Raw genomic sequence first — 144,179 nt, 5'->3', positions numbered from 1 at the left:
TTTATCAACTGAGCCATCTCTCTAGCCTCCTGGGCTCATCTGTCTGTCTGGGTCATCACTGGGTTCAGTTTCCAGATCATTTCTGGGTCACACCCACCCAGTGTAGACAAGGTAACTATATCAGTAGCTCACATGCCATTGGGACCTTACACTTCTCTCTTAAGTGACATAGAATGTAGCTGGAGTCATTGCATCAGCAGGGGTTTATCACTGTTAGTGTAATGATCTTATCTGAATGGCCATCAGATGTCAAGAATCATTTCAAATGCCAAATATGGCAGCTTATTCTTTACCTTACAGTGAGTTATGGTCACCATTTTACATGCCTAGTTAAGACTAAGGCACAGCTAGGTTTACCTTGCCCAACTTTATACAAATAGTGAAATGTAAAGGCAGGCTTCAGAAGAAGGCATCATGGCTCCTGGGGATATGCTACCCATCCTTTCCCTCCTCTACTCTAGTATGAATGACAACCTACCCACTCTTTTATAAATGATATCCTGTCCACTCTAGTGTGAATGACACCCTGGCCACTCTGCTATGAATAACAGCTGTCATCTAGTATGAACAACAGCCTACACATTTTATTATAAGTGATATTATGTCCACTCTAGTGTGAAAGATAGCCTACTCTAGTATGAATGGACAGTCTGTCCACTCTCCTATGAATAACAGCATGGATGATAAACGGATACCTTCTCCTGATCCTAGTTCCTTCTCTAGGCCCTTCTTCCCTTTCCTGGAAAATTCTTCAGATTTCATACAACATGATTATACTTGCTGTCTGCAAATTTCTTATGACTCCCTCCTATAAAATGCTGTCTCAACTACTTCACTAAAGTCATTCCATCAAGGTAGCCAATGGCTTCTGTACTGATAGAGTGGATGGGAAATTCTCATTTTATAATTTCCTTGCTGAGCCCAGAGTCAAGCAGTACACCACTCAATCTCTGAAACCTAGCCATTGGTTGCCAGAGTATACTACATCCCTTTATGTCACAGGTCACTGCAGTCTCGGAACTAGCATGTTGTGGCCTTCCTGACATCTCACCACACGATGGATGCATCCTGGAGCTCTAGGTTTATAACACATCTCTTATCTGTCTGCACTCTGGTTGATGTCATTCAATCTCATGTTTTTCAATTTCTACATCCTTTTCATTTATATCACCAACCTGTGCTTCTTCCCTAATGTAAGAAGTTAACATCACCCAGCGCCCAAATGCATGTGGGTGATTTTCACATGTGTGAAAATGAGCTCTTGCTTAAGCCCAGCGAAGTCCCGGCAACACTTCATCTGCCTATAGGTTGTCTATGTCACTTTTTATCCCATCCATCACTGACCCTCACCCAAGCTCTCGTCACCTCCTGCCTTGATGATGGTGATAGTTTTCTAGTTATTCTCATGTTTTTTCCCTTGTCTAGAAATACCAGTTTGGAGGTGAGTCAGGCCATGTTACTGTTCTGCTCAAAATAATTGAGTGATTTCCCCATGTGGGGCACAGGGGCTAATTCTGGCTTCCAAAGATGGTCACAACAGCACCGTCTAGCATCCAGAAACATCCTACAATGTGCTTTAGGAGAAGTGTAGAGTGTGCATTCTGGCTCTTGATCTGGACCGGCTCAGGGATGCGGCAAGAATGCTAAAGTAACCTCTAAGAAGAAGTTGTGCACGCCAAGGCAGCACAGGGCTCCCGTGGTTCTCTGAAGACTCTTGCTACTGGATCCTTGAGCTTTCATACAAAGAGCCCAAATACCTTGAGTCCACCATGCCTTGAGTAAGGTCAGATCCCAGAGGGAGGCTGTTTCCAGAGGTTCCATCTGAGAAGAAGCATAGCTGAGGTCCTAGGTAGCTGGAATTACCTGAAAGCCTATGAGAGGGGACACCTTCAAAAACTTTGATCTTCATTTATCAGTCTCCAGCCTAGGAGTCTACAATAATCTAAACACCATGGGAATGTTGTGTAAACCATAGGATTACCACCATACTACCCATGAGTGTAAGAAAATGATTGTTTACTGTGAGTATAAAAATGGAAGTGGGACCATGCTCACCTCATGTACCCTCCCTTGGGCCCTACACTCCTCTTTAAGGTACAGTTCCTACCACACCTGCTTATAGTAATGATAACAGACAGTGCATTTTGCCACCATTTAACACCCTTTACATCAGGAAAAAACACTTATCTCCTAAATCTCAATACAAATGTCAAGAATCTATATACTCCTTGGCACTTAATTACCTTCTGCGGAGGCAAAGAATAAATGGTTAGCATTACCTTTAAATATCTCTACATAAAACTCAGAAAATAAACCATCAGTCGTGGAAACCAAAAGGTTTACAACAAGAGAATTTTAACCTTGAAAACCATCCAGCCTCAGAATCTAGAGTTTATGTAGGAGTTTGAAAGTAATTTGCCAACTGGGCAAAATACTCACAGCCCCCCAGGAATACCACCAGCGCTGCTATGCACTGAGAGATGGGGTGTCACATTCCTGAGTCTGCGATGCTGCCCATGTGCCTAGTACTTCGAAAAAGTACCACAGGCTTCATTTATCAACTTAAAATTTATGTTCTGGCTGCCTACTGTGTTCTTGAAGTTGCTTTAGACACGGGTAATTCTGGAAGAAATTAAAGAGAGTCCTTACCTCGAACAGCTTACATTCTTTTCTTCAAATAGAGCAACCTGGCTGGCTGCGTCCCCACTGGCTGGAGCTTCAGAACACACGTGTAAGAGATGGCACTCTCTCTTTGTCCCCAACCATACTGGTTGCAAGATAGATACTGAGCTAAAAGAGCCAAGAATCTTTCCTCAGTTAGGTTAGGTTGGATTTTTAAAATTAGTTGTTCTTAAATCCATCTCTCTGTCTCTGCCTCTATCTCTCTTTGTGTTTGTGTGTGTGTGTGTGTACCTCTGTGTGGAGGCCAGGTTCATGCTGGGTTCTTCCTCAATCATTCTTCTTATCTTTTGAGATGAGTCTTTTTTTTTCACTTTTTTTATTTTTAGAAACTCTCTTATTTACATATCCATCCACCCATTCCCTCACCCCTCCATCCTCCCATGCTCCCCACCGACCTCCCAACCCACCCTCCACACACTCCCCAGGAATAGTGAGACCCTCCACGGGGGATCATCAAAATCCTTCACATCATTTGGGGGAAGGCCCAGACCCTTCTTTCTGTATCTGGGCTGCAATATTATCCCTCTATAGGGAAAGGGCTCCCAAAGTCCATTTGTGACCTAGGAATAAACCCTGGCTCCACTGTTAGAGGGTCCATAGACTGCCTTGGCCTCCTAGCTGGTACCCACATTCAGAGGACTTGGTTTGGTCCAATGCTGGCTCCCCTGCTTTAACGCTAGGGTCTGCATGCTCTCATTATGTCAGGTCAACTGATTTTGTGGGTATCTCCAGTTCCATCCTGGTTCATTTTGTCATCTCTCCTCCCTCTACACAAATGGATTCCGGGAGTGCTCAGTGCTCAGTTATGGGTGCTTGTTTCTGCTTCGATCAGCTCTGAATCGGAGTGCAGTGGGTGTGGGGGAAGCCAAGAGTGAGTCTTTTACCTATATCTGGTCAGCCAATGAATTCTGCCTGTCTTCCCCCAATCAGAGCTGGGATCACAGACAAGCATTGCTACACCCAGATCTACTGAGATGTGAATGCAGGTCCCAGGTTTGCACAACAGGCACTTCAGTGACTGAGCCATTTCCTCAGCCCCAAAGCCTTTTACTATGAGAAGAGAGAGAATTATAATCGCAACTTCTAAGTTTATGTAATACTGCCGCAGGCTTCTAGAAATATGAAAGTCAATGTTTGTCCATGTGCCTCCTCTACAACTTGATGCTCTTCTTGGCATGTTAATACACCATCGCATTTCATATCTGAGAAACAAAGAAGTGCCGTTTGCTCCATCTACAGATGAGGAAACATGTCTCCAAGACACTTCCTGATTCCCAAGATAACAAACCGAGGAGGGGGTGGGGCCATGAGGACCTGACTTCTCCTTGTATGGCTTTTCCTCTCCAAAGTGGGGGTTCACCTGTGACCCCACAGACCTTCAGGAGATAGTTCATTCCAAATAAGCTGGCTGCTTTTTACACCTCCGCCCTCTCCTGTAAGGAACTCACAGAACCCCTGATCCAGTCGTGGAGCAAGGGTTTTGAAGGCATAGCAAAAGCTGGAAGGTTAGAGGTAGGGCAGAGGCAAGGTTGCCAGTTTAGTCAGTGAAAATCTAAAGTTCTCAATGAAAGTTGAATTTCAGATAAACAACGGGTTATTTTTTAGCATGGGTATGCCCAGATGTTGTTGCATGAGACAGTAAAATGTTGTTTAAACGTAAAACCAGTCTGGCAGTTGCAGAAGGGACTCACACTCTCCCCTTGCCTGCTTCCTTCCTGCCTGTGGCAGGGGCTCAGGCCTCCCTCTCAGCTTGGTTCTGTATCCAGCCCTTCCCATTACTGAGTTTTTCTCATCTCCAGACTCACCTCGTTTCCTTCACTTTCACAGGAGCTGCCCTCTGAGCCCAAAGACAAATAGTGTCAGTCCTGGTCTTCCTGGATGGTCTTCCATCTAACCACACCTGCTTGCTTCCTTTCTCTGCCAGTGTCCTGGTGACGGTGAGAGAGAGACTAAGAAAAAGAGGAAAAGGACGCTTTCCAAGCCCCAGGGAGAAACCAGACTCCTGCAATGATGATGGAGTTTTTTCGGTACTCACTTCCTGTTCCTGCTGCACCCGTCTCTACCCCACGTTTAGCTCAGCTATAACTCAGCTGGTTTCAGAAGTGTCCCCAAGGAGCTACCAGAAGATCCCCAGCTCCATAACCTACAGGAACTGTCCTTCCATCCCGAAGGTGAGGGTCATTGCCATTCATCTCCTTTATCAAAAGGAGGGAAAAAAAAGGAGACAAATCTGACTCTGCCTTGCAGCAGCTGCCCTGAACAAGGCTGAAAGGAATCACTCATTTTGTCCACCAGGTCATAGGAATTGGTTCCAGTCTCTTGGCTCCATGGGCTTGGGTAGGACTACATGATGGGGAGGGAATTCTTCATCTTATGGTGGACAAGAAGCAGAGAAGAAGGAAGGGCCTGGGAACCAGATACAGCTAGTGACCTGCTTCCTGCAGTTAGACTCCACTTCCTAAAGTTTCCAGAGCCTTCCGCCAGCTGGAGACTGAGTGTTGAATTTATGAGTCTGTGGGGAAAACTGCTCCATCGGAAGTCACTCATGCAGTTTGACTTTTAGCCATAGTATGTGGGGGATACTGAATATACATGCATGGTTATTTTTGATTGGTTTTTTAAATCAATTTAATTTAGTACTATAAACATTACAGTCTTTTAATAATGGGGTTTATCTTTTATTTTACTTTAAAAAATCGTGCGCGCGCGCGTGTGTGTGTGTGTGTGTGTGTGTGTGTGTGTGTGTGTGTGTGTGTGTGTGCATGTAGCTCTATACCATGTGTATGCAGTATCTACAGAGGCCAGAAGAGGGCACTGGGTCCCCAGAACCGGAGTTACAGATGGTGGTGAGCTGCCATGTTGGTGCTGGGAATTGAACCTAGGAACTCAGGAAGAACAGATAGTGCTCTTAACCACTGGACCATTTCTCCAGCCCCTAAAATGTATAGTTTTATAGTAACAGAATGCTTCATTGCATGCCATGGAAAACTGGTTGTGGTGATTCAAATCTTTAATTCAAATATTTGGGAAGTTGAGGCAGGAGGATTGCCGTGAGTTTGAAGCCAACCTGGGATACTTAGTGAATTCCAGACCAACCAAGCTCTTTTGAAATCTGTGTCAAAAACAAAAATTAAGAAAATTCTCTTGGTAAATAAACAGCCACAATTTGATAAACTGTGTAAAATTGAACATTTCTTCATTTTGGCCAATATGTGAGCAGTAACCAAAACCATGGGCCAATGAACAGAATATAGAACTTTATGTTCCCTCAGTGAAAACTAAGAAATAAGGGAGAGGCCAGCAGTACCCAGGTGGGATTCCCAGGCTATCCCTGAGCCTTCCGCTGTGAGCAGTACTGCCTGGCCCCAGGGAACATGAGCCCAAGTCCTCTGGCATTGTTGGCTCTTTCATCTGAAAACAAAAACAAAACAAGAGCAAACAAAAACTATGGAATACATTCAGAAGCACGTTTTGTTTTAAGAACTCAACAATCCTTTTGAGAAATAAAATTTCTCAACTATATTAGGTATATAACATATTAACAGGGCCATCCTTAGGTTGCTATATGTTATATCTTATCATATACATGGTAAAACATATTAATCTGCTCTCTTTTCATAGTTCAATTAGAATTTATCCATTCATCCATGTTTGTACACATTGTCAGAAGGAAACCATTGATCCACAGAGTCACAGATTTTCACCAATTTTGCAAGCATAGATGCTAAAGCCTACACAGAGAACTCATCAGGCCTGTGTCCCCATCTACTGACCCCAAGACAGAATTTGTTTTCTTACTATGTTATTCTGCTGCCTGAGAAATTGTAAAATGACTCCAAGAGTTCTGCCTGAGGGAGTCAGGAGGAGACATGATATACCTGAGAAGACTTCCCTAAAATGTTGAAAAAAAAAAGAATGTGTTCATAGGTAATGACTAGAAGCAAGAATTCTGGTCTCTGCTTGTTGCAGTTATCCCAGCATCAGGAACAAGTCTGAGGCATAGAAGGTGATCAGTAAATAATCTGACGATAATTGTTGGTGTTCCCAGGACAGCCCTGTGTATGCCCATTGCCCTGTGAATGAGACCCCAGCGTGCCCTCCTTAAGAAGCCTAGAGCATGGCAACATCCCACAAGGGTGCTAATGGACATGATCTTTGCTGTTGCTACACCTATGGGAAAGAATGGTTTATGAAGATAGGTTTTGGATCAGAGGTTTGTTTCTGTTTTTGTTACGTTATAACATCTTTTGGAGGCATCTACATTTTCTAAATTTGCACAATGAATATGTGAATTTGTGAGTGGGGAAAGTGAGTTTTTTGAGATAAAAAAATCTAGACTCGGCTCTTGTCTAAATCAGCTTCAAGTGTTTAGGATAATCAGGTAGATGAAATGATCTCATTTTGGAGCAATAATCTACATATTAGGACTTTTCTTTGAGCCACAGGGTTAAACAAAACTCTCCAACATAATACATACCACTTTTGAAAACTCTAGAACATTAAACCCAACTCTAACAGCCAAGTCTCTGCTTAATGGGGAAAGAGATTCCTTCCTTACTGATGTTCTCAGGCTTTTAAAAGCTTTTTTCTGGTGCCTTACTCCCTAGGAACACTCTACGCTGGACTGTGAGAACCCACTCACTCCCTTCCATTTTCATCAAAGGTGGGTGTTCACAAAACTTAAACCAAATCTGCCCATTCACACACCTCACTAAACCCAGAGTTTTCTCTGCTTTGGGGGCAAGTCTTTTCTTTTTTCTTTTTGGTTTTTACGAGACAGGGTTTCTCTGTATTGTTTTGGAGGCTGTCGGTCCAGCCCGGCCTCGAACTCACAGAGATCTGCCTGCCTCTGCCTCTGCCTCCCGAGTGCTGGGATTAAAGGCGTGCGCCACCATCGCCCTGCAAAAGTCTTTTCTTTTAAGTTGTAAGTGTGACATTGCAGAAATAGACTTCCAATTATGGGGGCCTAGATGGAGAAGAAAAAAAATGAGGAATGCTGGAGAAAAAGAGAGAAAATCTTTCCTCCCTCATCAGAGAAACTGCTAGAAGGGAAGGAGAGAGCTACAGGATTGTGTGTTTGATGGCCAGCAAGACTCCTGTGAACATCACACCCTCGAAACAGAGTCCTGTCTGTCATCTTCTGGTCTCACAGCATTGTATTCCTTGATCCACCAACTCCCAGGCCTGGAGGTATATCCTTTGGACCACTGCTGGGCTCAGACCTTAGCATCCTGCAGTGATTCTCTTCAAAGGCCCTGTCTTCTCCATGGTTTCCACTTCCAACCATTGACTCCTTCTTCCACCAATAGATTTCCACCTTGCCAGGCATCACTGGGGACCACCACATGCTCTACCTTTAGAGAGCTTTCCTGGAGGTTCCTGTCATCACTGGAATGTAAATGAAGGAATGCTATCCAAGCACCTACTGTGTGCAAGTAGCCACGGGGGATGCATTTCACTTCTTTGACATCATCAGAGTTAATTGGAGGAAATGTGGAGCAGTACTGGCTCCGTGAGGGAGTCAGAGTGGACTCCACCTGGGCAGAGAACATGTGTATGGGACCCATTTGCTGCTTTCATCACTTGCCTCCGTGGGACAGAGCCACATCTGGATCCCATTACCATTATGAAAGGTACAGGCTTCATGCTTGCTCCAAAGCCCAGCTCTGATTTCATAACCAGCTTGGAGAAGCAGGAGGCAAGTAAATACTTCCTGTTCCATTTGTAATCAACATGCACTTGACATCAATAAACTAGGGTAATTACATTATCATTATCATTACCGTCATTATTACTGGACACAGTCTAGGAGACATTAATAGAGGCTCCTACAGAAGACTCCTGGGACATATGGGACTCCAATTTTGGAGCAGAGAGGGTAGAAGGAGGGTGCCATTTGTCTCCTCTCTTATCCAAGGGGATGAGAGCTTTGTAAATGTCCCTGAAAGGTTGTGGTGAGTAGACAGGTAGAGGAGTAACAGATGTCCCATCCGTTCTTCCACACAAAACTGACAAGAGCTCTGGTCCTTCAGCATTTTCTGGAAGCCTCAGATATTAAAATAGGATGTTATCTTCCAGTAGACAGGTCCAGAACAAACCAAACCAGTCACTCCTAGTTTCTAAGTCTCTCATCTATGCATCCCCCTCTTTTTCTCTGTCTCTATCTCACTCTCCCTTCCTTCTCTCTCTCTCTCTCTCTCTCTCTCTCTCTCTCTCTCTCTCTCTTCCTGTCTCTAACTCTATGTCTCTCTATCCCCCCATTCTCCTGACATTGACTGGGACCCTTGGAATGACAAGCACACTAGGCTGTAGAAGACTCAAACTTGAGCTCGATTTCCAACTTCTTGGCGGCCCAACTTACCTGCCAAAAATAAGCATTCCCCTGGAGGATGGTTTCCTGGCTGGCATTCTCTCTTAATGACTCAAGACTCTTCACTATGGCCCTAACTAGGCCTTCTGTCTGCAACCCATTCTCTTCTGCACTATAAATACTGGGAGAGATGCTCATCACCTTCCCTGAAGACAGAACTAATAGCTGCACTTAAGCCAGTCTGCCCCGCTTTAAAGTAGTGGATGACATTAGACCTTTACACGAATTTTAGTAGAGGGTGAGAGGAAGATGCCACTTATCTTGTCCACTAACTGAGTAGACAGGGGAACTTTCTGGAAGCCCATGTTGAGGAAATTTGCTCTATTCTTTCTCAGCTAATTTTCTTAAGATGAAGTCTAAGGAGATGTAGGGACGGCATAGATGGTTTGGTATTCTCTATTAGTTTTTTTCTGGTAATATTGTATCTCTAATATAATAGCAGAATCTAATAGTATTAAGTATTTCTATTGATATGGTATTCTCTATCAGTTTTTTTCCTAATGGCAGACACCATGATCCTTACAGATTTTTGCCTTCAGCAGTGGCTAAGTCATGTGTCTACTGAAGCTACTTGCTAACTCTATACTCATACGTGTATCCACACCACCTCCATTATTAGTTTTTTCATCTTCATAACTTTCTATTTCATCAACCCACAATGTGAGAATCAATACAACAATACACACAAATAAATCCACTTCAGACCCACATACAGCACTCTTCAATGGGAGTCCAGCTGGGAGCCAATGGATGGAACCATAGGGAAATGTGCCCCTAACTTTTTGTGCGTTTGATCACTTCAGATCTGTAAACCATTTTGTGATCAAAAAACAAAAACTATGGTTATGAAGCTGATATTTTTCCAAAGACCTCCGGAGTCACTTCTCTGGCTAAGTATGTGATGAATGACATGGGGATTATCAGTTCTCTGTGATTCTGAGTAACATCGAAGCAACTCCTTGCAAGTTAGCTTCACAACACACACACAAAAAGGCACAAAGACAGCAGGACAGCAGGACAGCAGGACAGCCAACAGCTCCAGAACTATAATCAAGAAGAAACACATGCCCAGCTCCAAATATGGACCCTTGGCCTAATCCCATTCACATTTCTAAAACAGCTTTCTGACTGCTTCCCTGCCTGGATGACTTGTCAAAAATAAGAGTTATTTACAAGGGCTCTTCCTGGGCTGGGGAGCTAGCTAAGTCAGTAAAGTGCTCACCTGGCAAGCAAGAGGACCGGTTTGATGCCCAAAATCGATGTAAAAAGATCCCAGGCATAGAGGCATGTGCATGTAATGCTGGCTCTGAAGGGGCAAAGATTGGGAGTCTGGGGCTCCACTGGCCAACCAGTCTCGCTTAATGGGTAAGTTCTAGGCAAAAAAGAAATCCTGTCTCGAAGGAGGTAGATGCCATCTTTGAAGATGACACCCAAGCTTGTCTTCCAGTCTATATGCACACACTTGAGTGCACACATATGCAATAATGGATAATAACAACAACAACAACAAAACTAACTCTTTCTGGAGCAACAGCAAAACTACCATGACTTCCCCAATGACAGCTCCACACTGTAGTTTCCTTCTTCTAAGTCAGGGCAGAAACAAGAAAAGAAAGTCTTATTAAACTGCTTCTTCAACTCAAACTTAGTTCCAGGGCCTGCCAAGATTTTACAGTGCTGGAGGCAAGGAGGTGTCAAACCAGGAAGGAAAAGCAGGGAAGAGATGGGCAAGATGTGGTCAGGGATCGCAAAGGGCTCACAAGGCCAGGGAGCCTCCTGCCTCATAAGACCCTGTGAAGCCCCAATGTCTGTCCTAACACCTGGAGTCATGTTTACAACAGAGAGAAAGAAAGCATCCAGAAGTCTCACTGCTTACTAGCCAAGCCCCAAACTGGACAGGTAGGAGCATGGTTTTCTTCACAGTGTGTCCTGCTCCCCAGCCTTACTCCTGGAGCCCCTCTGCTTTAGGCTGAATCCTTTATTTTAGATTATTCCAGGCACAAATATTACTAAGGTCCTATTGGCCTTCTGTTTCAAGATTGAATCTTTCTAAGGAAAGGAAGACTTATGATATTGGTAGTACATTTATAGCATGTAAGTACACATATACACACACAAATCTAGGTTATATTTGTTGTACAAGGTCCTCTATTTATTGTCTCATGATGTTCTCCCACCCCTATGTGGCATCTAGGGTAAGTTATTGCTATCCGTTGTGGAATATTACTTAAAAGTGTGTAAAGGTGTGTTACATTTGTTTATGCTGCATTTGTTTAACAATGTAAGGATGTGTGTTTAATTACGTAAAGATGTGTTGCTTGCATTTGTTTCACCTTAGCTGCCTAAGGCACCTGATTGATCTAATAAAAAGCCAAATGGCCAGTAGCTCGGCAGCAGAGGGATAGGTGGACAGCTGGGCAGAGAGAATAAATAGGAGGAAAAATCTAGGCTCAATAAGAACAAGCTGAAGAAGAGAGGAGAGAATGAGGGAAGTGCTCAGGGCCAGAAGCCAGGCAGCTGACGGGCAGACAGACAGAGACAGCAGGAAAGTGAGATGTACAGAAGGAATAAAGGTAAGAAGCCCCAAGGCAAAAGGCAGATGAAGTCAAACAGGTTATTTTAAGTTAAAATAGCTAGCCAGAATAAAGCCTAAGCTAGGCTGAGCATTCAAAACTAATAAGTCTCTGTGTCATGATGTGGAAGCTGGTTGGGAGACCCAAAAGAAAAAGCCTGCTAAAATTACCACCCTGAGACTCGGGGATTAAAGTTTGGTTGAACTTACATTGAGTAGGGGCTCCAGTCTCCCTATTCATTGGGTCTACTAACTTTTACCTTACACATTCCCGGGAAGAATGTGAGTCTCTAGATTGAAGACAGAAAGATCTGGGAGATAGTAGAGCTTCCAGGACAAGGCTGCAGTCCTTGAGGTTCCTGGGGTGAGGAGATTCAGGAGATCCTTGGCAGGAACATCACCTGACACCTGGCTCCTGGGACTTGGCCTGGAGCTGAGGAAGAGAAGGGGAAGCTCCATGGGGAGAGGGAGGGTGGCATCTTCCCACATTGAAGGAGTTGTTTCTAGAGAACGGAACTCTGTTCTGAGTGTCATCATTCTGATTCTTAACAACTGAAGTGAAAATGAGCCTTGGTGTCCCTATCAAGGAGAGAGGTCAATGTTGAGGATACCAAAGCCAGACTTGTGTATTTAACATATGTCTCTGTGATTTCTGGTTGTCTGGCAAGTCACTTAGCCTCTCTATGCCTCAGAATAATAGAATAATAAGAATCTTTCACATAGGGTTTTTGAGAGGACTGACTGAATGGATAGATACAGAAGCTGCTAGATAAGCGCCTAGTACAAGACAGATAATATATTTCATGGATAAGGAAGTTGAGGATTTAATAGTTGCATAGATAGGGAAGTTGAAGGTGAGATCTTGAAGTTACTTCTTTACATTCCCTCTGGCTTCAGAATAGCTTCAATGACCTTGGAAACCAGACCTAGTAAATAAAAAACTAGTATCTTTTTAATGTCACGAAGCCATTGTGAAAGGAGTTGAAGGTTATAGCACAAATGCAGTGAGCATAAAGAAGGGGAAAAACCCACATTTATTGTGCAGATATAAGAAGCCCCACAATAGCTAAAGGACATTCAAGAGCCAAGAGTGGCAGTGTGGTTGATTTTAATGAAGAAGATAGCTGGCTGTCTTGCCAACTGATTTATGGGGAAGAGAATGGAGGCAGTAACGTGGATAACATTGACAAAAAAGAGGGTAAAGAAGGGATAATCAGTCCTGTGGGATCCTGGAGGAGATAGAAGGGTCTGTGGTATAGAGCTTGGATAGAGGAATTAGCCCTAGGTACAAGAAAGAGGTTACCTCCTCAGAGAAAAATGAGAAGGAGGTATAGACGCAGGAGATTCTGGGAAGGAGTCAAGAGACACTGATGGTCCAAGTGATGCTAAGGAAAAGAGGGAGAAGTTGGTAGTCTTCTAGAAGCATGGATGATAGCAGAGGGCTTTCAGAGTTACCTTAACGGAGTAGCATTGCAGAACAGAGAGGAAGGTTCACACAGGTGAGACGAAGTCACCCATGTTCATGGTTCGGTGTCACTTGGGTTTAGGAATGGGAACCTGGACTAGTTAGAAACTTCTAAAGATTTAGGAAGATTTAGATAAAGAAGAAGAACATAAATTGAAGTTAATTTAAGAAGATCTGGACCAGGGTGGACAAAAATAATCAGAGAGACTCAGAGCCATGGAGGAGACATGGATACTGGAAAAAGTGATAACCAGAGGCTTTCAGGAGGTGAGGACAGTGTAGCCAGAGTCACAGGCACTGGGGTTTGTGAAGTTGGAAACTGTCCTGGGAGATGCCAAGGTTTTTAGTGTGGATTTGAAATTGGATGGCTAGGAAGGAGTATCACATGAGGTTAACAACAGTCTATGCACAAACTTTTTTTCATTAGAGAATGCCTCCTGCTCCTCATATATTTCTATAATGACATGCCATCAATGGTCTTATAAAAGATGCTGAGTTGATTCAGACTCTATGGTATTCTTCTCTTGAATCCACTTTGCACAGGAGGGCAAAGTCTCATTCTTCCTGTCTAACATAGGTTCTGACTATTCATTCTAGATCCCCATTTTATACATAAACTTAAGAGCTTTGGGGAAATTTCCTAATTCCAATCTTGAAAAGCTTAGGGGTGTACATCTCTTGATAATGACCAGTACAATAAACTTTTTAAACTCATTTTGGATTTCAGCACACACCACTGCCTTGAGTGATGTCACATGAAGTTACAATACATTCTTTTATCTACCTTGTTTTTGCCTATCTCAAGATTCAAAAGAAACATTAACATTACAGTTGAGGGGGCTCACATGCTTTAGAAACTGAGATTCCCCCCAGAACTTATTTTTGCAGAGTTGAATCTGTGTGTTCTTGCCTTCAGAGTTGACATCTGTATGTTCTTGTTTGCTCTGGTGTAGCCTATGTCTATCATCCTAGGTCCTCTGTGTATACTTCTGACTAGGGTGATGACGATGACCATTTAATCAGCCCTGAACCTTCTACAGTAGTTTTTCACAGTTCATCTAAGTTGATCTCCATTGTAATCCTGAGTTAGGAAGAATGCAATTACCACTGTCCAGATGAGAGGTAACATGACTTGCCTGAGAACACGTCCATGACTCCAGATTCTGGCCTAGATTCTCCATGCCCCAAGTAGTATGTCCTAGAGTTAGGAGCATGGTCTCTCTGGTTCAAATTGCTACCCTAACACTTCCTCAGAATATTGCTTGGGCAGTTATATCAAAGCAAACAGGCTAGATGTTCCTGCCTTGAAAGAGCGTCATGTGAATTAAACATGATAGTCTATGAGTACTTAGTCCATGAGAGCCGCAGTCCAAAATCCTCCACGAATTTCCTGAATTCTTGGCCATTTCCCTGAATTGTAATAGACAGCATGACGTTTGTAACTTATAGCTATAGTTTTGGAAATTATGTTCTTATATTACTTCGAGCTTTGGTTACCTGCACATGTGCTGTGCATTTGTGTCACGGAGACCGTCAACAACAGCATGAGTGCATGTGAAACATTTGTCAAGAGAAATCATATTCTTGGATATCAAATGTTCCAATAAGTTTGGTATAGCTGATATCCTATAAAATTTGTCCTGTGATAAAAAGCAAGTTAAGAAGAAATAATAGACAACTAGAAAATCCAAAAAAAAATTTGGAAATCAAATGATGTACTTCAGGATAACCCATGGGTCCAGAAATAAAAGGAAATTAAAAGGGAAGTTAAAGTTTTACTCAAATGGAAATGAAAACACAGCATGTCAAAGTTGTGATGGTAGCTAAACGATTAATTAACTAATTATATGTAACCTTATAAGCTATTATGCATATATTAAAAGAAACAGCTCAAGTAAACAATCCAAGCTTCCATACTAAGAAACTAGAAGAAAACAATAAAATAATAAATGTAAAAGCAAAAATAATTGGTGTAGAAAAAAAGAAAAAGCAGAGAGACAATCAATGAAACAAAAGTTGGTTGTTGAACTCAATAAAATCAATAAGCATCTACCCAGATTGACCTCAAAAGTGACACTACAGAGTAAGAATATCAGGAATGAAGGGATCATCATCACTACAGGTCTTAAAACACTAAAAAGACAGTAAAACATTTTAACAATTTTATTTTAATATATCTGCCAGCTCTGATGAAATGTACCAATATCTTAAGGAACCCCAAGGCCAAGTTCTCTCAAGAAGAGGCGGAAAACCTGACCACCCCAAGTATTTGTAAAAAATGGAATTAGTACTGCCAAGCCTTCTTATCATAAAACTAAACACTTGCATGCGTTTACTGCTCAGTTCCACCTGTCAATTAAATAAGAAGTAATTTAAATTCTTCATGGTGTGAATTTCTAAAGAAAATTGAAGGGAAGACTTTCCAGTTCAACATAGGAGAGCAGCAGTCCTCTGATAGGAGAACTATAGAAAGGAAATATAAAACAACTGCCAATTCTATCATGAAGAGAGAGAGAGATGTGAAAGCCTTAAGAAATTATTGAGTGAAGTTCCCAAATACATACAGAGTACAACATATCATGTATTACTGAACATTCATATCAGAAATACACGGTAGGTTTAAAAGTTAAAAACCAGTGCAATTAATATTAAAGGATAAATATGCAAAGGATAAATATGTAATTATAAATGTCATGAATTGAGAAAATATAATACCTGTGGTAAATATTGCCAGTGAATTGTAATAGAAAGTAATTTCCTTTACTTAATAAAGGTCATCTATGGAACACCAGCACCTAGCATCCTTGTCTACTCTTGACAGTTCCGTTCAAATTGTACTGGAAGAACAATAAGACTAGAGAATAAATACAAAGAGGCTAGGTAAGAAACCACTTCATATAACACAATAATTCACTTAGAGTTTAGGAAGAATTTTAAAGCTAGAAGACTAAGTGAGATAATAACATCACAAGAAGACATAATTATGAATCATATATGGTATGTGTAATATCTTTTTGTGTGTGTGTGTGTGTGTGTGTGTGTGTGTGTGTGTGTGTGTGTGTGTGTGTGTGTGTTTTCTGAGGCAGGGTTTCTCTGTGGCTTTGGAGGCTGTCCTGGAACTCACTCTGTAGACCAGGCTGGTCTCAAACTCATAGAGATCCACCTGCCTCTGCCTCCCGAGTCCTGGGATTAAAGGCGTGCACCACCAACACCTGGCTAATATCTATGCACACAAACTTACAAAAAGCTTCAACTCATTTCTGAAATTATAGAAGAGTAATGAGAGGAATGGAAGAAGTCCTAAGTAGAGAGATACAGCATGCAGTTAGTATTGTACATGTGTTAACTGTCCAGACAGCTACAGGTCAAGTGCAATCCTAAGAAGATTCTGTCTCAGGAGTGTGTGTGTAAAAGGTTAAATTTTTAAAAAAATTTTATGGAAAGACAAAATAGCTAGAATAATCAAAAAGATTTTAAGAGGAATAATCTTGAAATAAAGACTTTCCATAAAGTTACAACAATCAAGAAAATACGATATCAATGAAAGAAAAGCTCTATAGACCCATGAAACTGAACAGAGATGCCAAAAATAGACCTATACATTCATATCCATTGACTTTTGTTGAAAGTACAAAGATAATTAAATATCTCAAATAAATGTAAATATATCAGATGATCATATGGAAAAAATAAAAATTTATATTTTATAGAATGTGCAAAATTGATAATAGAAATATAACACCTCAAAACTTTCAGAAGAAAAATTAGGAGAAAACCCTTGTTAATTTGATTTTCTTACAAAAAATGCAACCTATACAATAAAAACCTGGTTAATCAGAAATACTACAACTAAGAGCTGTCTTTTTAAAATGTACCATTAGTAGAATGAAAACAAACATTAGGAATTGGGAGGAAAAAAAGTTGCAAATCACATATATCTGATGAGGACTTGATTCTAAGTATAGAAGGAACTGTCAGACTTTAGTAATAAGAGGGTCAGTGAGATGTCTCAGCCAGTAAATGTGTTTAGTGCCAGGTCTGATGGCTTGAGTTTGATTCCCATATGTTGTCCTCTGCTCTCCACAAATAGGTAAGTGTATAAAAAATTTTAAAGTAAATAATAAAAAAACAAACCAAAAAATATTAGGGGGAAGGTTTGAAAAGACACTTGGCAAACAAGACACACCAGTAATAATTATACATAAAAAGGTATTTGACATTATTAATCATTCGAGGAACACTATTAAAAAGACTAACAACATCAAAAGCCTAAAAAATAAGTTCTGGCAAAGATGCTGAGCAACTGCAATTCTCACACACTCACAGGAATGCGGAGTGTCCTGGCCACCTTTCAGGAGAATCTGGCAATTTCTTAAAATGTTAAACGCATACTTAGGCTGCCCACCATCCTCCTTCCTACATCTTTACCCATATGACATGATAGCTGATGTTCACACAAAAATGTCCATGGCAGATTTATATAAAACTGGTAAATACTAGAATGGAACAGACGAGCAGACCGGGCATGTCCATGTGTATGCTACTGTGCAATGACTGTAGTGTAGGTGCAGTATGGTAAGCCCAAATTAAATGCTATATTCCACTCATGTGGCATTCTTATAACACACTTTATAAAAATAGAAAACAGATCAGGAATCGAAGCTGGGCAGGAGTCAGTTACACTAGGCCACAGAGGATCTTTGGAGGGCTGGAAATGTTTATATCTAAATTATGTCTATTGATGCTGGTTATTGAACAGCTTGTGTTCGTCAGGATTTACAAGAGTTGTGCATTGAAGAGGACTGCTTTATTGTGAGTATGCTATGTCTCCTTCATGTATGTACATATGTATGTGTGTGTATATGGGTGTGAAGACCGGGGTGAGACTCAGGCGTCATTTTTGAGGAACTGCCTACCTCAGCTTTTGTTTGTTTTGAGACTCCAGTCTGTCAAGTCACTGAAACTGTGGGGGCTCTTCGTTACTACAGCTCAACATTATCGTATGCTGAATAATATTGTCCCTACCCTCTTTAGAAGGCTATTTTTCCAAGGCTCTCTGTAAGAGTTTTTGGTTATAACCTTGGAACATGAGAGAGAGAGCTGGAAATATAGACAGTACTGAGTTGATGGCTGGTACTCTTCCATAGCTGGGCTCTTAAGGGTGAGTCTTACACACCCATGGAAAGGCACTGGACCAATTGCAAAGCTCTGCTGACCCTATGGCTTGGCGCCTGTGCCTCCCTGTCCAGGAGCCGTTTTCTTTGGTATTGAGTTGCTACATTCCTCCCTGGAAGTCTCTCTGCAGGCTGAGCCCCTTGGGCAGCAGGAGCATCCGGAGACTTTCTGTTTGAGACCCTGTGCCCTGGCTGGCTCCTGCACTTACAAACTATATTTTCCTGTTCAGGTTGCATCGTCCTGTGGAAAATGTGAAGCAGAAATTGTTGTGATAAGCCCGGAGCTGAGGGGCCTCTGGGGAGCAGCCCTGGTGAGTTGGGTCACCTCATTTCATGAGGACCAGCCCTGAGGGAGGCTCCATAGGCTTAATTAAAGCCAGCAGGAGCCTGTGTAAAGCAAAGACGGCAAAAAACCAGGGCAGCAAAGAGCAGCAAAGCCAAACCCACCTCCACCAGCTAGAAAGCAACTTGGGGAGTCCTACACACTTGAACCCATTCACAATTCAGTCTATGAGCACAACGGACTAGGGCATTGTGGGTAAGAGACCGTGGAGCCTGGGGAGGTGAGAGAACCTGAGCAGAAAGGAAGGAGGCTGACCTCTGGGAGGTTCAGCGTTCCTCCTGGAAACTGCAGTGCAGCACTGGCAGTACTCTGAGGATAAGTAGCTGGGACTTTCTGACCCGCTTGCCTGGCCTAATTGGCCATTGAGAGTTCTTGTCTCAAAATGCAAGGTGGATGGCTTCTAAGGTATGACCTCCGAGGTTGTGTTTTGGCCTCTTTACACACTACACACAGATGCACATGCATGCACTTGTACATCTGTACACATGTGTACCTGCCTCACAAACTGGCACAGACACACACACACACACACACACACACACACACACACACACACACAGAAGGGACTGGATTTGCCTTTTTCTAATGACGTCCGCCCACCATAGGACTGGATCCTTCATAGCTCAGTTGCCAGCCAAAGTTTCCACCTCCTAGCACTGGCAGGATAGCAGTCGGATTTCAATAAGATGCTTGGGGAAGAAAGTCAGACCAAAACATTGAGGCTGGGGAGGATTCAGGAGCCTACATTCCTTCAGCCAGGGAAGTCCTAGTTTTTTTCTGCCTAAGTGGGACTTCAGTGAAAATTTAATCTTGCCTTTAAAAAATGGTTAAAATAGTCACAGAAAATTTGCAGTCCAGTACTTTTAATTTTGTAGCTAAGAATAAATCCACAAATGTAAAATTATTTGCCTGCATTCATGCTGAGTTCAGGGCCATGGTAGGGCCAACACCTATGTCTTCTGCTTCCAGGTGAAATCTCCGAGTTGTCCAAAACATGTTCCTGGGCCAGAATTGGCTATTATGTCTTCACTCCTGCCTGCGTTCAGGCCCTGCTGTCCTCTCATTCTGATTCTGAACAGATCCTCAGAACTTAGGCTAGAAAGGACCCTAGCCGTAGGAGCAGGGTTTTATATTTCACCGGAGAGGACATGTCCAGGTAGAGGTGGCCCTTCCGCATCATCTAGCTAGAGGCAGGCATAGAATGAGCCCTTGCCCTTCACTTCCAACCTTCTCTATTGTAATCTGTTCCTTCCCAGCCCTCTGAACTGTCTCCTCCAGGTTAGCCCCAAGAGCAGGTCCTGATTTCCCGTGTTAGATCCTGGGCCCCTTCTTCAGTCTATTAACTCAGAGCACACTGGCCTAAAGCCAGCAAAGTATCCTTTCTGTTTCTGAGGCACCCAGCTCTTGACAGTGTGATTTTCCCTTTGCCAGAACCTTCTTCAGGGCTTCTACATTTGTGATTACTCGGGCCCAAGAAGAAAAGATTATCTATTACAGAGTAGAAATGGCAGGGGAGGGGGAGGGGATGGGGACACACCCTCGGCCCAGTTCCTTAGCTCTGTAGAACTCATTACTGCTCTCTCAAGCCCTTCAGGTCACTATGCTGGTGTCAGGGGACTTGGAAACAGCCTTTCTTGGAAGCGCTAGTTCCACCATGGAGAGAAAGCAGTGGTGGCTCAATGTTCTGCTCCTTCAGTAGACACATCTGACTCTTAGCTCCCAGCCGATGTCTGTCCTGAAGTGTCCCTCAGTTCTGTGGCCCCAGCACCAGAAATAGCTCTGCATTCAGTACTAAATGTTTGTTTAATATTCAGTATAATTGGTACCCATATGTTGCATTAGTACACTTTGTCTACACAACATTTATATTTATACATCTAGTAATACATGCATTAGCATCTGGTTACATACTATGCTATTATATGATATATAACTTGTTATAATAATTACACTGTGTGTTAGTGTGTGTGTTTGTGTTCCATCATTACATGGCTTCTGGGGACCAAACTCAGGTCCTGCCTGCCCCTGAAGTAGGTTTTGAAACTCCAATGTATGAGCTCCTGACAAGCTGTGAAAACACTTACTGGTTATCAACAGGATGCTGCGTGTCCTGGCCAAACCAAACAGGCTCCTGGGTCTGCAGGCTCAGCTTAGCTGGAGCTTTGGTGTGGGAGTCCTGCGGGCGTTCTAGTCTTGGAGCATACCCACGGGTGTCCAAGCACTGGGAGGATGAATCAGAAGGGGTTCCTGCCTCTCACATGGCCTTTTCGTGAGTCTCAACTTACTCACCTGCAACAGGGCTGAGGAAGGGAGCCAGAGTAATCCTTCTTCACCCCAGGCCTGTGAGAAACAATTAGAGAAACACTGCAAAGTGTTTGCATGAACAAATTCATCTGAAAAACCACTCGAATGGGTCTCTGGGGGACGACAAACAGACTTTTACAAGTTCACAGTTACTTAGCTACGATCAGGTGATGATGTTTTATTTCAGGAAAAAAGAAAACACCATGTGCTAGCCTAGCTGCTCATGTTGGGGCCAGGTGAGGACTGTCTGGGGAGGAGGACTGCTCTGGGCTTGGCCTCTGGAGGAGCAGTCACCCTTCCCAGCCACAGACTGGCATCATCTCCACAGCACCCCAGGTCCTTGTCCAGATGAAAGCCTTTCCCTGACAACCCCTTCCCCAGCTCCTTTGGCTTCAAGCAGGCTTTCTAGTGTTTCATGTGCATCGATTTTGTCTTCTAGAAAAATTTCAGAGAAAATGATGCCCTGGAAGAACTTAGTGTTTCCCTTTGACATACCGTAGGACATAGCTAAAACATCATTGCCTTGCGTTTTTCTAACTAAGTCTTCAGGAACAAGAAGACCACCCCTCCCAGTTAGCAATATGACCCCTCCCCCTTCTCTCTGTTCTTTTTCCTTCTTTTCTTTTAAACATGATCTTAATGATTTACTGATTTGATTATTTGCTCTGGGGAGTCCAGCTTGTAGCCATGTTTATAAAGCTGGAAGCTATATCTATTGGATGGTTAAAGTGACTTTGTCACCCCAACACGTTGGAGGGGACAGTCACAGATTCATCGTGTTTTATCTTAAAACTCATGTGACTGTATTTCTGTGGATCTGAAAAGGACTAACTTTAGGCCTCTGACAATCACAGAGGTTTTCCAGGTCTCAAGTCTCACTTGAATAACTTGAGCTGTGAGAGTGGTAAGGAGGGATAAATATAATTTACCCCTTCAGTAAGCCTGGCTCATGCTGTAGTTACTCTCCTCCTCCTCTTCCTCCTCTTGCTCCTCCTCCTCATCTTCCTCTTCCTCCTCCTATTCTCCTCTTCCTCCTCCTCCTCATAGGAAAAGTCAGCTGAGGATATGAAGCACAAGGTAGGACTGGCTATACAGTTGTTGCTATGTTCTTTTGACTCACCACTTAACTTTTGTGGGATAATGTTTGCTCATAAATAGACACAAGCATCTTGAACTTTCTTTCTCGTCAGTAGGATCCTTTACTTAAAATTTTGCCTCCTCTTTATAGGAGGCAGACAATGGAAGTTTCTGAGATTGAAGGAAGTTGGAATATTGCTTGCCCATACCAATCTGGGGCCCAGGCTGAGGACTGGGAGGCAGAGGAGGGTTGGTTCAGGTCCCCCCCAGTTTCTGTAGATGAGGCTCTGGGTACCACATATTGTGCTCCTCTTACTGATGCTTCTACCACCTCTCCCTCTCTCCTCCTCCTCCGAAGAGGTGGAACCAGGACCTTGTGATTCAGACACAGCACCTTGTGATAATGGGGCCAGCCCACCCGCTCCCAGGACACCGTTGCCTTCATCCTCAGCCTCCCTGTTCCTGAGGTTCTGGCAGATGGGAAAATGCCCCGAGACCTGGGAGAAGGCCAGGGGAGTGCAGGGAGCTGGTGACCTCACAGGGGAGGAGATCAAAAGAGGCTGAGCTCATCTGACCCAGGGCTGGACAGCTGCGAGAACAGAAGGAGGCCTGGACCACGCCAGGCAGGGAAGGCAGTGGCTCTGGAGCCTTCTCCCAGCTCCAGGTGGTACCTGCTTTCCCTCACAGTCATTTTTATGTGGGCAGTTGGAGAGGGAGAGACAGGGTGGTGGATTCCCTGCTTGTTTTCCTCCTCCTAATTGATTTCCTGCCCTGTCCTTGTCTCCCACCTCCTCAGACTTTATAGGAATTCTGGGTTATTCAGTACACCCTCCTCCCTGTCAGATTAGACTTCATTTCTCACATTCCACCCAGGCCCTTGGTTCCTAGAGCCAAATGCCCCGGTTAACCTAGGTGAGATATTAAACTTCACTCGCCTCAGGGAATCACCCATCGTCAGCCCCCAAAGCCCTGGATCTCTCCCTGGTGAAACTGAGGCGATAACAGTTCTCATGGTATTTCCAATTAAAAATTCCTGACATGCTTCCAGCATCAGCCAGGCAGAGAGGAGGGTGACAGAGAACAAATGGTGACAAGGAGAGAGAGAAAGTTGGAGAGAGGAGGGGGAAGGAGTGACTGAGGCCAGGGCACCAACTGCAGAAAAGGAGGAGATGGGAGTGACTAGGCTGCTTGGGAAGGATGGAGAGGCCTGAGAGAGACAGGACCTGTCTGTGGAGAAAGATAAAGGCTCGGCCTCTGGATCCAGCTAGGATGACAGAATGAGCTGATTTTCTCACAGTGTTCCTCAAGGAGCACAACACAGTCCTTTCAATTATTTGTTTTCTTAGTGTAGTTTTATTTAGTCAGTGGACCCATCCAAATCTGTACCTGAGGTCCTGCAGAAAGAAGGAACTTCAGAGGCCTAACCCTGTAAGGAAGAGGGATTCTTTCCTCTCCTAGATGTGTGTTAGCCTCTCAACTGCAGAGAACCATTCCCAGAAAGCCCTGACTTGCAGACAGGTACTTGACAAATTTGTTTTATTAAAAGCTATGTATTCACCCGGCCTGTGAGAAGGCAGTCCACAGGAAGAGACCAGAATGAGAGAGAGGAGGAAGGGTAGTTATGTAGCATTCCAAAACAACTGGAGAGGACATGCCATGGGTGGAGGAAGTGAGAATCAGCTGTTTCACAAGCAAAGGAACAAGCCGGGGATCCTGCAGACACCCATTTCTACACAAACCATGTAGAGCACCAGTCACTGACCGGGGCCCTCAGGGACCCTTGCCATCAGGGAGTCTCTTCAGGAAAGAGTCGCATAAATGGTTTCCCCGCAGTGTGGGGCCAAGAAACATCTTCAGTCAGAGCTAATCTCCCTCAGATCCTTCTCCTTAGGCATCTCAGAGGGCCTCGCTGTGTGTGCCTGCCACAAACCCTTGCCACTTCTCTCCCTATCTAGGTGACTGTCAGCCCGTTATCAAAATTCACCACCACAGACAGACTCTGGGGTTTGCCTCAATCCTAACAGTCAAGGGAAGGCATGGAGGCTCCAGAAGTGAGGTGGGAATGCAAGGGTTCACAGGAGCAGAGGATGGGTGGTGCAATCAGGGTCTCCTTTATGAAGATGAGGAGCTGCAGTTCCCAGAACGGATTCTAGAACCAAGCTGAACAAGAGTGGCCCAGCAGAGGGTGTTGTGGCGCACTCACCAAAAGGTGGGGTGCTGGTGGAGACTGTGAAAGCTACTCAGAAACTGAAGCCAAGGGTTCAGTGAGGGGAATAAGGATTCTCTGGAGTTTTTCTTCCACACTGGTGGGGTGATAGGGTGCTGTTCTCTGAGGTAGATAACACTAAGGACCTGGTGTGGGGAGCAGAGGGCGGATTTTAATAAGCTCTTCTCATGTCCAGACTGCACCTCCCTGCACATTCTTACCTTGAGCTCAGCGCCATTGCATTCATCGTTATCTGTGTGATTTTGTGTTTGTTATCTGAGTTTCCTGGAAAAGTATTAGTTCCATGAGGGTGGGACAGAGTCTGCCTTATCCTCCAGGAAATCTGTAAGGCTTGACTTGTTGGCATCCAACGAACGTTCATTCATAGATGAGTGACCATCTGCCTTGGCTCCATCTTGCCCATGGGAAATCTCCATTTGGAACACTCCCCAGTTCTGTAACCTCCACACATCCCAAACAGGATCCGTTACTAACTTCTCATGCTGGGGTTGAAAGTTATTGGGCTGGGAGTCAAAAGATCTGGGTTGAAGTCCCAGAGGTTGTGTGTCGTGCTAGCAAGAGGTTTCCTGAGCATTCAGAAGTATTATGCTGGAGGTGTTAAATAATCCAAAAACCAGGCCACAAAAACACAACCAGTCACACGAGGCGCAGTGAGTGTCATGTAAAAGATGTCAGCACCAGAATGCCTGATGGTGGCTCAGTTTGCATTATTTCATTTCATGTTTATTTTCTAAATCTATGTGTACACGAGCAGGGATGTATACATATGGAGGCCAGAGGACCTCAGCTGACACTCCTTAGATGTCAACCTTTTTTTGCTTAAGATAAGGTTTTAATTGTCCTGGAGCACACCAGATATGTTAGCTTGACTGGCCAGGGAGCCTCAGTGATCCACCTGTCTCCACCTCCCTGGTGCTGGGATTACAGGATCTTGTCACCAAGCCCAGCTCTTTGAGGATCAGACTCAGGTGTTCAAGCTTATAAGACAGGCACCTTACCAACTGAGCTCCTCCTCTTCTATCATCATCATCATTATTATTAATTATTATTGTTATTATTTTAATGATATGGTACTAGAGGAACCTCAGAGCAGACTCAGGATCTCCCTAAATATCAGAAATCAAAAAGGATTTCTCTAGGGTACGTTTTAGAGGTACTTGGATCTCAGTGTTCAATGGGAAGGTGAATAGAATTAAAGGCTTTGGGTAGAGCTTGAGAGAGAAGGGCTAACCTTGGCACAGATTCTTGTTTCCCTCTCAACCTGCAGTGTGACCATGGGCAACAAAGCACTCAGGCTAGCCCAGGGCAGGGGTCTACATGTGGAGAATCAAAGCTTTGCTCCAGACTAATTGCTGCCTCCAGGGTGGGTCTGGGAATTGCTGCCTCCAGGGTGGGTCTGGGAATTGCTGCCTCCAGGGTGGGTCTGGGAATTGCTGCCTCCAGGGTGGGTCTGGGAATTGCTGGGTTGCTACAGACGCAGAAGACCAAAGCTGAGGATGCTAGAGCTAGAGGCATTGACCATTGACTGATTCAGGGATGCTGTGAGATGCAAATTCAGATCTCCAGACGTCTTTGCCTTTATGATTTAAAAGGCCAAAATGGAATCTAGTCCTGAACATTGCACCAGAGTCCAGCCACCACCCAGATTCTGAAGTAAGTTTGCCCAAATTTCCAAGACCAGGGTTCTGACAATAAGAGCTGCTACATGTGTGTGTTCGTGTGTATGCATGTTCCCATGTATGCAAGTACATATGTGTGTGCATTTGAAGACCAAAAGATAATGTGGACATCATTTTTCAAGCATGTTTGTTTTAGACAGCGTCCTTCACTGAGTCTGGAACTTGCCAATTAGATGAGGCTAGGGAAGTGAGCCCTAGATATCCACCGGTCTCTCCTTCCCCAGCCCTGGGATTATAAAGCCGTGTTACTGTGCCCAGCCTTTTTCCCTCTCATAACATGAGGATTCCAGGCATGGAACTCAGGTTCCTATGCCTACAAGTCAAGTGCCTCAATGACTAAACCATCTCCCCAGCCAGATTTGTTCATTTGTTCCTTACTATCTGCCAGGCGTGTGCTGAGCACGTCCCAACAGAACCATCCACCTTGCTTGCCACTCTGTGATATGGCTACTGTTCCCATCTCTCCCGAACGAGGACGTGAAGTACAGACAGGAATTGCCCAAGTGGTAGACATATCAAGGCTTGGATTCAGGCAGTCTTGGATTTATAAACATCCTACATAATCGTCCTATAACCATCACTGTAGATTTTTCTCTTGTCCTAAGAGTGTGTTTCCTGTAGTTCAGTTCCACTCCAGCTGTGACACTTCCAATCTAGAGTTCATGTTGGGTCTCCAAGTATCGTCCAATTGCAAAGCAGGCAGTGTGCAGAGGACTGCTGTGTCCTGGGGAGAGGAAATATTTTGCTTTGTGAGTGTAAATGGTGCGTACAGGCTCTGCAAATTGTCCTCCAGAGGCTCCAGGCTGTGCTTACAGGAAATGCTCAAGTGTCCACTCTGGACAGGACAAGCCCCAGGAGGAGGAACAGGTGCCCAGCTCTCACTTGCTGGCTTCAATCAACAGTCTAGGCAGAGGTGACCCCCATACCTGGTGACACCCACAGAGGCACCATGCAACTTCAACACAGCAGTGGTGAACTCTCTGGCCATGGCACTATGTATCTCGATCCTAAACAACCAAGACAAATGCCAGGACATAGGAATCAAATCTAAAAATGTGCTGCCCAGCAGAATACAGCATGTAAAGGACTGGTCCAAGCCTCCTCTTAAAGTAACAGACATCTATGCTTCCAAATTGTGCTTTTTAACCCCTCTTGAAATTGCTTGGATTGAAATCAACTTCCAAAGAAGCCTGGAAGCAATACGCTGCAATTTCTCCTCTTGACATCAATCTTCCAGCTGTTGCTTTGCTAGGATTAATTTGCCTCTGAGGGGTTTCAACACCCTCCTCCCTAGTGGATTTTCAGAGCCTGTAATGTCATGTAATCGGGACCATGTTATTTTTGTCTGAATCTCTGGGAGTGATGTAAGAGGGGAAGGAAACTAGCTGACTCCCAGCCATTGGACCAAAGGTTAAATTAGTCTTGGCCCCTCACCAGCTGGACAGATCACTGTCCAAGCATTTAGTGCACACACAGGCAGAATGGAAGTCCTCTCCCTTTCTTCCGGAATTGCTTCCCCTAAGATAGACTTCCCCATCCACAACATCCTGAGAAATATGTCTGTCTATACTTCTGTCTCTTCCTGTCCCTCACCATGGTACTCCTTATGGCGCCTCCATGTGTAGGACAGTCATGGCATAGAGATGTGAACTTATGAGGAAGGGCTTCTATCGCCCAGTGGCTGTTTGGAGGACACACTGCCTGGTTCCTGGCCTCATCAGCAGTGCAGAAGTGGGTATCACACAGACCCTTGTAGCTGTGTGTCTGTAGTTTCCACTTAACTGCCAAACAGTGCAAGCCTCAACAACTGTCTACCCCAGGAGCAGGTCCACTTGCAAGACACAGAGGACTGTCAACAACTTCAAGCTTACACTTCCAGCAAGTCAATCTGGGAACCTGGAAATGCATCTTCAAAGAACATGTCTCCATGGTCACTATTTGCCTTGCATTTTGAGTAACTGCAAGACACGAGCTGTGCCTGTTGAATAACACCCCCAGCCTGGTGAATGTCTCTTTTATTTTGGCCATTTTCTTTTGTTAGTAAGCAGGAACTCGTCAAGTGGCCTTAGGATTGAGTACAGGCTCTTGAGAAAACATCTCTCCAGAAACAGGGGACATGGTGACACAGTAAAGTGAACTGGGACTGTGGGATTCAAAGACAGCTGACATTTACTGAGAAAGCCTCAAGTCCGTGCAAACCACTGTGCGTTGTTTCCTTAGCAGATCCAGGAGGAAGGTTCTTTATCTCCTACTTTCAAAGGTGGAATCCACTTGTGGAGAGTCTTGGGAACTGGCCCAAGGTCCTGGAGGCAGAGTGAGAAAGCTGTCTGAGAGGGTCAGGATGGGCCTGCCATGCCACTCTGTACTGTGTCCCAGCAGTGGGTGACAGGTCCAGCCCTACTCCTGTCCTACAGACCCGGGGTCATTGGAAAACAGAAGGTGCTTACCAGAAGCTCGCCACAGGGAAGCACCACGCAGTTGTCTTGTTTGAGGCCTGAAACATCACCAGCCGTTCAAGAGCTCAGCCCTCAGACAGGAGCTGGGGAGGTCCCACGTCGCTGCTCTCCACTGTTCTCAGACATAAAATAAGTCACAACAATCCAGGTGTGATGTGAGCCTCGACTCGCAGCACTCAGGAGGCAGAGGCAGGGCGATCTTTGTACCAGAATGGCTGACCCTCTGTGTTTGGAACTGACCTCGTCTACAAGACGGTTCTCTGTTTTCTCAGTTCACTCACTGGGTTCGGCCAGGTTTGACAGTCCACAGCTGCAGGGCCAGCCTCTCCTGCCATTCAGGGCCTGGGGAACTGGGTGGCGCTTGAAGCAGCTTCAAGCAAGCAAGACAATGCCTTTTGTTTTTGTTATTCAATGGAAGCTTTGTGTTCAATGAAGCACTTTTACTGAACCCTTAAGCACCTTGGAAAAGATTCTGGGTCAGCACAAGGTTTGAACAAGATCTTTGCCAGCAGATGAGTTTAGAGGCATGGACCTCCACACCTCCTGTCCTCTAGCTTTTCATTGGCTGAGGAGAAAGGACTGGAATGCAGTCCCAGATACCACATGGTCCAGGAGAGTTGGAATCATTGCTATCCCTTCCATCAAAGAGAAGTAATATCCACTGGGCAAGCACAGGCATGTTTCCACTATTTATTCATGAAAACCTACCCCAGCTTTGTGAGTTAACCGCAGCTATTTTGGAGGTTCACTGTTAGGCATTCAGGCACCAAAGCCAAACTGTCACTGGTGCTTTCACTACCCCTGCCACTAATCTTTACTGACTGTTATATATTCTGTTCTTTCATTTCCCCATCAACCAACATACAGAGTAACCAGGACATAGGAGCGGACTAGAAGTCATTTCCACTAGTCTGAATACAGATGGACTTTAACTTGTGTGGTTAAGAACCACTGTGACAGCCTTGGCCAATTTTAAATGAGTAGCTTCCACAGAGGGACCCTACATAGAAACAGCTCTTGGACTAAGCCAGAGTTCTAGATGGAACCAATGTCTTTTCAGAAAGTTACTGTCAGGAAACAAGCATCTAGTGAATGGTTCCAATACCCACCTCAGGCATTTGGGAAGCTGGTATTGGGTCTCCCATCTGAGCACTCCCATACCTAGCCCTGCTTAGTTTCTGAGACCACATGAGGTGTGCTCAGGGTGGTATGGCCAGAGATAGCACATGGATCTCCCAGGAAAATCTTCAGATTCCTATCCAGGTGGGTGAACTGAGCTGGTGTGTCTGAAGGGAGCCTGGAGACTTCTGGTTGGCAAGTATTCTCATGGATATGATGCACAGGACATGTTGGGGTGTATCTGCACCCCACCCCTCACCTTCCACTGGTGTAAGTTAGGGTAACACCTTCCAAGTTGCCCAAGGGACTTAGAAATGGCTGCTGTTGACGATGGACCACAGGCTGAATGAAAAGATATGCCTGCCTCTCTAAGAGGGGAGCTTAGCGTGTGTGGGCAGTCCACAGCCTCATCACATGGAAGTGATTTGTCACAGATTACTCTGCAATCATTCAGTTGTGCATGCGAAAAGGAGTGGGCAACTGGAACCACTCTCAGCGAGGCCGCTCTCACGAACACTGGGGCTTTCCGTAGACTGAGTCTTCAGGCGAAACCATGCCTGTCAGCTGCCCCACATGGCCTAGATGGAGTCAACAGAGCAGATACACCTTTGTCTGTGACTGAAGTGTGGCGTCACAGGCCACCAACGTACAGCTACCTCAGAATAGCAGTGTTGCCTGCACCCCTTAGTGTCAACAGTTGGTTTACTCAAGAACTTGTCAAGTGAGTGGGAGATGTCACCCAGCCTTTGCAGCAGGGATCATTGAGTGTTTGTTTGGGATTTCCTGTTTTCTGATCAGATACATAATAGGTTAAGAATTTTTTTTCTCAAACTCAGTTACATAGCCGAGGCTGACCTTGAACTTCTGATCTTCCCATCTCTACTCCCAAATGTTGACATTATAGGACTGCGTCAGCATGCCTGTTTTCATATGGTTCTGGGGACCAAACCCAGGGCCTGGTATATGCTAGGTGAGCACTCTTATCAACTGAGCTACATATCCAGTCCAAAATATTTTAATCACTTTATCTCTAGGAGTAGAAAAAAGTTATAAGATTCCCATTTACGTGCAGGAAGTAACTGAAGTTTAGGAAGGAAAGGAAGAGAAGGGTAGAGGGGGGTTGGGGAGAGAGTGGAGAGGAGTGAAGAGAAAGAGAGGGAGGGGAGAGGTGGGAAGGGTCCGGAGTTTTACCACCTTAATCTTCCTTTTTAGTTTACTTTAGCCTGGGTAAATAAGCATATTTCTACCCCCACGCCCAGTTCTTTGATTTCTTGTTAGAAGTGAATTACTCCAAAGGGTGAAACAGTGAATTTGGACCAGGAGGCACAGCAGCTGCCACTAAGAGAAGGGGCACTACATTATAAGACTTATAGTGGTGGCAGAGACCATTCTGACCCAAACAAATCAGACATTTTTACCCTTCAACACTTAAGACTTAATTTCTATAAGATTCAAATCCCAGAATCCTATAGAGACACACGTTAACATCATAGGTTCTTCAAGGTGAAAGAGACCTTGTATTGACTGAGGAGATTCTGGGAGAGGCTGTGTCGTGTGTCCAGCCACATGACCGGCTTGGCTCCGAACCCAGGATGGTCACTACACAACTTTAATGTGCCTCCTCCTATCTCCTTCAACTGTGAGTGGCCAAAGCTGAGATGAAAACACTCCGACCAAAGATCTGCATCTTACCCATGACTCCTTGGTGCTGACAATGAGCAATAGCACTCTGTATTTCTCTCTTTTCAGGACCTCTAGCCTCACCCGGGACTCAAAACTGAGATCTGAAAAGAAACTCTTTACTGGTGCCATGTTCAAGGCTGAGGAGGTATCCAGGTGGTCAGCTCACACTCCAGCTCTCTTTGGAGGATGTCTAAGCCCCTGCTTGGTCTCCTCTCTGCTCATCTGTATCATAAGCCTGGTCCCTCCTGCTGCTAAGAACAACACTCGGTTCTATTGCTTTGTCCTGAGGAGACGTCAGTATTGTCCCCCTTACTCTTGATGTTGCTCAGCTTTCTGTAACCATAGCAAGATACTGGAGACAATACCATTTCTGGTTCACGGCTTCACAGAGTCCAGACCAGGACTGGACAGATTCAGTAAGTTAGAGCCTCCAGTGGGGATGCCAGGAGACACCTCACAGCCAGGAAGTGTACCAGAAGATGAAGAGAAACAAGGGCTCCTTGAACCATTTGTAGCATATTATTTCTTATTCTTTCTCAGGAGCTAGTCATCGGTATGGATCTGACAAGCAGATAGATAACCCCACTAATCTAAGAACATCTCACCAGCCCACGTCTCCAACGGTGTCATCGGATGAGGCCAAACCTTTAGCACACTGGCCTTTGGGGACACCCAAAATCTACGTTGTAGTGTCCCTTGCTCCTTTCTTGCTCTCCTCTGTCCATCATTCTTTACTTTTCCTTCCCTTTCTTTTCACCCCTCCCTTTCTTTCCTTCCTTTCATTCTTTCTCATGACTTACTTCCAATTCCAGGGAAAGGAGGCCTTGGCACATGAAAAGCCTCCCTCACCACAGGAAGCTAGCTAGTGGCTTCCCTCACCAACCAGAGACTGGAATTGATTTCTTTACGGCAGAGAAGGCCACTTTCACTGCGACCATGGTGAACAGTCTGCCCCTTCCTCTTTCTGTAAGGAAGGAGCTTCTTCTAAATCTGGCTAAGCATGCTTTGTTCCCCAGACCATTCATACCATTGCTTTCTCAGGAACTTGTCTGATGATGACCTCCCCGATAAGCAGACATTATCCTGGCATCAGGGACCAAGCCACAGCCACATCTTGTCTGCTCTCCACCAAGGCCAAAGAGACCTCAAGCTTCAGGAACAAGCTTGTTAAATCTTTATTCTTCTGAGTGGCACTCAGTACTTGCCACAAGCTTCCAGCCATGGAGCAGGGAAGACATTCCACAGACACATTCCCAGCTCTCTCTACAAGATGGTTGGCCTGAAGAATAACAACAATGCATGGAGTGATTCTGAGAACCTGACCACCCCAAGTCGTCCAGGAGGTGGCTGGTAGTCTGAAGCCAGCTGAGCCGAGAGCCCACGCTCCATCCATCACCTTCAAAGCTGGGCCTGCACAGGGGCTCTCCTGGGGTGGGCCGCTCTGGGCCAGCATGTCCCATTTGCATTTCTTTGTTTCCACTGTTTTGCCTTTGCACATAACCACCTGCTCCACCCCAAGGTAAGAGTCCATTAAAAGGTTCTCAGGAGAAGACGCCCCCTTTTCCCACAGCTCCCCTCCCAATCCACTGCCTCCCTCAGAGGGCGTTCAAGGCAGGGCTCTTTCTTCCAGATATATGACTCTGAAGGCTAACACTCTTTCAGTGTTTTCTCTTATTTACATGTGGCTACTTAAGCCTCCCTGGACACACCTGACTCATTCTAAGTTTCCCTTGATTGAACTCTGGGGATTAGAGAAAGTGAAATGCCCAGGTCTCTTCACAGGAACTTGCTGAGGGGTCTTAGGAGAACAGAGAATGATCAGCTCACAGGGCTAGGCAGATCTGCAAACATGCACCAGAGAGCCAAGTGGCTATGTTCCCAAAGCCCTCTTTGGGAACTGACTCCCAAGGCAAGGAGTATTTCCTGAGTCATCTCAAGCTCCTTCTGGGCAGATCTACAGATGGGCACCTGATGGAGGGAGCCCTAACCCCAGCTCCCAGGATGCTTGAATGAATTTTTGAAGCATGTCTAAAGTGTTAGTTTAGCTCCATTAAGTTATGTTTATCTGCTACCCCAAAACAAAGTACTAAATGTTGTTCTGACTCCTCATGTACAGTAAAATAGAACTTTATGAACGTTCTTCTGAACAAGGTCTTCTGAAACAAGCTCCATCGGGGAAGCAAGGTCTGGGGAAAGGGTGTGGAGGACGGGACAGCAAGGTGTTTTGAAGGGAGTGTGGGCTAGAGATTTCTGGACATAGAAGAATTTGACTTTGTATCTCAGAGCAGTAACTCAATCTGGATCCAGGCTTTCAAGTTCAACAACCATGTCCCTTGGACGAGCGTTGAACATGCTGGCTTGAATTTCTTTATCAGTTGATGAAAGCAGGCTAACTGTGGACCTCTCCAACTCTAACAAGTGTAGTTTTTTTTATCCGCGGCACAGCAGCTACGCCTGATCCTATCACTGCCTCAGCTGCTGACTGAGCCTCTGCAGCCATGGCTGCCTCCTGCTGCTAATGTAGCAGCCTGGGGGAGCCTTCACATCCTGCCACTACTGCCTCAGCTGCCTCTATGAAGGGAGACTTTTAAAAAAACTAAGTCTCTATCATTCTATTTTACCAATACATACTCAGGAGGCAGATGCTGGGGTGAAAACCTGCTAGCTCAGAGAGGCAGAGAAAGCAGTCAGCTGATCCTCTCCGGCCATCAGCTCAGAAAGAGTTTTCTCCTATCCTGTCTGAAATAAAAACTCCTCCAACTGGGTGTCCCTCCCTTCTATTTCCTGTCTCTCTGTCTCTCCTCGGCCTCCTGACTTCCCCTTACTCTCTCTGATTACTTCCAACCAACTGGTTGCTTGCTCCCCCTCTTGACCATGGCTGACTTTATCTAAATAACACAATCTCAGGGTTCACAGTGTGATCCAATAACCCACAAAAAACATACAGTGATTATCCAGCCTGCAATAGGAAAGGAGGGATGACTGTGTGGATTACAGCACAGAGGCCTTCCTTCCACACACCAGACACTGAACTGTTAACATGATGGGCCCATGTGTTCACACAACTCTGCTTAGCAAATACTATTATTACATTCATACGAAAGATGGGGAATCTGAGGCAAAGTGAAATTAGATGGCTTGGCTGGGCTCAGCGGAGGTGGTAGAGCAGGTGCACTCCTAGGTGGTCTAGCTCCAGAGACAGAACCTCTGATGCAAACTATTAGATACACTTGTTATTTTTTATATACCTTATCAATCAATTTAAATGAATCTGAGAAAATGTTCTTAAGATAAAATGAAGCTTTCCCCCATAGAGCTCAAGTGCCCTTTGACAGCTTTACTCCCATGCCAGGCTGTTCCCCAGGAGCAACCACTGATGCTGTTCCCTAGGAGCAACCGCTGATGCTGTTCCCTAGGAGCAACTGCTGATGCTCATCTCTCAAGACCCTTTCCAAGCCTTTCTCTACTCTCTGACAATCATGTGTTCACACTGTGAAGATGTATGTTTGAGTGCATTTTCAGCTAGTAGGATTTTTCTCTGTCTGTCTATGTGTATTTGTGTATATAAATTGAATCAAATCCTTCCTTCCTTCCTTCTACTTAACAGTATGCTAAAACCCTACCATTCTCTCTTTCTCTCCCATGGAGAGGAGTTAGTAAGCATAGTCTACTCTACTAGAGAGCTACATTGGGTCTGTTTAAAGCAGTGACAGTCTTGACTGATGTCAAGGTGTCTGCTTATGTGCCGACTGACCTTTTAGATCCAGTCTTCTGCCAATCACCTATTCACATTGCATGCTCAGCTTCCTGCTGCTGTGGCCTTTTGGTACTGATATCGTGGGTGCTTTTGATTCTTAGATATGGATATTTTGTGTTTTATGTATATTTCAAGTATTTCCTTCTGGTGTATTATGTGCATATTTTCAAATGCTATTGCATGTCCCTCATCATTGGCAACAATCCCATAATCCCCATAATGTGGGCATACTATGTGTGTTATTATTCCCTCTGTTTTCTTTTTAATTTAAAATTATCCTTCATTTATCTATCTATCATCTATCTATTTGTGTATGTGTGTGGTATATGTGTGTATCTGTGAGTGTATGATGAGTGATGTTGTGCATGTGGAGGTCAGATGTTGACTTTGGGTGTCTCCTCAATCACTCTTCATCTTATACACTGAGGCAGGGTCTCTCACTTGAACCCAGAGCTTTCAACTAGTCTAGCGTGACAGCTTACTGAATGCTCTGTCTCCTCCTCCTGAGTCCTAAGATTACAGGAGGGATGTCATGACCATGTGGTTTTAATGTGGGTGCCTGGGGTTTGAACTTTGGTCCTCATACTTGAGCAGCAAATGCTATATCCACTGAGCCATCTCTCTCACCTTCTCCCACCATTTGGTAGGAGGAGAATATGCACAGCAGAGGATCAGCGGCTTGTCCTGGGTCTCATGTGGATGGCCAAGCCTGGGTTTGAAGTGTGCTGGACTTACAGCAGATCCAGTCTCCTTACCACTTGATCCTTGGCCAAATGCAAAGACGGTTATTTCACAGCTCAGGTCATTTTATGATAGGAAGTGAGAAAAGATGCAAGTTTAACCAGGAAGTTCTCATTTGTATTTTGATGAATGTCATTGAGTTTGACACCAAGAAAAAGACCTAGGGAGGATAAATTAAACCACAAGCCCCTGGATGCAGGAGCTAAATCATGCTCACGGTGCAGGGCCAGAGTCTAGCACAGGGCCTGGGAAGTGAGAGTGCTAGGAACCCGTGAGTGGAAGTCACGCCTCTGGTGGTCTGGAAGTATATTTTTCTGGCATTGTTGTCTGTATATTCTGGTGTCTTTGGAATTGTCTTTCCCTCACTATCTCCAACCCCCAACCGCTTGTGCCCTGCACTTCAGGCTGATTGCTGTGTAGATCCTGCCCTGCCCTACTCTGGTCTGCAGCTCTTCCCTGCCATGGGCTTCTTCTTCCTGTCCATAGCTCTCCTGGGAGCTCCAGCAGAGCAACAGTTAGTCCAGTGGCCAGCCTGGGGCACCAGAGAAACCTTGATGAACTCTCCCGTCTTAGGGTCTCAGAGTGAAGAAGGAACCCTGGCATTGAGCTTCCCCTCTGGAGCCGTGCCTCTTCCTACAGGGCTCATTCAGGATGGAATGGGTTGTCACAGACCTGCCAGCACCTTCCTGCTTCCCTAAAGCACACTTGGGGACCTGTCCTTGCCTGGTGGGCAGGTGTTTCCTCTTGAAGTGGACTTCCTACACTTGGGGTTTTCTTCTCTAAAGCATCTCTGTTGCCCTCACCCTTTTCTTCTGAGATGCTGTGTGCCAGAGTGAGCCAGCCTCAGGATCTGAGTTTTAGACAGGCCTGCTGTGAGTCATCTATCTATGTGCCACCGGACCAAGAGAAAAGGCCTTGCATGCTAGTGGATTGCATGATAAATCAGTGCTCCCACTCTCTGACCTCTGACCTCCACCCATCTTCTAAAATCCCTCTTGAGAGCAAGGAGGTATTAAAAAAATTCAAATGTCATCCTCCCCATAAAATTTCTCTTCTAAATGTCATCAGTTCTTTCTCCTTTATCAAAATTTATTACCCACCTTCCTTTACCTTCCCAGGAAGCTCTTCTTATTGCTAGTGAAGGATTGCCACATATTACAGAGGTTTGTTTTGCTTCCTGTGTCAGACCGGAAGTGGGGGGTGCACCAGGACCGATACTTCTCTCATGGAGTCTCTGCATCCAGCAGGGACCAGACTCTTGACAGAGCCTGCTATCTTTGTTAAAAGGATGGAAGAAGGAAAGAGCACCGGGAATGAGCATATGGAAGTGGGCATGGGAAGAAATAGACGTGGTTGTGGTTGTGTAGGGAGGAAGGATACCATGTGCATAGGGGTGGGTTGGAAGGGATACATCTGGAGACTGGAGAGTGGTCTGGCAGAGTCAGATACCATGCAGTCAGGAAGAACTCGGATTTCTGGCTCCTGCATCATTGTTCTGATATCCTCTCCAATCTCATTTGTTGTCAATAAAATGGGCTTACTCACAGCGCTCACCCCAGGGAGTGGTGAGATTTAAGCACAACAATGTAATGGAGAACTCTGGTGAACACAAGGGACACATGTGGAGAAGAGAAGCAGCCCTGAGGCTACAGAGCAAGGCCAAGAGTGTGGAGTCAGCACACAGCTGGGACCAGAACCCAGGTGCCTGGATCCTAGTAGGGGTCCCTCCCACAGCATTGGGGCCATTCCCAGGGCCCTCTAGGTTTTCAACAATGCAAAGGGATTCTTTCTATGCTCACACAGAAAGTCTGCTCTTAGGCCCAGCTCTGAGGCAAGCCAACTGGCTGGGACACCGGAGGCAACCCAGATACGAAGTCAAGGGACCCAAGTGCTGAAAAGATAATTTGTCCAAAAACCAGACCCCTGGTGTGGCTTCACTGTGTTATTTATTGACTAACAGCAGGAGAATGTGAAGACACTGAGTGCTAGGACCATTCACAGATGATCCGCGAGCTGTTACTGACTCTAGTCCCTGGAGTGGGGGGCTTTTACCCTCCAGCATCTGGGGTAGTTTTTCAGATACATAATCAGTCAGCTTTTGGAAAGGATCTTGCATTCCAATTTCCCATGTCACTAAGGACAGAGGAGGGAAAGGTAGGGCTACAGAACTCCGCTTTTCCCCAGGGGCCTGGGGAGAGGTACCTTCCACCTTGACCAGCCTCGTTCTCAGGCAATACCTGGGGCTCTCCACAGTCATCACCCTGACACCCCAAACCCCTGTTGTCACACTCTGAGTGTAGGAACCCTTCCCAGCTTGGTTCCAGGCCAGTGGGAAGAATTCTACTTTCCTTTGCGAGAGGAGAGAGGCTTGAGGCTGCACACAACTGTAGCTCTCAGGTCCCTGAGTTGTGCTGGCTTTCAGCAGGACGTCAGCCAGTGTACACCCGGCCTCTGGGGCATGCCTGGCAGAGAACTATGCAGAGCAGGCCCCAGACTTGTCTTAAGACCAGCTGTAGCCCAAGTACTTGGGCTGTTTGAGGCTTCAGAGACCATCTCCAGAGAGCTACCAAGAAACGAGATTGGGTTTGTCTGGAGAAAGACTGCTGGATGGACATTGCTGGGGTATCCAATGTACAAAAACATTCTTCTTCCTTTTGAAGACTCTAATGTTTGTAATCAACTATTAATAATAGGTAAAATAATTCAAATTTAAAATAAGACAAATAAATAGCACTCAGGACCCCCCTCTCCATTCACTTGAGTCAAGCTCTCCAGGGAGAAAATGGGGAGACATTTTTGGACCAGTTCACTGACAAGTTTCTACCATCCTCAAGGACCACACTTCCCTCCCCAGTTCAGACCCCTGATTTTGCGGATAACAAAGCTGAATTCTGAAAGGACATTGACTGGGCCATGGTGAAAAGGCAGACTTTGAATTAAGGCCTCTCTGGAGTGGAGGACAGACAGCAAGGAAAATCCAGGCTAGGAGATGGCTTAGTTGGTAAATGTTTGCTGTTGATGCATGAGCTCTGATTTCCGTAGCCGTGGAAAAGATGAGTGAGCCACTGTGCACATCCGCAGGGCTGCATGGACTGAGGCAAGGGCATGTGCAGTGCCCCCTGGCCAGTTAGTGTCACTGGATCAGACAGTCTCAGATTCAGTGGGAGCCCCTAGCTCAAAAGAGAAGGCAGAGAGTGGTGAAGAAAGATGCATGGCCTGAAATCACCTGTTGTTGGCTTCCAGCCTATACACTCATGTACATGTGCATACACAAATGCACATGGACCAACATACACAGGCGCACACACCCATATGGACACACACACACATACACACACACACACACACACACACACACACATGCACACAAGCATCTGTTTTTAATACCTGGACTTGAAAAGTTACCGTGGTCATCCCCTGCACCTTACCATCTTTTTTTCTTGATGTTTCTTTTTCCACAAAAAGACTTTTTGTTCCAGGTTTCACAGTCTGCAAAACTCTTGTTTTTCTGCAAGTTAATCTTATCAACCAAGTGGTAATGGGTTGAGGGCACACTTATGGCCTACAAATATACTTCGTGGAACTTTCTGGAAGCATCTGACACAAGCCACCTCATCTTATTCTTTAGCAGGATACCAGCTCTCTCCAAATGGCAGCCCAGGAGGCAGAGGAGAAAAGGCAACGTACTGAGGTTTCCAGCCCCAGATCACAAGGGTTGGTCCCCTGGGAGTCACTTCTCTTTTTGGCTCATTTCCTGAATCTGGAAACTGAGGGCATTAGATTAAATATTACCCAATGCCCTCTTTACTTCTTAAAATATCATCATACTGCTACAATTCCTGCCAAAATTGACTTTGTGTTTGAAACATGGTGAGACTTACTGTCCCCTGGGAAGCCAGTTCTTTATACCTGACACATCTGTGTCTTTGAAAACCAGGAGTATGAGTTGTGCCACTTCAAGTCTGGGTCAGAGGAAAAAAAGAAAGAGCAGCAGAGATGAGAAATAGCCTGTTGGAGCTGTAGAGGACCCATCATGGATGCGCCTGGCCCCGGTCAGCCCTGCCTTGCAGAGGGAGGAAAGCAAGGTGTGTGTTGGAGAAAGGGCAAGGGGGCAGGGGGAGCTCCAGTGTCCATTGCTTTCCTTGCAGATTCTGCTGTTCTAGCTAGGAGGAGGAGGAACCTTGATTTAAGGCCTCGCTCCTGCCAAAATACAGGTGTTATTGCGAGAGCAACACTTCAAGTTTTATCAGCCATATACCCTGAGTGTGTGAGCACATGGATGGACACATAAAATTTTACTATGGGCAGGTTTTAAAAACATGTATTGTAGTAACATATACAAAACATAAAACCTCCCATTTTAACTACACTGAGTGCATAGTTCTGTGGCATTCAGAACATTCACCCTGTGGGCTGTCGTCACCACTGTCTTGCCCACATGAAGCTCTGCACACATGGAACACTCAGTCCACGTTCCTCTCTCCAAACCCCTTATGCCCACCGTCCATCCAGTCATCCTTCGGGTGACTCTAGGAACCTCATCGAATTTAGCATTTGTCTTTTTGAAACTGGCTTATACTACTTCACATACTGTCTTAAAGATTTATTAAGACATTCCTGTTTTAGTTCATCTCAAGATTTTCTACCTTTCCAGGGCTAAAGCTGAATAGCATATATAATAATATATAATAATACATATATTAATACATAACATATAATGTTTGCATTGTCAAATACAATGCATAGAATAATTGTTAGCACCAGAAGCAGAGACTTAGTCACTTCGGGATGAGGTAGGTAGAGAAAACTTTCAGTACATTTTCAACAAGAAGGAAGTAGCTAGGACTCACTATGGGGAAAGAAATATAAAATATAAAAATAAATACATAGCCCCTTACTCATCTTGTTTTGCTTGTCCACCCTTCCATTAATGGCTATGGGCAGCTTTTGCATTTAGCTCTCATGAATGCTACTGCTGTGGACATAGGTGTACATACTTCTTGAGGATTTTGCACAGTTTTCCATGTAGCTGGTTCCATGCCCTCATAGCTTCACATCTGTTAACACCCTGGCCCTGACCCCCTAGCAGACTGAGTCCCATCACCTTGTGAGGCCCCCTAGTGGGAAGCTGTAGCCACATCTACAGGTTCCCCCTTTCTTTCCAGGACAGCATGGCAGCTCTACAGAAGGCTTACTTTTTACAAGTGTCATGGCTTCCCGGCCCTCAGCAGAGGACACAGATGTGTAACTCAAACCCACATAAATGAAGACATATCTTAGAGTCTTAATGGCCTTCAAAATCAGAAAGAATTCACTTGGAGGGTATGGGAATCCCTGTCCTGGAGACAAACTCTAAAGGTTACCCAAACATTTCTAAACAATGTGTTGAATAGACAAGACTCAAACTGTGGCTTAATTTCCTGAAAAGAATTCCCGATGAGTTTGTTTAGTACAAAGCTCTTCCAAAGCTGCTATCTCTAAGGGTTAGAGGGAAGGAAAAGATAAGTGTTTCCAATATGTATGTGGTTTTGGCACTCATTTCTTTGTTATCTTTGAGAGGGAAAAGAAGTCAGATCAGAATTCCTGGGTCATCATGCCCCGAGCCAAGCCCTCAAGATTGAGTGGGTTTCCCAGATGGGTTTATTTGTCCTAGGTTTGTAAAAGTTATCAAGTAGTCTTTTGGGCAAGCCTTTTATTTAGTTTGCAAAAAAACAGTTTTATGTGGGAATGAAACCACACAAGCAACAGAGGAACTGGTCCAGGTTTTTGGGAGTTTGCAATCCATGGTTCTTCAGGCATAGCTGATGGGGAGATGCTCCTGTCTACAAAGACCACCTGGAGCATGAATTTAGGTAGAGAAGATTCTACTTGTTATTTTAAAAAGATGTGTGAGTGTGTGCGCACATCTTTTTAAAATAACAAGTAGAATGTGCTCGTGTGCACGTGTGTGTGTGTGTGTGTGTGTGTGTGTGTGTGTGTGTGTGTGTACTTTTAAAAGCTAAAAGAGGATTCAGATCCCCTGGAACCAGAGTTACAGGTGTTTGTGAGCTGCCCAACATGGATGCTGGGAATTGAATTCTGGTCTACTGGAAGAACAGCAAATGCTTTTCACTGCTAAGCTATCTCTCCAGCCCAGGTTAGTCTTCCCTGGTGGAGTCTGATCTCCTTCTTAAGGACTTTGATTATTTCTACCTCTAGTCAAAAAGCTACCATGCTTCTCACATCAATGGGACCACAGCAACAGCAATAATCTAACAACAGTAATAACTTCAATCTAGCCACCGCTTACTCAGTGCAGTGCGTCAAAGTCCTCCTCCAGGTTAACTTTCCTGCTTGCTATCTGTCTTTTCAAATAGAAGGAAGCCAGAACAACTGGTTAACACCAGCTATCTAGGTGTCAGTGATTGGCAGGTGGCAGGGAGTTTCTAGGGTAGGTTTCTGGGTCCTGGCTATGGCAAATAAATCTACTATGAACGTAGTTCTTGGGACATGATTGAATATCCTTTGGATATATTCTCAAGGGTGGTATAGCTGGGTTTTGAGGTAGATCAATTCTTAATTTTCTACAAAACCACCATATTGATTTCCAAAGTGGCTGTACAAGTTTTCACTCCCACCAGCAATGGAGCAGTGTTTCCCTTGCTCCACATCCTCACCAGCATGAGCTGTCATTTGTATCGTTGAATCTTAGCCATTTTGACAGATATAAGATGGAATTCTGAAATCATTTTGATCTGCCATTTTCTGATGGCTAAGGATGTTGGACATTTCTTTAATTGTTTCTCAGTAATTTGAGTTTCTTCTGTTGAGAATTCTCTGTTTAGCCCTTGTGTCCCATTTTTTAAACTGGATTATTTGGTTTCTTGATGTCTAGTTTCTTGAGTTCTTTATATATTTTGGAGATCAGCCTTTTGTCTGATGTGATGTTGGTGAAGATCTTTCTCCAGTCGGCAGGCTGCTGTTTTCCCTATTGACAGTGTCCTTTGCCTTACAGAAGTTTTTCAGTTTCATGCAGTCCCATTTATTAATTGTTGATCTTAATGCCTACACTATCAGTGTTGTTCTATTCAGGAAGTTGTCTCCTATGCCAATATGTTCAAGGCTACTTCCCACTTTCTCTTCTATCAGTTCCGGTGGATTTATGTTGAGGTCTTTGATCCACTTGGACTTGAGTTTTGTGCAGGGTGACAGATAAGGATCTATTTGTATTCTTCTACATGCTGACATCCAGGTAGACAAGCACCATTTTTGAAGATACTTTCTTTTTTTCCATAATTTTGGCTTCTTTGTTGAGAATAGGATGTCCTAGGTGTGTGGGTTTATGTCTGTGTCTTTGATTTGATTCCATTGATTCACCTGTCTTTTTATGGCATTAGCATGTGGTTTTTATTACTATAGCTCTGTGGTAGAGCTTAAAATCAGGGATAGTGATACCCCCAGAAGTTCTTTTATTATACAGGATTGTTTCAGATATCCTGTTTTGTTGTTGTTGTTGTTCCATATGAAGTTGAAGTTGAGTATTGTCCTTTCAAGATCTGTAGAGAATTGTGTTGAGATTTTGATGGGGATTGCTTGAATCTGTAGATTGCTTTTGGTAAGATGGCTGTTTTTACTATGTTAATCCTACTGATCCATGAGCATGGGAGAGCTTTCCATCTTCTGATATCTTCTCCAATTTCTTTCTTTAAAGACTTGAAGTTCTTGTCATAAAGGTCTTTCCCCAGGATGTTTTATAATATTTGTGGTTATTGTGAAGGGTGTTGTTTCCCTGATTTCTTTCTCTGCCCATTTATCATTTGTACACACACAGAATTTTTAAAAAGTGATTAGCCTTTCAACCCCAGAGCTTTCACTGTATTAAGAGATGGAGACTTGTCATTGGCATGGTTTGCTTGTTTGAACACTTATGATGGGGCCAAGCACTGCATGAGTAGTCTCAAACCATCACAGAGCAAGTGGGTAAGGTGGGCCATTTCATCACCCCATTTTAGAGGTGAGGATTGGCATGATTAGATGCTGGTAGAAACCCTTTAGAATCATTTTATTTTGTACATTGCTCTCCTATGTGAGTGATGGCTTCCTTTATCTGCCTCCTTTGCTCTTCCCCTTACTTTAACTGACAAGCTGCTTGTCTACCCGTCTTCCCCGGACAAAAATTGGCAACTCGGGGCTAAGATGGACAGTACTTCCAGCCTGAGCACTGGTGGGCATTACACTTCCTTTAGGATTACCAGGGGACCTGAGCTAACTGTACTAACATAGCATCTGAGTTTTATTCCATTTTACACAGATCATCTATTGTTCATTAGTGGCCAGTGGAGACTGAGGTTTCTGATGTTTCACAAATGACTCCTCTCTCTTTTTGGCTTTTGCAAACTCTGGTTAGTTAAGCATGATGGGTTCCCACTTCTTGCTACTCATCCACCTCCAAGGGAGTAGTGAGAATTGTCACTCTATGTGACCCACAAGAAGGAACTGGGGTAAATTCAGCATATGTTGCCTAGAATCATGGTGGGGGCGGGGGGCGCTCTTCTTAGGGCCCCAGAAACTCTGCCTTTGGTTGCAGGTGTGGCAGGTCCTTGACTCTCTGGTCCAGCCAGGAGTGCTGGAGTTGGTCTGCCTTATACGCTGGTCAGAACATTGAACAGGAGATCGCAAGTGTTTCTCCAAACACAGAGGAAGGGAGACAGTGATGAAAAGAAATCAGGCTATTTGGGCAGGGGAGATGGCTTAGCTGCTGAAGCATTTGCCTTCCAAGCATGAGGACCTGAGTTTGACCCCAGAGCCTATGTAAAAAGCTGTGAGACACATGGTACCACTGGCCAGGCAGCCTAATGGAATTGGTGGGTTCCAGGCCAATGAGAGACTCTGTCTAACAAAAAAGGTTGGGCCTCATGTAAGGGATGGTACCTAGCATTGTCCTCTGGCCTCCACATGCACACACATGGGCACATGGGTACCCACATACACATGGGTACCCACACACACATGAACACAAAAGGGAAGCAATAAGGTGAGCAGTTCTGGTCCAGTTTCTTCAGTTACCATTTAGAAGGTATGGGGTTTCCACCTCCCCCGCTAGGGGTTTTCATGATCAATCCCACCCTGCCTGCTCCTCAGAAGAACAGGAGGGACAAGTAACTTCAGTTGGCCCAAGACATGCTGCACATGCCACCCTACACAGCTACAGAAAGTAAAATCTGCCAGTCCATAGGACAACAGACTTCATGGAGCCTCAGCCAGCTGTGAGGACAGCAGAAGCACCCTGGCTCCCAAGATGCTTTCTTCAGGGAAACCCTGGATGAGAGAAGCTTCTGTCAGGATGCCAGACCTCTCCTGAATACTTCTCTCAGTAAGAGGAAAAGGGTTACAGATGCTGGTTTGTCACACAGGTTTGAGCCCCGTGTGCTCCACACATTGCACAGACATGCTGTAGGGTCATTGGAAGACCTGGAGGCCTTGACAGAGCTGTCTGCGCCACGCTGAGTGTCCTAGGTCCACTGATCACCACTGGACAGGCTGGAATGGGGACATGGGGGTCCCCCTGGAGTAGCACAAGGCTCCTTTCCTCTCAATGACCTCTCAGAGCGCAACTGCTTCTTGGCTAGATTGAGAGGAAGGCCAGCTTGCCTGGCAGCTTGGATATGAAACTGCTTGGATAAGGTTTCCTTTGGCTGTCTATCTATATGGCAAGGTCTGGCTGTGCCACGGCTGCAGAGCTTGAGCACTCTACAGCCTCAGGCCCTTGGGAGCCCTTCTCTCTCTCTCTCTCTCTCTCTCTCTCTCTCTCTCTCTCTCTCTCTCTCTCTCTCTCTCTCTCTCTCTCTCTCTCTCTCCCCCTCTCGTTTCTGCTCAGTCTGTATAACGTTACTTGTATGTAGGTTTTCAGGGCTGACCATGTGGTATGTGATAACCAATTAGTATGCTCTTCCCTGGGAAGTCTATTTCTCCCATTCTCAACATCCCTTAGCTGCCCGTAGTGTTTTATGTAAAGCCTCCTGGGCTTTCCGCATTCATATTAGCATGACTATTGGTGACATCTCTGTTCAGTTCCTTTTGGGCAGCCAATTGGTGAGATCTTCTGGGTGTAGCTTCTAATATGCCTAGGAGACACAACCTTACAGCAAACTCTCTGCTCCTCTGGCTCTTACAAACTTTCAGACCCTTCTTCTACAATGATCCCTGAGCCTTAAGTACAAGTGTTGTGTTATGAATGTATTAGTTGGGACTGGGTTCCACAACTGCATTTTTATTGGTTGTGGTTTTCCATAATAGTTTTTGTTGCAGTTTCCTTGATGAGGGGTGAGGATGACATTTATCTGTGAGTGTAAGTCAAATACATAGAATGCAGTTAGGGATTGTGCTGATTTTGAAAATTTGTGGTTGGAGGTTCTCCTCCAAGATCCATGACTTCACTAGACCAGAGTTTAGGTTTCTAGTACCACACATAGTTTCCCTTTTGTTAAGAGGGTCTTAAGTCAAATTAGAGATCTGTTCATTATCACCAGACTTAATTTCTTTTCACCATGGTCTCCTTAGAAAGTGGTTAGAGACACACTTGTCATCTTAGATTCAATGTTTGGAGCAGACCAACTCCAACACTCCTAGATGGGTAGTTCTCCAGGCCCCGCCATACCTGTAGCCAAAGACAAGATTTCTGGGGCCCCAGGAAAATACCTCTAAGATTCTAGAGACGTGTGTCCAACTTGTGGACTGATGCTGAATTTATCCCAATTCCTTCTTGTCGGCCACCTAGAGTGGCAACTTATGGTACTACCTGTTTCCACACATGGTACATTAAAGAACTTGGGGCCTCATGTTTGTGAGGCAAGCAATTCAGTGAGCCGTCTCTCTCGTTCCTTCTTATCTGCCTTCTGACCCCCTCTGACATACTGCTGTTCTATTCACTCTACCACACTGGCACTCAGCTACTGCTATGGACACAGGTGTGAAGCTGAGAAGGAGCAAAGTTAGAAAAGCTGTAACCTTGGGAAGGGGCTCATGAGATGGTAAAGAAAGTCACTGTCGGCTGAGTTACTTTATGCCATGGGGTTTGCAAGGCAACAGGTACAACTAGATTCCCTATACGCTTTTTTTGGATTCATTCAAGTGTTGGTAGCTTCTTTTCTTTCCTTCCTTGCCATCCTTATGACTCATACTAGTATAGTGTCAGACTGTCACTTTCTCTGACCTTTGCTGCTGTCTGTCACTCTATAGCAAACCCACTTCCGGGGCCTCTGGCTGCGCCTGTTGCCAGCATGCTGGACCTGCCTGGCCAACCCATCTGTTAGTCTTAGCAGGCTTGCCTCACCTCTGTCTCTGTAACACTTTGCTTTCACCAAGACTGCTCTCTTATATTAACCTCATTCATACTGCATGTGTTTGAACATGTGAACACACACACACACACACACACACACACACACACACTAATGACAAATGAAATAAAAAATTCAAGCCTACTGTAAGTAAAAAAGTGAACTCTGGGAGCACAGAGAATGTCAGTAAGCTCTGGCCAGCAGAGCAGTCCTACTTACAGCCGCAGAAGTACCCCACCAGCTCGCCAGTCTTTGATTTTACTTCCCTTTGGTAAGAGTGTAGCTATTGGGAAATGCCCCAGCAGCAGGAGCCCTGATGGGGAGCTCAGGGCTTGTGAGTTCCACGTCATAGAGTCCTTTGAGCTTTGTTCCCGAAACCTGAAGTTTACATATGCCTATATTTATGTGCCACAGAAAACTGTAAACACACAAGTTTTAAGTAGTGTCAGAGCACAAGTTTGTTTGTTTAACCTTAATGTATTCTATAAAATACCCTCCCAGACTTCTGCTCAGTCACGTAAGAGCACACCCAGCCAAAAATCCCAGCTAAGAAGTAAAGACAAAAATAGGCTCAGTGGGACAGACTCACAAACACAAACAGTCCCGAGGTGTACACAATATAAATGCTTTATTGCTAGCACAGAGGTTTCTTTTGAAGTAAATTAAAAGTCATAAATCTTCATTTTCACATTCTATACTGTGGTTTAAGGGAACTAGCTGGTTAATGATGTGTTCGTGCGGGTGCACCGTAAGAAGAGCAGGACTGCCCACTGGAAAGACGCAAAGCACATGTCAGGGCTCCGTATGAGCACATTGCTGTTTGTTAATAACAGTAAGGAGAGCTTGCTTGAAACTACTGTGGACAGACAGGTTATAAATAGAAAACTGAAAACTGGTTTGGTTAGAAAGCAGAAAACCGTTAAATAGAGAAGGTGATAGATATATGCCCATATTCTACACCTAGGTTATATTTGGCATTTTTAAATAAATGTTGTTCACCCAGGTTAGAGACTGGCTTCGATTTGGCAGCTGGGGAGAGAAGGGAAGGAAGCCAGTGCTGCCTACACCAAATGAGGTTCACTGGAAGGCAGAGGGAACAGTGTGGTTGGGAGGAAGGAGAGCCAGGCTTGCTTCGCACCTCTCCCCTGCAGGCTGAAGCTCACTTGTGAGGCAAGAGTAGTGTGTGGACGAGCCGGCCACAGGGCATGACAGATGAGGCCTGGTGGGACGTGGCGGTCATGGCACACTGGTGCTCTGCAAATAGAGAAGGCAATCATCAAGCTGGACCACATTTTTCAATGCACTGACAGCTGACTCTAGGCAGGTGACATAGGCACAGTGGACCAAAGCAGCCATAGCATTGGAATAGCAGGTGTGGACACAGTGGGGATGAGGATGCAGAGGAGGCCGTGGTCCTGACTCCAGCAATGGCTTACTTCTCAAGGACTGTCAGCCAGCTTTAGAAACAGTCATTGCAAGGCCTCTGCATCACCGGCTTCCTGAGTCTATCTGAGCTGTTTCAGTTAGTCTTAAGATCAGCTTTGGGAAATATCCCATTCATCAATGAATACAAGGGCTATGGTCACCCTTACTCTATTCCAGAATAATCAAGAATTTCACACACAGACACAGACAAAGACACACAGACACAGACAGACAGACACACACACCACACACACACACACACACACACACACTCACACACACACACACACTCACACACACACAGAGTCTATTTCCAAACCATGAGGTAAGCTCAGGAACTATGAACTTATATGTGACAACCAGTCACCATCTACTCTAGTGGTTCTCAATCTTCCTAATGTTTTGGCCCTTTAATGCTTGCCATTGCTACTTCATATTTATAATTTTACTACTGTTATGAATCATAATGTAAATATCTGTGTTTCCCGATGGTCTTAGGCAACCCCTGTTAAAGGGTCATTAGATCCCCCTAAAGGGGTCATAACCCACAACACAGGTTGAGAAATCCTGCTTTATACACACACACACACACACACACACACACACACACACACACACACACACGCTCTCTCTAGAAAGCTCAGAAGCTGTGAACTACACAAGATGACCTCTGACCTTCTCATCTGAATCTTCTTTTTGCTGTGTTAATTATGGAAGTAAGAAAAGCACATACTACATCCCTACCACTTAGAACATCTGCAATGTACCAGCTCCTGGCATTTTTAGTCTGCCCTGGCTCTAACTAAAACCATTTCATGTTTTGCTTTGAAGAAATGGATAACATGAAATGGTAATTTGGCTGCAAAACCTTGGAAAATTGTTCCCGGCCCAAACATCTGCCCTAAATGAGCTCCCTCCCTTGGAAGAGGGAGGAGTGAGGAGTGGGGAGGGACTAGAAGGAGGGAAATGAAGACAGTGCTGCCAAGGCAACCTTTCCCCCAGGAAAGCCCTGGGACAACGGCACCAGATCCTGCAGCTCCCTTCTTCATCCCATGCTCCATACAACCTCTTCCGGAGTGTCTATAGACCCTGCCTTGCTGGCCTGTGTCAAAGGGGAAGTGACCTGCCTGCTATGTCATCAACTCAATATCTAAAGAAGGGCTGGGCTCAACCCTGCACTACTCAGAGGTGGGCTCACAGAGAAAGCGGGGGTCAGCCTTGCTTCCTCTTCACCTGGGCCTCTTAGGAGTTCTTCTGAGGGATCTTCACCGTCACAGTCTTCACTTCTGAGTACTCTCGTAAGCCAAACTCTCCCCTGAAACATACAAATGGCAGATTCAGACACCAACGGCCTAGGGATCACGCCTGAGCTGTGGTGGCATCCTCTAGAAGGTGAAGCTGCCACCTGTGAGCAGCCGGCCACTGGGCTCTACACATGAACTCCTAGGTCCAGGGTTGTCAGGAAGCATTTACTGAGTTATCACTGTCGGGCTCAGAGAAAGCAAAGTCAAGCAACTTGTGGTAGCCCAAGTGCCTTGCAGGTGAGTGTGACTCAGAAGAAGGGTCTGCCGGGTTACTTCTGCTAGAGCACTACTGTCCCCACGGAGCTGAGCTCATTCATCTTGCTGTCTGACCTCGCTAAAACTGTGGGCTGGCTACACCACCCAGCACACTGAGGACAAAGAGGGAGAGGAGACAGAGGACAGGGAGGAGGAAGGCTTTTGATCTACAGTTGCTTCCTCACTCCTACCCTGTTACCACACTGTCTCCATCAGGGGATGGGCTCCTCAGAATTGTGTCTCTATGTTGACAGACTAGTGAAAAAACTGTCTTCTATATCAGTCAGCCACTAACGATGCACTTCCTACAGAAGGGCTGTACAAGCCAGACCCAGGGCAATGGCCCATCCTATTCTTTTGAGATCCCATGGTCCTACACACAGCTCCAACAGCATTGCCAGTACCACACCCAAGTTAACAAAGGCCCCTGAGATAATAACAAGAATGAGAAAAGTCTTCAAGCACAACATCACTGTCTGGGCCATTCTACTTCAAGAAGATTAGACCAAGCCACATTACACCACATCCCTACCAACTCCATCTAGGCCCTGAGTGCCTATTACCAGCTTATTTTGGCTTTCTCTGGATTTTTTCCTGCCTTAGTCTCCTCATCAGGCCATCATGCGCTTCCCAGTGGCAGTCAAGTTACTCACTGCCTTCTGCTTCCTTATGCATGCTCTTGGGCAGACCTTGAGCACACTTTCTTCCCACTCTGGTCTCCAAGCTGTGAAAAGTACGAGGGCATGTCTATGGAATCAGAAACATGACATAAGGCTGTGGGTGGCCTTACTGGCTGGAGGCTCTTTGTCCAGTCCCAGGCATGGATGGATACACAGCCTGCTCAGAGGTAAAGGAGGTAATTCAAACTTACAGCCAAAAGGACTTCCTTGTGCCCAGGATATCAAGAGGGCCAGTGAGAGGCCTCAGAGTTGTGTATTGGAGCACCATGGAGCAGAAAGAGAACCAGGAGTCAGCGGATGGGGAAACCAGTGACTCCACTAGCTGGATGAAGGGCTTCATTGAGCTACCCCTTCCTTCTTGGTGCCCAGCCACCTCTCCTTTGGCAGTTTCTGCGCCCCAGCATGCAGTTATCATCCAAGGAGCAGGGCCACATTAGGTTTTTACCCTCCCCACACTGAAGTTTCTGCTTCTGGAGGCCTGGGGAGGGACAGAGAAGAGCAGGGCAAGTCATTCTGCCCAATCTTTGACAAGACTGTCCAAGAGACTCGAGAATCTTGGAGGTTTAGATTCTTAAATCCGTTCACTACAGTTAAAGTCTGTGGCACATCTAGACCCACAGTTATCAAGGAAGAACCTCACTGCTGCTCAAGAGCCTGACCCTTTCTTACTGAAGCACCTCCATATCTGAGTGCCGCCATCACCACTACACACTGCCTCTCTGAGAAGTCCTCACGGCTGCTTCTCAGCAGACCAGAGTAGCCTCTGATGTAAAGCAAGGGGGAGCACCCAGAGATAAGGAAAAATTTTTAGATTTTGGTGGCACCCAGCAAACCATCTTAGGAACCTTGGATTTCTGTTTAGAGTGTGTATTTCCCCTACTTTCTATTTGGCTTGCTGCAGCAATTTTCTGAATGAGGTCCCCACACCACCTGCACCAACACCATTCCAGAAGCTTATTATGACATGAAGATCCTGGGCCAGAGCCCAGATATACTCAGAGTCTCGGAGAATGGGTCCCCAGATAAGCATATTTAACAATTCCATCCCCTCAGACCACAGATGACTCCTTTGTACATGTATGCTTTGTATGAGGGCATGTGCATGCATTTGTGTGTACATGTATGTGTGCATGATTTGAGAAGCTGCACAGCATCCCACATTCCTTCAGTCCTAATCCCCACTGTCTAAGATGCCCACAGCCCTCTTTTTACCCCTTTGGTTCAGCGTGATATTTAGCGTGTGTTTTCCCACCTTTTATCTCTTAGGCCTGTGAGGAGGCAAGAACAAAAAGACAGAAAACTGACAGGATTTTTTGAGCAGGCGACACCGAGAAGCACCCCTCTAGCCTCTGATGGGGAAGGGGTACCCATTAGATAACCTGTAGAAAACAGACCTCTGGCACATGCCTTTAATCCCAGCACTCGGGAGGCAGAGGCAGCAGATCTCTGTGAATTGGAGACCAGCCTGGTCTACAAGAGCTAGTTCCAGGACAGCCTCCAAAGCTACACAGAGAAACCCTGCCTTGAAAAACCAAACAACAACAAAAAGAAAACAGGCATCTTACAGCTCAGAGAAACTGAGGCTAGGTATTCAGTATTCCTTACAGCTTCCCTTCTCTGCTCCACCTGGGGGTGGGCATGGAGACTGGGAGATGGGGCAAACAATTCTTCTCAGAGGGAAGGTTAAGTGGATTTTCTAGATACTATCAGACTAGATATAAGGCAAGCAGGTTCATCTATTTAAAGCATTTCCTATTACTCCATGTCATTAAGAAAGAGAAAACATGTTTTGGGAGTAAGCGGAGACTGAGAACCAGGTCATTTACATCACAGCCTGTAAAAGGGCTTGTGTCATGAATAGGGTCATCAAATGTTGCCAATAGTAAGGGGTTTCTGAATACACAATGGCCAAAACTGCAATTCAAAATCAAATACACAGCATCTTAGGTTTTCCAGGCTGTGCTTGCCCATGGCATTTTGTGGTTTCATACGTGCCTGCTTGGTTCTGAACGTGCAACACACACTTAGCACCAAGCACGCCATTGTGTTACCTACCAACCTCAACACCTCAGCTCAGATTCCAGACTACTGTTTACTATGAGGCAGGGAATTCTGTTATGAATTACATGTTTATTGGGCATACAAGGTTTCTTACAGAAACATAATTTTTTACGGAAAATTTAGTCAGTTTAGTATTTTCCTATCATACTCCCACAGCCTATAAGTAGCAAATGAGAACATCTTTGGATTGTAGTGTTAGAATGTTTGATTTTAAAAATTTCTGAGTTTGATACAAATTTTTTTCTTTTTGAGTTTGATAAAAATTTGTTGAATGAATTTTGACTTTGAATTGGGATAGAATTTCCAGCATGTTCTGAAGTGGCCCTAAACATGCTTTTGTTACTTGGCATTCCATGTTTATGTAAAGCAGTGCTCTCAGCTTTGGAAGGTGGTGAAGATGCTCTTCGTCCTACAGCATCAAATATCCAAGCAAGTTTAGTTATTTATGTAAAACTAAACAAGTACATTCAACTCATAAACAGGCAAAAATCTCACTCATCTTTAATAAACAATAAAATAAGAATACTTCAAATAATTGTTTTATGAGAAATTTATGATTATCAGGACATGTTTGGGTTGTATACCTATTTTGTATATCTACACACCTAGGGTTTAATAAAAGTTTCTCAGGCAATAAGGGGGTCACAAACAGAAAAAGGTTGAGAAACTTTGACTTAGGTAAGATGCAACCAGTCTCATCAAAGAGCACCACCCCTCATTATTTTTTTAACTGCAGTGGGAAGGCCAGCATGTCTGTAAGTAGACAGACACTGCTCTTCAGGTTTTCTTGGCCATTGTTATATATGGTTTGACAGAGCCAAACTATCTCCCAACCAGCTTTCTAGCAAAGGGCCATTTCTTCTGGGAAGAGACCAGACCTACATAACATCAAAAGTGTGAATCCCAGCAGGGCCTGTTCCTGGTGAGGGACAGGGGTCGCCCGGGACTGGGTCCCATTACCCAGAGGTTATTTATTACAAGTTTATTTTATACTGGTGATTCACTATGTCAATGATCTGTAGCAAAAACACTGAATGAGAACAGTATTCCCAGAACCAGTGACTGTCCCAACACTCCAGAAAGATTAGTGAAGACAGCCACAGAGGCAGGAAATCAGCCAGCAAGTGGAATGCAGCCTCAAGAATGGTAGAGAGTTAAGGCCCTGTGTGAGCCAAGGAGAGGTCGTGTGTGCAGGAAGGTTTAGGGCAGCTGATGGAGTATGAGCCCCTGTGAGAACAGGATTCTAGGTGAGTTACAGTTCTGCTGGGGGACAAGTAGAGAGCAGAGGTGCAGGTGCACAGGACTGCAGAGGAGTTGGTGCCACTGGCTGGGAGGTAGGAAACCCGCTACACTTCAGAAGCAACTTGCTCCTTACAGCAAAAGACCACCATCCTAGCATCCCCTCCTCGATCACCACCAGCAGCTGCAATACTTTCTGAAGGCTTTCCAGGAACCATTGCATGTTTATCTACTTAATCCTAACATATCCACAAAGCATCACTCCCAGACAGCTACTAGTTATTTTCATCTCATAGAGAAGGACATCAAGGCTTAGGGAGATTACGTTTTTGCCTACAGTTACAGAGTTGGGAAGCAGAAGTGCCAAGATTTGCATCTAAGCAACATGACTTCCAAAACTGCTCTTAGCCTCAAAGCTGTTCCACCTGAACAGTTCGATGGCTAGAGAATGCCAGCCACAGTGTATGAAGCTCGTGGATCCCCTCCTCATGTCCCACAGACAGCATTCCTACCTTTCCCATAGTACCTCTGCTCACACTCCCTCTCTGCCCCCTTGCTTTGCCCTCCAAGCTCAAAGGAATATTCTCCATTTGCTCAACTACTCCCCTCCTTAAAAGGCCAATTCAAACCCAAGTACAAGGCCATGGTGAGCCGCTGTCCAGACTTTCTCCCTTGTTCCTGAGCTTCTCTTTTACTCCAGGGTCTGCCCTGGGACCCTTCTGATCTCTGCAATGTACATTTCATTTACCCAACAACATTCTCAGTGCCTTAATGTGCTGCAGTCCCTGAAAGACTAAGCCTGTGCTTTGCTGTCCTATGTTCACTACTAGCTAGTAGATTTTAGTAGACTGTGATCTAACCATTAGCTTTTAAAAAGCCACTCAGTAATGATCGAAGGAAGTGGCATGGATGACATCCCTTCTTGTGAGCCACAGGGTTCAGAAGACAGATCCACTCCTTTCAAACTGAGAGACAGGAGCTTTCTAAATGGGGGTGTCAGATCAGGAAGTCTCAGTCTCAGTCCATGAAAGCCACTAACAGAAAAATCAATTTATATTGAAGTCTGCACTGAGAAGTCTCTTGTCTACTTTCCTTCTGCTATAGCCCTGTTTCTACAGGTCATCAGCATCTCAGGACGACTCTGTTGGTTTTGAAGACTGTTTCAGAAGAGTCCTTGTGCTTGGCCCCCAAGCTTCCATGGCTGAGTGCCATAGGACTATCTGGTTAGAATGTCAAACCTGACACTAGCTGTGAGACTGGGACAAGCTGGGTGACCACTCTACTCCTTAGCTAGGTCTCCTGCATGTAAAGGGATGTATATCTATAAAACTGCAAAAATCAAATGAGATAGCGTGAGGGAAAGAGTTAGCACAAAGCCAGATATACAACAGATACTTAGCTCAGGGCAGCTGCTGAGGTCCGGATGTTTGTGTCACCCCAAAATGTGTATGTTGGAACCTATTGCACAATGTGATAGTATTTACAAGTGGAGCCATTGGGAACTGATTAAGTCATGAGGACTCCACCCTAACAAATGGGATCAGAGCCCTTCTAGGAAAGGTTCCAGCATACTTCCTTTCCTCTGAACTTCATGAGGACATGGTAAGTACCATCTGTGAGAAATGAACCCCTCTCAGACAACATATCTAACAAGCACCTTGACCTTGTACATAGTTCCCAGAACCATGAGCAGTAAGTTCCTAATGTCTACATTGCCAGAAGGCTGTGTTGTAGTGGCCCCAGTAACTAAAATAACACCTGCTACTGTTAATGCAACATTCTTGTACTCATCTTCTACACCAGGCTCTGCCAAGACATTCCTTATATGCCAGCCATCTTAGCCTTAAAAACTGAGATCTCCCTACTTCCCAAGTAATTTCCCTGAAAGGCTTTGAGATATATTCAATTTATATTTTCAGCCAGTTCTCTTCCTGACCCCATGTCCTAACCCCACAGTGGCAACTTTAAAGGACTTATAGGGACTGAGCAGGTGGTACAGGCAGGTGACCTGGATGGGCACAAAAGGAATGGCAAGCAGCAGTTAGCCACTTGAGCCCCCAGGCATCATGGGAATGCACCACAAGCTGTGGAGCTCAGAGCTCTGGAGGTATGTTCTGGAGAATGACGGTAAAGCCTCAGGCTTCAGAGCAGCAGCTCAAGCTTTTTGAAGCTGTGAAGGCAGGCTGCAATGTTCCTGTGACAAGATGTTGTCCTTGGCTTGGCAGCTGGGGAATGCCAGGCCTGAAAACTGCAATGGTGTGTTCTCCATTGGGTCTTTTCTGCCCTTAGCAGACAACACTGAGCTTTTCCTCTGGACTTACAAGATAATACTAACAATGGATTCATTTTCTCTGCCCACTCTGGGGATGAGGGAGCTGCATCTTGCTTACTTTAATGCCATGGAATATTCAGCTTATATGAGTTTGTACTCAGTAAAATGTTAGATTAGGCTGGGTGCCATGGTTCACACCCATAATCTCAGCACTCAGGAGGCAGAGGCAGGAGGATTATTCTAAGTTTGAGGTCAGCAGACACTACAAAGATGCAGGTAATTCTAGGCTGCCAAGGGAGACCCTATCTCAAACAACAGTACAACAAAGCTTGTGAATGGAGTTGTGAAGGTGAAGCCAAGTGTTTTGTGAACATCCTCTGTGCTGACACATTCCATCTATGTAGACATCAGAATCTCTAACACTTACATTTCTCTGCCATTTCCAGACATCTTGAACCCCCCAAAGGGGCTCTGAGCATTTAAGGCATTGTAACAATTGATCCTGAAAAAAGAAAATAACATTGTTAGTAAGAATCCAGTAATCCAATTGGTGTATTTCTTTGAGAAAATTTTATTTCAAAGTGAAAACTTCAAAATGACTTTGATTTTCTGGTCTAGTTGGTAAGAGTGTTTTCCCAGGTTGAGATCTTGCTGCCTTCTGTTTTTCCCATCCTTGCAGAGGACCCTTATTTGCTACAGTGACCCTTGAGAACTATAATGCCCCGCCACAGTCTGGATGTTGTTTGTTCCTCAAGGTTTCACTTATCGATAGCTTGGTCCCTGAGGTGGTGATGTTGGAGGATGAGGAGTAATGGAGCCTGGTGGGGGTTCCTTCATCACTGGGGGAGCTACCCCAGAAGCAAGGCATTAAGGTAGTTCCTGCAAGAACTCTAAAAGCAAGCCGCTCTAAAAGCAAGTCCCACCCTTGAATCTTGCTTTCAGGTTTCTGTCTGGCATGTGACCTCTTTACCCATCATCTGCCATGAGATAACAGGCTAAAGGTCATGCAAGAGTCTGACCATGTTCACTGGACATATAGTCTCCACTGTGAGCTAAAGAAAACTCTTTGAAATAAAGTTAGTGTTTCATGATAGTAATGAGCTGTGAAAACTAACACAGGTCTCCTTATATCACCGTGAATATATATGTCTCACCAAACAGTTCCAGCCTGCATTGCAGAAGACACCATGAGAGCCTTGTTGATGTCATTAGTGAAGACAGCTGCTACAAGTCCAAAGTCTGAGTTATTGGCTCTTTCTATAACTTCATCCATAGTCTTAAACCTCAGAATTTCCTGAACAGGACCAAAGATCTGCAACAAAATAATGCACGTAAAGATGAAAAGTGTTAAAACTTTGTTATTGTCCAAATGCTCTGGAAAAGCGTCCAAATATCCAGAAAAGATGTGACATTGTAAGAATTCCAGTGTTACCTCCTCCTTGGCAATCCGCATGTCATCAGTGACGTTGGAGAACACAGTGGGCTCAATGAAGAAGCCCTTCCTTCCCAGGCCTTTGCCTCCACACTCCAGCTTGGCACCCTCAGCCACACCACTCTGGATGAGTTCCAGGATCTTGTTGTATTGTTTCTTATCAATCTGTAGGAGAAATCACTCAATGACTCTCAGAAGGCCTTCCATGAAAATAGCAACACATACATTCTCATGAACCCCCCCCCCGTGATTTTCTTCCCCAAATGCCACTGTATCTAGTCAAATCATATAAAATTGATACTGCCTACTAAATTTTGAATGATGAAAAAAATGGAAACTTTTTTATGGTTGCACTTAACAGATGGAGGAATGCAAGAACTCTAATGACTACCTAACCTGAAATACTAGGTCAAGGTTATTTTAGAACTTACCAAAATGCTAGAGGCCTACCTCAATGATTATTCACAGTTTCTATAAAGAATGGTTACCTCTGTCCAGATGAATAATTAAGCAAGTCATATACTAACATCAAAAAGTCAAAAGCAGTGGGTTACACAGAGCCTCTTTCAGTAGTGTCACCTTAAGATAATATTGAGTCTATCTTAAAGGAATATCTAAAGGTATATCTGCTATGCCTTTATAGAGATGAACTAAACTTCCCAAGGGACAGATCCTGATTGGAAACAGAAGCCAACACCAAAGTTGCCATTCAGTCATTATGGAGAATGACATAAAAAGTTATATCCACCTAAGTTTTCTTAGCTAGAACATCAATCTTCTCACCAGAGGACACCAAACTGAGAGATGGTTTCCTTTACTAGAAAACCCATGCTTAGTATGCAGACAAGAGCCAGTTCAGACAACCCTTGTAATTTCTGGCCCTGACTAGATTAAGACCACAGGTTTAGTAACCTATCATGGTTACAGCCAGCCCAAGTGCTTGCATGTGCAGCCTGGCTGCTCAGGAGGTCCATCTATGACATCTACATTGCACTATGACTGTAGTACCATAAGAGTAAGAGATAAGTTTGCAGCCAAAGAGAAACCCAGCAGACCTTTCATTCCTACATGTCACAGACTGTTGCAGCAAAAAGGACTGCTGATAGCTGGTAAAGGGGTACAGAGTCTGCCAAGAAGATGAGACTTTCCTGAGCATCTGAGAAGTGGCCAGAAGGCCTGGGGTGGAGCTAAACTATCAAGATCCACCCTGCCACGCCCAGAAATCCCCTAAACCACCCTGAAGTTCTTCAGAGATTATATTTAGTAATGCAAAGAAAGGCACCACGTAGTCCACTCCAAGAGGAAGCATTTGTATTCTCAACACAGCGCCTACATTTTCAACCGTGAAGATAAGGTATAGGAATAAGGAGACAGTTGAAAGTGGAAGAAGTTGTTTTGTTAGGTTCTATTAGCACCAGTATTGGTGCCAGCCCAGATTAATTTACACAAGGGTAATGCTTATGGTTTCTTACCTGAGGACCCTGCTCAGTGGTGGGGTCAAAGGGGCTCCCCACAATGCGCCTCTTAGCCCTTTCCACACTTCTTTTCACAAACTCCTCATAGATGGACTCTTCCACAAAGATTCGAGACCCTGCAGTGCAGCACTGGCCTTGGTTGAAGAACACACCCTGGTGAGCCTGCTCCACAGCGTAGTCCACTACAAGAGGAAGCATCTGTATTATCAACACAGTCTTGCTTGGGGCCTGTCTGGGGAGATACCTCCCTTTCCACTCTCCAAAGGCCCAGGTATAGTGCCCTGCTCAGCACAGCCTATGCCAATGAGTAGCTCTGGACTGAGAACACAGACAATAGTTGCTATGTGAACTTGGATAACCTTATCTCTTTCTTGTTTCTGCAAACAGAAGGACAAGCCCTCATCACTCATAACAGGAGATTTAAACTCCACTATACAAAAGACCCAGGGTAACTGTGACTCTTCCAGGTGAGTTAAGAAATGCAATGGAGACTAGCAGAAGCCGCCACAGTTGACTGTTAGCATACATGAATGTAAGCCCAGAGCTTACCAAAACTTTCCAGTTCTAAGGAAAATCAGAAGTCAGAGTTTTAATGTGACTTTTTAAGATTAGTGTAATGGTAGGACAAGTAAACATACATTCTATGTGTTTGGCCTATGGCTGCCCACTTAGGACTCCTGATCAACTGAATCTTGTATGTCTAATTTTCAATTTGATTAAACTGTAACAGCAGTGATTCTTTGCATATACTACATCTCCTCTACATATGGAATTGTTCAACTGCAGTGTGATAATTCTCCCACCCTTTCTGATGTCTTACATTTCAAGGTGATATTGATAAATCTGCATGTTGGTTGCTAGATGATTGCTTGAGTCAGTGGTGTGACATCAGACTGCCTGCTCCTTAAGAGGAAGAGGCACAAGATCTGACTTTTTGAGATTTATTTTTACTACTTTTTATTATGTGTAGGTGTTTCTGTCTACATGAAGGTTTGTGCACATGCATGCAGGTGCCCTGAGCTTGAGTTACAGTAAGCTGTAAGACACCTGACATGGATGCTAGGAATGGAACTCAGGTCCACTGAAGAGCAGCAAGTGATATCTCTTCAGCCCCAAGATCTCTAATCTTGACAAGGAAGCTAAGGTGAACTCTGCAAACCCAAGTGGGATGTGGTTCAACCAATGCACTTTCTCTTTCCTGACCTTGCCAACTGGAGAACTGAGAAAGAGTGCTGCCTGGAAGGTGTGAAGAAGAAAAGGAATGACTGAAGCAGATTCTGGAATTCAATCTGGAGCTTTTAAGGGTAAGAGCATTCAGACTAGGCGGTCTCTTCCTGGGAGGGTTTCCTAGGCTACCAATCTATACTTCTGGTAAGGTTTGATCCACCCAAAGCCCTCGGAGCAAGGGAAAGTGGTTAATATGAATAACTAGAGAAGCTGGTATGGGTTTGGGAAATGTAGCCAGTGCTCTAGAAGTAGCATTTATTACCTGATGATTGACCAGCCACTAGACCCAGATGAAAAGTTTCAGGTTTCTTGAATCTAAGCAGAGACTATATTTGAGGTGTCAGAGTCTTAGATTGTTGCTCTTTCCATCATATATTAATGACCAAACCTTCACCTCTTCTACCCCATTCTACAACACCAGAAATGGTCCTAAACTGTTCAGTGGTTGGCTAGGTGTTCTTTCTCCCATATTAAATTATCTCCTAAGAGAATTGTGATGTCCTTTACTTCAAAGGTCTGACACTTGATGTTCCATCAAGAGTGGACATATAGAAGAGGACTGTGAAGGGTAGCATTCTGACACATGTGTGGGTCACTTACAATCAGCATCTGCAAAAATAATATTAGGGCTTTTCCCTCCAAGTTCCAGGGTTACTCTCTTCAAGTTACTTCTTCCAGCTGCTTCTTGAATCAGCTTGCCAACCTGAAAGGAAGGGAATGCAGAGGGCTGACACATCTTGCACTGCTGCAGTCAGTGGTCAAAGCCATCTCCAGGCAACAATAGGACATGAAGTTAATTGATCCCAAAGGCAAAATAATCCCAAGGCACAACTTTTGTGGTCAGTTTGGGAGGATGAAACACAGGCATCTGGGATGCAGTTGAACACACCTGTTGAAGAGGATGGAAATGATGCTTCCCTGTCATCATGGGAGACACAGGCCAGAAGATTTTGTTGGAGACAAATGGTAAGCAACATGTGACTAAAAGTTTCACAGACACATATGGCTTTTTCCTTGGGAGTCCTAGCTTTGGGGTGGGGGCTGATCCCACCTGAAAGTCACCATATCAAGATAAAAAAAACCTATTCATTTATCTCCAAAATTACCAACTCTTATTCCTTTGCCTCTGCTTTGGGCTACAGTTAAAGTGTGTAGATAGCTGATAGTCTGTTCCTAACCAGTGTGTTACCGTAAAAGCCTATTCACCTAGAATTCAAGTGAACAAGAGGCTATTTAAAGAAAAAAAAGCACTTGATATTAAGTAGATATTAGTCATGATGGAGTTGAGTGTGTCAAATGGAAATAGGGAAGTGCTATAGAGAGGCTCTACTCAAGAAAGAACATGTTACCTCATGGGCCAAAGATTCTTTTTAGAAGAAAGACAGAAGTTACCAGACCCCTCAGGGTGTGCCCAAGCATGAATGGACATGCTGGGGATGGCCTACATCCACTCATTGATGGCAGCATGCTATAAATACGGTGTCCAGCACAAGACCACACTGCAGTGCCATATATGCCCCACCATGCCCAATGTGGGTGGCTAATACTGTCAAGTCTGCACTGTGGTTTATCTTCCCTTTGGCAGAGGCTCCTGATGAATGTCCTATGCAAAAACTGCACCCAGTAATGGCCTCAGAGGATCCACCTGCAAAACAGCCTTTAATACTAGGGAACACAGTTCACTTCACAGAAAATGGTGAGCTGTCATGTAGCCTATACAGGCAGTTTGATCCTGTGCCAAGCCAACATTACTTGTATGGAATTCTGTAGAAAAATAAAACTTTAAAAGCCTTGAGAAGAGAAATGCTACATTTATGTTTAGGGCTAGTGTTTTAGCTACTTCATTGAGCCTCTACAGTGGGATAATAATTTCTCAGGCACTGGGGAGGTGCAGTTATGAGAAAAGGCCAACAACTAGACTGCCTGGAGTTGCCATTGCCTTATACTCAATCTTGAGAAATTGGGTCAGCTTTCTGAGCTTTGGTTCCCTCCTCTGTAAATGTGGATAAAAAGAGTATGTGCATTAGAGTTTAGCTGTGCCGTGATACAGTGATTTAAGACAGATGGCTCTTAGAAGCCAGCTTAGAACACTATAAGTTTTCCATATATCCTAATTACATACAAGGGTGATGGGGGTATCCTTTTGTATGCAGTGAATATATGTGTCTTTTATTGGTTTAATAAAATGCTGATTGGCCAGTAGCCAGGCAGGAAGTAGCAGGGTTACCAGACTAGATGAATTCTGGGAAAAGAAAGTCAGAGAGTGGATTGTAAGAGGAGGTGCCATGTAGCCACTGAAAGAATAACATACTGGAGCATTACAGGTAAGCCACAGCATCGTGGCAATACATAGCTTAATAGAAATGGGTTAATAATTAAGAGAGAGCCAGACAATAAGAATCCTGAGCTATTAGTCAAACAGTTATAATTAATATAAGCTTCTGTGTGTTTATTTGGAACTAAACATCTGTGGAACAGAGCATTTTAGAAACTCTTCATAAGGGTGAGGGGCAAGGAGGGCTTGTTCTTCAAAGTTCACTGCAAAGACATCCAAGTGGCTGTAAGAGTAGGTACCACCAGACTTTCCAATGTATGTCTCCCCCAGATCTGCCCAACTATCTATATGCATGGTAATTACTTCAGGCAAAGCTCCAGTTGTCAGCATTGTGCACTAATTTCATTGAATGTTTCTGTCTTTCACTGTAATTCTGCCATACTTTCTTTTTTCTTTTAAGAAAAAAATGGCCTCATTCTGAGGAAACAACCTTTTTTTTTGGTCACAAGGTATTTTGTCCAATGACAATTTTCATGTCTACAGTAACTATACAGTCCATGATCATCAGAGAAGAATGATTTACTGTTTTCAGAGAAGTCATATTTCTGAAAGACATAGAATTAGTTTCTTGTTTTACACAAAAATGTTACTCATCAAGGTGTAACAAATGTTAAAATTTGGTCATGAGTATTAATGGACTGACTTTGGTTCACCAGCCAAAGTTCTCCTTTGCTGTCTTTCCAGCTTTAGGTCTCTTCCATCTCTAGGCAAAGTACTTAGGAAGACTTGAGCTCAGTAAAGGCTATGTTTCCAGAAAAGCAAACAAGTTTTCTCTCTCTGCCCTTTTGGTCTGCTAGACAACAGTGTGAAGTAGAAAGTATGACTAGAGCCTGAGACACCAGAAGAGGGAGAAACCTGTCTATGGTCATTTCAAGAACCAGCCACTCTTTGATTCCATGCCGTCATCTGTGAGGAATCCCTAAAGACTTGGCCATCTGTGACTGCTTGCTCTCACAAGTAATTTCAATGTGTTTCACTCTCTCTGCTCTTTGTAATTGGTGTGGGTGCATTCTAACCTCTTAAGAGATAGACAATTGATTTGTCAAAGAAGACAGGTACTGGAATTCATAAGCATGTCATTCATGATGTGAGTCTAGAGCAGACATTTAAATGTCCTGATTCATTTATGCTGCCCACAAACCCCTGAGAAACATATTATCTTATTCTAGAGAACAAAAGATTTAAGAGTTAGACACTAATAAACATTTTACCAGGTTACCTATCTGGTCAGCAGCAGACTTCCTGTAAGGCCCAAGCTTAAGGGCTCGCCCATTGCTTTCTACTTTGTCCTCTGTTCTGCCTCCTTTCTCTGTCACTAAGGATGCAGTGTGTGTCACAAACCACCACATCTTTTTTTTTTTTTTTTTTTTTTTTGGTTTTTACGAGACAGGGTTTCTCTGTATTGTTTAGGAGGCTTATCGGTCCAGCCTGGCCTCGAACTCACAGAGATCCGCCTGCCTCTGCCTCCTGAGTGCTGGGATTAAAGGCGTGCGCCACCACTGCCCGGCTAAACCACCACATCTTATCACTACACTACAAACTGATGGGAAGGGAGAACAGCAACTCTTGTATTTAAAAAAAGAAGTTGCATCAAAGAGAAGCTGTGGGTTTTATACCGAGCAACATGTTGAATAAATGTTTAAGGCAGGTAGAGAAAGTACCACCCACCTGGCACTGATTTTCTGTGAGCTTCACTCCCTGACATTCATCAGGGATGAATGGACCACCCTGAAATTCTGTGAGGTGTCAGGTTTTGTGGCTAGGTATGTTGTCCAGTGATTATTTTCACGGCTACAGTAACTATACAGTCCATGATCATCAGAGAATAATTTTTCTTATGCCAGCCTTTCCTTAGAAAACAGGATTATTTATGATAAATATTGCAGGGCAAATATGAGATGAATAATGCCTTTCTTCTTTGTCTCTGGACAAAGGTCAAGTTGTAGCTCAGCCTCTACGAAAGAAGGATTTGGTGGCAACGGGAGAACAACTTCCATCTAGGGTGGTCTGAGAACAGAACGATTCTAAAAATCCACCTGCTACAGACAGCCTTCGTTCAGTGCATACTCACAGCTCTCCTCTCCACCCAGGGCAAGGCTGACTTAGTCTCTCATCAACAAGGAACTTGCAGCCATAAAGACTCTCATGTAAACCTAGAAGGTATCTAACAAGTGTGGCTGGCTCTGATGTGCACTTTGAAAAATCTGGCTATTATTTAATACTAGGCCCAAGAAGATTAAACTATAGAGGTACTTTTATATTAATGTAGTTTTTAACTACAACTGACTCAGTCAGTCCACTCTGATACTCCCTGTGGAACAGGGCAAGGATGCAACAATCTTCATTAATTGCAGGATGAGGCATCATATGACTACCCATGGTGTCCTTAGTTTACAGGCCAAACTCTCTGACAAACATACTGTCAACACATGAATCTTCCCTGGATTGGAGAGTGCAGAGAGGTTAAGTGACTTCACACAGGAAGTATTCCTTATTACCATTACCACAAAGGAAAAACAGAACCAATTCAACCCCAAAGCAGGGGAAAGTGATGTGTTAAAACTGGAGTTCAGGGAGAACCTGTGCCATATGTCTTCAAGCCATGAAAACTAGGCTAAGGTATTACATACACAATTCCTTGTAAAGGTGTTGGATCAAAATATAAGGGATTAGAAAGTCTAAGAAAACGTTACTGAAAACAGAAAACAAACCCCTGGGGTTGACTACCTTTCTTAGGAGGGTGGATCTGGGTGTAGTTACCCAGGAGTATGTTCCACACCACTTGCTACATGTCCAGAAGGTGGTAAGTATCTGGTGCATAAGGAGGCTTAAGGATCAAGATAATAGGCAAACTATGAAAGCCATGACAATATGAATGAAATAGGCCATGTATAGATGAAAAGGGAAAAATCAGACACTTGAGAAACTGAATCTTGTATATGGTATAAATAGAGATCATAAGAACCTGGTTTTCAGTCCATCATCTTTTGCAATCTGAAAAGGTTTCACAGCACACTCTTATCCCTCCCATCACATCTCTGGGACGATGTACCTGGTAAGTATAACCATATGTAGGTTTATGGAATAGTTTGGTTCCTAAGGATTAGAAGTCCTAGGCTTGCTGGGCATGGTACCCTGCACCTTTACTCTGCACTCAGGAAGCAGAGTCAGACAGGTCTCTGTGAGTTTAAGACAGTCCAGTCTACATAAGCTAGTTCCAGGGCAGCTAGAGTTATATGATGAGACCGCCTTTAAAAAAGAAAGAGGAGGAGGAGGAGGAGGAGGAAAGAATCTTAGGTACTATAAAGTGAGCTTGCTCCTAACAAACGTCAGTTTGGAACTGCCCCTTCACCTCCCTGGTTTCAGCTTCTTCACCTGCAGAATGAAAGCTCAACACCAGCAGCAAATTCATCCCTTAGCACTGGTTAACTGGAGTTTAAAAGGACAGATGGAGGGACTCCCGGGCATGTACTCAACAGAGACTGTTTTTCTTGCCATAAGTAGCTTTTCCCGAGAGCACCACAGCTGTTGAGGACAGTAGAAAAACTGGCCTGTTTTGAGTTTCCCCACACAAGGCTCCTTATGAAAGAGTAAGCGATAGTGTCCCTATCACACTGTTTCGTAAGGCTGCACTCCCTGCAGAGACTCCAGCTCTCTCTGTGTTCCCCACGCAGGCACGGTGGTGAGTAGGGGTTCCCACACACATGTGAAACTGGGCTAATTCTCAGCAGGAATGTTGGCACAGACCAACTCTGCCTCCCATGATTGTTTGAATAGTCTTCAAGATTGATATTAGGAGTATCCCTACAAGAGCCGCAGTGCTCCAGGATCCTGTGCACAGCAATGCCACAGTGAGGGGAAGGTAATTTGGTTCTACACAAAGAAAATAATTTGTTATCCGGGACCAAAAAAAACCACACACACACACAAAAGGCATTTCAAGGTCATTTTCATTCAAGGTGTTTGCTCTCTACAGTTTCTGAAGTTGGTTAAAATTTTCAGGAATTAATGACCTTAAGTAAGGTGGGTCCCATCTCAGAGCTAAGGTGCCGTTTAAGAAACAGAAAACAGACCTGCACAAAATATCTCAGTTCCCTTTCTGAAGAAGTTGGCTTTCTCTAGTATATGTTTATTTCTTAAACCAAACCCCACACACACTGACTCTGATTCTTCCCTCTTCCTTCTAAATTGTCAGGGTTGTATCTCCTGGTTCTAGCTTACATGGAAATGGGAATGGAAAAAAATACACGTAGTCTGCATTTCTTGTCCTTCTGAAATACCAAGGAACCAAATTAATCTGTTCAATTTTTACCAAAAAAAAAAAAAAAACCAAAACAGCTTTTCAGTGGTAACAGCAATTTCAAAACACTCTCTGTGAAATGTGGGTTATGCGGATGATGGAGATCAACACAACATGAATATGCCTCTGGCCTTCGTTCCCACGGTCCTCTCCACTACCCATCTACCACTGGGGCCCCACAGAAACCACAGCTCTTCCTGGAAGCGCCTCTGGGTCTTTGAAGGAGAACCACTTCATCTGTAGGCAAGGCTTTCCTCCCTTGGCTTGCTAGAGAAAGTTCCCGCTGACCTCCCTCTGGACACCTCCTCGAGTCCCTAGCTTCCTCTCCCACCCTTCCACTGAGCTTGGCACCTTCTCCTCCCATCCCATCATGCTTCACCCATAGCATTCACCCTGTACCTCGGAAGCCCAGGCACTCACAGTCCTTTCTGTGGCTGGGCTCTACCTCTAGAGTATATGCAACTTGGGCTTGAGGGCACACAGCTGTGGCTACTTTTCAAAAGATTCCAATAGTGTTCAAATGTACTACCATCACAAAGAACCATGGGAGAAAGCTGGGGACGTAGCTCAGTGCCAGGTGCTTACCTAACAAGTGCAAAGCCCCAGGTTCAATCCCCAGAGAACTTAGGGGAGGGATGTCAAAAAAAAAAAAACAAAAAAAACAAAACAAGCCGAAACCCATTCTGAAGGACACTTTCATTTATCATCACAGCTCCACTCTAATGCTACTGTTGACTGAGTGCCTCTCCTGGGCTGTTTGTTTTCACACACATTATTTTAATCTTCACAGCAACTGTGAGAGGCAAGAGTTAACACTCCACTTTATAGTTGGAAAAAAAAACAGGACTCAAAGATATTTAGGAATGACTTAGTGACTAGTGCCTGTGGGGTGGCAGAGCCTGGACTGGACCTAGAATGCCCACAGGGAGCCTCAAGCTTTTCCCACCATGGCCTCTAGATGTGCTGTGACCAGGGCTTCCTCTGACAGTTATGTACGGGACCTTATGACCAACCTAGTCTAAATCAGCTGTCTGCTTCACTCCACCACCCTTTTTTCCATAAAACCTCCTTATTTCGGATAATAAGAAAAACCTCCCGATGGGGTTTGTTACTTGACTTTGACAGCAAGAAGTATGCTTTACTCATGCAGAAAGACGTATGTCCCACTATCTGAGCTAAAGGGACAGACTTCTCAGGACCTGGTCATTCAGCCTCAGCCCAGAGAGCGAGGACTGCTGAGAACCCTTGCTTTAGCAAACTAGAGAGGAAACCAGAGCACCTCAGCCAGGAGAGACAGAAGCACATGTTCTCTTGGTCTTTGCTTTCATGACTTATTCTCTGGTATTCATGATTTAAGAATTTTAAAAAAGAAAAGAAAGCTAATAATTAAAAACCTGTACAGTTGAGTGTTTTGTCACATCAAACTGATATTTCTTTCATTAGAAATCCTATGACTTGATATGGGATTTTGCACAACCTTAGGAAAACGCCTCTCTGATGTTTTGTTTTAAGAAAAAAAACTGCTGAAACTATTCTGGACCATAACCTGCCTATGAGGGTTAAGTCCTGAGAGGAGAGAGCTGACCTAATTCACCACTCCAGCATCAGCAATGGGTTTGCATCATTTAACAGCACAGTCCCCCAACCTGGGAAATGAAAGGAGAACCCCACTGTGTGAATTAGCATCCGTGGTAACACAGCTGCTAACTACAAACATTGGTTTGGCACAGATCAATCAGGACTTTCCTGTAGTCTGCTTTGATGGTCTCTCTACTATCTTGTTGACTAATGATGAAATCATGGTTTGTTAATCTAACTGAATAAAAAAATACATTATATCAAGCAAAATGCAAACTGTCTTCCTGTACTTTGTTGAAGATGTTTATTGACTCTGTGTTTATAAGAGGCCTTTCATATTCACTTATTAAATATTTACATGTACTGCTTATGTACTTAGCTGCATAAGGAGAAGTTAATCCTATCTTTAATCTGAGAACTGTTTGCTTTCTGAAGGTTTTTGCTAAAGCAAAATGGAACTTCAACTAAACCACTTCAACTAAGCTTTCAGACTATGGCAGATGTTTTGTAATGTGTCAATAAGTTCCTCTCCCTGGAGCAATCCTAACAGAAGTCATGATCAAGTCTACTTTTAAGCGATATGTTCGATCTAGAAGAATCTATGGGATTTCCCAAGTAATCAACAAAGTTTGAAAAGAATAGATGAATGAATAAAAACAAGCTAAAAGAGGCTTGGGGATCATGTGATCATGGTTTGCCTGTGAGCATCCTCCCCTTGTTCACTATGAGTGTGATTAGTCACAACTTGATTGTCACGTTCTTGGTAAGGTTCTGTGACATCTGCAACTGATGTCATTTCAGAGACAAAACAAGAAGATACCACAAAAGCCACAGAACTGGTTCCCTCTAAATGCATGTAAACCTCCCTTGAGAAATACCAAACATACACTCTACTGGAAAAAGTTGGCTGAAACAATGCACACTGGAGTACATGTTCCTCCCAGCCAAGCATGTCACAAGTCTCCTACCTGTCTTCTACTCTATGAAGAGACACTATCCAAGGGAACTCTTATAAAGGAATTTAACTGAGGATAGCTTACGGTTTCATAGATTTAGTCCATTATCATTATGGTATGGCAGTATACATGGCACTGGAGCAGTAGCTGAGAACTACAGTTTGATCCACAAGTAACAGGAAGAAAAAGATGCTGAGCCTGGCATGGGCTTTTGAAACCTCAAAGTCTATCCCCAGTGGCACACTTCCTCCAGCAAAGCTATACCCAAATCTATCTAATCCTTTCAAATAATTCCACGCCCTAATAACTAAGCATTCAGATAGGTAAGCTTATTGGGGCTATCTTATTCAAGCCCCTACACTCCCTGCCTCTCTTTTCCATAGATTATCTCCACTTTTAAAGCATGAGTGCTAGGTTGTTGAGTACTTTCTCTTGTTTTTATAAAGCTGTTGCCATCAAAATCATGTGGTGTTGGTGAATGGAAGCACAGATAAGTGAAACAAGACAGTCTAGAAAGGGCCAAGCAAATATGGACATTCATGTTTGAGAAAGACACAGGGTAATCCAGTGGAGGAGAGCATCTTTTCAAGAAGTGGTAACAACTACAGCCATTCACATTAACAAGAAAGAATGTTGATCTTTACCTCATAACTCAAAGAGCATGCACTTAAATGTAAAACCCAAAAATCTCCACAGGAAGAAATAGGGGGGCAATCTTTGAGTTCTTAAGTCAGGCAAAGGTTTTTGAGACATAATGCCAAAAACCTGATCTATAAAAGAAAATATTGCTGGACTGGATCGCACCAAGCCCAAGAGCAACTGTTCTTCAAATTATGGTTAAGATGATTTGAGAGAGACCACAGACTCTCGGAAAGATCTTCAAAATATGAACAACTTGTACCCAGAATATACAAAGAGCTTACAGAATTCAAAAGTGAGAAAACAATTCTTCCCTTCTTAAGGGGCAAGGATGAAAAGAAACCCACCAAAGACAGTGCATGGTAACAAATATATTTAAAAAATACTTAATAGTCGAGAATTCTAAATGAAACCATACTAATATTAATACCATCTAGCTATCTGAATGTCTTTAAGTAAAAAGACTAACCATATCAAATGCTGGTGAAGATGTGGGGGAGTTGGAAGCATTTCCATTGCAGGTAGAAATATAAAATTATATGAAAACCCTAACCTGTCATGATATAGCCATTCTATCCCTACGTACTTCACACACACACACACACACACACACACACACACACACACACACACACACACACACAGAGAGAGGTTAGGGGAAGAAGCAGGGAAGATTTGTACATGAATTGTTCACAGAGATTTTTATTTGTACTAAACCCAATCTAGAAACAATTCAAATGTCCATCAACAGTTGAAAGGATAATCAAGTTGTGATATATACATAAAATGAAATATTGTTCAGCAATAAGAAGTAGTAGAAACATACAGCAACACAGTGAAATCTCAAATTATTCTGAGAGAAAAATAGCTATTGATACTGTCTGTGTCCATTCACATAAACTTGTATAAAATGAAAGTAACTTAGTCAAAAAGTATAAAATACCCAGAAATGTAAGGACTAGGATGGATGAAGAGACTGAAGAAGACTTCTAAGTATGGTGACTGCATTTACTCTGACTGAGCTTATGCTCTCATAAGTGGGTAGCTACCCATACCTGCCATACCACGAGGTACACTTTAAATATGCACGATCTACTGTATCTAGAGTATGCCTCAATAAATCTATTAGTAACAATATATTAAGCAAGTAAAATGCTATTGTATAGGTTAACTGTGCCATATAAGTCTTGGTTGTCCTCTGTGGCCTACTAACATGAAAATTACATTGAACCTATGTGACTGACTAAGTTATGGTTTAATAATTTTTAAAGTAAAATAGATGCACTGGGATAAATTAATTCAAATTCAACACAGTCAGAGCCTGAAAGGAATAATGAAGAGAAGTAAAAGAAGTTAAGGGAAAAGCAGGAGCAAAACAGTGTCCAAAAACCTGACATTTCTGGAACAATAGGAAGCAACACTTAAGGTTTTCACCCCAAACCAGAGTCAGGCACCACAGCATAGGATCTCATCAGATCTTGCTGAGCAACACTGGGTCGTCTGGGAAGAGCCTGTTAGAATGGCCGCAGTGAAACTGTGGATCTAGAAGACAATGCGGGTGGTCTTCTAGTGTAAACACATGTCTTGTTTCAGCACAAATTAACACACTCAGCATTGTGAGGTTCTAAGTGGATGTGGAGTGTGACTCAACTAATCCGAGTAAACCACTGATTCTTGATCATGGGTGAAGAATTCTTAGAAAAGTTTATTAAAGTGAGAATTCCTAGACTTACTGCCAATCCCAACTTAAGCCAGAAGCTCTGGGGGGAAGTCTCCACCAGCACCATAGTGAGGTGTTCCTGAACAACTGCTGAAAGCAACAATATGTATATTACATTTTTCTTCCTCGTAAGTCCCCCTTGCCATGGAATTTCATTTTGACAAATCCTGGTTGAAAGAGTGGCTCCTACTCTAGGCCACAGCAAGGAATCCTAACTCAATTTTTTGATAGATACCAAACTCTCTTCCTGGGCTATATTCTAAGTAGTCCACTAATTAACCTAAAGGATTTATTATGCAAGCTAGCACTTGGTCAATTTTCCAAAACATGAAACAGAAGAGAAACACACTGCTTACTAGAAGCCAAAAATGTCTGTAAACTATTTATGAAAGCCACAAACCAAATAAAAGGAGAATGAAGCTGCCAGAGGAGAGTGGGAACTAGCCTTCAACAGACAGTCTTTGCAAATGGAAGTTTCATACTCAACTAGTGTTTACCGAAATCTTTCAACGTGCCAAGCAATAAGAGTAGACCTTAAAAATGCATTGCCCCAACCCACAAATAAGCCTGCACAGCTACTACAGGCCTGCCAAACATGAGACATGAAGGACAGAAAGGAGGTCAAGATCACAGAGTGAGAAAGCTGGGTCCTAACCCTTGTCTGGGAGAATCCACTGGGCCCCTCTGTTATACCAGTGGTTCTCAACCTGTGGGTCACAAGCTTTTTGGGGATCAAAAGACCTTTTCACAGGGGTCACATATCAGATATCCTGCATATCAGATATTTACATTATGATTAATAACAATAGCAAAATTATAGTTATGAGGTAGCAACAAAATAATCTTATGGTTGGGGGCCACTGCAACATGAAGAACTGTACTAAAGGGTTGAAACATTAGGAAGGTTGAGAATCACTGTTTTATGCCATACTTACCCAAGCATAGATTGCCTTATAAATGTCACTCAGATAAATAGGAAGCTAGAGTGGTACACACCTTTAACCCCATCACTCAGAAGGCAGAAGCAAGCAGGTAGATCTGGGGTCAGCCTGGTCTACATAGCCAAGTTTCAGGACAGCCAGGGCTACACAGTAAGATCCAGTCTCAATCTCCCTACCCTCTAAGATCTGTTCCCAAACAAATAAGATTACAAATAGTTGGATATGGGAGCACACACCTTTATCCCAGCACTCGGGGTTAATCTCTGCCAGCCTTCCTCAAACAGTAATGAGTTCTAAACCAACCAGGGTTATATAGTGAAACCCCATCTCAAACAAACAACAACAACAAAGCAAGCGAACAAAAGCCCCAAGTAACAATGATGGCTTATCTTCACTGACACTTTGCTAAGGACCAGACTCCATACCAAACACTTCATCGTGGTTTCTTCCACCATTTCAAGCCATGAAGTAGATAAAAATAACTCCTAATCTACAGATAGGAAATCTGAGGACTACAAAGATTGCACAATAGGCATCTAAATCAAGTTGAGGTTTCACATACAAATCTGGCATATGTAATCTTAATTGCTTTTCTTAGTGTAATTTGGATCCTATGTTTGAATTTCTTGTTGAAAAAGTGTAACTTATCTACTGTTTTCTAGAGCGAGGCAAAGTACAGTGTATTAATAGTGTTCTTTCTAGTTGCACTGAGCAGTACTTTATTTTCTAAGTAAAAGATCAAGGGACATCAACTTGAGCTGAACTGGGTTAACTTCCTAAGTGAATATAAAATTCTAGGAGAGATTTTGCTTACAAGGCTAATTTAAGTGATCATAACTGTTCAACTCAGACACAATCTTTGCTTGTTACAGCTCTACATAGCTTTGCAGATGGAAATTAATTTGGTCTGATGTGGCTGAGCACCATAACCCAGGGACTAGGAAGATGATTGGAAGGAAACAGCTACAGAGAAAAGACTCATCATCTATCTACTCTCACATACTTTGTGTTCCTTAAAGAGTAAGTAATCTAGCAATAAAAAGGAGTTCCCATGTTCACCGGTCATTGGGTGATGAGATTCAGCACAGGCAGGCTAGACCAGACATACACTGACTCCTCAAGAGATCCCACGGTGGGGTAAATTTTTAGGGTTGCATTTGGCTCCCTCCCCCATCTTTCCACATCATCTCGAAGAGACTTTGCAGGACAGGGACTGGATTAGTACACAATCTGAGGCTTTGGAATTTTAAATGTCTGTCAAAAGTAGAACTATTGGAAAGATGAAAAACCAAGAGCAAAACAAAAAAATACCCGAATGTTATTGCCAGGTAGCATCCAAAGCTAACCTCCCATTCTACATTGCCGAAAAGCACCCACTGACCCTTCAAAAGGTTCTGGTCCTGGCACGTGGGACTAACTCTGAACCATGACTAACACCAGTGTCATTGACTGCACACTAATGTCAACAACACACCAATCACAGGGGTCTCCACAGCTGGGGTCCTTTCTTCCATGCTCTTTTCACAATTTGGTTCCCATAACCTGCATTTTCATTTTCTTCAGTGGTAAGATTAAAAGGAAGGTAGACTCAAATCCTTCCCAGTTGAAAGTAACCACAACAGAATTAAGAGGTAGAATTATCTTTTCCTTAAACATATTTTTCTTTTTGGAGAAATGGCTCAGTGATTATCAGCACTAGCTGCTCTTGCAGAGGACCAGGGTTTGGTTCCCAGTACCCATGTAGTAGCCCACAACCATCTGTAGGGAATATGACACCCTCTTTTGGCTTCTGTGAGCACTGCATGCATGTACTGCACATACATACATACAAGCAGACAAATATTCACACACATAAAAAATAAATCTTTAAAAAAATAATCCATCTCAAAAAATAAGGAAAGAGGAATAATATGTGAAAAATACACTTTTAATTTTTTTTTTTTTTTTGGTTTTTACGAGACAGGGTTTCTCTGTATTGTTTCAGAGGCTATCGGTCCAGCCCGGCCTCGAACTCACAGAGATCCGCCTGCCTCTGCCTCCTGAGTGCTGGGATTAAAGGCATGCGCCACCACCGCCCGGCACACTTTTAATTTTTAATGAAGGAACTTTTTATTCAAGCTTAAATATCTTGAGTAGTGAAATTTCTCTAGAGGCACAAGATACAAGGCAAATCCATAAGGAAAATTTTGGTTCTATCCTAGTAGAATGCATCCTTAAAATCAGGAAATTTGAAAGGAATCAGTCCAGGCATCTTCTTTTCATATGTGCCTGTACACCACTCAGTAAGAGCTGCTCAGAGACTATCCTTCGGGCTACACTGGCATACATGTTTCATTGGTGCATCCCCAAAGCCCAGCAGTATGTGGTGACTTGATGTTCAGTAAAGGTACTGACTTGAGATATCTTGGGATCAAACTTTAATTCCTGTATCAGAGAATGGTAGATGAATGACCTGTACCAGATCATACAACAGAGGTACTAAAGATGCAATCCTAATTTGAGTTTTAGAAAAAATGATTTGAAACACTGGTGAAAGCCTTTCAGAATTTAATACTTCCAAATGATTCTGATGATGAAATAGTTCCACTGTAAAATTTGCATCGTCTAAAAAAACTGTGTTCTTTGAGAGCTGGGCATAGTGGGTCAAATCTATATTCCTTGAATTTTCTAGCCTAAGGCAGTAGGACTGTCATAAGTTTGAGGCCAGCCTGGCCTGCAGAGTAAAACTACTTCAAACAACGACAGCAATAACAAAACAAACAATAAGTGAATAAATAAATACCCTCTTTGAGGGGCTACCCCAGAGTTCAATGAACCCTGCCTGCTACAGGCATGTACAAACCTGAAGTCAAAAAGCAGTGCAGTATTTTCTGGCACAGGGGTTCTGGGTGTGGCTTGCAGCCTTGTAACTTAGTAGCATGCAGCACGGGCAAGTAACTTAGCCTTCCCAGCTGTGCCTAGATTATTCTTGTACCTTCTGCTGCTGAGGTGATGTGATAGGATGACAAGCACTTGGCGTGCATTAAGAAGAATTTATTCCATCAATGCTATTAATATCCAAAGTTTAAAGCCTCCATCAGAATCATTCATTTTCTACAGGTTCATTTTATACCCTATAGGACATTCCTTTTGACGTATGTGATTCAGGAATTTTTTTAGTTTATTAACAGATCTGTGCAACTCCCATAAGGATTACAGCTATAAATACAGGACATTACAACAAAACAAAAGAAATTTCATATCCATTCGTAGTCACTCATCTTAGGCCCTGGAAATCACTAATCTGCTTTGAGTCAATATATTTGCCTCTTCTCGATACTTCTAAATTAATTATGATCATAACATACATAGTTGTCATTACCAAATTCTTTAAGCTCCATGTCTACACAGTTGACCCACGTTATATATGTTTCTTTCCCTTTTTACTATTGGATTCTATACTATCTGTGGATATATTACATTTTGTCAACTTATCATTTAAGAGACATTTGGGGTTGTCCCTATTTTTAAGGAATAATTTTATTAACAGTTGTGTATAAGTTCCTGTGTCAGGCAGATTTTGTTAAGTGCTTTTTTTTATGTCTACTGAGATGAGCATGTAGCTTTTGTCATTTATTCTACTAATAAGGAGTATTAAATTGATTATTTTCTATATCAAAACAACCTTTCCTTCTTGAATAAATTTTTATTTGGTTGTGGCATATAATCCTTTTAGATACTGCTTCATCCTGTTTAGAAGTATTTTATTCAGATTTTTTGTCAACCATAGCCAAATGGGATAAAGATGTAGGTTTCTCGTGATTCTGTTAAAAGGCTGCCTATATTTTTGCCTCAGATTTTAATTCAGAATTCTTTCCAATGACTTGCATTGTAGATATGACTTTATAATCTGGTACTGGTTGAATGCAAGTGATCTTTAGCATCTGGTCTTTAGCAAGTACTTTAAAAGCAACAGACTCCGTGCATCCAGGAAGAGTACTTTCCTTTGACATGTGCATTTTGGTTTGCATGTTGGTTTGCAATACATTGCAAAATTATGATAGCAAGTACAAGTCAAGTAAAGGCTTGGAAACAGGAATATAAGCTCTCAACAAATATAAAATTCAATCATTTAGCTGTAAATTATCATTAAAGTCTATTAATCTTATACAAAAATCACTAAGAGTCCATTTAACTAATTATCATTAACTTTGCATCTCCTGACTTTAGGAAGCTTTTAGACCTGCTGTCAGGTATGCTGGCCACATATGGGTTTGGAACACTTGCAACATGGATAACCATACTTAGTTGTGCTATAAATGTAAATCATACACCAGATCTCAAAGACTTCACAGGAAAAAGAATATAAAATATGGAGCCACTAATTTTACAGGATAGGCTAAATAATGTTTTATAAATATGGTATTAAATATGTACCAAACCCAATTTCATTTGTTTCTTATCCATTTCCTGCTCTAATTGTCAGATACAGCTCTCATTCTTCCTACTGTGTTGCAATGTTGTAGACCTGACAGTAGCCCACATTCAGTGCTGTTGTCATCCGTGATGTTCCAACAAGGATACCTGTAGCTTTAGAACAGTGCTAGCTCACAGAAAGGGAATGAGAACAACATTTCTAGTTTCATTATATGGTTTGATCCTAATCATATGCAAGAACTCTTTAGCATCTAGTCTCTAACAACATTGGAAAACTCTTTTATCATCTGAATCAAAGACAGGATGGGATAGCAGACTTATGATCAGGGCTCTGTAAACCATAACTCATATTTGTCTTGCTGTTTTTGATATGCTTTACTAGATTTACATTTTTCACTATCTGGAAAAAATAAGATATTTTTGACATACAGAAATGACATAGAATTCAAATTTCAGCATTTATGAAAAATTTTACTTGTACACAGCCTCACTCACAAGCTTACAAGCATTATGCATGCTCGGCACCAGTTGGTCATAGTGGAGTAATGCCATGGAGATCATATTGCTTGCAAAGTCTCCAGAATGTAATATCTGGCTGTTCACAGCAAGCTTTGCTGACCTCCTGCTCTATAGCATCCCTATGGCTTACAAGGCAGTCAGGTACCAGTTACATCTACAGAAACTGGTGAAACGGAAAGAAGGGAAAGTTGTCCCTGTGTTCTCCACTGCAGACTAGTTCAGATTTCCACTCTGTCCTATAATCTTGACTAAAATAGTGTCCAGAATGCCATCCTCTGAGGTAGCTTTTACACAGACAGAATCACAAATCATCAGTGTGCATCTCTGGTTTCACACTATTGTGCATATGTATGTATACATGCAGGTGCACCAGAGAGCAACCACAAATGTCTGTCATTCCTCAGAAGCAATGACCTTTTTGTTTTGTTTTGTTTTCTGAGCCCAAGTCCCTTCCCTGTCCTTAAACTTGCCAAGTAGCCCAGGATGGCTGGCAAGCAACCCCAGAGATCTGCCATCTCTACCTCTCTAGTTCTGAGATTACAAATGTGCACCTGCATTTCCATTAACCCCTTCACGGCCATTCAGCCCGTGGTCTCTCAGGTACTTACCTCAGTAGAGCCTGTGAACGCAATCTTGTCTATGCCAACATGAGAAGCTATTGCTGCCCCTGCTGTTGGCCCATACCCTGGCAGAATATTGACGACTCCGGGTGGAAAGCCAGCCTAAGAAACACAAATTGGAGGACAGTGTGTGTGAACATCCCCTTTTAGGCTGACGTGGCTCTGCTTCCTGGGTGAGGAAACAGTTTTCCTACCTCCTTGATGAGGGCACCCATGTACAGTGCACTGAGTGGTGTCTGCTCTGCCGGCTTAATAACCACTGTGTTACCACAGCACAGTGCAGGAGCAATTTTCCAAGTGAACATCAGGAGGGGGAAGTTCCACTGGAAGGGAAAAGCAAGGTTAACAGATGGGGAAATCGGCTTCATTACTCTTTTTTTTCAAGTTGTGACTTCTCAGATTTTGAAAATTGTCCCTAATATAAATCTTTTCCACTGCAAAGTATAGACTTTTGGGATTCTGATAACATCACTATAAAGAGTCTAGCACTGGCCTTGAAAATCTCTTTCTCTCTGTTCAGCATATCATACTCCAATGACCCAGGTAAGAATGCTCATGTTGAAAGGGAGTAGGGAGTTTTTTTTTTAAATTTTTGCTTCGCTTTATTTTTTATTTTGTTTACATATTTCTAAAATTGGACTTTGTTCCAAAGTTTCAATACGTGAATTTTCCCTTTAAATTTTGGATTTTTACACCAAGATTTTCACACTGGTATGAAAAATGTTTTATGTATATACAGCAGAAACTAAATTCTAGCTATCAGTTATTTCTAAGACAATGTGAATTTCAATGTGACATATTTTTATTGTCATAAAATATACAACTATAGATGTATAAAACGTACCTACCAATGAGCATACAAAAATATTATCAGCTTCCTTCCTAATGCAAAATACACCCATGGAAACCAAACCAAATTATCTTTATGAATATATAAGCATGGGGATTAACATGGTTTAAACGGATTTTAATAGAATATTAAGCATGTGTGGTCATAAGCTCAGGCATGGACTCCTTACTCTCATGTCATTGATGATTTCATTAAGGAAGAAAACCGCACTCCTGGTCCCCTGGTTTCAGGCCCTGACCACAATGTGTTTGTGCCTGAAGCACCTCAGCTGCCATCCTTGAAGGATTCTCACTGGCTCTAGCAAGCTGCAAAAATATACAAGTGTCTTGCCTTCACCAAACACCCAATTTCTTTCCCCCTTAGTTGTTTATAAACTTAGGAATCCTCGGTGATGTTTTAATTCCATCTACAGTGTGTAAATCTTGGAGGCAGTAATTTGGAGGGGGGGCTGACAGGCGCTCTTGCCTTGTGAGGGAAGCTGTGTCTCTGAGGATCTGGGAAGAGCAAGAGGGGCAGGTTTGATGCTTAGAGAGGTGGCAGACACAGTGGGGGGGTGTTTTGAAGAGAGGAGAGGAAGAACTTCAACCAAACCTTTCTCTTTCCTTTCTTCATTCTCTAATGAAAGTCACAAATAAACCACATCTTATTGATCATTTGAACAAATATTAATAAGCCCCTGGGAATCTTTGGTCCCAAATTCAAAGATTATTCTTGAGTCATTCCTTTATGTTTTTCAAGCAAAAACTTCTTGTCTTATCTATACTGAGGGTTTAATGTCAGCACCCCCGGCCCCCTTCCTGCTGAAATCCCAGCCAGAACTATGAGATAGTACTGTTAGAAGCTTGGGTGACACTTTGTATTGTGCCAAGGGTGTGTATGGGAGAGAGCGAAGGACAGTGTTTAATGTTCCAATCCAAACACTAGTCGCTACATCTATTTTTCTTTACAAGACAGAAAACAGCCCGGAATGGTTTCAATTTTGACTGTGATGTTAACTGTACTGCTGTGACTTCTGAAGCATCTTCTCTCTAGATTCTTGTGAAAACAGACAGTGGGAAGAAAGAGATTAAAAGACCATATAAAACAATATGCTGGAAAGATGAGTTGCCAATCTAAAACCCAAACAAGCAAATACAATCCCACATTAATTTCCCATGAGCAGATAGACATTCATAACCAAGGGTGGATATGCATACACTGCACTTTGCTTTGCTTATTTTTATCAGGAGAATTCTGTGACTTGAGAACTCAGCTCGTGGTAATAGGCCTGAAACTCTATTCATCTGTTCAAATAAGCATTTACAGGGAGGCTGTTAGAGATACGTCAACAACATGAGCTCAAGGTTTTCTTCCCAGTAATGGAAAACACACACCACCAAGGAGCATGTTTTATGTGTCTTTAAGAGAACGAGGCCAAATGAAAATAAATACAAAGTGTGAGAAGATACACTCACTGGGATGATCTGTCCACACACTCCAATGGGTTCGTGTCTCGTGAAAGTAAAATAGTCTCCATCTGGAAAACAAGAAGCACGATCACTCTACAAAACAGTTTAGGTCAGGGGAAAATTTCAGAGGGAGGACTTAGGTGGCAGTGAGAACCAGAAATGAAGTTGAAACATATTCTACTTGCAGTGCACCAAAGCTGCACTTGGTATGTGTTCATGTTGGGGTGTCTACAGATACACCCACCACATGAACAGAATGCCAGAGGAGAGGGCATCTATGACCAAATGAAGGACATGAAAGAGGAAACTTAAAGTCGAACACATTAAAGCTCAATTTTATGTTAAATATTAACACATATGGAATAGTCAACTGATTTAATGCTAAAAAGTACCTCAAGCTTTAAAACAGCTCACCGGATAGTCTTCAAAATTAAAAGTCATTAAGCAAAATGCTATTGAGCACAGTTTTTATGCTGGGCAGCTGGACAATGTGAAGAAGAAAAGTAAGGCATATTCCCTCTCTCGATGCAGTTGTCACAGACACAACCTGGGTCCTGGGGACACAGGCAGGTCCAAAGTTCCACCTCAGTGAGGCATGACAGGAGGGTGCTCTTATATCCCTAGGAGCTTGGAGGAAAAGCTCAAGAGACACTGACCAGCCTTGATTGTTTTGTGGGGATAGTAGGTGCTTCGAATAATGAATGATCTAGGAAGTCCAAACCAAATTCTTTAGAAAAATGCTGTTGCTTTAAAAGTTCACTGAGCCAAGCCTTTGCTCTCCCTTCTGTTGCTGGCCTCTGGTCACTTCACCAGCGGTTTGTCTGTCAAAAGCAGCACCCGCAGCCCCTAAGGAAAGTGAAGCTCCAGCTAGTACTCAGGGAAGCCTCACTATTGCAGTGGGGATGAAGGTGGGGACAGGAGTGTGTGGGTGAGACAAAGATAAATGGCTCATTAAGTTGTTTATCTTTGTCTCTCAACACATCTTAACCACTGACGTTTATCACCCAGGGTTGTTTTAGCTAAGTTCAAAATTATGGTTTTTTTAAAGTCTTTTCTGCTCCTCTTCCTCTCCTTCCTCATCTTCCCACTCCCATCCCTGAGCTCTAGTCCTTCTTCTTCAAATTAGCTACTCCCCATTGCCTCCATTTCTCCAAGAACTTTCACTTACAGGACAGTTTATGTGGAAACCTCTCACCACAAGTGTAGTCAAGCTATTGCCTTCCCTCCCTCCTTTCTCATGGAAAGCTAACTGTAACTCAATAGCAGTACCACTGTGAACTCTCCTGAGGGTCATCAGGTGGCTTTCCGCTTACACTGTTGCAGACAATGCAAAGGAAAACCCTTTATGTGCTTCAGTTTATCTTTGGGATTGCTCGATTAAAGTGTATATATCTTTAATGTTTTAATAAATGTTTTCCAAATCATCTTTTATAAAAGTTATAAAAGTTATAGAAGGTTCTAACAGCATGCTACAGTTTCTGCTCTTTAATCAGTTTTCTGGATATTTGAATTTTAGCCAGTCTGAAAGCTGGAAAATGGCAACTTGTTTTGTGTTTAATCTTGCATTGTGTGTAAGGATATTTAAGGATGAACATACTAACCATTTTCAATTTTTCCTTCAAATTTAAAAACTTTGCCCTTTTCCTATTGGGTCCTTCATTAGTTTACTTATTTGAGGGACACTGTGAATATCAAGGTGATTAGGTCACGGCCACATCACTCCTAATTTCCCCCAATCTTCACCTTGTCTCTTGGGCTTGTATAACAGACACTAGCCTAAATGAGGAAAGACGGAAGGCATGCTCTGTGCAGGTAGGTCAGGGAGACGATATGTAGAAACTATTCACAGGATGACAATATTTAGTACAAGGGGTAATTTAAAGATCAACTAAACCACACCAAATCTGCATGGAGACAACACATGAATCTTCTGAATAGATACCATCAGCTGTGCTAGTACAAGTCACCACTGCCCATAAGTTTATCACCCTTTGGAAAGGGCTTCCATGAGGAGCAACAATACTGATAGATACCCTGTAAAATTCCATTGGCAAGGAAAGCTCCTCCACTAAACTATAATTTAGTTAAGGTGATGCACTCAAGTGGCAAAACACAAATCAATGAATGGAGTGGGGTGGGGGAGGTGATCCTTGAGATGTGGGCAGATGAGGGCAGATAAAGGGAAGATGAATTGAAGAACACAATGTTTATTTTAGCACAACTGGAGGAAATGGGCGGTTCAGAGCAAATTCACTAGTCACCTGTGTAAGCACAACACAGTGATTCATAGGTTTCTCCATCTCCATCCTACATATGCAAGATTGTAAAGGTATCATGTAATGCTGAAAGCTACTGAAAAATAAGAGTAAGGAAAGAAAAATGTAGATAATAGCTTTAGAAGCTGATCTCACTGGGAGTAAACTTGACTTGATAGTGGTGTCCTAAGAGAAACTCAGGGAGAATAAGGTGTACTTGACAATCTGTTCATAGATTTGACCCACACAGAGTTGAAAGCTGGCACAGAAAGGGTACTGACTCTTCAAGTCCTCACAGCTGGTTTCACTAAGACCTAAATAAAGCACCACTGGGTATCTTGGCTCTTTAACTTTTCTCAAGAGAACACCAAATGGAAAGAATAAAAAAAGGGCCCTGGGCCCTGTGAACTCAGTGGGTGCTCCTATATGTCCAAGGGACACCCCCAATTAGCCAGTTGTGATTTCTGGAAAACAAGAGAGATGTGCCTTCTACTGAGCCCCTTGGGGAGGACTAATGGCACTTAGAGGTCCCTCATAGTTATCAGGACATTGCTAGGAGTCCTCAGAGGCCAGTTCTTTGGAAGACACCTTCCTAATCTTTTCCAGTGTCACTAACTCTATCACTTGCTTGATCTGTCAGGTTGGCTCACTCCTTAACAATGTACACAGAGCTGCTTGCTGATCTCATCTCAAAAAAAAATACCAAGTGACAAGTTTCAAAGCTTAGTAACATTTTCTTCCCATATTCTTTAAGTCTAAGAATTAATATAAAACAAGACTACTCACTTAGTACTGTATAGAACTAATTTTCAGGTTACCCATGCTGTCTAGATGCAACAAGGTGCCTCTCACACTATAATGCTCAAAAAAAGCACCCAATGATATTGGTGAATACATTCTGAACCCGCGGGTCATGAAGACTGTAAGAACCTTACAATTAGATATCCATTGTGCTATGAACTTGGTTGACCAGTGCATTAGTGTCTACTGAGTATGCACACACAATAGGTACATTAGGAAAAGCCTTTATCCTAAAGGAGAGCACAGAATCAGTCTCTTTGATACTTGTGAAAATCGAGCCACTTCCCTGTGTTCTTTGCTGGGGATTTGATAAGATTACACAGAGGGAGAGGGGGGAGACAGACAAAGAGATGGAAAACAGAGAGATTAATATTTAGTTAATTAAAAGTTTAAATAAGGCAAACATTATTTTTAAAGGCAGAGACTATAAATGCTTTCAGGATTTTAATGTAGCTTTAATTTTCATATTTTGGCACATATTGCACATAAAATAAAATCTTATGATTGCATTATAGCCAAAAATCTTAATGTGATATGAACTTCAAGCTCCCAGTGATAACAACCATTGGCATTTCAATAGCTGTAGCAAGTCTCCTATAGCCAGCAACAGTAAAATGAGTTCTTTTAGTAACATAAGAATCTATAGCATAATTCAATGAATGGAATTACTCTTGGTTTGGGTAAGACATTTGACCGCATTAGAATTACTCTGGAGGAGACAGCAACCCTTTAAATAATCTGAGTATTAACATTTAGACCAAAACAGAACTATTCCATTCTGTATTCTAGTACATTTCAGTGTATGTATACACCATGCAGAGCTGTCTGAGCATTTTGCAACAGTGACAAATTCTTTGGGTGCTTGTTAAAACAATGAAACTTTAGCATGATGTGGCACTAACACTATTCCTTCTAGGAGTCTACTGGAAGATTCTAAGAAGTGATATTACATGTTTCAGAGTTTTCCATTATTAGGACTCAGATCTATAACTCTCATTTCAGTCTTGAGAAGGAGTTAGTTTACTCTTCTTTATTGGTTCCTTTGTCTATAAAGTGAGATCAGCCTTATGGATCGCTTGAGTCCTCTACAGCATCTTCAAGAGGTTCCTTGGGAAGAGCTGACTTCACTGCTTCTTTTTTTTTTTTTTTTTTTTACGAGACAGGGTTTCTCTGTATTGTTTTGGAGGCTGTCGGTCCAGCCTGGCCTTGAACTCACAGAGATCCACCTGCCTCTGCCTCCCGAGTGCTGGGATTAAAGGCGGGCGCCACCACTGCCCGGCTGACTTCACTGCTTCTTGTCACCACCCATTCAGCTCCTATATCTACCCCAGTTCTTATCAAGTGAGTTCAGCAAACAGCCCTCACTCTCCTTATGGTTAAACAGAATTTCAGATTTCACCCATGCATTCACTACTGACAGTACCAGAACAAGCTGACTGAAGCCAAAAGCTTAGGGTCCAATCATTATCTGCATTTTTAGCTCATTCTTCAGTTTAACAGGTAAAACTGGAATAAAGATGAAACCGATATGACCCAGGTAGTTTTTAACCTTCACTATATGTTGACATATAGCTTATAGGTCCTGTTTTCCCTCTCATTATAAAATCAATAAAATCAACACTCATTGAGAGGAAACTAGGGCACCACAACTCCCTTTCATGCTCAGCAAACTGTAAGTAACTTTAAATTTGACTTATAGGAATGTACAGGCAGGAAAGGAACAGAGGACTCGATTTGAGTTGCAAAGATCAACAAGGAGGAGATTACACTTCTCAGGGCTGCTATGACAGAGGAGATTAAAAACGTGAGCAAAAGAAAAAAGAAAAAAAAGCCGGGTGTTGGAGGCACACGCCTTTAATCCCAGCACTCAGGAGGCAGAGGCAGGTGGATCTCTGTGAGTTCGAGGCCAGCCTGGTCTACAGAGCGAGTTCCAGGACAGCCTCCAAAGCCACAGAGAAACCCTGTCTCGAAAAACCAAAAAAAAAAAAAAAAAAAAAAAAAAGGTGAGCAAAAGAAAAGTATCCAATAAATCAAAGTAACAGTTATTATTAATCATCATAAGTAGGAGTTGCCACACGAGGGTTAAAGCACGGGATTTATGGTTAAAGAAAATGGCTCCACTGAGCACTAGGCCAGGAAATAATGGATAGTGTTATAAAGAAGACAGCAGCAGAGCCCTTTCAAATCAAACTGACATTGCATAATTCTGCAATAGCAGCTAATTGTGAGTCTTGAATGAGAAGGAATAGAGGGTAGTGGGCGAAACTCCCAAGTCAGAGGAAATGAAATCTTGCTGAAGTTTCCAAAATAAATGGTCTTCTCTTCTCCCCTTTCCAAAGCCTTCTAGCAAAAGGTTGTCCTTCAAGAAGACAAACAAGGTAGATACTTGTTCTCTACACCTGATTGCTCATCTATAGTCAAAACACAGTACCATTATTCTTAACACATATTTCGATTCTTAGACCTGAAATTTACTAGCCGCGTGACCTTGTTGAGACACTAAGTTCTCAATATCTCATTAGGCACGCACTCTTTAATTCCAGTTTGTTTTACAGGATCTCACGGTTATCAGATCTTAAATGTGAAAGAACACTTAACATGTTCAAGTGTTATGGCAATAAACATTCATTATTTCTTGTGTTATAATGCCAAACAAAACTGGGAATGTCTTGCAGAGAAATTCAGGTAATATATAAAGACCACACGACCTTCCTAAATTCTGGACTTCACTAAGGAAAAACAATCAACAGTGAAATCAAGTTGATACTGAATTATGGTGTTGCAAAGGACAAATGTGAATGGTCTGAACCAATCTGAGAATAAATATCTAAGTAATTATGACCTTTCTTACCCCTCAGGAGGCCCCTGCCTTAGTCTTATTAGACTGACCACCATGAGGTGGGTCCTCATGTCCCGTTCAGCTGGTTTCTTTCCTATAAAATTTCTTCCATTCAGGAGCTAACATAGATTCCCTTCTGTTGAACCCCTTTCTGTTCCAACCCTTCAATCCTGAGGGTCCTACCTAGCTCTTAGTGACTAATCCCTGAATAACTATTCCCTAGATGACTGATAAACTAATTTAAATGGCCCTCCACACTAATATCTATACACAAAGAGAGGGACATTATCAGGGTTAGTGACATATGTTTGACCTATGCTTGGTTCAAGCTGCCACAAGTGGATCCATATCTGCATTGTGTATGGCTGCTTTTTGTGTTTGGTGAAGTATTTCCAGCAGAGCTCCACAGTTCCCTTTTGACATACTCATGTTTCACATACCGACAGGAATGGTCATTCCATGAATTTTATCAGCCCAGCCTGCATAATATCGCAGGGTTTTGATGACTCCCTGCAAATCGATGTAAAAAGCTTGCAGGAATGGCTTGCCACCATTTAGGGATTCCATGGTCTATAGGAAAAGAAACAGAGAAGATTTAAGTTCTCAGAACTTTGCAGTGATACACTGTAGTGATTCTGATTCTACAGAAGAAACAAGGAATAGAGGGAACCTGGCTGGGTATGAATGGTGATGCACACTTGTTCAACTCTGCTTTCCCAAACAGGAAGGTGTGCAGGCTTGCTTTAGTTACTGGTAAAAGACCACGATGGACATACACATGCTGTCCTTGTGCCTGTGTGTCTTCCTTGTCCACTGTCCAGATATATAAACACAACGCTTCTTTAACTGATGCTAAAGAAACGCTCTGCTTGTCAAACCACCTTCTGTTATATTAATGGTCAGAGCGGAATGGGGATCTTTCTGAGAGTGCACTAGTAATTCGAATCCACAAAGACAGGCAGGGATGTCAGTTTTGTATGCATTCAATGCGGATATAAAATGTCCTACACAGCTGCCAAGACCACTGCTGAGAAGTGAAATATTCACGGTGCATAGCAAGCTTATTTATTACCACCAAATAAACAAGATCTCCTCTGGGGAAGCCCAGACTTTAACAATTTAAAGACTGGTTTTTGTAAACATTTATGTTAACAACCATTATCTATTAAGAGTAAAGTATCTGGTCCATTTATAAAAATAGCAATAATAAACAGCTCTACATTATAAACATTATTTTAATGACATGTTCCTAAATTGGTTAAGTCTGTTACAAAAACAACAACCACTGAAACAATGAAGTAAGACTTTTCACTTGAGACATACGAGGCTGTTAGAAGCTTAACAAATGGAATAAACAAAAAACGGATATTTATAATTTCATGTTTCTCTGTAAAGGACATTATATAACACGCACTGATACAAAATTGCTTAATTACTGACAAAGCTAAAGCTGAAATATTTTCCATTCAATGAAGTTAAATATTACTATTACTAACGGCACAATTTGTCCACTTATTCCACAAAATGACGAAGCTCGTTTTTAAATGCTACTTGTCACTCTATACTGGCTCACTTTTATAAAAGATGATCCAATCACTTCCTAGTCATTCTAAGAACATTTATATGTTCACAAATTAGATGACACATTCTCTAATGTAGTTAGTTAACAAAGAGTCAAGGTCTAAAAAACAGAGGAAAAAGTAGAGTCCATAACCAGTTGAGGACTATTCAAAGATGGATCCCTGACATACACTGTCTATATTCCTATGTGGTCCCTAGCTTTAGAAAGTCTTCATTATAAAATAACTATTTAGAAAATACTTCTTTTTGTTTAAAGAGTGTGTGGTGTGTGTGAGGGGGTATGACCACACAAATACAGATGTTTGTGGAGGTCAGAGTTCTGATTCCCTGGAGCTGGAATTTTGGGGAGTCATAAGTGTGCTGGGAACCAAACTTGGGTCCTCCAGAAGAGCAGAATGTACTATTAACTGCTAAGCAAACATTTCAGTCCTCAAAATAACCTTTATTTTAAAAGCAACCAAACCCACAAGAATAGAAGACACCCCTGTGCATGTTGGTAGTGTGTGTGAGAGAGTTCTAATGAAAAGAAATGGCAATCTCCTCTCATAATTCTAAAAACAGGTATAACAAACAGAGTAGAATGTACAAGGGTCAACATCTTCCTTTTCCTATAGGATTTACAAAAAGCCACTTGGCATTTGTCTTTTACAAACAGCCTGGAGGGCCTGTTTCTTGATGCTTTTGCTTTGCTTGTTCTGCTTTGCTTGTGGGAGGTGTGAGAAAGTGAGAAAGGAAGATACTCAGCAGTGATGCAATGCTATGGCTTTTCCTTCAGAATGCCACGAAGAGCTTCCCCAAACGCTCCTCATAGTTCATATATATATATATATATATATATATATATATATATATATATATATTATACTCTTCCTAGATCCCTACCCAACAACACTCCCCAGAATACATTCCAGTTGAGTGGCCATTTTGAAGTAGAAACATAACTGCTTTCTTAGTTTACTTACTGCAAGAACTGCCCTGTCCCGTTCCACCAAGTCTGCAAGCTTGTCCAACAGACGTCCTCTTTCGGAAGCATCCATCCTTCTCCACACTGAACCAAGAGAGAAGGCCAGGCGGGCTGCCTGCACTGCCTTGTCTATATCCACCTTTAAAGATGAAGAGGCACAACCGAAGAGAGACACTCAATAAGACAAACTACCTACTGACGTCAAAGAAGTGATGCTTGAACCTACGTGTGGTATCTAGGGCACATGCCCACTGTTTTGCTGTTGGTGGTGGTTATTCCACAGGGAATTTTCTAACACATACCTTGTCTGCTTCTTGAACTTCACACACTTGCTCCCCTGTGGCTGGATTGCAGACAGGGAACACTCTCCCACTCTCTGAGTTCTGCCATTCATTGTTAATGAAGATCTACAGAAGGACACAACAAAATGGAATATGAGATATGGGAGATCATAAACCAGTCAGTGGTTCAGCAGTATGAAGGCATGGTAATACCAGTTCTATATACTTATTGGTACAGATGTGTAGAATCTGAAGTGTTGAAAGGCCTTCAAAACAATATCAAGTCCAGCCTCACTCCTAATGCAAGAGTATCTTCTCATGACAGTTGCTTTATCTGAAGACAAAGTAGGAAATCTTAACTTCAATGAGCATGTCAACCAGTTAGCGTGTCCTTCCACCAATAAACACAGAACGATAGAGCGTCTTGTGTACAATCCCACACCAAGGCTAACAGTATAGGTAGTCCAATTTCTGGCCATTATCTATAGGGGTAAAACCCTGGGTGAAAGTGGTAGTTATTAGGACTTTCATATCAGTTTCTCTGTTGGCAGCCTCAAGGAATCTTCAAGGAACCTGAATGGTTCTAGAATAAGCATTTCCCTAATTATAGTCAGCTCCTAAATTAAGAATTAACTATGCCACCTAGTCTAACTAGTGAACTAAGCAAGTCACATGTCACATGTGTTACCAAAACCAAAGAACTTCTAGAGCTTTCAAACTGGTCTAAGATTTTATTAGAGGCATGTTTTTCTTATACCCAAAAAGGATTTTAAACAGTTCTTCTAAGTGTTCCATTCCTTAGCCTTTCAAATAACACCATGGTCTGCTGGATTTAAATTTAGTTTTTAAGTTTTCTTATGAATTATATTTCTAAGGATTGCATGATTTTATTTCTTGGAGGTTCTCTAAAGATCAAATAGAAAATTACTTTTTAAATAATTCTTTTTTATATTTGTTTATTTTGTACTTTTGTGTATTTATTCATGGGTGCCCACCATAGTATATGTGTGGAAATCAGAGCATAACTTGTGGGGGTCTGTTGTTTCTTTCCACTGTGAAGGCTCTAGGGATCAAACTCAGAGTTAGGTTTGGCAGTTAGTGCCTTTACCCATCAGCAATAAACAAACAAACAAAAATAAGACAAAAGCCAAAAAACCCTTATATTTATTATATTTCAATAGGATAAAACTCATTTTCTTGCTATTAGCATTTCTAGATCCACTGATCACTTTAAAGACATAAGACAAACTGGAGGAATCTAAAATCATCTCACTTTCCTTGCATCTTGAAACACTGTGCTAGTTCATTATCTTAGGACTGATTTCAACATCACTCACCAAAGAATTCCAGTTAACGCTTAAAAAAATAAAAATAAGGAAACAATGAAATCATGGGATTGTATAGAAATGAGTAAGTCACCAACCATGATCACAACTGTCTTTCAATTTTCTAGTTACACTGACTATACTCAGACATTCCAAGAAGTGAGAAAACAGTTTGCAGGCATCACCTTAGTCATATTTTTTAAACTTATACTGAACACAGTTAAGAATTCAGAATTAAGTTTCTTTTTCAAGGGATAGAGGAAAATTAACAGGGAAAGACATTTCACAATTGTTAGATCAGAAGGTGGAGGCAGAGACACAGGCCCACTTTGTATAGTTTGGTGAGAATGTAAGGGGCTATCTAGTGAAATATTTAGCTAGGAATCTCTAAGATAAATTTCCTCAAACTCTAATAAAAGAATCAGCCTGTGGATTTAGCTCAGTGATAGAATGTTTGCCTCGTGTGCATGATCCCCAATCAACAGTCCCCCCCAAAGAAAAAGAAATCACTTAGTAGGAAAGATTTAATCTGGCATCTGCCCACTCCTGAGAGATATGAGATTCCCTCTGAAGGTTTTCCCCTAAAGATACAGCTTGAGTTTAATCAGAACAAAACCAAGGCTAATCTAAATTAAATGACACCTAACAAAAGAGCTGGCCCATACTTTGCTGAAGTGCCAATGCCATAAAAGAGGAGAGCACCAATAGGACACAAAAAAAATGTTTGCACATTGTCACCATGTGCTAGCTCCTGAACCAGAGGGACAGAAGAAGAAGAAAAGAGATAGTGAGGCAATTGACAAAATATGATTAATGCTTTAGGGTTAAACACTAATACTATATCAATATCAACTTCCTGGTGTTTAATATTATGCTGTGGAATATGAGAACATCTAGAGAATCTGGGTGAAGATTTAACACCAGTTTTTCACATTTTTTATCTGAAATAATTTAAAAAGAAAAATGTTGAATGTTATGAATTCTCTTTTAGTGCCTATCTGTATATATTTTTTTACTATAAAATGTCAAAACAAATATTCTGAATGAAGAAACAAATGTTGCAACACCTTCCATTTTCCATAGCATTCTTTAAATGTGGGTTTATGTAAAATAAAACAACTCAAAGTCTAACTTAAAATATGGACCCATGTTGCCAAAGATGCTTAATTTAAGGTTTTACAAGTTACTTAAACTCAAAGTCTTATTAATGAAAAGTAGGAAATTCTGCTTTATATTATGAAGGGGTTCAGAGTGGGTGTAAGGAAAAATGTGGACTTTCCCACTCTAGACGGCTTTGAAAATAGAAAAGACATTCGACTCCCTATTACTTAATTTATTTGTAAATGGAGTTAAGTTGGAGGTCCACCTGCCTCTGCCTCCCCAATGCTGGCATTAAAGGTGTGTGCCACCACTGCCTAGGTAAGCATTCACTTTTAACATAATTCTGTGATGTAAGTGATGGTAAAAGAAACAGATAACCCATAAAAGAAGGAACCTGATGAAGAGTACGGGACAAAGTAGCCCATGAATGTTAACCTCCTTTTCATGGTTATGAAAAGCCTCACTGATGTTTTACGGGTTGCTGATGGTATTAAGAGACATACTAGATGTGGTAGACTCTTAATTCATGTTACTGGATTGGAATATCTGTTGGAAGGGGACATGAATCACTGTCTAACATTTTTTCAGATAAGATTAGAGAAACCTCTACTCCAAGATAAAATCTCAAACATACTGAAAAATGAAGACCTTATTTGGGCGACAGATTTTATTATATTCTGTTGTACTTTATACAAAAGAAGATGTGTAAAAAAAACGAAAGTTAAGATCTATCCTACTGGAACACATTATGAACACACCACTCAAGAACTGGACGGTTGGTGGTATCACCCAAACTACCTGAGCGCTCCTTTCTAGACTGGCCTCCAGCTGGACCTGCTGTGCTAGTAGAGACAACCACTTGCTGGGCTTTCCCCTCATCTAGTCTTATACAACATCTTTCTTTTATTTGTCCTGCTATACTAATTATCAGAGGCAGCTTTCTACTTGTGAACCTGTGTAATATGTTGCTCACTCATCTTCATATTTAACAGTTTATCCATTCATCCTATGATTATTGAGAAATCTGTTTCAATCTCTCGTCTTGGAGTGAATTTGTCAGTGTATGCCTTAGCTCCAGTACCATTATCTTTATAAATGTTAAATTATTTTATTTGCTTTTTTCTTGTATCACACTGTCTCATTACTAGACCTTTTTAATAAGTCAGTCTTGAAGTTGGATAATGCTAGCCTTCCAACTCTGCCCTCTTTGAATACTTAATTGTCCTGGGTCTTTTGCCTTCCCATATCCACTTTTGAATCTGTCTGCTGATGGTTACAGAGTAATTTACTAGAACTTTTGTTATTTTATTGAATCTACAGATCAAATTAAGAAGTATCATTCTCATATACCAAGTCATCCTATCCATGAACTATCCCTCCATCTGTTTAAATCTCTTTTGATTCATTTTATCTAAACTGTGGTTTATAAAGAATATATTCTCATAAAGATCCTGAAGACAGTCTCTGTCACCTCTGCTCCTTCAGTGGTGCTGTGTGTTTTTAATGTTAAATTCCAGTGGTTTGTTTCTGGTATGGAGGTGTTCCTGCAGCCTTGTAGTAATCTCTTGTGGTCTTAGGAAGTTTCATGTTTGGGATGAGTACCTTTCTAGAGACTCTACAACAATTATTTCATCTATAAACAAAGGCAATTTCATTTCTTCCTCCCCAGTCCATACACTTTTTATTTATTTTTCTTAGCTCACTGACTAACCAGGAATTCATTACAATATTAGAGATGAATGGCATAGGAGACAGACATCTTGCCTTTTTTCAGTGTTAAGAAAGTATCTAGTTTTTCACCATTAAATATACTGGTGGTTCTACATTTTATATGTTCTTTGTTAAGTTGAGGACATTATTTTTCTTCTCCTAGTTGAGAGGTGTTTTGTCTTGAGTATGTGTTAAGATTTTGCCAAATGTTCTTCCTGTAAAGACATGATGATATAGTTTATTTTCTTTATCAATTCATTGATGAGATGGATTACATCAATCATACTTTGAACAGTCTTGTATACCTGAAATATGGTCAGGAATAACACTGATGTCTAATTATTCTTATATGTTGTTGGATTAAATTTGTTAATATTTTGTTGAATGTTTTACAGCTATGCTCATGAGAGTCTGCTTTGTAGTTCTCTTTTCTTAAAAAGTTTTGGTATTTGGCTAATGATAGCCCCATAAAATAAATTAATGTTCCCCTCATTATACTTTATGGAATAGAATGTGAGGAATTTACATGTTTGATACAAGTCATCAGTGGTAACATCTGGATTTGATGCTTTTAAGTTTACTAATTACCAGCTCAATTTCTTGAAAACGTTCATGCTTATTTAAATTTATTTTTCCTTGTTTAAGTTTTGGGTGAGCGTGTCTCTAAAAGAATCTGTTCATTGCTCTTAAATTATCAAATTTGTGGATCCATCGTTGTTCATAATACTTTAATATATCTTTTCATTGTCCAATAGAATAGTGGTGATGCATCTTTTTTCATTTCTAGTATAGTAATTTGAATTTTTCACTTTGGCTAGCTAGACTAGCAGTTTGGTACTCTTTTTATTTATTTATTTATTTATGAGGAAACAACTTCTTATTTTATCATTTAAAATATTTTAGTTCATTTCTGCTATCATTTTTTTAAAATTATTTTCTTCTGTTTACTCTAGACTTACAGTTCTTCATTCTGTTTTCCTAAAACAGAAGCTTAGATTTTTCTTTGTATATATTCAATATTATTTTGATGTTTTGTTTCTATTTAGTTCAAAATATTTTCAATTTCCCTTGAGATTGTTTTCATTGGCACTGGTGAAGTTTAGAAGTACATTGTTTAACCTCCAAGTGTTGCAATGGGATAGTACTGTCCAGCTATCTTTCTGTTCTAGTTCAATCCTCCTGTGGTCTGAAAGTATATTTGTCTTATTTCTACTGTTTGGAATATGTTGAATGGTGTCTATAGTCCTGGATGTGGTCCATCTTGCTGGCTGCTCTCAGAGCATCCTGCTGTGCTGAGTGGGGCTTATTTTACTGTGCTCCTAGAACTAGCACCAGCATTTGCTGCTAGAGAAAACCTAGCTTTTGTATTTTCCTTTAGCTCTCTATTCATTTTCAGAGCATTGTTCTTTTCATCAATAAAAGTAACAGCTGTAAGGATATCTGCTCTTGGTATTTCTCCTTCATACTGTAATATTCCATACAATAACATATAATAAGGCAGAAGTTGAACATTTCTTTAGAAATGGCATGATTATTCATGTAGACATTCCTAAGAAATAAATTATAAATTTAGCAAAATCTTAGAATGTAAGATCAATATATAATCAGCATACTATCAAAAATCACTAGAAACTGAAATTTAAATATATGCACTTGAAATGTGCATATGTGCAATTATACATATTTGTCCACAATCTAGTTGCATTGGGATAGAAAGAATCTTAAAGGACATCATTTCCTTCATTTATGAAATCAAAATCTTGTGTAACTACTTCCAGCAGCAACTACTAACCCCTTAAAATACAGAAATTTAAAAATACTTGCTTAAAGAAACATCTAAAAAGGAGGAGCTATGGGTTGTGCTTGCAATGCAGTACCTCATAAGATTAAGAGATCTGCAAACTCTCTCTAACATCTTTCCCTGTGAAATAAATTGACAAGACATAAATAGCATAATTTGGAACCAAGTGGGGGGATAATTAAGCAGAAATTTTATTTTATAGAAAAAAAACTTTTGCAATTTTTATTAAAGGGCTATTCTAAACTTGGAATTGTTTGTAAGTACTACTGAAAACTCACAGGAGACGTGTCCTCTGCTGTTCTGGGACTTACAATAATATTTCACAGACTAGATTACTACTTTCACAAAAGTTAAATGATATAAGGCAGTCTGTGATTTAGTGCCAAGATGGACAGCAGAGATAAGAATTCCAAATGCTCTCTACAGAGAAGGGAGGGATTGGTGTGCTAATGTGGCTGAAATGTTAGAAGAATACTCCAGGAAACAAGAACTAATGAGGGAGGATGACCAGGGATAGGGCAGAGACGGTAGAAGGCAGAAACTCTATCACTAATGAAAATGATTCTGCTGGCCTGGCAGCTCCTCTTCTTTGACTGTAGTTCCTTTCTGGGGACCATCTGATATCCTGGCTTAAGTGTGACAGAGAAAAGGTAAGTTAAGCTTCTCTCCTCCCCGTTGCCAAGACCCTGGTCATACGGAAATCACACAGTATTAGGCTTCCTCTAGCTCCTGTACACCAGCCCTACCACAAAATCATCCTCGGGGTAGGAAGTGAACATTCTGGGAAGCCAGGCCTAGGAATCATGGAAATCCATAAAACCAATCATGAGTGAATCCAAATACACATAAAAAGCAGTCAGAGTCAGAGAAAGTAGGAAACCATGCAAAAAGAGAAACAATTTTCAAAGTTATCAATGAATCCCACATTTATAGAGAACAAAGACAAAAACAGGGTTAAAAAATACCATGGGAGAAAAGAGAAGTTTCCAATGATACATGAAGTCACTAAAATAGTGCTAGAAAAATATTTTTAAAATAAAGTTCTGTTAAAGTATAAGAGGACCCAAAGCAATCTTACAGATTTGATGTTGTAAATAAATGAATAGAGAAGAAATTCATGGATTAAAGTTGAGGAAACAGAGGGAGGGAGGAAGCGCATCAGAACAATAAATGACTAGAGAAGACATCAAGGATGAGAGCTGAGGGAACAGAGGGAAAGAGGGAGCATGAAGACAAAGAGAAAACTCTACCTCCCAGGGGAACTCACAATGTAAGTACCGACATTATGAATTATTATGGCTTAATAACCTGCCCTTTTCTCTTCTCAGCATGAAAATATACTAGGAAAAGCAAGACCATTCAGCAAACAGAAAGCCTGGAATATGAAAACAAGCAAACAAAAGTTGACAGCCATCTATAATGGCTATGCTATGAGAACTCTTAATTTGCTTGAGTCATGCTTTTGGCTTAGGAAGTCTTTACATTTTGCTAGTACTCTCCACAGTGGAGGAGGAACTGCAGGAGTGTGCTGATACTTGAGTAGTGTCATACTGATATTCATAAGTCGGTGTCCTTGGTTCAAGAGAGTCTGAGAAGCCATGCAAAGAATTAGAAACGTAAAGACCAGGAGCCAAACCCTGGATAGCAGCAGGTTAAGGATGCATGTAGACAATGTACCCAAAGGATTTGGGGTCAATGGGACTCTGAAGATTTGTTTTCTTCTTTATAATACCTAACCAATCTCTATTTGCATAGATACAAATGCCTTCCTGTTCATGTTTGCTTGTCTGTTCTTTATAATACCTAACAAATCTCTATTTGCATTGATATCAATGCCTTCCTGTTTGTGTTTGTCTATTGACCTCAGAATTTTCCTATATGGCTTCTTTCCTTTTTCTTTCCCAAAATTCTGAACACAACTTAGCTCAGGAGGCTGTGCCTCTTAGACACGGGTGTCTATGGTCTCTTTTTATTAGTACCCTCCTGACCTCCCTCCTCGTTTCTTATCTCTTTCACCAATATTTGCTGAGTGTCTACTCTCTTCTAGACACTGTGCTTACTAGGGTCTCCTAGATTTGTTTTCCTTCTTCTCTAGGCCAAGTGCATTATGTCTCTCAGTCTAAACACATCTGCGTATCTCTGGCATATGATCCCATCAGTAAGAGGGCCAAAGCGAGTCCTGACTCACCATTCTACAGACAAAGACCAGGGCTTCCATAGCCACACCACATCATATGCAAATAATTGTTAAGAGGAAATAAATGACTCCTAACAAAGTCACTTGTAGAAAGCAGACTTTCTGCAATTTACAATTCTGCACAATCTACTGTCCTATAATTTCTAACTATGCTATTGGCTTCTGTTTTAGCAAAAATATTAAGAAACAGGCAAGTGGATGGCTTTGATAGAAGCATGTTACATGATAGCATCTGGGACACTGTTAAAACAACATGGCATCAAAGACAAGTACACACACACACACACACACACATACACTCACTCACACACACACACACACACACACACACACACACACACCAGTGTCAGTTGTGACATAATCCCAAGCTGGAAGAAACTGGACTTGCCATCCGTGTTTCAGGAGAAGGCAATGGGAACTGCTACTGGTCCTGGTTAATGTTCATTTCTTCCTGTTCCACTTTCTATAAACAAGGTAATGCCTATACAAGCTCATTACTGTAAACTGAGCACATTTAAATTGGTAGTAAAACCAGAGTATTTACTCTAGTGTGTGTATAAAGTGCCTCGTCCAAGGTTTTGGAAATGTTTCAAGTTTTGAAACCAAGCAGCTGGCAGCTTTACAAGCCAAACCTTACACTGAAATCCCTCACTCTAAAAAGTCTTTTGGTGTCCCGTGTCAGGTAGTACCATTCAGCAGACATTCATCTCCTCCCGCCCCTTGGATTCTTTTGCCATAAATTTGCATTCACAGGGCTCTTATACCTTTTCCAGCACTATGGGCTCCAATGACTGTTGATTAAACCTATGTATCCTGTGCATTCAATCTGACTTTCATTATGGTCACTTCATAAAACCGCCATGGGCTGGACAAGCGATGACACATAGCAAGAATCTGGAATCCCTGCAAAGTCTCAGATGAGATTTTTTTCTCTCTCTCTCCCTCTTTATTAATAGTGACCATTTTGTAGCCTAGCTCTAAATCAGACAATGTATTTGACAGCAAATGTTCCTATCTATGGATTATATATAACCCATCCTAAACACCAGATGAAAAAGGGATAACCCCAAGAAAGGAAGGGCTTGCTTCCATGTAAATCATGTTACAAATTGGACAACACCCAGAGAGTTCATTGTTCGCCCTCAATTGTGAAGGCCATTCCCATTTACTGTTCCCCTGGAATGGATGTTAATTAAGGCCGACTGAGACCATAAATCACCCTGAGAGTTTTACAATGTAATTCAGCATTAAGCATATGTATTTAAATAAAAAGTAACTTATTAACCACTAGTGCTTTTCCAGAAGTTGCTGAGGCCATTTCTTTATAATAGAGGCATGTCACTTTTCATTTTCGTGGGGAGGAAATGAAAGAAGTATTATCTTCTTAAAAGGTAATAGGATAGTTGGGGGATTCATGACACTGTTTATTAGGAGGAACTGAAAGAACTGGGGAAAAGAGAAAACAAAAAGTTTAGGGGAGACAGTTGGCACCTATTTCTTATCTACTTTATCATTACTTCTTCATTTGGTCTCAAGCATTTGCTATTTATCTACTCTATGTTAGGCACCATGTGAGGCACTAGTAGGTAAGACTAGTCCTGCTCTTAAGTGTCTAGTGCTGTGGCTGGGAGACCAGCCCAGATGTTGCTTTAGTAATGTGATATTTAGCAACACTTAGAAGTATTCACTGCATATCCCCTGTGCATCTAGGCACACACTTACAAAATGATATATCTCTGTGTGTGTATTCATGTATGTGGGTGTGTGTGCATGCACAAGCATCCATGTGAGTGTGGAAGCCAGAGGAATCCTTCCTCAGGCATCCTCTATGTTTTTTGGAGTCAGGGTCTTTTACTATCCTAGAGCTCACCAATAAGTGTTGGCTGGCTGGCCCGAAAGCCCCAGGGATCCCACCTGTTCCTGCATCTCCAATGCTGGGATTTCAAACTCAGACCACCATGCTTAGCTTTATTTTATATGGGTCCTGAGAATCAAACTCAAATTGTTGCACAAGCAATTTATTGGCTGAACTATTTCTCCAACCCCAACCAAAATGGTATATTTTATATTCAAATTGTATATAAGACTATCAGAAAGGTAATTTGTGTGCATCACTAAAATCCAACCAAAGCAACCACACCTGTCTAGGAGAAGGCAACAGGCCACTTTTGTGAAGAAAGGATTTGGGCCTCATTAGAGAAAACCCACGTCTTTGTTCACACAATTTCAGAGGCAGGGCTTCTAAGGCTCGTGTTCTTCAAGAACTGTGCCAAGAACCTAGATGCATGACTCTGGTGGCACTTTGCAGAGTAAAACAATCTGCAGAGAGAGAAATTGTAATCTAGGAAAGTACTTTTTAACCCAAAGTATATGGATAACAGCAATCCATAAAAATAATCCAGAACAACTGTACCATTAGTTACCCACAATGTAGTGAGAACTTCCACTATTTCATTTCTATAACTAATCTGTGATGCAAGTATTATTTTACTTTCCCATGGAATAAAATACAGTTGTGTTACAAGCCCAAACTCATGTCACAAATAATTCTCATAGCAAAATCTTGAATGTAGGTCTACTGGACAAAGCTCTTTCCATTCTACCCTGCATTCCTGTTTTTCCTCCTTTTCTTTGCCAAGTTGACAACCTAAGAACTATGTTCTGTCCAGCCAAAGGCAGTAGAAAAATAATATAACCAGGGAATTCATTGTAAAGTCAAACATGAAAACTGATTATCAAGGGAATAATGAAATCTAACATTTACACACATAGGCTCTGCAGGCATGGTTCTAGATACTTCAGACAGTTTGATAGTTTAATACTCAGGGCTGCCACACAAAATGGGTAGGAAGTTGAGGCTCAGGAATATAAAGAATCTCCAAGCAGCCAGGAATGCAATAGATCTTGATTCTAAAGCCTCAGTAACCAGGCACCTTCCCTCAGTATGACTGTGGTACTGGAAACAGGACAGTACCCAGTGTAGCCTACTCTGTGTTACATAACCTGCAAGTGACATTTGTACTGTCCTGAGCAGAGTCAACCTCTGGGGTTCTTCCCCTTTCATCTGGGTTAGTCAGTCCTTCCAGGCTTCACCCACGCCTAACCCAGAGCAATGATATATAACACTGCCATTTCACTATGAACCAGAGCAATGATATATAACACTGCCATTTCACCATGAACTACCAAACCTCATATTTTTCATCAAAAATGTTCACACCTAAATACAAATGGGAATGGGTACCTCTGGGAAGAACCAGCAATTGTGCTAATGGCAGGTAGTGCCCTAATTTCTGTAGATGTAAGTTCTTTCCTAAATTTATTCAACTGCTACTACAAAACAACGTAAAGCAGGTGGCTTACAATGAACAGAGAATCAGTTCTCACAGTTTTGATAGTTAGATCAAGATTCAGTATCCAGCGAGGATCCATGTTCTGGTTCCCATATGACACCTTTCTCCTTTGTACTCTCACAGTAGAACAGATGGACTAGGTCTCTTTTGTAAGGACACAGTCCACTCATGGGAAACTCTGGAAACCACTTTTCAAAGATTTCACCTTTAGTACTATTGTCTTGGTATTAGGATTGCAACATAAAAAACTGAGGATATATATATATATATATATACATATATATATACAATATAGCATTCTTAGTCCTCCCAATTCCATATTAAAACTACAATAATTCTGAAACAAAACATTTTATGAGCCAGGATATTTTAATACACTGTTCCCTTTATTTACTTGTTAAAATATTAAAATAGTGTGATCTTTCAAAACACAGTTCAAATACAACCTCTTGGGAAAGACTTGATAATTTACTCAGCCATCTGTTCCCTACCTATCATACTGTCCTATAACATTTCTATGGATGCTCCTGCTATGCTATTTGCTCCTAAGGACAACTATGCCATGTTTATTTTCATAGCTATCTGAAAATGGAACTGTGGCCTTAGTAGTTGCTCAATAAATGTTTGCTCTGTGTCGATGCTGTGTAAGTAGTATGAATTTCTTCCAGTAGGAACTAGAGTAATGTGCACTTCAAATTCAAGATTCTTAGAATCCTAGAGACATTTCCATCTCAACTTTGAGAGAAGCTGTCCTTTAATCAGCGCTGAATACCATCTCACACACATTGCTTATTTTCTCCTTTTACCTTGCCTAAATCCAAACTCCTATTCAATGGCACACTATAGGCTATTGGTTTGTCTGTTTCTTTTCTAAACTAAGACAAACAGTTTTTAACTAGAATATGATTTTAAATAGATCCTGTGACCACCAAAACAATGTAATTAGTGCCCTAAAACAATGTTGTTATCTTGTTAAAGCCCTTACAAAAAAAGTGATTCACGGATTGTCTTGAGTGATAACAGTCTGAAAGGCCAAATGAGGGCTGAATTTTCCACAGTTGATCACTACCAAATGTGTAGTGAAGCCAGTCTAAAGTTTAATTGCAACAGACTGTGTCTTATGGGTTTATTTATAAGGAGATATTACTTTAAGAGTGTATCTTATTTAATGGCATTGGGAGCGGGAAGTAGGACGAAGAGCAGAAACAGAAGGAACGAGTGATGCTTAATGCCTGGCAAGTGACTCTGCTTTTCTAGCTTTTAGTGTCTTCTTGAGAGTCTCAGACTTAATAACCAAAGAAGGCTAATATATGGCATTTGAGACAAAAATCCTTCTCACCCCTTGACAGACACTTCCCAGATGAATTTCTGGATAAGTTTTGAAATTACACTTTAGGAATCTACTATCAACTAACTGGAAAACATTACTTGTGATCGAACCTGCTGTCATTTCTACTGGCCTTGGCATTCTCATTCTCCTTACATCTGAGGTCCCAAAGAGCAAACCCAACCACCAGTGGGCGCTTGGTAAAATGGCTTATCAGAGGCTGTGATAAGGCACATTATTGTATCCCCTCTTCGAGGTTTCACAGCCATTTAGACAACAGCTGCTGAATTCATCTTCCACCTTCTGCATTCACAAGAGGCTTGTGCCATTTCCCCATTATATCCAGGTTTTAACATGTAGTGAATGATTATAAAGACATCATAAAGAATAATGAAATTTAGGGAGAAGAGTCCTAAAACACAAGCCAGCTGGGACCCTGTCCTATACTTCTCGCAGGAAAACTGCCTTTAATTTCTGGTGTGTGACCATCTGTATGGCAAGCTAGTACTCTGACAGCTAAGCCTACTAAAGCTCTATTTTAATATCTACTGATGAATATCTTTGTCTGATCTAAATATTAACAGAGGCTGGGTTTGGCTAGGAAGAGACAGTCACAGAGCTGGAAGGAGCTTTAGGCAACCTACACATTTATGTAAGCACATAAAATCCAATCATTTGTCAATGGCTGTGTAGTCCCAGCCAGAACCACCATGCATGCCCCGATTCCCACACCATGGCTTTTCCTACATTTAATTTTTGCTGATGTCCACTTGATCTTAGCCAAAAGGCTGAGAAGCAATGATGTCCACTTGAAAAGCAGGCTGGATAGCCAATAACGTATGTGAGCTAGTCCTCTATGCTTCTTCCATAAGGTTTGTTATAAAGCTTGATGCAATCTCTTAGAAATTACTCAACATGGGGAATTTTACTCACATTTAAGCCCCCTTTTTTTCCAGCACAACCAGCACAGGAAAACAGTACCTTCACATTTCCTTGTTGAAGGCACAATATGTTAGGGAAGCTTTGGCTGGCCCCAGGAAATGTGACATGACTTTAAAATGGGGTGCTGGGACACCAGTGTCCCAAAGTGTACGAGAACTGCTGCCAGGGAACAGATTGCAGCCAGACTATGATAAACCTCTGACTGGAAACTCTTTTTCCAGGTTTCTCAAAGAATAGTTGTGTGCTCTTAAAACCAGCAATATCTATACAGGATCTAGCTAGAATTGGAAGCTTCAACAGCAATCTTACCCTAACGACTTGGCCCAGAAGGGCTGGCTTGAGATGAGCAGAAGAAAAGGAAATGGCCAGCCTTGACTGCTTTTAGGAGCTGACTACATCTGAGTGGGTGAGTACCTTTCACACTCCCTTCCTCTGTGGAATCTGGGCATCCAAAGCTAAGCAAGAGAAACACATCAATTGCCAAAGTGTTTATGAGCCAGTCACAGCTGTTTGGCAACAGTTTCCCTTCCTGGCTAAGGTAATGAAAATAAAAATTTACATTGGCACTTTACTAGAGACACTCCATGAAGAGCATCTGAAAAACTCTGTACTGAAGTATAATTCCCTTCTGTAAATATTTTACAGCATCCTAGATGCTCAGCACCTGGGAAGGAAATGGCACATAAAATACTTTCCTCTCAGAAATACTACCTTCCCAGAGGTATACTTTCAGGAAGTCTAATAAGGACAATGCACCACAGTGACGGCTTTCTGCCAATCAGAAGTGCCCCTTCCCAATCCATAAAGGAATAGACAACTCATAGTCTCCAAGAGAGATGCTCAGATATGCAAGTGGAGACTATGACTGTGCTACCAGGCTCACACAGGAAGACCGTAAACATGTGTGTGTGTTAAAGTCAATTCAAGGCAATAGCTGCTCTATACAACTTTATTTTCTAAGAGACCACTGAAGTGAGGATTTAGGGGGATGCCTCCTACAGTAAAATGGCTGCTGTACGAGCAAGAGGACCTGAGTTGGGATCCCCAGCACTCATTTAAAAGCTGATTGCACAGTGTTTGTCTGTAACCTCAGTATGGGGGTAGGGAGGGCAGTGACAGGTGGGTCCTTGGAACACACTAGTCAATCAGTGCAGCTAGTCTATGAGCTCCAGGTTCACTAACAGACTGAAAAAATAAAGTGCAGAGTAACTGCAGAAGACATCCAAACTCTAGCCCTCCATACATGAGCATATGTACACACACACACACACACACACACACACACACACACACACACACACCATTTGTCCTCCCCCACCCAAAGGTAAATGTACAGTTGCTTTACTTATCCAAGTTTGATGGCTGTTAGGAGAGTTGTATCTATGTATGTAAAACAAAGTAAAGTAGGAAATTCACCAAGGACTGAGTGATTAACCTTGGAAGTATTTTTTCATCTTGTAGAACACCCTAGGAAGAGACTACCAGAGCTAAAAGTCTCCATATAACTATCAGTCTGCCTGTCCCCACAAATCCTGAGCCAGCTAGCAAATTACCTCTTTAAGCTTTGCTTCCTCTCCCACCCATAAAATGGGGAAGGAAGACCTACCTACCTTACAAATCTGGTATGCCATTAATGAGATAAAGTATCTTTGTGCTTAAGGCTTAAAATGAATAGGTCCCCTCTCTAAGTTCCTTGATGAAAGGTCTCAGAGCTTCATTTAGTTTCTCCTACATCCTAAGATAGCAAACATGGGAAAATACCCAAAAGACAAAGTAAACCATGTTCCTGGGGAAAGAGGGGCAGAATAAGGTGTTCAGATTGGCAATCACCATGACAGATTATCCTGATGACTGCATTAGGTTGTCGTTTAATCGCATCAGTTACTGGAAGAGTACTCAGCAATGTGCTTTAGCCATGCAAGCTGCCTCTCGTAACCAGTTCTACAGCAAGCAGCTCTGGAGGGCCAGTCAAGCTTAGCACCCTTTTCAGCTCACAGCACAGCTGCCATGGCTACAGTATAGACAGAGGCAGTCATGAATTTTCTAACTGGGAAATCTGAACTCTGAGGAATTCTCCAGACAGTAGGTATGGATAGGATTTAGGTGGAAATTGTTTCCTATCCTTAATCACTCCTTGACACAAGGTGACATGTTATATTTCAATAATAGAAAGCTTTGGTATTTCTTTAGTAAATGCTTTAAATTATATGTATTAAACCCTGCATTATGCAGTGCCATGGGGAGTTAAATGTTACTTAGTTTGCCACTGAACTGCATTTGAATAATCACTGGAGAGTACCAGTTGGTGAATCAGTAGGCAGATCTACCAGTTTGTACACCAAGCAGTTGTTTGAGAATTTACTGTACATAGACATCTCCACATGCAGGTCTGCCAGCTGTTTCTGTGCTTATACTTGATTGGAGTTTTATGAACAAGAGGCAAGCACTGGTGGCCACCACACACAGTGCTCTGTGACATTTTAGTAGCCTTTGGGCATTACAAAAGTAACAAAAGTCTTAACCTTTAGAGAAAGTATCTCAGCTTACTTCACTGACAGCCAAGAGTCTAAAAAAAAGTCAAAAGGTAGTAGAGCTCAGGACTTTGATAGTGAAGATCAAACCTCCTCTTGAAATATCTACCTACATAACTGAAACAGCAGTGAAGACTTCCATTCCACATTTTCTTCGCACCAAAACATCTGGCTAAGAAGCCTTAAAACACCCCTCCCTCCCTCCCTCCCTCCCTCCCTCCCTCCCTCTAATGGCATCTTATAGAAAAAAACCTAGATGACTGATGGCATTTTTCACTTTAAAGTCTATGTTTTGATATTATGGAGGCATGGCCTTTGTTCAATAAATAGGACCTTTCACTGGCAAAAGCATGTTTTTTTGTTTGCTTGTTTCTTTTACCAAGCTTGCTTTGCCATGGCCTAATTCATCAATTCTAATTCAAAATCAATTAAATTTTTAAATAATGGACCCAACAGTATGTAACCAAAATGCCACTTATGCTTTGTCCTAGATCAAAAGGCAGAAAAGTATTTGAGACATGCAAGGTCAAAAGAAATTAAAAACCAAAGGAAATAGTTTAAGACCATTGTTTTTTCTGAGCTGATTGTAAGTTTGCATTTTGAATCAAGCCCTGAATGCCCAACATATGACACCAACATGCAGCGTTGACATAAGCTGTAATAATGAAGGGAGGAAGAAGCAGGGCCTGGCAGTGAGGCAGCAAAGACCCACCCAGCTTCTGAGATGTCATCTAACCCCAAGGTCTCTCTGAAAGTGAAAGGACACTGATGAGAGCAAGACATGAAAGGACAATCTGACTAGTCATCAGTCATATTCTCCAGAGGACAGTTCATTTTGGCCTGCCTGAGGTGGACAAAACTAGCTCCAAATTAGCTGGGAAGGAGTTAGACATTTCTGGCCTCTTTCAAGGCTGCTTGAAATGCTTGGGGCTATCTCCAAGTCATTTACAATAAAAGGTCCTAGGAAATTCCAAAAAACGCTGTGATCTAGGTCAGCACAGTCCCAGAGTTCCTTTGGATCATAACTCCAAGCACTGTAACTCCTACATCAGTTGTGACCACCCAGCTCTCCCAACTTCTTTCAGGCACAGATCATGTCTTATACTTGGTTACTTGGTTTGGTTCCCTGGTGGCCTTTCTAGTTGCCCCCCCCCCACCTGCAATCTCAATCTCCCACCTCCTTCCTCTCTGTTTCTCCCAGTGTGTCTGTCTCTCTGCCTCCCTGAACACACACACACACACACACACACACACACACACACACACACACACACATACACACACACACAAAACTCCCTCAGTGTTTCCCATAGCTCAATGGGTCCAAGTCCCACATACATAACAGTTACTAGAGAGCATAATTTAGGTGAGTCATGGAAACATTCTAGGGCTCAGTTTTCTCAAACACAAATGTAAGATGAAAACACTTTGCCAAGAGGTACTGCTGATTGAATAAGCTACTGGATTACAGAAAAGCCTGGCCCAGTGTGCAGGGATGTTTTACTGATTTTGATTCAAGATGTAAGTAATCAATTAAAGGGGCTGAAGAGATGACTCAGCAGTTCAGAGCATTTGTTTGCAGAGGATCCAAGTTCTGTTTCTAGCACCCATTTTGTGACTTAGCTCCAGTTACCCTGTAACTCTAGTTTCAGGGGATCTGACACCCTCTTCTGGACTCTGAGGGTGTATACAGATATACATGCAGGCAAAAAAAAATCCTCTAACCCATAGAATAATAATAAATTTTTCTTAAACACAATCAATTCAAGTCAACCTGTGAATATTGGAATTACCCATATTCTCACAGAGAGAACTGGGAAAGGTAGAAAAGGCTGTGCCACATATGAACTGGGCTCCCAGGATGGCATTCTTATTGCTGCATGAAGGCAGGCTATGAAAGGCTATGAATGGCCTGGGAAGGGACTGCTCAGTGGCTTGGGAAACGGGCTTTGAGAAGAAAAGCTTGGGGAAAGGACTGCACTGCCCACTGGCAGTCTTGAGTAAGCCTAATGTAACATGATTTCTTTTTGTCTTCTGCCTGGAAACAAATGTTCTTTGCCTATCTTCCCTGGGTTTAATTAGTCTTCTGTCTTTCTCGGGATTGACCGTTCATTTGCAAATAGAGGACATCAGAAAGACTGGTGGGTGTGGGTGTTGGAGTGGAAAGAAGTTGGAGTGTTTATTTTCAAAGCCACAGGGGTTCCCATTTGAAAAGCACCCAGCTTATCTCAGTGTTTTTGTTTGTATGATTTTGAATTGGAAGGTTGGAGCAATTCATTTAGGAGATTAAGCTGTCTTTACAATAGATGTAGTTGGCCTATCCAACAGTATTGCTAGGGTTAGAGAAAAGTCTTTCCAGGGCACTCAGTGGTCCCAGTACAAATATAAAGGACTCTTTGAATCTTCCTACATTTTAATGCCAATTACATTTACCTAAACGGGTGTCTATTTACTTCTCACAAGTAAGAATCATAAGCCTTCTGCCCAACACTTGAGGGTAGCCCATCAACAAGATACAGAACAACAGGTTAAACAGGAATTTATTAAGAAGGGGAAAATGAGTATAATTGCAGTCTAAGTATGTCCCAACTCACTGAGAAATCCTGAGGTTCACTTACACCAGAGTTATTTAATAACCCCAATTCTAATTTAACTAGATATATTTTATCTGGCAAACTTAATCAGATTTTCTTGGGCCACTGTATGTGTTTCAAAAATGCTGAGTGAAAAATAGAGTAGATATCATTTCATTACTGCACTTAAAACTTAACTCTTGGCAGAGTTGGAGACTTTCATCAGACAGAATAACTCTGATGTATGAATAAAGTGACATCTTACAAACCAAATTAAGTTTTGACTCTCAGGAAAAACCTAATTTTAGTCACAAAAGTCCAGCCCACTTATGGAAATTGTTATCCTCATAGAGAAACTTAGGCCAAAGAGGCAACTATCACCTTGTGTTGAATGAGAAATTAATTTACAAGTTTACAAGTGAATACTACTTTTCATTTATGTTGCCAAGTCAATGTCCTGTGCTAGAAGAGCTGAGTATTCTGATTGAAGAGTCTTTTGAACCAGTAAATGAAGGACTTCTCATTTCCTCACAACAATAAGTAAAAAAGAATCCTTTTCATATACTGTTGGTATAGTTAAAGACAGGAATTATTGAAGTTTGAATGAAAATAATTTCCAACATAACTATATCTATCTTATACTTAAATGATTCTTTTTCTCTCTTTGGCTTTAACAAATGTGCAAAAGGATCTATGAAATGCCTCCTCCTATCTCAGGAATTAGATTGTAACATTATTTACAATGGTTCATTGCAAACATCCTTGACTTAAAAAGATGAGGAACTAATAAATGCCAGGCTTCACAGCTTATAGATTCTACTGGTTACCTTAAACTCCCATCTGATGTTTAGAAAGACTTCAAATTTTTTGAGATCTCAATGCTCCTTCATTCATTCATTCATTCATCCATTCACTCCTTTCTTTTCTCATCCCCCTTCCCTCTTTTTAACAGGTACTTTCCAAGAAGAAGGAAGAAGAGAGGGAGGGAGGAAAAAAGGGAGAGGGAGGAAAAAAGTTAACTATCAAATGTTTATTTGGTCAAGAAATCTCTACTTACAATTTAAATGTTTTAAAAAATTATTAGTAGTACTTGATTGTGAAATAAACCCCATGTTGGCTATAAGTCTTTCTAAGAAATACCACTGAAAACTACCATTTGACATGCAATTCCTCTTCAGGAAAACTAGTCATAACTACATGATAGTCTTATATAAGAAGCTGCTGGAATGTCAGCTTCACTCCCAGTGGCCCCATCTGGCCTGAGCACTCTCCCTGGCATGATAAATCACTGACAGGGTCCTTACCTTCCTGCGTTTGATCTCAGCTCAGCAAGATGTGGTTTTGATGTGAAGAACTCCAGAACTCTTAGGTCAGAGACAAATCACAGTGGCACTGACCTGCCAAGTGCTAAGCCTCTATTAGACTGTGTGAAAAGCGGTGAGCTTCTGACAAGGTTTCTCACCTCAGGGTTTTGGGCCCTCTGTGGCTTTCAGGAACTTAGCTTGGCAGAAAAGCTGCTGCAACAGCTATGAAGTGGCTGCAACCCTTTCCTGGCTGTCTTAAGGGATTACCACAGCAGCCACTGCTCGCACTTCTAGTGCTGAAAATCTAACAAAAGCGAAACATTAGGGTTTCTTTGGGGTATATTTTAATATAGAAATTCTTTATGTAGCAAAATATTGTCATTTGAAATACTAAAAAACAAACAAACAACAATAAAAACATAAGAATCCCAAACTGATTCTTACCCAATGAACTTTTATTGCACTGCAAACCACTCATGTATAAAAGGAGAATCATTAACAGAGGTTTTTGTGGATCACTCTTTGGTAATTACCACTATATCTTTGGGAAAGTATTCTTAACAAAAGCATCCCAAAATTGGCCTCAGAAGGACAATTAAGTGTGAACAAATTCAGTATTGTCCTTCCTGTTCTCTTAACCCTAGGTTCTGGGGCTTGGAGAGTAGAGAGTTTTAAAGCATCAAGATAGGAGAGAAAAACAATTCTTCTTATATAAGTACATAACTAGATATACATCTCATTCTGTTCCCCCTACGTTATGAGTAATAAAATGATGTGTCAAAAATTGTCATCCAGTACCACAAAGCATCTTCCTATTTCCAGGACCTAATGTACTGGGACACTCAACAAGTAATCAGATATGATTTTGCTCAATCATTAGTTGAATAAATATATGCTACATGAGGAATCACCAAATGTGCACACATTAGAGGCAGATCACGGTCCTCAAATGTCCCATGTTCTGTCTTGTTCACTCCTGTATGTATACCTTCAGTGAGAGGCTCTATTTCAAGAGTCTGTTACAAGTGGGTGGGACTAGAGGAGTTACCCATCCTGGGATGTGTATATTTTCTTGAAAAGAAATACATAAAAGATGGTTATTTCAAAATTATATCCTAGCACTTACTTCCTAGTCAACATTTTACCAATTAGTGACCCCACAAATGAGCGAGGCAATTTATTTTCTATTGTGTGCTCATTAATTAATTCATTCAAATACCAAAAAAAGGGGATACATAATGTATCAAAGCAACCATGATATGTGCTCTTATGAAAATCAGTTTTTTTCTTATTTGTATAAACCACACTTCAACATCAGATCCCTCACCCAGGACCAGCTGGCCAATACAAAACAGACTCCATGTTTTGGGGTCACTTTGTGTTTCGTTTTGGTATTTTTTGTCTTACTAGTTTTTGTCTTTACTAAGTTAATTTGTTTGATTTTTATTTTCTTTATTTCTTTTTCTTTTTGTTAGAGAAAGAACATGAAATTGGGTGGGTAGGGAGGATCTGGGAGGAGTTGGGGGAGGGGAAGGAATGTTTTATGTGGAAAAAACATTTCAAATAAAAATACTAACTAATTTCAAAACCAGGAAGAAAACTATTGTAAGCATTAAACAATAATTATAGTCCTTGGTGTAACATCATCAAGCATATACATCATTTAATAATAGTAAGAAAGAGAACCATTAGAAGTAAATCTCAAATATTGCCTGTTGGGAGGCCTCTTATAAGAGATTTGGTATGCTCAAAGCTATGTGTAATTGTTACTGCAAAAATGACAGCAGAAACTCCAAAGGGTTTAAAGCTAAAACTGATATGAAATCTTAGTTGACTGAAATGATAAGGTTCCAAGCAAGCAAACACATGGCTATCAACACATTATTTCTTTCTCTTTAGGCCACTCACAATTAGAAATACGAATCAGACCCACACTCTCTCCCTGGAAAACGAAGTTAGTGACTTTGCAAGTGCTCATTAAGGGTGAATCACTTCTTTCTCTTGCCCTGGTTTGTGTACTGACATCTACAGTAAATCCTGAGCAACGATCTCCCTCCTTAAAGCAGATCAACAAGGGTCCCCAAAGTCCCTGTTCTGTGCTCTTCTTTTCTAAGCCTTCTCTTTCTCTCTGTTGGAATTCCTGGTAATGATACCCGAAAGTGGGCAAACCTCATTAGTCTCCCTGCTGTTTACAAGACAGGATTTATGCTCAGTGTGCCAAACACAATGACACACATCACTAAACGGCTAAAACTACCACCCAGGTTCTAATCTGAGAAAAATTTCACTCAGTACAAGCACCTATCAGCATAGAGGAACACGAAAGAGCAATTACTGCCAACACATGTAGTCCTTTAAGAGTACACCAATAAATACCCATTTGCAAAGGTTAATTTAATGCAACCTAGGCTGTTATCTGAATAGTATATGTCACCAATTCAATCCATTAAGTAATTACTAAATTCTCAAGAGGGCTCATAGAAGTCAAATGTGGCTATTCCAGGTTCGCTGCTTCTGGGTTCCCTAAAGACCATTTAGGCCAACAGCTGAAAGGGAGAGCCACAAAGGCTGCCCAGCCCAACCAGCCATTTTATGAAAACAGGTAAATGAGTCCAACCAGGGTTGCACATCACCAAAGATCTGTCCTGAGGACAAACTCCTTGAGACACAGAGGAGAAGCAAAGGTGAACAAAAATCAAGGGAGATGGAAAGAGTGGCGGGGGTAGGCCTGTGGAGATATGAAGAAGAAAAGAGGAGCTCTTTCCTAGTGAAGACAGATATGTAAACGCCCCAAGATCCCATCAAAGGAGACAGCTAACAGCATTTCTTTGCATAGGACATTTGAGCCATTTCCAATGACGACATTCGTAGGCATGCACCCAGTCCCTCCTCCTTCTATCACGGGCTCTACTTAAAAAGCTTAGGATGCTGCCTGGATTGCTCCGCTCTGTGTTCATGCTCAGGCCCCTGTAGTAACCATGGAACCTGACAGGAGTTAGCCCTCCTAGCCAGCCAGACGGAACATCTCCACCCAACTCTTTCTGGAAAGTAATTCTCCACAGAGGTAAGAATAAAATTACAAAATAATCGGCTCGAGGAGTGAGGGTCAGAAAAGGAACGTGAAATACATGTGAGCATTCAACAGCCTCACAGCACACATCCTCATTGCCCAGGGAATCATCATGACCGTGACAAAGAAGATCACCCTTTAAATGAAAAAGAAGCAAGCAAACAGGTGTTGTTCATGGCAGTGTGTGAGTCCCCAACCTGTGAGAATCCCCAAACACCCTCTGTCTTTATAATCACCTGCAGAATCACACCTACCCAGGTGGTTCATACCTAGTATGTCAGATTGTCTCAGTTTACTCCTGGGGCTTTTCTCATTCACCATTCCAACTGTTGCTACAGAAAATGCTGACAAACTGCAAGTTTGGTAGGTTCTTAGTTTAGGGAAACCAATGTTATTAAAATTACCCATCAGCTTCTTACAGTTTCCCATAATAGAGAAGACCAGGCTTGGAGACAAAATATTCCAGACTTCCTAGTTTTATTATAGATTACACAGAACAGAATTAAAAAAACAAAACTATATATTCTAATATATCTGATGTCCTTCATATTTATTCGCCCTAGCACATAAACATATACCAATTCCAAAGAGATTAAGATGTAAATACAAAAATCAAAACTTTCAATGAAATAAAACTTTCAAAATAATATAAAACACCTCAAAATGCTTGAAATGTACTTCTTAGTCAAGAAACAAAATTTCTTCATTTGCATTTAAAATTTTATGATAATTAGACAAAAAGATAACAGAAAAGAGAATGCAAGAAAATGTTTGCATATTATATATCTGACAAAAGGTTGCAATTCTGAACTTGAAAAATTGCTATATATTAACACTAACACATATACACAGAAAAACCAGAAAAAAACCTCACCAGTTTACAGAGAAGACAAGCCAAATGGCCAAGTGAGTATATAAGAACCTTTGTCTCACAAGAAATCATAAAGAACAATCACAATAGCAATGAGATGACACTCCATCCTTATAGGATTGCTAAGTCTGGCAAGCATCAGAACCCAAGTTCAGGTGAAGATATAGAGCAGTGAGGACTCTGGTGGACTGATAAGATAGTGGAGATGGAAACTTACATCATCATGTCAGACAGAAACCTGGTGTCCCCAATTGAATTGTTTGCACATACAGTCATGAGCCAGTAAATCCCTTGTGCGTGTGTATATATGATGAAGCTCTCTCATCAGTTATATAAGGAAACATGCTGAAGACTGCTCACCACATCATTCTTATATAAAAATATTGAAAATATTTTAAATGTCAATAGTTGAATAAGTTAAAAATTAGGACTAGACACAGTATGGAATAATATACAATCATGGTAATGAATAAGTTGCAGGTGAACCTTGAAAATATGATGCTAAGCAGAGCAAAATATATCACAAGATATATACAGCATGATGCCACTCATACAAAATATTGTATCATGTAAAACAACAGCATACTGTTTATGGATACATCTATGTGTATGGATAAGATAAATATGAATGCTTCTGAGGGAAAAGAGGATGGAAGGAGTTTGCAGGAGGGTCTTGGTGTAACTCTTTAAGACTTAGTAATTACAGATGGTCTCCAACTCAAGAGGGCTTCACTTTAAATTTTCAGTTTTATGCTTAAAAGTAATATGCATTCATCAGAAACTACACTTCAAATGTTGCTCTTTTCCCTGGCAGGGAAGATGTGGAACGGTACCCTCAGGTGATTACGGATGGCAGCAGCAGATCTAGAAGCCACACGTTGGAGTGCACGACCCTTTCTATACAGCACACTGGTGCTAAGCTATGGTGTCACATAGATTAGGCGTGTTAAATGAATTTTGTATTAGAGGCGGCTTCAACTTGAGATGAGGAGGAAATGATCTACGCTGTGAACTGTTATCATATTCAAATATACACACACTTGTGTTACCATCTATACTTTTCTATATAATTTATTCATCTTGCATACATCTAACACTACAATGACTGTTCAACCAAGCCTTAAAAGTCTCCTTATTTCTCACTCCTCAAGCACGTGATCTGCTTTTGTCCTGTAATCATGCATGGAAGTCACTAATGGGCATCCTCAGCCAGTGACTGAATGGGAATTCTCTTCAGGTTCTTCTCAGTGATAGCCACATCTATGTATCATTTTTGTGCCAGGCAGTAACTACCAATGCTTTGTACAAAAAAAGGCCTTAATAATGCTAAATTAATAAATAAATGAGAAACTTTAGGTAAGCAAAAGGCTAACACTGGCTATAGTTAGAAATAAAATTGGCCCTAGGCAATACAATGAGATACTTTCTCCGGAGCTAGAAAGATGGCTCTGCAGTTAAGAGCATGTTTTCTTGCAGAGGACCTGGGTTCAACTTTCATTGACCACAACCATCATAACTCTAATTCTAGACAATTCTACCACCCTCTTTTGACCTTCTTGGGCACCAGACATGCACATGGTACACAGACATACATCCAGGCAAAACATTTACACACATAACAAATCCAAAATTAAAAGAATTAAACAGTCTCTCTACTAAGCTACATTCTTATACTAGATACCATACTCTAAAGAACAGATGAGACAGAATTGCTCAGTTCAGGTTTGGTAGAGAATGAAACCAAAGCTTTTTACTGATTCCTGATCTCCCCCAACAAAGGATTTGCTGAGGAAGTCCAAATTTTATACCTGTGGAAAGAAGATCTCCAGTTGTCCCCATAAACTCACAGTCAGCCGGGCAGTGGTGGCACACGCCTTTAATCCCAGCACTCGGGAGGCAGAGGCAGGCGGATCTCTGTGAGTTCGAGGCCAAGCTGGACTGACAGCCTCCAAAACAATACAGAGAAACCCTGTCTTGTAAAACCAAAAAAAAAAAAAAAAAAACAACAACAACAACAACAACAACAAAACTCACACAGTCATTTCCCAATATCATTTTCTGTTGTTACATCTTCTTACCCTGATCTTTTCCATCATCATACCCAGTCTATAGATTTGGTATAGACACTGCTGAATGGAGAAAAAGGAAATTAGGTTATTTTTGTCTATTAGTGAGTTCATTAAATTCACAATATTGCCAGATTTACTTCCTGGAGGTAGTTCTATTGTAGGAAGGGACTTAACCTACAACACTTTGTCTTAGTTTAATCTTCAGGTAATCCCAGAAATAGCATGAACCAAAGTGCTTGAAGTCTCAGACTTGAACTAAGCAGACTTAGGCTGTATGAATGAAAATTATGGTTAAATATATAAATATAATATTTTAACTACATTGAAATGCTTTCTCATCTTTAATAATCAGTATCAGAAGGATACTGTATCATATCCATAGTCACTTAAATTCTTATAAACAAGAGGAAAATGTTTGCCGTTTCATTTGGATAGAAAATTGTATCTTTCTGGAGACCTGGGGATGAAGAAACTTCAACTTTGGCTCTCTAAAAGTCAGACAGTGAGCAAGTAATGAAGCTGAACAGATAATTGCTAGAGGTAACAGGGCCCAACTATTTTAACAGGAAGGCTTCTTTCTAGAATAAAAATGAGAATGTTCACCCCAGGATATTCTAATTTTTAACCACACTGCAAGGAGAGCAATTAACTCCCAGGTGTAGTTCCAAGGAAGCAAGCATAAGGGCCCAGTGGAAGTCAGGGTTCTGCAACCACCCAATTATTATTCCTAGAGGGATTTCCAAAGCCTGAAAGTGTTTTCAGGTCATGTGACACAGACTTACTGTATATTCACTAGTAAGAGTTAAGATTCTACTAGTTTGCTGGCAGAGAACTCGCCTTTTTAAAATGTTAGTATTTTAAAGTGAAATAATTGAAATATAATTCAACATTAAAGCAAGACAAGTAATAAATACCAGAGATAAGAAATCTTCAAGTTGGAAACTTTAATATATTTGAAAGGTTACATGGAGTAGGGTCTTGAGAATGTCTGAAAGGCAATTAAAAATTAGCCAAGGTGGCATAACAGCAATCAGCTCTATTGACATTAGATTTTGTTTGACAGGAAATGAAGGGTCTCAAATAACCTGTTACCATAAATAAAGAAATTAAGAAGAGGCTAAGAAGGCTGTCAATTAGTCACTAGCAGATGCTTTTACTTTCTGAAAGGTGACTGTCCTTTGGCCCCAATTTTAGGCATTATCTTGAATGGTAAAAGCCAATGAAAGTTTCTTCAATTTCAGATTACATAAATCAAAAACACTTTTCCATTGCTAAAAGATAATTACCTTCTGAGACCTGGCTACATCTTTGTTCAAACTATTTTAAAAGTATTCATAACTTGGCATTTAGGTTCAGCCAAATGAGCATATTGCACACAGCATATTGATGTTAAGTTTTGGCTCGTGTATCAGAAAAAGAATTTTTTATTGAGGCACTAGCTGGAAAATAGATTAAGTGAGTTTTTGATAAACATAAGACCCTCAGAAAGGAACACCCTGGGAGTCTTTCTTAGTGAAAAAAAATTACAAATATACAAGGATTCAGTTCTGAGCTTTCCTTCAATTTGGAATTACAAATACAATTATGATCCAAATGAAATCATTATGTCTGCAAAAACACAAAATTTGCACTGATTTATTTCAATATATATACTTTCTTGTTTAGTCCTGATAGAACCCTAAGAAGCAGGCACTACTATTTCAATTTTGATCAATGTAGAAATTGAAACTCAGTAAAGAAACTCCTTGAGAGAAGACACCATACATACTCTTTTTAAAAAAAGATTTATTTATTTATTTATTTATTATGAATACAACATCCTGCCTCCATGTCTGTCTGCAAGCCAGAAGAGGACACCAGATCTCATTTCAGATAGCTGTGAGCCACCATGTTGTTGCTGGGAATTGAACTCAGGAAGAGCAGTCAGTGCTCTTAACCTCTGAGCCATCTCTCCAGCCCCCACCACACATACTCTTAAGACCTGGCACTACACCTGACAACACATGTTTAATATATGTTAGCTGTCCATATAGTCAATAAATGCATGCATGACCAGAATCTGATCAAAGGCCTATTTAAACTCAAAGCCTTCTCTTTCCATGTCAAGGACTTGTAAACCTTTTCCAAAATGTGGGCCATATGGTCTCTGCTACAAGGACTCAACTCTAACACTGCAGGTCCCAATGAAACCATGGACAGTATGTTACTGAACAGACGGGGCTATGTTGTAATGAAACTTGATTTACAAAACCAGGTGGGCTGTGTATAGTCTGTTGACCACAGTAAATTGTTAATAAAATAACAAAAAACACAATACCATCTTTCAGTATATGTATCTCATCATTCCACTGAGAAAGATCCAGACCTGGGAACCATGTGCTAAGACTTGAAATGCTTATTGGCTTGGTCATAGTTGGATCATCCAGTCTCTCTAATGGAAAAGAGAAAGAAGCAGCTCTACATGTCTGGCTTTTCTTAAACTTGGTTACACTGAAGTTACGCCTCACAGAGAGGCTCCTAAGTCTACACTAAAATAGAATATTATTGTTTATCACTCTATAGAACAGAAGTGCCTCAGCACATGATGGTTCCATGTAGTAACCCCAGTCCCTGTAGTAGAAAGCACTGGGGCGGGGCCTGGAGAGAATTATCCTATCCAAGTCCAGAATGGCAGTTTAACACAATCTGTTAAAAAGAAATGATAAAAACATCAAAAAGCTGTATAGTTATTGTTAAAAATATTATTTTACTGTGTGTTTGGGTACGGAGGGGGCATGGAGGCCAGGTACCCTCCTTCACTATTTCCTACCTTATTTTATAGGGCAAAGCCTCTCACTGGACCTGGAGCTCTCCAATTCACCCAGACTAGCTATGCTAGCAGGCCCTGGATTCCCCTGTCTCCACACTGCCAGATGTCACACCCAGTTTTTTTTATATGACTGCTGAAGAAAACAGGATCTCAGGTTCTCAGGCTTGGACTTTACTGACTGACCCATCTCAAGCAAACAAACAAACAACAAAGGCTAGAATCATGACCAACAACATCAAAAATAACCAATATTTATTGTTATTATTCTTTGACTTTGTATACTAAAGTCAAGGAATCAAAAATCATAAAGGTGGCGCTGGAGATACGGCTCAGTGATTCAAAAACACTTACTATCCTTCCAGAGGACCTGGGTTTGGTTCCCAGCACCCACATCAAGTGGCTCACAACCACCAGCTTCAGAGAATCTGACACCCTTATCTGGCCTCCTTGAGCACCTGCACACATGTAGTACACGTACACATACTCATGGATACTGAAACACATTTACAATAAAAATGTATCTTGAGAAAAATTGTAAAGGTGAGTCTTTTAAGTGGAGTAGAGCAATTTCATAGTCTCCTCATATTTCCATTAGAAGCAACAAAATGAATATTTAATCTTTCTACACTTTTGAACAAGTGTCATAGACAGGAAAAGAGTATGATGACAAGGAATGCATATCAGTTTTTCTAAATTTAAGAACAAGTTCTTCCTTATCAATTATTTCTATTTTTACTCTCCATTTGCAGGTATGAAAGTGCTAAGTAAGCCTTAATAAACCCTGTGAAAATGCAAGTGACATTGCAAACATTATCATTACATTGATCTACTGCTATGCTGAGAAGAAAATCTTGGCACCCAACTTTTCTAATAAGACTTTAAGTTCCTAGATGGCAGATGTTTCATAATCCAATCTGCACTATTGTTAGTCTCTCAAAAACCCTTTGAACTGAGTTGAAATTGACCTTACCAAAAAAGGATGCACTTATTAAAAGGGTGTTTAAATGAACAAATAAAAGAATAAATAATAGGTATCCAAATGTTCTAATTTTCCTCAGTGAACCGCCTTTTGTGTTTCCTCTTCTAGTGTTTCATACCAGTGCTCAACTAATGTCCTCTTTCTGAGTCCTTATGCCTCTCCACAGCATCAAACACTGGGAGAACACAGAACCCTGTATGTTGCTGTCAGTTTATGGACATTTTTCAGAACGAGCCAGTGGAGCAGCAAGGAAAGATGGAGCCAACAGAGAAAGCAGAAAAGTAGACGTGGAATAAAGAGACCTGGGAATCTGGGAAAGGGAGAGAGAAAGAAGAGTGGGAGAGGAAGAGAGACCCCACCCCTCCCCACGGTCAGGAGCAGTTCCTAGGAGAATGCCGAGCCTTAGTTTTACAACATGTATGCTCCCGGAATATGGCCGGCAATACAAAAACCAGACAGATGAAACAGAAATAACTCAGAAAAACTGAGAAAGGCACAGCTAAAAGCAATCACATTCTATACTAGCAGTCTTCAAAGAACACACGGGAACATACATTCTCTCAGCTCCACAAAGGTGCCCCCCACGCTTTACACCAGTGTTCCTCTTTCTGGACTATTAGTCTTGAAAAACAAACAAACAAACCCATCCTCCTTAGTAAGAATCATTTTTAAAACCTGGGGTCTAGGTTCCTGCATTAGGAGAAAAAGAAAATAGACATATTTCAAAGATATTATTGTCCTTTATCCTTAGCCTAAAATAGATACTAGAACTTAGAGCAAGCAACTTTTTATTTTTAATGGAACACAATTGCTTAAAGGCCAATACAAAGTCACTCTTAAGTTCTTTCAGAATGGACTGAACTTCACTTTTGCAGCATTTTTATAGAACCTTTGACAAACAATGGCATTAACATTATGTTGACTTCTTCCCCCATTCTTTTATTAGAAAGTGCAAAATTCTTTTGGAAGAGAAATAAACTGATGAGAATTGCAGAAAAATACAGGAGCACAAATGCAAAAATTCTAAGAACATATTTTTCTTAATTCTCATAATCTGACCAGTTATGCTGGTCACTAGTTTATACTGACTGTCAGATCACATAGGAAAATCATATTGTAGTACCATTCAATAAGGGCATATTTAACAGGACAAAATGAATGATAAATCTATTTGCCTTATAGTACCTTTATTTGATGCAAATGTTTTGTTTCCTGTTTTTCAACAGACTCTAAGGCATAATAAAATTTACACTACCCTTTAAATTTTTCATAACAAATATATTAGTACTAAAGAAGTGCCCGTCTACCTTGTTCATTATCCTGCTTGAAATTTTCCCCACTTTTGATCATGAATGAATTTTTTAAAAAGACCTCCCAACACTTTCTTTTGAAGGAAAAAAAAACTTAGGTTACAAAGAGAGCAGTCACTATTCTCTCTGTTAAAATAAAGTAAATCAAAACTGCTGGTTGGTAATTCCTGTCTCAGAAAATTTAGAAGTCTCACTAAAGAGCTGAGGACAGAGGCTGCTAGGCATGCTCGCAGATACCTGATTTAACAAGTTTTTGTGAAAGAGCCTGTAGATTAGTGTTACTCCGCATTTACGAGGGCTGTTTGTCAAGGCAAAAATAAGGGGCCTCCTCCCCACAAATTAAAGAATCACGTTACAATCCATTATTTCATTTCTGATTGTTTTTCTTGGTAATAAGTGGGAAAGTGGATACTGGATAAAAGTCTTCACGGAGCTAAAAAGACTCCGACATTAAAGGCTCCAATTAGCTATAAATCAGTTGTCTTTCCTACTGGGGGAGAACAAGAGAGAGGAGAGAGGGGCGGCTAGAGAAAAGGAGAATCGGAGGAGCTTCCAAATGAAATTCTGAAAAGATATCTACTGCAGACTTTCGGGGCTGTTAGGATAATCTGATCAAAAGTAAGTCTAAAACAAACCCTCCGCAATCACGTGTGGATCTTGCCTCTTAAGATCTCTAAAGCGCAGCAGAAGAGGTTAGGGACCCTCATAAAACAAAACTTTTATGTGAATGCTTCCCTGGCTGGCTCCTAAACCCGGAGATGTGCCACACACTGGCACTATTGTTATGCAAACAATGCCTAAAGGGCTATAACCATTAACGACCTCTCATTAAAATGGCTTTCAAAAATTTGTCACACCATCTAAAAGTTAACAGGTACATTAAATCCACCTAAATCCACATTCAAAAATGCGAATCCTACTGATTCTAATTCTGAAACTCAATGCAACAAATTTTCAGAAAGTATGTTTTTGCATCTTCCTTCCAACCATTACAGTGGCAGAGGCGAACAACTTAAGTTCTTTACTACACGCTGCGTATCTTCTGATGCCCGCGGTGGAACACGAATTAGTTGTTATGTGTGTGCCCGTTGCATTTAAGTTAATCGGCAGAAGTTTGAGGTAGGAACGGGAATCAAGTAAGGGAATGCCAAAATGAACTCCCAAGAAATGTGACTTTAAATGCTATATACCCGCCACTTTGCTATAACATACAATCCCTTTGTGTATGTATTTCACAAATTTCACCTCATGGATAAAATAGATTTTCCCCCCGAAAATGTGTGTGTGTGTGGGGTGTGTCAATTTGCATCGGGAAGCAGGCGCATATGATTTTTTAATGCAGTTTAACAACAACAATTCCTGTTTGGCAAACCTAACACGTCAGAATTCGTTAGGGGAAACACACACAATCACAAACATTAGGTTTTTCAGTGTAAAAGTGAGCTCGCTAATTTGTGCGAATTCAGTTGTTCTCCCTTTACTAAATTGTGCATTGCCTACAAAATCCTGAGGAAATCCTGGCATCGATCTACTGCGACTTGACCAGGTTCCTGCGAAATCTGTGAGACCCGGGTCCTGATGACCCGTTCAGCGACCCGGCTCTGAGGGAAGCTGGCCCCGCGTAGCGGCGCAGCCGGACCGGAGGACTGCGGGGCGACGCAGGGCTGCAAGGCCACTCTGGCGGGAACCCCAGTCTGCTCTGAGACTGATGGACCGGGAGAACCGCACCCCGGTGTGCTCCGAGGAGACCCAGGAGAACCACCCCCAGGTCGGACCCTGGCCTGCTGAGGATACCTGGGGGACCTCAAAACCGGAACTCCGTCTGCTCTGAGAAAACTTGGGGGATCGCAGAACCTGACTCCATTCTGCTCTGAGATCCGAGGGACCCCAGGACCGAGCCTAGTTCCGCCCCAGGAATATCTAGGGAACCCCAGAATCGGACCCCGGCTCGCCCTAAGGAGACCCAGGGGACCCCAGGGCCAGACCCAAGCCTGCTTTAAGGAACCCCACCTCCCCAGTCAGCCCCGAGGTCGTCACCACCGTCCGTGGCTGACGGCGACCCCCGCGCTGCCTTCTGGTCGGGACCGGTTTCCCGAGACCCTCCTCTAACCCAACCGAGGCGAGGCGGGACTTTAGAAGCCCGCGGAGGCGCGGGGATGACAGGCTACCTCTGGGCCCCCTGGCCTCTGAAGACCTCCGGAGGAAGCTTCTAGAAAGCGTCCGCGGACGGCTTTACCTTGGTGTACTTGATCTCGAGGTTGGGCGTGGGCGAGGGCAGGAGCTGCAGCGAGGCCATGAGCGCGGCGGGGTCGGCCTTCACCTCGCCGGGCATGGCGATCTCGCTGGAAGTCATGGGCAGCCGCGGGTGGGTGTGCGCGGGGCGCTGCGCGGCCGGGGCGCTCTCGCTGTATATAGGCAGGTGTCAAGCGGGGCCGCTTCTCATTGGACGTGCGGCCCACAGGCGCGGGGGGCCGGCCCATGAGGACGCCCCGCCGCGGCCGGCATTTGCATACGGCCGCAAAGCGCCCGCGCCCACACGGTCAAGGCCGAGGCGACTCAGGATCCCCCGGCCGACCCCGGGGACCTCGACGGCCGCAGTGCGGCCTCGCGCGGGACCCGGCTCGGAGACAGCGGTCCTAGGAACCTAGTGGCCGGCCGGCCCCGTAAAGAGGCTCCCGAGCGCAGGTTCCTCCGAACCCCGCACCCCTCCACTCCCTGCCCTCCTCCCGGCGCCGGGGACCCGAACAGCCCGAGAGACCCTTCGCCCAACCCTCCACATTGGGCGAACGGCGCGTGGCCATGGGGTGGGGTGATAGATGCTCCCCCACGCACCCAAGGAGAATCTTCGGGAGCCGCCGACGCCGCGCTGGCCCCCGCCAGGCTTCGCCGCCCAACTGCTGCCCTCTGCCGGCCCTGCGGCCTAGCTCTGCCTGAGGGCGTGGGTTGTGAGGTTCCTGGTCCCCCTGATCTCCTTCCAGCGCTCTCCTCTCCTCATTCCCACCACACCCGGAAACAGTTGGGATTTTCAGTTACCCTTGTGGTAACAACTGCCATCCTGTCCCACCTCCAGGTTGAGCTTCCATTTCCATTCCTTCTTGTCCAACAAGCGGCCTTCTAGTTAGAAAGATGGACAAAAAGATGGGTACCAATCAAGAAGTTGGACTGCTCACTCCAGATAGACTTGGGGGCAATCATTGGGCTAATATTATTAGTGCCCCACATAGAAAGATCTTTATAGGGCTTTCCTCCTCGTCCCTGTGAAAGAGCCTTACAGCCTTCTCCACGCTGTTTCCTCTTTTTTTTTTTTTTTTTTTTTTTTTTTTTGTCCCATGGAAGATTCTGAAGTCCCGAGCAACTGCTTCACTTGTCACCTCGTGTCATTTTCAGAATCCCTTGACCCAGAACCATTTCTTTGCACGTTGTTCACCAGAAAACATTGACTTTAAATGTGTTCCTTAACTAAAACTGCCTAATGACTGGTGCTTACAAGCTATGTAGGCGGAGAGGAAGCTGTGGTCTTAATGAGTTTGTGAGACAAGATTCCAGCTCTGAGAATTCAGATTATCTGCCTCAAGTGACCTGAGTGGAGTGCTTCATAGAGCAACAACGCGGCTTAATTTGGCTGGCTAAGAGATTTCCACTCACAGGGAATATCTGTGGCCAAAGATTGTGTTTTATAACAGAATATGCTCACGAGAATCGCGTTTTCTTTAAGCTGTAGAAGACCAGAGACTGAGGAAGAATAAGAAGAACTTGGTGGAGAGGTGACTCCGTTGGTAGAGTGTTTGCCTAGAGTCCTGGGTTCAGTTGCCAGCACCACAGAGAACTGAAGTAGTGATGCATGCCTGAAGTTCCCAGCATCCCAACACTCACTCGGGAGGTGGAGGCAGGAGGATCAGAAGTTCATCTTCCCTTACACGAGGAGAGACTAGAGATCATGTCTTGAGGATTTGGTGAGAAAGGAGAAAAGGCACCAGCAAATAAATGCTTTTTGTTGTGTCCTACGTCCTGCCCATCCCCCCGCAAAGGTATTGTCCATCTAGGCAGGGCACGGTGCTGGAGGTCACTTTTCGAACTAGATGTAGAGCCTTGTTCCCCAGTAAGTTCACAGCCTTTCCTATAGATATGTAGATCACTGACAATAAAAAGGATACTCACAAAAGTGCATCAAGGACAAACCCTAGGTGACCCAGACAGGCAGAGGCTGAGTATCTGGGGAAGCTGACCTTTGAGTGGCTGACAACTAGAAAACTGAAACTGAACTGTTAGAGGTAGGGACACTGCCAGGAGAGCATTGCAAGGCACGGTGGTAATGGAGCTGTTCTGAGAATGTTCCAGAGAGCATCATCAGATGCAGCCAGAGAAACAGCAAGCAAGCTAAGGCAGTTCAAGTTTGTGGAGACCCCAATGCTTGTGGGGACCCTGATGCTGGGATACTGAGAAGTCATCTGAGGCTTTTGAGGAAGAAAGAAAATAGGGAAACTTGTGTTTGGCCTGATGGCTGAATATGGTCCTAGAAGGATGGTCACATACTAGAAACAGCTGGAGTAGTCTTCTTAAAGCATAAGCCAGAGAGTTCACTTCTGACACATATCCTACTTGCTAGCTCCAATTGGAAAGAACAGTATCCACGGATCATAGGATTATCAGCATCTGTTACAGAGATTGATTTGTATCTTGGAAAGTAAGGAGTGTGTCTTGACTTAACATCTCCAGATATCTCCCAGGTCATGCTCAGTGACAGTTGGTTTGAATTGTTCCCTCATGGCTCCTTTCCCATGACACTTTGTAATTAGACAGTAAAGTGATGAACACAGGACCTGAGTCTTCCATTTCCCAATCTGCCTTCCTAAGTTCCTAAAACAAACTGGGTCACTGTAACTAACACATTTCTGTTGTCTGCTCCAAGCAAAAGGACTATAGCTGACAACCTCCACGTGCGGAGGCAGCTTCCCTACATTCTCAGAGTAAAGAACACTTGTTCTTTGAGATGATAAGCTTTGTTGCTTGTCCCATCTTTTACTATGCATGTTTACATTCAAGGATCTCTACAAATGGTTTCCTTCATGATTAAGATGGGATAACCTCCCCATCTTAATCCTAGCCACATTTGGACCAGCTTCTTCAAGGTGGAAACAAAATTTAGCAGGGAACAGAATATTATAGCCATAGTGTTTCTTTAGTCTTCTCTCTCTCTCTCTCTCTCTCTCTCTCTCTCTCTCTCTCTCTCTCTCTCTCTCTCTCTCTCTCCTTTCTTCCTTTCTCTTTTGTGTTGGTTTTTCAAGACAGGATTTCTCTGTGTAGCCCTGGCTGTCGTGGAGCTAACTGTACACCAGGCTGGCCTCAAACTCACAAAAATCCACCTGCTTCTGCCTCCCAAGTGCTGTGATTAAAAAGCATGTGCTACCACTGCCTGGCTTAGTCTATATTTGTAGATTCTCAGGACTTGCATTCCTCAGTGCTAAAGACTCCATATCTCTCCTCAATGTATTCACTCTTTCCTCCATTTCCTTTGTTGTTTTGTTTTGGCATCATCTCATTGCCTTTATTAATTTTATGATTATGGAAAGTCTTCACATTTCTAAGTTTTGTTCCTTTCCCCTGATTTGGTTACAACATATTTCCCCCCACCAGTAAAATGTTTCTCCTCTTAACCTCTCCAGTCTGTACCTATTTATTGTTTGGGGTACATCTCATGTGAAACCCCCTGCTCCAGGAAACCTAAACTATAGCATGCACTGTTTCCTCGTGAAAACAATTTATTAGACCTAGTGGAGCCAATACCCTGAAGTTGTGGAGGAGAAAAATAAATTCTTGCCTCAAATTTCCTCACCTGAAAAATAGAATGCAACCTTGTTATTTCAAGACATGGGTTTTATGTGAAGGTCGACTTTAAGGCATAAAACCATAACCATTTGGGCTGCATTTTAGCCGCTTTTAAGAGTATGCAAGTATTTAGTAAGAACGATGCTTTCAAAATCAACAAGGGAACCTGAATGGGAAATAAAGATCCCTCTCCAGGAAGGAACCTTTGTTTCAGTGATAGCTGCACATTCAGCATGGAAGTCAAGCCTCCACGTTCTGGAACAGTCTCAGTGTCAGATGACCTGCTTAATGGCCTCCCCATTCCCATCACTAACGGCGCTGGCCGCCTACCTTTTCTAACTGATATGCTGCCACTGTAATTTATCTTCAAACAAATAAATCACATGTTATAGCATTTCTATCATCTGGGTTAATCGAATCAGTCCTTAAATGTCTCTAAGTCTAATGATTTGAAAGAGGCACATTGTTTGAAATATTAAAAAAGGGGGGCCTTGGGTTGTATGTAGAATGATCTCAGAGCTCCTTTCAGATCTAAGTGTCTCCTAATGGTCTCATCCATCTCCAATGGGATGTGCCTGGTCACCTATTTAAAATGTTTCCTGAAAACTCTAACAGACAAGCTTGACACAGAGTATACTTAGAGTGAATAGATTTAATTCATTAACAAATGCTTATATAAAGAGCTTTACCTATTTTTACCCAGAAATATTTAATGAAGTATTTTGTACCCATTATGAAAATTCTATAAAATAAATGCACTTATTTAACATCAATATTAACTTTTTTATTGACCATCTAAACACCCATTTAATTAGCTCTTCCTCCTAATGCCTAGAAGAGGCCCAGATTGGGGGCATTTATTAGCTATAAAAATTCTCTAGATATTAACTCCCTCGTTTCTTAATGTGGCCTCCGGTCACTGTATTCCATGGAAAGTGATATCCGTGGCTGCAAGAAGTGGGTTACTGACTGGTTATGACTCCAAAACTCTGCTTCAACGCAGAGCACAATATTTTACTATTAAAAGGGATTCTCCATGTTTGGGGGACCCCAGGAGATGATTTTAAAAGTGGGAACTAGATCTGTGTTCATTGTAATGCCCATTTCTACTTCATATACACTACAGTGAGTGATCCTCGGATACAGCTGAGCACCATGCTTTATCCATAACCAAGCTTTAAAGGAGGGAGAAATGAAGATTCAGCTGACAATCCCTTCTGCCAGGTCTGAGGAAAAGGCACCAGCGCCCCCTGCAGCTGACGGTGCGTTCGTACATGTGAACACGTGTAAGAGAATACATAGGAGTTAGGCTAAATTTTAATTTGAATTAGTTTGCAGGAAAACATCTTGGAGATTCAGATAAATTTTAGACTGAAGTGGGTTCAGAAGAAAGACTTACTAAAAGATCTTTAAAAACAGTCAAATCTGCCATAGAAAATGTTATACTTAGAGCCTGTTCACATAGAATTTAGAGATAGAGTTGCGTGGGTCACAGATTAAGCACAACTATTACTACTGTCAGGTTAGGAGACTTTACATTAATTGTGTTGGGGGGTTGTGGGTTCACATTCCATGGTGTGCATGTGAAGGCCAGGGAACAGCTTGTGAACGTTATTTTGGTTCCCTCTTTCCACCATGTGAAGCTCCAGGACCAAACTCAGGTTGTCAAGCTTGACAGCAGGCACCTTTACCCACTGAGACACCTCACCAGCCCAGGTAGGGGATTTTAATAGATTTTTTTCAACCACTTAAGTGCTTGGCATATAATTCAGATTTTTTTCTCTTTCATGTTCCTGAGTTTACATTTTCTTTTGACTTTTAAAATCCCACACCTCCATATATAGATATCTTTGTAACACAAAAATTAAAAGACTCAGAGACGGATACTGGGGTCCAAGCTCCAATGAAGATCAGAAAAACAAAGCAGCTGGTCACTAGCTGTCACTCTACCTCAGAATGAAAGGCAAGCCTGGCTCCGCCAAACCTTAGACTGTTGCCTTCCCTCAGCGTGACTGGAGGATCCTGAGACTGAATGTGTCCTGTCCTCAATGTGGCTGGAGAATGAATGCATGATACTGACTACTGAAGATGCTCCTCTTGTCTTTTATACCGCTATCCTGCTGGGATTAAAGGCCTGCGATCCCAGGTGCTGAGATCATCTTTGTGTGAGCTCTTTCTCTGTAGGACTGGATCAATCTTGTGTCGCTCAGGGTGGCCTTGCTCTAACAGAGATTCCTCTACCTCTTAATCCCGACTCTTGGGATTAAAGGTGTGTGCTACCACCTCCTGACCTCTATAGCCTGTGGCTGACTTTGCTTTCTGAATCCACGGGCAAGCTTTACTAAATCATATATAATATATCACCATACATCTTTGCTCTTATCACTTTCCATAGAACTTGTCCATTCCTCAACATGTCTTCCCTCCCCAAAGTGTTGGACTTATTCAGACATTCGATTCTAAGGATCTTTGGGGCACAAAAGATTCTCATGTAAACATGAGTAATGTTTGGGATAGAGAACCATATTCATAGTCACTGGAAAACAAGGCTAAATGAACAGCCCTTGTCCTCTGTTGCATTCCAGGTAGGGCCACTGAAAAGATAATGAGGGACACTAGCTGTCTTTGCAGCAGAGGAGGAAAGTTAACCCTTTCTCAACCATAGTTTCTGTGTGGAAGGCACAGGGCAAAAACAGCAGCATCCAGTTTGGACACTCAGAACCAAACAGCAAGGAATCTTGCTTCAGGCATGCATATGGCCTTCCTTCTTCATGGAAACTGTGACTCCCTAGCTACTGATGATAAACCTGGAAATACTAAGAACACACACAGACCTGTGTGATGTCCCTAGTCTTGTATCTGTAGTGAGTTTGAATGACAGTTACTAAATATGCAAAGCACTGGAGAGCCACAGGAGAAATGTCGAATGACTGTAAAAGAAGATGCCAGAAAAGACAAAAGTCCCTCATTTATTTCTGCACAGCCTTCCATGGATTTCTTTGTATTTCTGATTACAATAGGAGCAGACATGAACCCCAAAGACAGGGTTTTCCAACATGAGGTCCAACAAAAAACACCTGTGGTGTTTTCTGTGTGTGTGTGTGTGTGTGTGAGAGTGAGTGTGTGTGTGTATGTATGTGTGTGAGTGTGTGCGCGCGCACGCACACACATGTGCTCATGTGTTGGCTCTTGAGTGTAGAGACCAGGAGACAACCTCTGGGTGTTTATCTTCAAGAAGCTATCTACTTTAATATGGGTCGGGCATTGGTGGCACATGCCTTTAATCCCAGCACTCAGGAGGCAGAGCCAGGCGGATCTTTGTGAGTTCGAGGCCAGCCTGGTCTACAAGAGCTAGTTCCAGGACAGCCTCCAAAGCCACAGAGAAACCCTGTCTCGGAAAAAAAAAGAAGAAGAAGAAGAAGCTATCTACTTTAATGTGTTTTTAAAGGTAGAGCCACTTGGGGCTGGAGAGATGGCTCAGAGGTTAAGAGCACTGGCTGCTCTTCCAGAGGTCCTAAGTTCAATTCCCAGCAACCATCTGTAGTGAGATCTGGTGCCCTCTTCAGAGCACTGTATATGTAATGGATAAGTAAATCTTAGAAAAACAAACAAACAAACAAAAGCCCCACTCATCATGAACTCACTGAGCAGGCGAGGCTGATTGGCCAGTGAGTCCCTGCGTGTTCTAGTTTCTACCTCCCCAGCACGTGAGTTACAAGCATGCACCACCATGCCTAGCTTTTCACATGGATTCCAAGGACTGAACTCGGGGCCACAAGCACTGTTCTGTACTGACTGACAACCATCTCCACAGCCTCATCTTGTGACACTTTCTAGCGCAAAGGTAACCCATTGCATTAACTTTATAAACTGGGATTTCCAGAAGCAAATGTTGGGAACTGACACTGCTTTCAGCCTCCAGAATCGAAAGGATTGATCTCAAGTGTGTGACCCTTTGCTGAAGAAAAAGAGAGGAAGTAGAGGAGAAACCAGTGCATCTCACCCGCAGCAGAAAAGCAGTCATTGCTCTAATATTGCCATCTTACTCTTGCTTAGCCGGGAGCTGGGGCAGACATTCATGTAACAGTTCAATGATAATCACATCGAGAGTTAGAAAAAAAGCCATATGAACACTTGGGTCTACTGCAGAGACTTCAGTTACTCTGACCAGTTGGCGTTGTCGACCTGACACAGCCTAGAGTCACCTGAGAAGGGAGTCTCAGTTGAGGGCTTATCCAAATCAAATCAGCGTGTCTAGAGGGAACTGTTGTGGTTGTTATGTGTTGTAGGAGGGCCCAACCCACTACGGGCAGCCCCATTCCTGAGCAAGGGACCCTGGACTACTTACAAAAGCTAGTTAGGCCTGAAGCTGGGAGTGGGCCTGTAAGCAGTGTTCTTCTGTGGTTTCTGCTTGACTGCCTGCCCAGACCTTTTCAGTGATAGACCGTGAACTGGAAGTGTAAGCCAAATAGATTTTTTTTCCCTCTTAAGTTATTTTTGGTCAGAGTGTTTTATCACCACAGAGAGAAAACTAGAACACATTCGAAAGAGTCCCAAGGTATTGATTAATATTCAGATGGGGGCCTGGTTGTTGATATTTGTCGTAGAGGTCCTCTGGGTCAGAAGCATGGGTTCCGGGCCTTCTCATTTCACAGTGCTCTCGCTTTGCTATTTTAAATTTAGTATCTGAAAAAAAGATCGAGCCTCAAATGGATTGACCTTTCCACTAATGTGTTTCACCTAAATTAACAGAGATGAGTAACTAATTTATATTGGAATTGTGCACTTTCCAGTTCACATTTATCAACTCTTAAATGCTTGATTTGGTGTTGCAATGTAAATTTTTTATTATTACCCTTTAAATCCGAAGAAATGTCTTCCGTCTAATTAGTCAAACTTAACATATTCAATTAATAGATGCATTATAGGCTAATGAATATGGAGGCAGCATAGGGGCAACATCTGTTTGCCATGTGAAGCTCAAACTTTTCAGCTACAAAAAAGGAAGCAATCTATTATGCAACTGAAACCTCATGAACTTTCCATATGAGAAAGCTCAGAAGTAGCTCCCTTTTTGGAAGAATATGGGAATCAAGACTGAAGGAGAAACATATCTAAAGACATTTTTGACCCCAAAATACAGTCTATATTGTCATTCTAAATAATCATATTTTTATAATGCAAATTTAAAAAATAATATGTCCTTGGGAAAACAGATATAAGGGCATGTTTAGTAATATAAATTAAACATTTTAAATACTGTGTTTGTGTGTGTGGTTGTGTGTGAAGGCCAGAGATTAACATGAACCTAGAGCTTACCTAGTAGACTAGTCTGGCTAGCCAGGGAGCTCCAGGGATCTTCCATTTCCCCCTTCCTGTCGCACCCTGTCTTTTTACTAACCAAACTATCTCCTCAGCTCCTGAAGTACCCCTGCTGATTCACTATAGACACCAGTACTGGTCTGACATGGAGGATATCACAGATTCTGTCAGTGCCTTCCCTCACGTGACTGTCTTGATGCCCTCAAAGGCAGTTTTCCAAGTGAATTCCAGCTCTCACCTGCTTTTTCTGAAATTGATGATTTTTTTTTCATAGCTACTGCAAGTGATGGCCTCTTCAGAGCCAGAGAAATAAGGAGCCAAGAGTCTAACAACTGAACATGTGTGGAACTTCATTTTTGTTCTCTGAATTGTCTGCACTCCAAATACAACTCAATTCAGGAGTGTCTAGTTTCTGAGATAATACCAAGACACCTGTTTCAAGCTGCAAAAACTCATGATTTTGAATGAGCCTAATACATACCACAGTTAAAGATGTTTAAGTTAGAGGCTAGAGAAATGGCTCTGTGGCTAAAAGCACTTGCCACACACACACACACATAAACACACACATGTAAATGCACACATATAAGCACAAAAATATTCATCTCTAAAGTATTTCAGAATAGCTGCATAGTACTCTACTGAGGAACAAAATACGTTTTTATAGTTCTTACTTTTGTACAGATACTTGTATTATTAAGGCATCACATTACTTTTTTAAGTATATTTTTTATTTTTAAAAGTTAAAATATGACCAGCGGTGGTGGCACACACCTTTAATCCCAGCACTTGGTAGGCAGAGGCAGGTGGATCTCCATGAGTTCGAGAGGCAGGTGGATCTCTATGAGTTCGAGACCATCCTGGTCTACAAGACCTAGTTCCACCTCCAATGTCACAGTGAAACCCTGTATCAAAAAAAAAAACCAACAACAACAAAAAAAACAAAAAAGAAAGAAAACAAAAGGAAACTATTCGTATAGCCCAGCATTGGTAGCCCATGCCTTTGGCCCATGCCTTTAATCCCAGCACTCGGGAGGCAAAGGCAGTTGGATCTCTGTGAGTTTGAGGCCAGCCTGGTCTACAGAGCAAGTTCCAAGACAGCCTCCAAAACAATACAGAGAAACCCTGTCTTGAAAAACCAAAAAAACCAATTAATTAAAATATAATTGCATCAATTCCCCCTTCCCTTTCCTTCTACCAGCTTTTTCCATGTAACTTTACTCTCCCTCTTAAATCATGATCTCATTTTCCTTGCTATTATTACATATATGTGCAAACACATATTAAATATATAAATACAACTTGTTGAGTCCATTTAGTGTTGCTTTTTTGTATATGATTTCAGTGCTGACTACTTGGAATTGGGTAACCAGTTAGGGGGCTCATCCCGAGGCACAAGGACTCTCCCTCTCTCAGCAGCCCTTAGTGTCTGTGGTTCTTTGTGTAGGGAGGGCTCCACAAGATTTCTGCCCTCCACAGTAGCATGTCTATTGGTGCTGTCATTGTTCAAGTTCTGTTTAGACAGCCGTGTTGTTGAGACTTTATGGGTGTAGCTTCCCTGTAATTTCTAGGACACACTATTTCAAAGCAGACTTCTGGTCCCCTTACATAGTCTTTCCAACTCTTCTTGCAAAATGTTCCCTGGGCCTTTGATCCAGGGGTTTTTTTTGTTGCTGGTCCTCTGGCAGGTAGAGTTGTGGGGGACAGGGACCGAACCAGACGACTGGTCCAGCCAGTCTCTTCCCAGGGCTGAGCGGGATGGTAAGTGTCCTGAGTCAGGAGACTTGTCGAGGCAGGATCTCGATTTATTCTAACAGGCAGGAACTTATATAGGGCTAAGGTAGGGGATGGGAATCATAGGATGGGGTTTAAGGTGACGTGAGGAGTAAGGACCAATACTATTCCACCAAGATGGCAGGTAGCTAGGCATGGGGCGGTCTGGCTGAGTCACCCCATGTAGAGGTTACAGGCCAGAGACAGGTCGCCAAACTCTAGCCAGGCTCAGGAGGTTACAGTGGGCCTCGCATCCGAGCCTTTCTTAGGCCCACAATTTGTAAGTGTATCTATTGGATCTGGGCACCCTACAATCAGTTGTTCTCTACATTTTGACCAGTTTGGCTTCCTTTAATGGTCTCTGTCGGCTGCAAAGAGACGATTCTTTGATGAAGGGTGAGAGCTAAACTTACCTGGAAACAGCACATTTCTTATGTGCATGGTCCTAATGTCCTTGCTAGAGTATCAAGTGTGTGTTTACCAAATATCTAAAAATGAATTACTGCAACATACATGTGTGTATGACTGAAGGCCTCCTATATGCTTAGCACTGCTAGCTAAAGCTAGGTGGGTGAAATGGCTAAGTGGACATAGGAGCTTGCTGTGCAAGCATAATGACCCAAGTTTGAATTCCAGAGTCCAAATAAAGGCTTAAGGAGAGAACTGACTCTACAAAGCTGTGCACGACCTATATTGGTATGAAGTGGCAACCCCCCCCACACACACTATGCACAAACACATGATAATAAATAAAATTTAAAAGAATAGCAGATGTCTAAAAGTGAGTTTTTCAAACTATAAAAGGAAATTAACTCTGTATCCATGTGGCCATGTGGCATCTATTCTTAAAATTGTGAATTAAGCAATTCAAGCACCCTTGAGCCCCTAAAGTTGTGCTTTGGGCTGGGTACAGGGGGTGCATGCCATTAATCCCAGCCCTGGAGAGGCAGACAAACAGATCTCTGTGAGTTTGGGGCCTGGTCTACATAGCAAGTTCCAGGCCAGCCAGGCATATACAGTGAGACCCTGTCTCAAAACAAAAGTTGTAGCATGAGATCTGATCATCGCATTGCGTCTTCACAGCCTTCGAAAAGAAGCAAGCACAGCACCGAAGCAACTGGGGAGCAGAAAGAACCATCGCCTCATGTTAGGAGTGCGATGTTCCGGCCTTGGAGAACATTGAGATGACATCGTGCTCCATATAGTGTGTAGTCATATGCGCAGCCTAAAGAGAAAGGTGCTGTGCACCTGGGAGTTGTAAAGATGGAATTTGAACAGGACCTGAGTAACAGTGAGTGTGTGTAGGGGTGGAGGGGTCTGAGTAGATAAGGCTACTGGGATGGTAGAAAGACTGGATAAATGTTGGAAAGGTTTCATCACAACAAAACACACCTGTGGAGGACAGAGCTTGTCTGAATGAGAAGCTAAGGTGTTTGTTAAGCAGATGGGGAGTTTAGAGCAAATCAGTGCTGTCTTTCACACACCCAGGAATCTGCTCCCACTATCATATTACATGAGGCAGCCAATAGTAAATCCCAGGAAAGTGGTCTGTATCATTGCCTTCCAGCCTTACAGGTAGCAAATGAAAAACAAGGGAATGGATTCCAAGGGTCTTTAGGGTGGGAGGAATTCTTGGGGCCCTAGGAAAAAGAAAAAAGGAGGAGAAGGGGGAGGCAGAGGCAGGGTAATGAAAAAGAAAAGGACTGAGAAAGATTTTCACTTCTTTCTTTTCTTTCACAAAAAAATGATTGCAATCATTAAAATAAGACAGCACACTGTTGTGGAATATCATTTTAACTAGGCAAAGATTAGTTTATGTTGCAGAATATGACTTTAACTGTGTAAAAGTGTGTTACTTCTGTTTAACGATTTAAGGATATGTGTTTAATTATATAAAGACGTGTTGCAGCTGTTTCACCTTGCCTGCCTAAGGTATCTGATTGGTCTAATAAAGAACTGACCAGCCAATAGCTACGCAGAGGAAGGATGGAAGGGGCTGGCAGACAGAGAATAAATGGGAGGAGAACTCTAGGCTCAGAAAAAGAAGAGGAACAAGAGAAGAAGGAGGAAGAGAAAACAAGGGAGACGCCAGGAGCAAGAAGCCAGGCATTTTGCCAGCCAGCAGACATAAGAAACAGTGGAAGTAAGATATACAGCAAGAATAGAAAAAAGCCCCGGGGCAAAGGGTAGACAAAGAGCAGCAGGTTAATTTAAGTTAAAAGAGCTAGCAAGAAACAAACCTACGCTAGGCCAAGCATTCAAAACTAATAAGTCTCTGTGTTATGATTTGGGAGCTGGTTGGTGGCCCAAAAGAAAAAAGCCTGGTACAACACCTTAGATTTCAAAGTCAAAACAAGGAAGATATTCAAGATGAATGAAATAGCATGATTAGCAACAGGCAAGAGGCAAAAATCACTCAAGTGACTGGTGACTGGTGACTGGTGAATGGATAAGCGAATGTGGTATATTCACGCAATGGAATATCACTCAGTCACTAAAAAGATTGCAAACTATAATACAGACAAACTTTGGAGTCATCCTAAAACAACAGTTCTCAACCCGTGGGTTGAAAACTTTTGCGGGGGTCAAATGATACTTTCACAGGGGAGAGTATATCAAATATCTTGCATATCAGATATTTACATTATGATTCATAAAATAGCAATATTGCAGTTATGAAGGAGCAATAAAAATAATTTTATGGTTGGAGTCACCACAATGTAAGGAACTGTATTAAAGGGTTGCAGCATCAGGAAGGTTGAAACCACTTTCAGGACGTTAAAGAGAGAAGAGTCACAAAAGGCCATGCATTATATTGGGTCCATCTATTTAACATGTCTGAATTAGACAAATGTATAAAGACAGAAAAGAGATTAGGCTAGGGCTAAAGAGGGAGATGGGACTACCGAGGGGCAACAGTTAGGGAAACAGGTGTTACTTAGGGGTTAATGGTATGTTTTAAGATCAGCTGAGGTGACGGACTCGCATCTCTGAACATACTCAGAGGCGTTGAACTGTGCATGCTCCTCAGATGAACCACACAGTCTGTGATTTGATTTCAAATGGGTGTCTATAAAAATAGGATGAACTCATTACAGGAAGACCAAGGGTGAGTAACAAGAAAAATCTGTAGGGTTTGCTGATTAAAAGGTTGCTGGTAATCTTTAGAGGGGGACTTTCTAAAGTGAGCCCAAGTGAGTGGGTGGGGGAGAAGTGGAGTGGGATTGCCTCTGAAGACGTTTGGCTAGGAAGAGTGAGGTCAAGGGCCTCTAGTATTCTCTTCTATAGCTCTTATTTCTGAAAGAAGAGACCTTTTTGAGGTGGCGGCGGCTCTGTGAGCCCCGCTTCCACTGCCAAAACCATGATCTCACATCATTTGTCAGGCTCTCTGCTGAATTGTAACACAAGGAAATATGCAACACACACAAATGGGGGTATTCTGGAAATCCAGCCATGGGAGATAACTGTTTTATTTTTCATTCCTGATGTCATATTTTTCTTGATTAAATTTACCAATTGTTTGCTAATTCTAACTAGTCTTTTTAAAGTGCCAACTTTCAGTTTTGTTAACTTTTCCAATGTGTGCTTATTCTCGATTCAAATAAGTTTCAGGTTTCTTCCATTTTATTTTCATTTAGTTTGTGAATAATTTTTAAATTCTTTTAGAAAGATGGTTCCTGGAGAGTCTAGAGTCTCTCGATCTCTTTTTAAAATTATTATTATTATTATTCATTTTGTGTTTTGGGGGTGGTATGAGTGCCATGGTGAGTATGTGGAGGTTAAAGGATACCTAGCAGCCATCAGTTCTCTGCTTTTATCATGTGGGTTCTAGGGATCAAATTTGGTCATCAGTCTTGATAGTAAGTATTTTTTCCCAAGGGCTGGAGAGATGGTTCAACCATTAAGAACACTTGCTACTCTTTCAGAGAATCAAGATTTGCAAAAGGCCCAGGTTCAGTTCCCAGAACCCACATGAAGGCTCCCAATCATCTTTAACACTAGCTCCAGAGAGTCCTTTTAGCCTCCTCAGGCACTGCACACACTGAACCACCGAGGGTGATTCACAGACGTGAAAGCAAGGCAAAACACCTATAAATATAAAACAAACACACCATCTTTATTAAAAGTATGTCCCTTCAGTCGATGCAGCTTTTAAAGAAGAGAGAATATTGTGGGTAATTTTGTTGCAACGCATTTGAGAATTAAGGCTAAGAAGTACTACATAGAAGATATAACTTTCCCCAAACTGACCCAAGAAGAAATAGAAATAGAAATTTCTCAGAATGATAAAACTCTGATTTGTGTCAAGGAAAGCTCCTAGTCTGTGATCAGTTCCATCAAACATTCAAGGCAGATACTCTTCCTGGAAAACTGAAAACTCATGTTCTGGGTTTGTCCTAATCTTGATACTAAAACCACACTATTAAAGAGGAAGACTATATAGGTCAACCTCACTAGTGAACACTGTTGAAAAAAATCACATTATGAAATATTGACAATCCCAAGAGAGCAAATCCAAAGATCATGAATAAGACAAGCTCTTCCAAGAAAACAAGGTCCTCTTAAAATTAGAAAATCAGATTATGAGAGACACACTATGAGCATATCAAAGAAAAAAATCATATGACCTTCTCAGGAAGTACACAAGAAGTACTTAATAAATGTCAACACCCATTCCATATAAGAGAAAGAAAGCAACTAACTAAGAAAAGGGAAGTCCCTTAATCTTAAGAAGGTTGTTTCTTTTTCTTCAAAAGTACACAGAGTAAACAAGACACTTAAGGCAAACCTATTTTTTTGTGTGATTTGGAGAATTATCATACGTTTGGCTTTGGATGAGTGAGTTCATTAAATATACAGTAAACCAAAAGCAAAAGAATAAATAGCAAGTATCAGGTAGGTAGGTAGACAGGCAGAGATAGATAACAGACAGCAAAACAACATCAAATTGGATGCCCAAAACATCCAGCAGAAATTGACTGAGAAAGCCCTTCTGAGGCAGCCAGCGTGTCTGTCAAATCAGACCGTCCTCTCAGATGAGGCTTCCAAGCAAAAGAACAAATAACAGAAAGATAACATTATAAAAATCATGTGAGAACTTTCAAATATCCAGTAGAAACTGACTTGGGAAGTTGAGGCAATGGGCTGAAATTCCTGATTTACAGCGTCCTTTTAACCCCACATGGATGAGCTTCCCATGGCTGAAGGTCCGACTTTTTTTTCCCAACTGTAGCCCCCTATAAACCACGAGATGAACAATAGTCCCCTCGTTTGGAAACGGTTTGCCTTCCCACTGCTTTCAAGGACAGGATATTCTGTTTTGCTTTCCCTTCTCTGTCATTGAGTTAGGGGGATCCAGGCCATCCCTCGACAAGGGGTATTGAAGGACACTTGAAACAAACATGTTTGAAATACGGGGGAGAAGGGCCAACCCAGCTTACTTCTCAATGAGCTCAAACAGCACGTGATGATTTACCAATATGGTGTATATCACCACCCATAATATTTACTTTATACATATAAAGTTTAATGATATATTTATGTATCTGTAGCCATATATACATATATATCTGTATATATATAAAACTGTAGTCATATATATAACTGTGGTCATATATATATACATACATATATATGTTGATACATTTGTTCAGGTAAACACACATAAAGTAATAAGAGCAATAATAAATATGAATGAAATCGCCAAGCATGAAGGCTCATACCTGTAATTCCAGTACTCAGGAGACAGAAGCAAGAGGATCACAAGTTTGAGGCCTATATATATCAAGAATTTGCCTCAGAAAAAGTAACTTAAAAAGTGTGTGTACAGCCTGGCATGATGGCATCTGTCTTTAATCCCAGCACTCAGGAGGCAGAGGCAGGTGAATCTCTGTGAGTTCAAGGGTCAGCCTGGTCTACAGAGTGAGTTTCATAGTGAGACACTGTCTCAATAAATAATAAATAAATACATAAGCAAACAGACAGATAAATTAATAAAATATACATGTACCTAAATACATATAGAAAATGTAATATTAATTTATATAAATTGCATGTGCATTTACATAGATTACATAAGCATGTTTACATAATGTAGGAGAGATTAATGTCATGTACAAATAGGTAATTATGAATTTATATTATAGATGCAAATGTCAACAGGTTTCTTTTGGTTTGCTGTGGTTCTTTCACTAACTAAACTGTCCTTTTGTTTTATTTTATTGGTGTATTGTTTGTCATTTCAATGTGAAGATTCAGCTTCCCACTTAATTGTGGGACTTTTTAAAACTTTACCTCTGAATTTTCCTTCCTGTTTCATTTTTTGAGCTTTCCCCCATCCACACAGAAATCAGACTTATTTTGGGCTGTCCTTTCAATTTTCTTCTAATTGCTTTCATGACTTTTCTGTTTTAAATAAATATATTATGACTCACCATGACTTTTACCTGTGCAACCTGTTAGAGTTTTGGTCAGACATATGTGTTTCTTGCCATTTCTAATTTACTTGTAAGGGCTGCAATGACATTGTCCTGCTCTCCATCTGTGAGTTCTTTTAAAACTAAATAATTTATTACTTCATATCCATGTGTATGCCTGTATGAGTTTGTGTGCATGTTGGACACTGAACCCTGGTCCTCTGTATGAGCAATATGCACCCTTTACCATTGAGTCATCCCTTCAAAATCCCTTTTGAACCCCTACCATTTTCAAAGGTCATTTCTTCTCTAAATGCTTGTTTTCTTGAACTCATAATTTTATGCCAAGTTTTTGACTTTTTTCTTTCTTTTATTTGTTGACAGTTTCATACATGTACAAGTTGATCACACCCACACGCATTTACTAAATTCTGCTTGGAGCGGTCACGGGTCTGTTTCTCTGACTGGTTGTGTTTTCACCTGAAAAGATTTGACCTCAGATTCTTGACCTCTAGGGTGTAAAAGTGACCTCAGAGCTGAACAGTGGGCTTTTCTTTTTTGATGCACATTTTTTCCTTTTTTTAAAAATTTAAATTAGAAACAATCTCATTTTACTTGTCAATCCCAGTTCCCTCTTCCTCCCCTCCTCCCCTGTCCCCCACCAGCCCCCTATCCAATCCCCGTTCTGCTCCCTAGGGAGGGTGAGGCCTTCCACAGGGGAATTTTCAAAGTCTGTCACATCATTTGGGGCAGGGCCTAGGCCCTCCCCTGTGTGTCCAGGCTGAGAGAGTATCACTCTATGTGGAATGGGCTCCCAAAGTCCATTTGTATACTAGGGATAAATACTGATCCACTGCCAGAGGCCCCATTAATTGCCGAGGCCTCCTAACTGACACCCACGATTAGGGGGTCTGGGTCGGTCCTATGCTGGTTTCCCAGCTATCAGTTTGATGCCCATTTTTTCCCTCCGGCCTTAGGACCTCACAGTGCAAGAAATTGCATTTAGCCCACTTTACGTTATGCAAAATTGTCCACATGGGGGCGAGAGAGAGCTTGGCTGAGGTCGAATGCAGCTTTGCAGAGGCCACTTAGGTCTCTCCCCAGAAATTCCATTACATTTTATTGCAAAAATGTCTCTAAGTCTCAAACTTGTAAGTATTTTACCTTATGTTGCAAACAAGAGCCTTGCTGATGTGACTAAGGTAAAGATCTTGAGATGGAGAAGGCACCCTGAAGTACCCAGCACAGCTCTTAGAATATCCTCTAACCAGGGAGTCAGAGAAGACAGAGAGGAGCTTGAAGATAACAGCAAATGTTAGAGCCATGTGTTTGAAGATGAGGAAGGGACCAAGAGTCAAAGGAGGCAGGTGGCTTCCAGAAGCTGGAAGAGGCAAAGGAATTCACTGTTTCTTGAGGGAGTAAGGCTCAGTAGAAACCTTGATTTTTATCTTGGGAACATACATTTTGGACCATTGAGCTCAGAACTGTAAGAAAACAAATTACGTTGTTTTTAAACCACAAAGCTTGTGAAAGCAGCAAGAACTGTCCGCACATAGCTGCTGGTCTGTGTCTTACACATGGAATGCTATTAGTGAGAATCATTAGGCTTTGGTTCCCTTGTTCCATGAAGTGAGCCCCTGAAGCAGGGCAGGGTTGGGTGCCATTCTGGAATCTTCTGTGTGTTTTCTTCCTTACCAATAGAAGAGTTTTCAAAGTTAAAATATGAGGCTATGTTTTTTTCCTTGACTGATTACTATTGAACATTTTACTCTTCCATCTAATTTTCATTCATTTCATAAGGAATTGGAAGATTTCATGACATAGTTCCCCAAGCTACTATATTTCCCACAATTCTTTATTGCCAGTTTTTTTCCCCTTGTACTCAGATTTGGTTATCTTTTGCTATTAACTCTTCTTGAAATCATGAATTAGGAATTGCCCAAAATTATCTTTTTTAAAAAATATATGTCTACATTTTCTTTTTCTATTTTTACATGTGTTATGCATGTTTGCATGTGTCTGGAATGAGCAGGTACATACATGGGTGCATATGTATGTGGAGGCCGAGACGAGATGCTGAGAATCATCCTCATTCACTCTTCTATGTTGTTCAATGAGCAGGAGTTTTCAATCAAATTCAGAGGTCACTGATATGAAGACACAGTATAACCCCTCTTCTCAACCCTCTGAGGCTGAAAGTACATGCCTGGGTTGCCCACACACACACCTGACACTTACATAGGTTCTGGGAAACATGATCCAAATTCTGATCCCCACACTTCACGACAAGTACTTTAACCATTAATGCATCTCCACAGTTACATTTGCACTGACTACACAGTTCTTGTTCCTTTTAAATTAGTAAAATATATTCATAGGATTGTTTCATTCTTTACTTTTACTTAAGGAGGCCTGTATTTCCTCACACTTTTGAAATTTTTCAATAAAAATTTTATTTTTATTATTTTGTGTATGTGTGTGTATCTACATGCAAAACTGGCCCAGCTGTACACACTAGGCTCCGTTGGCTGCACTGCTTTCACTATAAACTGAGACATAGACCAATTCAACCAGTAGCGGGTATGTGGGAGTGGAGACTGGCAGCAGGAGACTTAAGCTGCAGAGTAAATTCTGGACAGTTAAATCGTACAGCAGCGTGGAGAATGAGACTGGAGTAGGGCAAGACTAGAAGAAATCTAGATCCATCGGAAGACTCTTTAACTGACCAAGCAGGAAAGTGGGAAAGCCTGGATTTAATCCTTCACAATGGAGCTAGAGAGAATAGAACAATTTCTAGACAAACAACAGAGACAAGACAGCTTATTTGTTCATAGTACATATATACTATGTTTGCTGGAGAAATGAGTGATATTGATGATGTTTCTGTTGAAGCCCCTGATGATGGTGTAGAGGGTGTAGAGTTAGGAAGTGCAGGGCATTAGTGACTTAGGAGTCCCAGCTGGGAGAAACTAGAGATGGGATCAGAGAAATAAGCCAAGGCCTTTCGGCTAAGAACCTGCAAGGTCGGGTACAGATATGGGTTTATCTGATAAGCAAGATGAAGTCCTCATAAACTTATCAGGAGATTGGCCAGGCAAGAGTGCTGATTGAGAAATAATTGCCTAGGTTGTTGAAGAAGACTGTTAAGACAGAGGCTCTTCAGAAATCTGGGGCATGGATTGTCGTGGCATATTGTACAATGGCTCCTCAAAGATTCCAGGTCCTAATTTATAGAGGCCATGAATGCTATTTTATATCCCCCCAAAGGTGTTGGTGCAAACATAGTTAAGGAAGTTGGGGTTGGAGAGAGTCCTGAGCCACCTGACAGGGGCCAGTGAGATCTCAGGGGTTCCCAGGGTAGATAAAGCAGTAAACACTGAGTTGTGGGAAATGTGACAACATAGGACTCCAGTACTTCAGGGAAAAGGTCACAAGCCAATAAATGCAGCTGGCTTCTGGAGGCTGGAAAAGTTGAGGAACTGGGATAACTCAAAGGTGAGCAGCCTTCTAAAGACCATGATTTCAGAATACTTGAAGATGCTGATGAAAACCATTAGTTTGCAAAGAAAAATGTATGTATTGTGTAAATTCATAATGTCTTTAAAATAATAGTAGAAGTTTTGTAAGTTCACTAACAGTCATCTATGGGCCTTCTAGAGGATATTTGGGTCTCATGTTAAACATCTTGGAGCTGGATTATTTAAATGTATACTTAATGCACACAACAAAGTTCTAAACTGTATTGGTGAAGTGTAGAAAATAGTGTAAATCTTAGTTATTGTAGCAGAAGTTCGATACCCAACATGAGAACGAAGTTCTACCAGTACTAACTCCAAGATTTTAAAACTGGGATAACAAGAAAACAGGATTGTCAGCAAAAATAATGGAGAAGGTTAAGTCTAGGGAGAAGGCTCAGTCAGTAAGGATAACCACAATCACTTCAGACCTGACTTCAGATCCCAGACTTTAGAAACACACACACACACACACACACACACACACACACACACACACACACACAAGCTAGACATGATAGAGTGTGCTTATAACCCCAGCATTAGGAAGGCAGGGACAGACAGATTTCTGGAGTTCACTGGCCAGCCTAGTCGGCAAGTTCTATGGTAGTTGGAGCCCTGCCTCTAAACAAACAAATAAATAGAAGATGATGGACAGCTTCTTGGGAACAACAC

General features: G+C 42.1%; 1 protein-coding gene across 2 annotated transcripts; it reads right to left on the bottom strand.

Annotated features, from left to right (window-relative positions):
- Positions 1 to 47,578: 47,578 nt before the first annotated feature.
- Aldh1a2 (aldehyde dehydrogenase 1 family member A2) lies at positions 47,579 to 123,086 on the bottom strand. Of its 2 annotated transcripts, none has more exons than XM_005075463.4 (14): positions 122,889 to 123,086; positions 89,402 to 89,506; positions 89,098 to 89,238; positions 86,995 to 87,124; positions 80,666 to 80,727; positions 78,556 to 78,684; positions 78,350 to 78,463; positions 60,938 to 61,040; positions 59,108 to 59,292; positions 57,636 to 57,800; positions 57,358 to 57,515; positions 56,631 to 56,705; positions 49,626 to 49,707; positions 47,579 to 48,221 (listed from the first exon to the last, which is right to left on the bottom strand). In XM_005075463.4, the coding sequence occupies exons 1-13, from the start codon at positions 123,003 to 123,005 to the stop codon at positions 49,635 to 49,637; spliced, it is 1,557 nt and encodes a 518-aa protein (XP_005075520.1). In that variant the 5' UTR covers positions 123,006 to 123,086; the 3' UTR covers positions 47,579 to 48,221; positions 49,626 to 49,634. The 2 variants fall into 2 exon arrangements, with proteins under 2 accessions (XP_005075520.1, XP_012972838.1); XM_013117384.3 differs by having other exon boundaries at positions 49,591 to 49,707; positions 122,889 to 123,080.
- Positions 123,087 to 144,179: the final 21,093 nt, after the last annotated feature.

The sequence above is a fragment of the Mesocricetus auratus genome, unplaced genomic scaffold, assembly GCF_017639785.1.
Source record: "Mesocricetus auratus isolate SY011 unplaced genomic scaffold, BCM_Maur_2.0 Super-Scaffold_100691, whole genome shotgun sequence".
Classification (NCBI taxonomy): Eukaryota; Metazoa; Chordata; class Mammalia; order Rodentia; family Cricetidae; genus Mesocricetus; species Mesocricetus auratus.
Note: the sequence above shows the minus strand (reverse complement) of the source record. Positions and strands in the feature narration are given on the sequence as shown.

Coding starts and splice junctions, on each gene's coding strand:
- Aldh1a2 (XM_005075463.4), bottom strand. CDS start 123,005: ATGACTTCCAGCGAGATCGCCATGCCCGGCGAGGTGAAGGCCGACCCC. Junction 61,041..78,349: donor CGTTCACAGGCTCTACTGAG/GTAAGTACCTGA, acceptor CCTTCCTTTCAG/GTTGGCAAGCTGATTCAAGA. Junction 49,708..56,630: donor TCTGGAAATGGCAGAGAAAT/GTAAGTGTTAGA, acceptor TGTATGTTTCAG/GGGAGAGTTTGGCTTACGAG.